The following is a 144,179-nucleotide window of genomic DNA, read 5'->3' as shown; positions in this document are numbered from 1 at the left end:
GTTTTTGGCTAATCTGATTCTTTAATCTGTAAAACTTCCGTTAAACAATTCACCTCCCTCTTGTTAAAGCCATTAATTCTTACAATTTCTTACAATTGGTATCAAAGCTTCGTTTTCACCAATATAAACTATTTCCAGCATGTTTCTATGTTCAATTAGAGTAAAGAAAGAAGATGAGAAATAAATACAAGTATAACTTCAGTTATAATATATGTCTAAAATGGAATAAGTACTCTTGACAAATTGCTTGTATAAAATATCAGCATTAAGTCATTTCATTTTTGTTGCAATTGATAGGTGAGCTAACGAGACCCAAACGTGAGATCTTTTACTCCATGCTTTTAGCAAATAATAATTACTAAAAATAGACAGAAGGACCAGTTCTAGTAAATATAATATCAGCTAGAGTCCTTGCTATTCGAGTATCCAAGTTATTATTTTTCAGAGCATAAGAAATGTTAAAGAGAATTAATAAGTGCAATATCAGATGCTAATATGAAGTATAGTACGTAGCAGACAAATAATTTAAGAAACACAAAGAAAAAAAAAATCAACAAGAGAATATATTTTACAATGCTAAGCATGATTCAGATTTACCCATAATTAAACCAACAAATTTTATGAATTCAATATATCATTAGGTTCTGTTTTTGCAAGCATGCTGGTAAGGTAAGTTTAAGACATCACAACTACTGTTTAACCATATCAGAAGATAAAGGTTTAGATACGGCTCAATATTTCAGTTACTATTCATAAACTATGGAAATTCTTATTCTTATGGAACTCCATCATTAGCAAGAGTTATATAATAGAATTACGGTAATTCAATTACAAGCAATGTAAAGGCCAGATAACCACCACGAAATGAAGGTTGCACAGAGAGGTCACTGGCACTGTGGCAGCAAGGAAAAGGTAACCAGAATTTCATAACAAGAGAAAAAAATGTCAAATAAAAACTCAAAGCAAACAGCACTTCCAAGTGATACATCTAAAAACTATGCACAATAATAGCTACTTTATGTTGTGCCCAACTAGCAACAGACTACCAGCCAAAGCTATCTTAAAAAACCAAGAAAACTTATAATCAATAAAACTAACATAGAAACAGAAAAAGGTTAGCCTAAGGGAGTTGCATGGCACCGGAGCTTGTATCTTTCTTCTTTGTTCCTCTCTCTTTCTCCTCTGATTATTTTCTCCACTTTCTATGGAACCAAATAAAAAAAATCACAAGCATCCATTCTGGTATGCTGGACTTTACTACAATAGTTATTGTGCAAATGCTGAGAGCAGAATTATAAATTTCAAAGAGATTCTCACATCACATTAGGAGAGGACATTGTGAAAAGCCTATTTTCATACACAAGAAAATATAAAACATTGTTTTAATTTGAAAGCTCAAGGTAGGCATATTTCAAAGCTTCACCTAGATGATCTGTATTATAGAAAACACCTATTTTTTGTAAACTTTTAGAAAATAAAAGACAAATTTTAGTGAGAACCTAGGAAGGTTATTGATAAGATCCAAAATAAATCTGTCTCAGGCTCAAATAAATGGGAAATTTGGAAAATATTATATTAGAAGAAAGAAATATTGTAAAGGAAGTTGAGAAGAGAGAAGCATTGTACAAAGATCACCAACCTCTCTCACTCCTAATCCTTTTCCTTCATCACCATCCATCTTTTCAATTAACCAACACCTCTCCACTCCACCGTTCTATCACGTTCAATAAAGAGAGAGTCCAAATTTGAGTATAGATTGAGAAAATTAAGAAGAAAACAAAAATCACCACGGAAACAAAATCAACGACAAAATTAAACAAAATCAACGACAAAATTAAGCAAGAGTATATGAAATGAACAAATCGATCCTTGCGGAAAGCAATCGAAACACACTTTGCACAAAGGAAACACGGTTTGTAGAGGAATCGGTTCGGTGGTGGACCAAAGGTAGAGGAAGCTTCCAAGCTCATTCCGAAACGGTTCGGTGGTGGACCAAAGGGAGAAGAAGCTTCCAAAGTCATTCCGAAAGTGTTTGGCAGTGCGGTGGTCCGGTGGTGCGGTGCGGTGCGGTGGGAGAGGTGGGAGCAATTATGCGTTTATAGAGGAATGGTGAAATCAGGGGTTTTATGGGAGAAATTACGACAGGAGAAAAATAAAATTTATATAAATATATATTGAATTATTTAAAAAATAATTAATTGAATTTATTTATTGGAGTTTGAAAAAACCTAATGTATTAGTTTCTTAAGATTGTGTAATAAACCATTAGATTTCAATGAGGTTAAACAATTGGTGAAGTTTATATAACCCAGCATAAATAATCCCACTAAAATAAATAAAAAATAGTGATATAGGTTATTCTAAAATTAACGTTCATAAATTACTTCTTTTAATAACTTTATTTATATATATATATATATATATATTACTTTTTAATTATAATTAAATATTTTGAGAATAATTAAGAATTATAACTCACTATACTTGATTGGTTCTGTTTGCATGGATGTACAGTTGTTCACAAGAAAAGAAATGAGAGTATATTAATTGTTTGGATCCAGGATTTTGCAAGGAAGAGGAGAAGAGGATATACCTTTGAAGAGTAAATATCCTCTTCCTTCAAAATGAAGAGATGTAAAAATGAAAGTCACACAAGCATGTGTTATTTCTAAATTTACCCTCATTCATCTGCAAGATTTTTAATATTAAAAAATAGTATTTTTTATTTATATAAGATGTGATTTATTTTCTAATTTTATAGTATATATTTAATATTTTAAAAAATTATTTGAATTTTTTTATTTATTTAATTTGTTGTTGTGTTTATATTAATATATTTTTTTATAATTATTATGTTTATGAGTTAGTAATTTATTTGATAATAGTTTTTTAAGAAATTATTTTTTATTGTCGATTTAGTATTTTCTTATTTTTCATTATTATAGAGTTTTTAATAATAAAAAGTATTATCTTTTATTTATATAAGATCTTATTTATTTTCTAATTTTATAATGCATGTTTAATATTTTAAGAAATTATTTGAAATTTTGTTTTTATTTAATTTGTTGAATACACTTTTTTTCTAATTATAATTTTTAAATTATATCTATTTATATTTAATATATATTTATTTTTTAATTTTAATTTTTAAATCTATAAAATATGTGAAAGTTGTTTATTTTTAAACAAAAATAACTTATTTCATTATTAAAAAATTTAACAGGCAAGGATAAATTTGTAAAGTAACATTCAACAATTTAAAATAAAATTAAAACTCCCTCACAACTATCCTATCATTTACAAACTCTCATCAACTTTCCTCACACATTCACTCCCTCAAATTTTCACACACCTTAATAACGACAGTTTAGTAATATACACAATATTTTAAGTTAAAACTTTCTAATTGTACAAAGGAAATTATAAAAGTTATTATCCTAAATATTAGATGAATAAAAAATATGTATTTAATAATATCTTATATTTCTTTAAAAAATATAATCACCTTATTTAACATGTCACTAGGTCAATTTATTTTATTTTATAACATTTAAATATATATATATATATATATATATATATAAATATAAATATAAATTTAACACGAATATTTATAATTATATAAAGTTATAATTATCAACAAAAAGATCAAATTCGTGAAAAAACTATATTTTTCTTTTGATGGTCTCAAATTATCTTTATTTTTTTTTCTTGTAATATTTTTAATCATTTGTATATTTCAACAAGTCAACTTTGATCTATATTTTAAATTTAAATTATAATAACTTTTAATAATTATTATTAGTTATTAACATTATTATATAACAATCTGCATCACTCATTATAAACTTAGAAACTTTATACGTTTAAATATATTTATTCCCATCAACGAACTTAAATTTGGAGTGGTTCCATATGTTTGTTTCCTGATAACTATGTACCCACCACACCTCATCTTTGAAGAAGTATGTATAACTTCATTCTCGTATGAGAAGTAATCTACGGACCTGGTTTAGTATAAGATTTTTAAAATAAATAAATAAAATTTTATTAATTATAAAAAAAAGTATTTTATACTAATGAAAATTAAAATTTTATCCGTGTTTTAATTTATTTAATTAAGATAAAAAATATAAATTCAAGAGAGTTATTAGAAGACTGGCTTCAAAATAATTAAAGTTTTGTTTTTCATCTATTTTTTTTATATATATAAAAATATATAAGAAAAGTTTTGCTACAAAATATTTTAATAAAAATATTAATTTTTTAACTAACTATTGAAATTTCTTTTTTATATTTTTTTATTAATAAATTTTAAGTATAAGATTTTACTTAAAACTAAATTCATTATCACCCTTAATACCAACTCCTTTACTGATTAAAATAAAACACTCCTCTTTTTGATACATAAATTACAATAATAGATTAATGGGGTATGATTTTTTTAAAAAAAATAAATAAATAATTATTTTTTTATTTATGCGCGAGCCAATCCACCCGCGCGTTGTTGCACCGCGTGGGTTGCAGATTATGTGGGATGCACCAAAGTGAGTCAGCAGACTAGATTAATAAATTCATACACTTTTTGGTAGCGCGTCGCAGCCCGTCCCGCATTGCTACCTCTAAAATTTATTATTTTTATATATTTTAATATTTTTGGCTGTAAATTTTTTCTCCAATTACTATTTTTATAGATCTAATTTTTTTAATTATAAATATTTATTAGAATATAAGATTTTAAAATATTGTATATCATCTTTTAGAATTAATTTCTATTTCTTGTTTATATCTTGGAATTAATTATCATATCTCTCTCTTATAGAATCTCTTTATTTTGCTATGATTTGTTTTTCTAAATTTTCATTTAACGTGGTCATTTATATAAATATTTTTTTAATAGGAGGTTGATTCAACTAAATTTAAAGCAATAAAGTAATGTATCTATATGGTCTGTTTAAGTGTGATTTTGAATTAACTGATCCCTCTTACGACTTATTAAATTATAATTATGATAAGTAAATATTTTTAAATATATAAATTATATTTTAGATTTATAATAAATGTAATAAATAATTTATATTCTGATAAAAGTTATTTTTGTAATTAACTGTTTATAAAAAAGATTGAAATCGACAAAGATATACTAGGATAATAAAAATATCTTAAAAAGCGCATGAAAAAAGTTAAAATGTTGTTTATAAAAATAAAAACCACTTAAAATATAGATGAAGATATGTATTCTAAAGAGTGAGATATTTGCTATATTAAAAGGCATTTGAAGTGTTGAGGCCTAACTCTTGAAAGGTAACGATTAAGAGGGAGTGGCAGTGACATCCAAAGCTAGAAACTGTGGTGGCATTTCAATGGCTGCACCTTTTGTTGCTCCTCAGTTCAAACTTGCTATATGTGCAATTCTGGTGCTACCATTCTTATTCACAACAGCCACTGCTGCTGATATATTCCTTGATTGGCACGTTTCCACTGACTTCAATTTGAAGCCTGTTTCTACTGATCAACCGGTGTGGATTATAAGTACCTTTCATCTATTCATCTTTTATTTCTCTTACTCATCACTTGTTGCTCATATATTTGGCAGATAATAACAATCAATGGCATGTTCCCGGGACCCCTTATAAATGCAACAACAAACGATGTTATTCATGTCAATGTTTTCAATCATTTGGATGATCCATTGCTGTTTACATGGTATATGTTATGTACTCCCTTCTTTCTTTTTCTCTCAATATTTCTGGCATTGGACAAATACTATTACTCTTACCATATGGTAAGGCATTAGAAAGCCACTTCCATGATTCACCTTTTTTCATTTTGTTTTAGTTTTAGGAGTGGGGTTATGCACTAAACTTGTACAAGCTTGGTTTTGGTGTAGGAATGGCATACAGCAAAGGCTGGATTCATGGCAAGATGGAGTGTCTGGCACAAACTGCCCCGTCCAACCTGGCAGGAATGGGACTTATGCTTTCCAAGCCAAAGACCAGATTGGCACATTCTCTTACTTTCCTTCAGTCAATTTCCTTAAAGCTGGAGGAGGGTTTGGTCCAATTCGAGTCAACAATCGACCAGTCATAAGGTTCCCTTTCCAAAACCAGAGGCAGAGTTTGATCTTCTAATTGGTGACTGGTACAGCACTAGCTACAAGGTAATTGACTACTTGCTTGTTATTTCACCATTGATATTATGATGACTTAAGCAATTCCTTGGAATGCTACTTCATTTTCTGATCTTTAATATAACAGTAGTTCCTTTGTGTATATATATTTTTTTATTTTCTAATCCTGAGTAATGAATATACTTGATATTATTTCAACCAGGATGTTAGGTCCAGGTTGAATGCGAGAGATGTTCTCGCCCCTGATTGGATGCTAATAAACGGCAAAAGACCATACATGAGCAGCAAATTTTCTCTATCATTCGAGGCATTCAATGTTATACAAGGTAAGAAGTGAATAAGAGAAGTTTTATGAGTCACATTATGATCGTGTTGTCTAGTAAGTTAAATCCTTTATGATAATGTGTCACAGGAAAAACATATTTGCTTAGGATATCAAACGTAGGGACAACTTGGAGCTTCAATTTCAGGATTCAAGATCATCAAATGGTTTTAGTTGAAACTGAAGGTTCTTATGTGAATCAAATAGAGTTGGAGTCTCTTGATGTTCATGTAGGTCAATCCTATTCAGTGCTTGTCACAGCAAACCAAGATGCTGCTGATTACTACATAGTGGCCTCTCCTAAAATGAGTAGTGCCACAAATAATAACACTCTCGTTGGCGTTGCTGTGCTTCATTATAATAACTCTACCACACCAGCTAAGGGGTATCTCCCAAGTGGTCCAGATCCCTTTGATGTGCAATTCTCCATCAACCAAGCAAAATCCATCAAGTAATTGCAGGCCATAAATGGTGCTCCTGTGTTTGTTTGTTTGCTTTCTTATTGTTACCATACTATAATGTGAATGTAGGCAATATCAATGATGCTCCCAAACAGTTTTGAGCAGTTATGAAAACTTAGATCCTAGAGTCAATGCTTAGAACATAATAAAGCATTCACATTGTGGGTCTATTTGAATTGAAGGTGGAACCTGACCACTGGAGCTGCAAGGCCTAATCCTCAAGGAACGTTCAGTGTATCAAGTGTGACAATATCAGAGACTTTCATTCTAAACGCGTCCATAGCAACTATTGATGGGTTATCTCACTATACTGTCAACAATGTGTCTTACTTGACCCCAGATACTCCATTGAAGCTAGCTGATTACTTTTCCAATGGAACTGGAGTATATGAACTCGATGCTTTTTCTAAGAACAGTTCAAATGCTGAGGCCGTGCGTGGAGTTTTCGTTGCCAGTGCATTGCACAAAGGGTGGACGGAGATAGTGCTAAAAAACAATTTAGACATCATTGATACTTGGCATTTAGATGGACATAGCTTCTTTGTAGTTGGGTAAGTGTCTGCTTCATTTTGAAGGGTTTTAGTATAAAATGAGGTTTCGTGTAGAAAAGTATGCATGGCAACATTTGACATGTTATTATAAGGCCAAGTTTATAGTGAGATGAGCATGAGCATTATTTTGTTGGATGTGATAAATAAGAAATATTTGTTTTTAGAATGGGGGAAGGAGAATGGAATCGAGAATCACGGTCAAGTTATAATCTGTATGATCCTGTTGGTCGGTCGAGCGTGCAAGTGTACCCTGGATGGTGGAGTGCAGTGTATGTGTACCCTGACAACCCAGGAATGTGGAATCTGAGATCACAGAACTTGCAAAGCTGGTATTTGGGTGAAGAGCTCTATGTGAGAGTTTATGATCCTGATCCCAACCCTGCCAAAGAGAAGCCTCCTCCACCCAATCTCCTTCTATGTGGTCAGTGCATGTTCAAACCTATTTTCTACTCTTTTTTTACCCTTCTTTACCAACTTTGTTTTTTGGATGATGATTTGAAAAGATGGACTATTATGGTATTGATACCCTTCAATGTGCACAGGCAAGTATCAGACCCCTGCTCCAACCCCGGCTCCAACTCCGGCTCCAACAGCGGCTCCAACTCCGGTTCCAATTCCGGCCCCAACCCGGGCTATAACCCTGGCTACAACTCTGGCTCCAACCGCGGCTCCAAATCCGGCTCCAATCCCGACTACAACCCCGGCTACAACCCTGGCTACAACTCTGGCTCCAACCGCAGCTCTAACTCTGGCTCCAACCGCGGCTACAACCCCGGCTCTAACCCCGGCTACAACACCGGCTACAACCCTGGCTACAACTCTGGCTCCAACCGCGGCTCCATCTCCGGATCCAACCCCGGCTACAACCCCGGCTACAACCCCGGCTACAACCCTGGCTCCAACCGCGGCTCCAACTCCGGCTCCAACCGCGGCTCCAACCCTGGCTACAACTCTGGCTCCAACCGCAGCTCTAACTCTGGCTCCAACCGCGGCTACAACCCCGGCTCTAACCCCGGCTACAACACCGGCTACAACCCTGGCTACAACTCTGGCTCCAACCGCGGCTCCAACTCCGGCTACAACCCCGGCTACAACCCCGGCTACAACCCTGGCTCCAACCGCGGCTCCAACTCCGGCTCCAACCCCGGCTACAACTCCGGCTCCAACCGCGGCTCCAACTCCGGCAATTGCTCCACTACACAAGGCACGTAATCGAAATAGAACAGGGCCACAACCAAATGCTCCATCATCCAACGCATCCAATCCACGTAGAACAAGGTATTGGGACGTTTTGTGTTGTTACATATCATTTATGCGAGATGCTTACAAACTAATATACCAACCTCCGTAATGACAAAAGGCTTTGTGCTTGTCGCTGTTTGCTTGTAAACTAATGTTTTCTTTTGTGTTTTCTTTGTAATAGGAATAATAGGTCTCTGATTGCTATGATCACCGCTGCCATATGGTTTTTCTGTATTGGTCTCCATTAATTGAGACGGTCCACCCTTTTCTAAGAAGATTGGAGATATGCAGAACAACATGAGGATAAAATGTGTACAACATTTCTTTTAATTAGCTGGTCAAGAATTAAAGGTTACTTGTTACTGTATTCTGTTAGTTTTTTAATTTTCAATATATAGAGATTAAGATTTGTAGTCTCACTCTTTTGCCACGCTTGGTAGATGTTTCGTAATCTTTAGAACGATGGAAAATTATGCGTGTTTTAGGTTCAACATGCAAGGGTGTCTTGATTGTTTATATAGAAGCAAAAAAATTTCACAATGAGGAAGTTGTTCTCGCCGTTTGACCACCTCCTTGAGTGATCTAGGTTGAACGCCTCCTTCAAAGTTCACTTTTTCTGGTGATTTCTTTCTTCTTTTTTTGGTTGTGTTAGAATATGGCTCCGTTGTAACAAAGAGCGTCCTACCTGTTGATTACACTTCAACGATCAAGTCAGTTAGGGTTCATCAAGAGTAACCACTTGGAAAGTGTCTTCGAAAATGTACCTTCACTTGGAGATCCACTCCCTTTTTATATCCATCTTTGCAACAACACTTGCTCATGGAAATAAAATCCTAACTGAAAATAAAACTGAGCACATAAAATAATAACAGAAAACTCACCTGTCATGGGCATCAATTATTCAACATTCTGTTATAAGCTACATCTAGTCTCACCTTACCCAAGGTGAAATCCACTAAAAACAGTACACACCAATTACAAAACCTAGTGTTCTTGAACCCTACAAGAACAAGGCACACCTAGTTGAAAAACTCTATTTTAGCACACACAACTCTTCAAGAAACTCTATCAAGAAGAGTCTTACAACCACACTTTACAAAGAAACGAATGATGAAATGAATACACCTGGAAAGAGAAGTAGAATTCTGACTAGACCAATAGAATAGATTGCCAAAAACAGTGACAACACCTCCAACTAAGCACATTTTTTTCTTTTAAAAAACTCTTTCAAGAACACATGCTCATTCTCTGAAAACTCCCAATCTCTGTTTTGACTCGTTTTCTCAACACCCTTTTTAGTGAGTTATAACTCTCTTTATATAAGAAATGATTTATAACAAAATTTCAAAAAAACAGTTCAAAAAGCTGTTATAAAAAAGAACAAATTGAAGTTATAATGAATGGATTTATTTTCAAAAAGACCAAGAGAGATTTTAAACAGTTGCAACACAATTGTTTTGATATCATGAAAGGCTGATCCAAGTTACTTGGTGCACAAAACAATGTTATCAAAAAACTTTTCCAAAAACCAAGCACCAGTTAAAAAAGAATCTATTCATTTGAGAAAAAAACATTATCATTTTCTGTGCAGTAAAGCATATTTTTGGAAAAGCATGAGAAAAACATTTTAGAAAACGTTGTGCTTGATCTTATCACCTTGATAAGGGTTAAGAGGTGGGTGACGATGCGAAAAGTTCACTTTAAACACACTCTAACCTATACACAAAACTATCCAATTACAAATACAAATACCATCTTCAAAGCAGAACACACACATTTCTTCATCAAACACATTGACTTGAAGGAGGCACATCCATCTTCAACACTTTATACGTAACCAACATGCAATAAACAGACATACACAATTATATATAAGCACATACACACAACAAGCCCTACCCCTACGTAGGGCAGCCACATTGTGTTCGTTTTCGACAAGCTCCTTCAATTGGGTTAAATCCATAATCTCTACCCAGGCCCAATAGCTTAGCTGACCACTCGCCAGCCCACACCGAGGACCGAGCTAATATCGGAATAAGCCGTTGATCGAGCCCCTGTCCAGTTTATAAGTCCCTCAGGCTCGAATTGAGCTAGGCTAAGCAACAAGTATGAGTGCCTCGGTAATTGACATAACGGTTTCACAAGGGTTACGTAGGCACGGTGCACGAAGAGTCGTTGACACAAAGTTTCACCTTGATTAATCCCTAACACACATGTGGCACAACATCAAGGGTGGAGAAAAACATAACGTTTTGAATTCCTCTCTCTGTATATACGATGCCAAAAATTCATTCGCGCCACACTGCCTCAATCCACTGAATTCAAAACCCTTCCTCTCCCTCGAGCTTGCCTTTCATTCTTCTCGCGCCTTCCATCCTCAAAGTTTCCTCTTTTCAACTTCAACAGGTATTTTCTCTTTTCAAGTTCTTTATATCTTTGAGAACTTATATCTATACTGTTTGAGCTAGGTTCGCATCCAAATTTACACTTTCCGCCAATGATCATAATTGTTCCTCTTTTGTTCGTATCACCAAACTTTAAATGTGCATGCATTCAGTTTGCTATTACTTATTCTGTTTGGTCTGAATCTCGTTTTTGCAACCTGCATGTATGTTGTGTGTTTTAGATAAACCCTATCATGGATTACAAAGCCTTATACCCTTGGGTTCCCTAAAACCTTTTGGAAGAAACCTCTTCCTATATTGCCTCTGACCGAATAGAAACCCTTAGGAAAAATGGTTGCCATTTTGGTGGGGAAAATGATAAGATACATGTAGTTCCCTGTAGAGAAAATGACCCAGTATGTTGTGATGAGTCCTCTGATCCTGGGAAACCCTTATGCTTTTTCTATGCCACCGTGTTTAAGAAGGTATGTCTACGCCTTCCTCTTACCTTCTTCGATAAAGAACTTTTAACTGAGCTAAACATTGCTCCGACCTAGCTACATCGCAATAGTTGGGCATTCGTTCGAGAATCTGTCGTTCTTTGTACGCAGTTCAGCCTTACGTCGTCTGTGGAGGTTTACCTATACTTGTTTTAGGCCAAAAAACTGGGCCGCCAGCTCTGGGTATCCTTCAATGGCGCCCTTGGGAGGGGCTTGCTTACCCTTTTCCAATCTTCTTACAAGAACTTCAAGGGTCACTTCTTAAAATTCCATGCCAATAAATATCACCCTACTATTTTGGATGAGTTCCCTTTATACTGGACCGAAAAGCCTTGTTTCAATGTGGCCCAACGTCTCGAAGACTTGCCATCCTCCAACTAGGAAGTTTGTAAGTTCTTGTCGAGCTTACAACTTTTTGACACCGCTTATCTGTTGAGCAAAGAATTCGACCTAGATGCCCTAGAGAGTTACACCAGTACATTTCTTTTTTAGACCTAGCGAGTGTTAGAATTGAGAGCCTTAAACAAGAGGGGGTGAATTGTTTTCAAACGTTTTTCAAATTTTTTGAAGGTATGAAGAAAGTCAAAGCAGAATCACAGCCAAAGGAATCAAAGAACACAGGATATAAAGCAATTTTAGTTGAATTCCAGAAATTCAACCAGTTGTTTCTCCGATTCAACCGGTTGTTTTTATCAGCAAAGTGTAAAAACAACTAAAAACAAATATACAAGAGTTAAGGGAGAGAAAGAATCACACAAGCAATTTTATACTGCTTCACTCTTATACCAAGAGCTACATCCAGTTCCCATAAACCTTTGGATATCCACTAAGTAATCAAAAACCAAATTACAAACACACAACCACCAAAGAAGTGATCTTAATCCCCTCAAGAACACACACTTCCTTTGGCACACCACAAACACACCACAGATCAGAACACCCTCTGACTCTGTGAACACTAGTACTTACAGAATTACAAATCAAGAAGAAATAGGATTGATCACACCTGATACAAATCAAATCAAATTACACAACAAGTCCTACTTCACTCTTGATGAAATATCCAAAGCCTTAAGCAATCTTGGAGAAAGCTTGATTTCAAAAACTGATCTTGTAACTTTAATGCTAGGAGCGTATAACAAAACATTTATACTCCAATTAGCAGTTGAAAACATTTATTATAAAAGCCAAATCAGTTTCAAATCATTTAAAGCAGATTTAACAAACATAAAAAAATTCTTTTATGACAATTAAAAAAACAGTCGGTTGATTTGTCGAAATAACCGATTGAATTAGTTTGACAACAAAGTCAACCAAATTCAAATTTGCCAAAACCAGTTTAGAAAACCTTAAGTATGAAACAACTGATTGAAACGATAAAACAACTGGTTGTTTTTCTACTTCTTCATAAAACATTCTTTTAAAAAAGATTTGAATTAAACCAGCTTTGGATTCAAACTAAGAGTGAATTAACAAATTCAAACTACCCCAGAACACACCCAACTAAGCTACAATCAGCCTTCAAGCAATCCATGGAGATTTGGAGTCATGAAAGCTCTTGTTCAACAATCCCCCCCTATTTAATGAAGACAAATCATTGGTTTGCTTTGTTGTGATTTGTTTGAATTTGAAGGTACCTGCAAAACAATCAAAACAAAAGTACCAGGAATTAATTCCATCCAGAATCTCTTACACTACAAAACCAGTTTCCACTCTGTGATTTCCACAAGGAAAATCCACAAAATTAGTGTGAAAAACCAGTGTAAGTAAGGTGAAAATCAGAGTTTCATGCACAACTATATATCAGCACAAAACTAGTTTAAAATAGCAATAAACCAATATATTCTCCCCCTATTTGTCTTCACAAATAGAGTAAAAGAGTATAAAAACAGTTTTCACAATATCAAACTTCAGAAAGGTTTTGAGAATCAACAATTCCCAACTCATTTCTTAAGAGAAAGAACTTGTCCTTTGGCAAAGGCTTGGTGACAATGTCTGCCAGTTGCTTTTCTGATTCAATGAATTTCACTTCACAATCTCCATTACAGACATGATCCCGGATAAAGTGATGTCGGATCTCAATGTGCTTTGTTCTGGAATGCTGAATCTGATTTTTGGTGAGATTTATAGCACTTGTGTTATCACACAGCAAAGACACATTGCTAACATGCAGTCCAAAATCTTCCAACTGTTGCTTGATCCAAAGAATTTGTGCACAATAGCTTCCAACAACAATGTACTCAGCTTCTACAGTTGACAAAGCCACACAAGCTTGCTTTTTGCGGTGCCAAGATATAAGACTTGAGCCAAGTAGATGACAAGTCCCACTTGTGCTCTTTCTATCCAATTTACATCCTGCAAAATCAGAATATCCAACTAAATGTATAAGAGAGTGTGAAGGATACCATAAACCCACAAATGTTGTTCCTTTTAGATATTTCAGAATTCTCTTGGCAGTTTTAAAATGATATTACCTTGAACTAGATTGAAATCTTGCACAAAGACAAATAGTAAACATGATATCAGGCCTACTTGCAGTGAGATAAAGTAAGGAGCCTATCAACCCCGTGTATTTGGTTTGGTCCACTGTTGTTCCAGCTTCATCAACACTCATGTAGCAGCTTGTAGACATGGGTGTTTTTGCAGCTTTACAGTTTTCCATCTCAAACTTTTTGAGTGTCTATTTGCAATACTTAGATTGACATAGAAAAATGCCATCCTTAGTTTGCTTGACTTGCAATCCCAAAAAGAAAGACAACTCACCCATCATTGACATCTCAAACTCCCCCTGCATGGCTGCCACAAAATTTTTACACAAGCTATCATTGGTAGCACCAAATATAATATCATCAACATATATTTGTACTAAAATAATAGCATAATTAGACTTCTTAATGAAAAAATTCTTATCAATTTTCCCTCGTTCATACCCATGAGACAAAAGTGTTAGAATGTATGACCTTAAACGAGAGGAGGGTGAATTGTTTAAAGGTGGTTTTCGGAAACTTTTTAAGCTAGAATGAAATTCTTTGCAAGAAACCAAATTAGGAATTCAGTTAGCCAAGAAACAAAGCACAAAACAGCAAAGCACCAGAAAAACAATTGGTTGTTTCTTCGAAACAATTGGTTGTTTATACCAGCAAAACAACAACAACTGAATTTAAATGAGTTTAAGGGAAGAAAGAGATACATAGACAATTTATACTGGTTCACTCTTAAACCAAGAGCTACATCCAGTCCCTAGAATCCACTGGGCAATCCACTAAGCAATCAATTACAAATTACACACAAAACCACCAAAGAAGTGACCTTGATCCCCTCAAGAAACACACTTCCTTTGGCTCAGCACACACCAAGAATGTTGATCTTGACAACCTCAACAGCACACAACCCTTCTTGGCTTTACAACACCAGAATTTACAAAGTATTCAGAACGAATTACACTTGTTACAGAATGAACTGAAATCAATACAGATGTAATCCTATTCCACTCTCTCTTGAGAAAATCAAAGCTGAAAAAGTGAAATATCAAATCTTGAAAGCAATCTCAGAAAAACTCAAATCTGTTTTTCTCTTTTCTTGTTTGTTATAAAAACATTAACAAATTATTTATAACTTTCAAATATTGGTCAAAGCATTTAAAACAGGAGCGCATTCAGTTTGAAAATCATTTAAAGCACACTCAACTAATAAAACAAATTTTGTTAGGATTTTCAAACAAACAATCGATTGATTGAATGAAACAATCGATTGTTTTGGTTTGACAACAAGTCAACCAACCAAAACAGTTTTCAACCTTTTCAAAAACACCTAAGAGTAAAACAATCGGTTGTTTCGACAAAACAACGGGTCGTTTTTCACTTAGTTTGAAAAACACTTTAAACTTAAAAGATTTGAAAACATTTTAGCTTTAGATTCAACAAAGAGTGGATTACACAAATAAACTACCCAGATCCTACTCTAAAACACAGCAGCAACTTCAGCCTTCCATCAAACACTAGGATTTGGATTCTTCAAAGCTTTTGATCAACCTTGATTCAACAAAAAGGAAATTTCTAAGCCTTTCATACCATTGTCTAGAAGCTTGTTTCAGCCCATATAAAGCCTTTTTCAGCTTATACACATGATTGGGAAGCAAATGATCCTCAAATCCAGGTGGTTGTGATACATATACCTCTAAATTGATGATTCCATTCAAGAAGACACTATTCACATCCATTTGAAATAATTTGAACCCACTCATACAGGCAAAGGCAAGCAGGAACCTTACAGCCTCCAATCTGGCTACTGGAGCAAATGTCTCATCATAGTCAATTCCCTCTTCTTGGTTGTACCCTTTTTTCAACTAGTCTAACTTTGTTCCTTGTGATCACTCCAGATTCGTCTATCTTGTTCCTGAATACCTACCCACTTGGTTCCAATGATGTTCATCTGATCTGATCTAGGAACCAAAGTTCACACATCATTTCTGGTTAAATAGTTAAGTTCCTCATGCATAGCAGTCATTCAGCTTTCATCCTTAAGAGCTTCACATATTGACTTAGGCTCAACTTGAGAGATAAAGGCCATGTGTTTGAAGTAGTTTGAGACAGTTCTTCTGGTAGACACACCTTTCTGAATCTGCCCAATAATGTTCTCCACAGAAAGATCCCTGGGAATTATCCATTCTTGAGGTAATTCATCCTGCTGCAGAAATTCAACCGGTTGTTTCGCAGAAACAGTTGGTTGTTTTTCTAAACAGTTCTCTAGATTCTTCAAGGTAGTGATTTACTCATCTTCCTCTGTAAGATTTCTTTGATATTCCTTTTTTGCATGGTTAGTTTCATAAAAAATGATATGTATAGACTCTTCTACAGTCATGAGCCTTTTATTATATATTCTATAAGCATGACTAGATAAGGAATAGCCAAGAAAAATACCAACATCAGCTTTCTCATCAAATTTTCCAAGACTTCCCTTACCATTATTCAAAATGTAGCATTTGCATCCAAATACCTTCAGATGACCAATGTTTAGTTTCTTGCCATTGAATAACTCATATGGAGTCTTTTTCAAGATAGGCCTTATGAGAACCCTGCTCATGACATAGCAAACAGTGTTGACAGCATCCGCCCAAAAGTACTTAGGCAAGGAAGATTCACTCAACATGGTCCTTGCAAGCTCTTCAAGAGACTCGTTCTTCCTTTCAAAGTAGAGAAGTTGTGGAAGATTCCAAGCTTTTCACAAAATGAACTAAATTTTTCATTTTAAAATTCTCTACCATGATCACTTCGGATAGAACAAATGTTGTTGCAGGTGGTGTTTTGCAACCTCTTAGCAAGCTTCTTGAAGGTAGCAAAAACACCACTCTTTGATTATAGAAAGAGTTTCCAAGTAAACCTGGAAAAGTCATCATCAACAACAAGAGCATAGTAGTTTCCCCCAAGACTCATAGTTCTTGAAGGACCAAAGATCCATGTGAAGCAGCTGAGGGGGGCTTTGAAGTGGAAACCACATTTTTTAGTTTAAAGGAGTGTTTAATTTGTTTTCCCTTTTGACAATCGTCACAAATGTGATCTTTCTCAAACTTGAGCTTGGGTAATCCTACAACAAGATCCATAGAAATAAGCTTATTCAAATGCAACATGTGAATATGAGTTATTCTTCTATGCCATAACCATTATTCCTCGTGTTTGGTTAGAAGACAGCCAATGGAAGAAGGATGGAAAATATCAAGTAAGTAAACATTGTTGACTCTTTTACCAATCAACAATACTTCCCATGAATTTGGTTGATGAATTTCGTAGGTGCTGGATTTGAAGGTTACTTGATAAACTTTATCACACAGCTGACTAATGCTCAGTAAGCTATGCTTAAATTCTTCTACATATAAGAACATCATGAATTAGGAAGTTGCTCTTGTCACCAATGGTGCCTCTCCCAAGGAGCTTTCCTTTATTGTTTTCCTCATAGGTTACATGCCCTTATTGCTTTATACTAAGGTTGATAAACATGGATTTCTCTCCTGTCATATGCTTGGAGCAGCCGTTGTCAAGATACCGCATGTGTTGTTTTTCTATCAAGGAGTCCTGCATAAGAGAAAAATTAAGCAACAAGATTTGGTTCCCTTACAAACTTTGGTCCATGATCATTAATTGGATTTGTTGAAGCTTTAAGATTCTTAGGAATCCATTTCATAACACCTTTAGGAATAGAAAATTTCCTAATTTTGCAGTACCTAACTGAACGACCTTTTTTCATACAATAGAAGCAAGTAACAACCGGTTATTTCAATTTTTCAACCGGTTGAAATTTCCTGACAGTTGAATAAGGCTGTGAAACACCACTCTTCTTGTTCTGTGGATTAAACCCCATTCCAGATTTCCCAAAAACACAATTTTGAGATGCTATGACAGTTTCAAAATTTGATTTTCCTTTAGAAAGCTTGTCCACAATTTTCACAAGATAGTGAATCTTCTTTTCAAGAGATTCACAATTTTCACAAACATTTGAGTCATTCTTGCAAGAAGATCTTTTGTAAGACTATTTAGATTTTCAAAATCATTTTTCAGGTTTTCTAGTTCTTCTTCCAAGACTTTGACTCTCTTTTCCAACCAATTATTCAACCCTCTTAACCTATTGTTTGAAAGAGCCAATTTGTTAGCTTCTTCATGTGTTTCCTTGAAAGCATTGAGAAGTTGACTATAATTTTCACTATCAATAGAAGAGTTGGAACTTACACTGCTTACATCACTTTCTTGCCTTGTCATTAAACACAAATTTGTTTCTTCTTCTTCACTTGAAGAGGAGCTTGGGGAGTTATCATTGTAAACTCTTTTTGATTTTCCTTTCTTCTCATGCTTCTTGAAGTCTTTCCTCTCTTTGTTAGGACATTCAGTTTTAATATGACCATATTCACCACACCCAAAACATGTATATTTGTTAGAGTTAAACTCTGTAGATTTCTTGTTGTCATACCTATTGGATGAGTTATTTTTGTTGTTTCTCCTCTTGAGGAACTTTATGAATTTCTTGGACAACAAGATAAATGCTTCCACTTCACTTTCATCACTTGAGTCTCGACAATTTTTATTCCCAACATCCTTCAATGCAATTTCACCCTTTTATCCTCATTTTCTTGAAGATTCAACCTATCCATCTCCATTTCGTGCTCTCTTAGCTTTCCAAACAATGAGGCAATGGTCATGGAGGTGAGATCCTTCGATTCAGATATGGCAGTGACTTTGGGTTGCCATGACCTATCAAGACACTTGAGAACTTTGATGTTGAGTTCCTCTTTATCAAAAGTTTTCCCAAGACTCATAAGATGATTTATTATGTGAGTAAACCGTTTTTGCACTTCAACAATGGTTTCACCCTTCTGCATTCTAAACATTTCATACTCTTGTATGAGAGTGTGCTTTCTTGCCCTTTTCACATCATTTGTCCCTTCATGAGTCACCTCAAGAGTGTCCCACATTTCCTTTGCAGACTCACATCGAGATACCCTGAAAAACTCATCAGAACTTAAAGCAGATGTGATCATGTTCTTAGCAATGCAATCATATTGAGCTTTCGTACTTTCTTGCTCAGTCCATTAGGACCAAGGTTTTTCAAAAATAACTTTTTCATTTTCAACCATGGGAATAAAAGGTCCATTTTTAATTGCATTCCAAATAACTTTGTCAATAGATTCAATAAAGATTTTCATTCGTACCTTCCAAAATTGGTAGTTCACACCACAAAACAGTGGTGGTCTATTTATAGAAGCACCTTCCCCAAAAGGTAGTTTATCAGCCATCAATTCATAACTTTTAATCAACTTGAATCTCTTTCAAGAACCTAGCTCTTGATGACAATTGTTAGAATTGACGGCCTTAAACAAGAAGGGGAAGAACTATTTACAAACATTTTTCAAAAGTTTTGAAGGTATGAAGAAAGTCAAAGAAGAATCATAGCCAAAGGAATCAAAGAACACAGGATAAAAAACAGTTTTAGTTGAATTTCGTAAATTCAACCGGTTGTTTATACGATTCAACTGGTTGTTGATGGTAAGCAACTAAAGAAGATGGATTAATAACAAGTGATAAATTAATTTGTTGATATACTTGTATATTGTTCATTTGGTAGGACTTGGTTTTTCCTTTGATGCCTTTTGGAACAACACAAAAGGTTGTTCCATTCCTTGTAGATAACCACGAACATTTTTAGTTAAACAAATTTTCTTGGAATCAAGATATATAATTTTATTATTTCATTGTTAATTTTAAATATTATTTGTTTAATTAGTTGTATATAATTTAGGTTGTGTTGTTTCATTTTACAGTTTCAAATATCATATTCTTGGAATCACCTATTTGTGTGGGCTATTCTTACATGGACTATTCTTACACCAACAATTCCAAAGACTTAAGTGTCTTTTTAATACCTATATTTAATATTTAATTTTATTAAGATAATAAGTTTACTATTATAAATAGTATTTAATTATAATTAAATATTATAAGAATCTTTCTTTTAAGTTTGACGGTAATATGATATACTTTAATACTATTTAAAATTACGGTAATATTACAGGTTGTGATGTGTTTTTTTTAATGTGTTTGAAATGATAGAATAATATTTTCTATAATTGGCTAAAGTTATATACAAAAGAAATAAAAAAGGTCTTCGCATAAATCTCATGGAAATTATGATAATTATGATTATATATTTTATAATTTTTTTATTTCTCTTTTTGTTGTATCACAATTTTTCAAGATTTAAACTAATCCGATTAACTAAAAATATAGAATATTTTTTGCATTAATTTTAACACTGTAGTTATTAATAATAAATTTATGGAAAATGATGTGATTAATGATGACACAAATTTAAAGGTCATATTTGATTATGTTTTGAGTCATAGACATCTTTTCAAACAAAATATATTATGGAATAAAAGAGAACCGTGATATTATGAGAAAGAAACAAACTAAGAATTGTAGTTGGAGTGTGACCAAATTTTTAAAACCCTATTTTGATATTGATATATTTAATATATATGCTTCATGTGGAAATAACATGTTTTTTTGAGATTGGACTTTAGTGTCGTGAATATGCAATGGAGCATAGATATTGAATATATTAATATTATAATGGGCTTTTAAAAACTTGGACACACTCCAACTACCTTCTCTTGTTTGCTTCTTTTCTTTGAAATCATATTCCATCGTATACTTGTTTTGAAATGATGACATGACCCAAAGCATAGTCAAATATGCCATTTAAATATGTGTCATCGTTAATCACAACATTTCCCATATGAAAGTTCATTGTTAATCACTGTTACTATAGTGTTAAAATTAATGTGAAAAAATATTCTATATTTTTAGTTTATCTTATTAGTTTAAACCTTTGAAAAAGTTGTGATATAATAGAAAGAGGAATGAAAATGTTATAAATATGTAAACATAATTACCATAATTCCCTTGAGATTTATGTAAGGGCCTCTTTTATTTCTTTGGTATATAATTTCAACCAGTTATGGAGCATAATCTTCTATCCTTACAAACACATAAAAAAGTGCATAAATCTCAAACTTGAATTCTTAAAAGAAAAATTCTTATAATATTTAATTATAGCTAAATACTATTTATAATTGCAAACTTTATTATCTTAATAATTTTAAATATAGGTATTAAAATGGAAGTTACAGTTTTACTCTTAAGGATAAAGTACAAAATAGACATGTCAAGTTGTTGGAATATTTTTATATTTTTGAGTCACATGAGAAGACAAAGCAATATTTTTTTTTCCAGACTATGCCTATGGCTACAACTCTTTGAGGCAAAGGACACTAATATGGTACTCTAAAAGTGTATTTTTTTGTTTGCTTGTATCATTTAGAAACTCTGAATTGTTATGTTTCTTTCTTATTTTTAGTTTCAGTATTTTCATGTTTTCCATTTAAATATGTCGAATTGTGATAAAAAAAAATGTCAAGAAAACAATTGGTGTTAGTTGGAATAAAAAAAAGCATGTTGAGGAGTTAGCCAATAAGTCACATTTTGGCAATAAAGGTAGGTTAAAGTGGTAGAATCTACAAAAGAAAAACATGTGACAAAAGGAGATATAAGTGTTTTTCTTTTTTATTATGTAATTTGAAGAAGCTGCATATCTCTTAGTTAGTTCTTTTTGTTGAACCAAGTGGTGTTCAAGCTTTGAAGAATCCAAACCCTTTGAAGGATGTTGAAGCCTCTGTTGTGCTTGATGTTGTTGTACTGGTTTAGCTTAGTTCTGGGGTAGTTTGAGTGTTGTAATCCACCCTTTGATTAAATCTAAAGCATAGGCATTCTTAATCTTTGTGAAAGTAAAATGTTTTCAAACTAAGTTAAAACAACCGTTTGTTTTGTCGAAACAACCGATTGTTTATACTTAGGTGTTTTGAGAAAAAGATTGAAAACTGTTTTTAAAATGGTTGAACTGTTAAGAACCAAAACAACCGATTGATTCGAGGAAACAACCGATTGTTTGTTTTGGGACCATAACAGAAAAACTGTTTTATCATTGACTGAGCATTAAATATTTTAACTGCTTACACTCCAGTCATTAAATGCTTTGACCAATCTTTTAATGCAATGTAAGAGTTTGTTAAGATTTGATAACAAACTACATCTTTGAATAAATTCAGAAAAACAGATTTGACAATTAATCTTTTACAAGTTTTTGCTAAGAGTTTTTGAGTTTTTTTCAAAGAGCTGAGATTGCTAAGAGTGTGTGATTGATCAAAGTTGTGGAATAGGATTCTGCTTATATTGATTTCAGATTATCTTCTGTAACAAGTGTAATCCTTGTATTGTGTGAAACAAGTTTCGTTTTTGTGTTTGCTAAGATTGGCTTTGTGTTCTTGAGGGGATCAAGATCAACAATCTTGGTGTAGGTGTGTTGACCAAGAAGAGTGTGTTTCTTGAGGTGTTCAAGGTCATTCTCTTGGTTGTTGTGTAAGTGATTAAGGTGTGATTGCTTAGTGGATTTCCTCAGGGTTTCTGAGAAGACTGGATGTAGCTCTGGGTTTGGAGTGAACCAGTATAAACATCTGTGTGCAATCTCTCTATCTCTAACTCTTTAAATTCAGTTTTATTTGTTGTTTTGCTGGTATAAACAATCGATTGTTTCTGTGAAACAACCGATTGTTTTTCTGGTTGTGTTGATTTTGTTTGCTGTTTTTGGTAAACTGAATTTCTTATCAATAGTTTCCTGAGATAAATTCATTCTTGTTTTAAAAGTTTACGAAAATTCTCTTTAAACAATTCATCCCCTCTAGTTTAAAGTCATCCATTCTAACACTTTTTTTTTTTCAGTTAAAATTGTGCAAGTAGAAGCTTAAGATATGTAGAAGGGATCCACATACTGTGTATAGTTAGAATGTGTTTGGTTATTCTTAGGTAGTCATGAATCAATATTTTGACTAATCTTCTTACACTGTCACTTTTTTTTAATGATTTTTTATTCCATCATAACATGTTTTAACCATTACTTTAATAAGGTTTTTTTTTTCTCACTTGCTAAAATTGGCCATGAAGATGACTGTGGTGAGAATTTACGGGTTAGGGTTATCGAGGGAGTAAAAGAACGGGTTTTTAGATTATGCACAACCAGATTACAGTCGAACTGGCCCAAAATTTTCTACAAAAGGTGGTGGAGACATTATATAGCGGGGTGACAAATAGCAAAACGACTAGGCTAGGCGAAATAGCACATGCTTTTAAGGGTTGGTACTGCAGGTATAAACTCATAGGTGGTAAATAGTAACTGGAATAAGCAGTATAAATTTCTGCATTTCACAAAATAAATAATTATAAACGTCAAAAGATGATTTTTGAAAAATACTGAGTTTGTGTCAATAAGAAATTGAATTTTAAAAAAGTGTACCCAACAAAGATTATCCTTATCTTATATATTTCCGTTTATATAAAAAAAAATAATTACGTGATTCTTACTATTAAAAAGAATTATGTGTGAAGAAGTTTCATATTTATTATAATTTATATTTTATTTTTATATTAAATTACATGACACGTATGGTGATACAAGTGTCTAAAATTTATTTAGCATAATGCCAAAATGGATGCTAAATGGGTGAATGGAAAAGGCCCACACTGTTCAGAGGAAATGAAAGCTATTGGTGTATAAATAAAATCGGGGGATTCAAATAAAAATTCTTGTCCAATTGAAAGACCAAGGTTTTCTAGAAAAATGGTGGGTATAGTATAAAGCGGGTGAGGAATGACAAAATGGTTGCACTAGGCGGAAGAGCCCATGCTTTCTAGGGATGGTAGTGCGGATATAAAATCTAAGGTTCTAAATAGTGACTATTGGGATAGTCAAATGGGCCAGGTCTTCTAATGATGGCAGTTTCTTCCTGCACCCCCACAAGGTTGCGCAAAGACAAATATGTCCCTATATAAATTGTACATTTATTTTTTTTTGTATTCTGGATTATGAAATCCGGTAAATTTTCGGATTGGCGCTTCCAGTAAATTTTCGGATTGCACATCCTGTAATCTCCGGGATTGATACTTCCGGTAGTACATGAATGATAGTGTTAATCCAAAATAAAAAAATGCAAAACATTCATAATTGAAAAACCCATTCTGGATCCGCCAATTCGTAATTCAAAATATGCATTCCAGATTTAGAAATCCATAATTGAAAAAAATTATTCCGGATCCACCAATCCGTAATAGAAATTAGGCTTCCAGATTCAGCAATCTAAAAATCAATAATTTATGAAAATTTTTGGATTGTGCATCCGGTAATCTCCCGGATTGATACTTCCGCTAGTACATGAATGATAGTGTTAATCCAAAATAAAAAAAATGCAAAACATCCATAATTGAAAAAATCATTCCGGATCCGCCAATCCATAATCCAAATATGCATTCTGGATTCAGAAATTCATTATTGAGAAAAATCATTCTGGATCCACCAATCCGTAATAAAAATTAGACTTTTGGATTAAGCAATCTGGAAATTAATAATTTATGCAAAATTTACTTCCAGAACACCCCCTCATCCAGAATTCAACATGATTCACTTCCGGATTGATGAATCCATAGCACACTCCCAGATCCCGAAATTGTGGGGGTCAGTTTCGGAATTTACAAAATTGAGGGGTACAGGAAGAAAAATGTAGGGGTGCAGAAAGAAACTGCCTCTAATGATAGGGCTAGTCGAATGGGCCAGGTATTCTAGTGATAGGGCTAGTCGAATGGGCTAGGTATTCTAGTGATATTATTGAAAGAAGGGTGTAAAATAGCATAACTTCTGGGCCAGAGGAATGTGCCCAGGCCTTTTAGCCAATTTGGTGCGGATAGAATCGTAAGGTTAGCATATAGAAAAACTGATGGATCAGCCTAATGGGCCCGACATTTTTGAGATCTGAGGGTATGGAAAAATGAAAACAAGGGTTCCAAAAGTAAAATATAAAATAAAGTAATAATAAAAAATAGAGACCCTAAACTTACTTACTCAAAAACGACATATCCATTAGTCAAAACTCAAAAAATTTAGGCAGTGGCTTGAACTAAATACCGAATTAATATAGTAGTAAAACTAACAAAATTCAACATATTAAAAAATAACGAGATATAAATTAAAAAATAGAAAATAAAGAAAAAATATTTATTATTTAGTTTGAATTATCTAAATACTTATTATAATATTATAAATGAAATGAAATGAAAATAATTTATTTTTAAAAAAATTAAGTATTTTGTATAACATTTATAAATTTAATTACATTTTTTCTTTATCTCAATTATTATTTGTTAACATTTTTCAATTCTTTTTAAATTGTTTAAGATAATTTTTTTAAATAATTTAAAAACAAACACATAATCAATTTAATTTAACTAACCTATACCAAAATTATTAAAATAAAAAAATAATTATAATATTATAAAAATTAAAACAAAATACAATAAATAAGTAAAAATTATAATATTTATTACCATGTTATACATTAAATAAATATAAAATCAATAAACTCTAACTACGTGTGGGCTATAGCCCACGATTTGCGGGCAAATGCTTCCTACACCCAATCATTTTTAACCTGCACCCAACATATTTTTTAATTTCCAAAAATGCCCTTTATTTCAGAAATAAAAATCCAAAATTGAAAATAATATATTCTGGAAAAATAAATCTGGAAGTGGTTATTGAGTTTCGGAAATAAAAATCTGGAAACAAAATTAAAATTCTATTTCGGATAAAAAAAATCCAGAATTGAAAATAATACATTCCAGAAAAAAAAAATATGAAAAAAAGATTATTGTGTTTCAGAAATGAAAATCTGGAAAAAAAAAATGAAAAACCCATTCCGGATAAAAAATCCATAATATAAAATTTCGTTCTGGAAAAAGAAATCTGGAACACATTTCGTAAATTTTTTTAAAGACAGTTTCGTCTTTTCCGCTAGAATCAGATGCAGTGATATTGTGCAGGAAGCAATTGCCTGATTTGTGTCGGCTTTGCGTCGATCATAGCCCACGCAAACTAAAATAACTTTTTTTATTTAAATCTATACATGTGTCTATTATGCGTTGAATTAAAAAAAAACTTACTTTGCGTCGGTTTTGCGTGAGTTTCGCCTAAAAAAAACTTACTTTCTTGCGGTGGACATAATAAAATCAAATAAAAAAAATAACAATGAAAAAGAAAAAAAAAACAAAATTGGTGATGAATCACGTATTGTTATTGGTTATGTAGAGACTACTTCTGCAACTATCACTGCCAAACAAAATTCATCTGCCTCTATGAAAAATAACACAATTAACTAATACTCTTCTATAAAAAAAATACAATCAATATAAAAAACACATTTTTGTTATTTAATTCTCATAAAAAAATACCTAAACATTTATTTAATTTGATTCTTATAAGAATAGTGGAAAATATTACTTTTCTAAACCACATTATTATTAAAAAAACCTTAAAAATAGCTTTATAACAAATGAAATACATTCTTATAGTAAACATTTGTGATATATTTATATATGTAAATTAAAATTAACAATAATTTAAGATAAAGATGATTAGCAAAGATTAATTTAAGAAAAAAGAGATAATAAAAGAACTTAAATAAAATGAATATTGAGATTTGAATGGTTGACGTTTAAATGCTTGTATTGATATATTTCTTGTCTAGACTGGTTAAACGTGGTTTGCAATTTGCCCCACGCTGGATCACCCTCCATTTTGCTTTTACGTGCATAATATCATTTTTTTTTTATATTTGATATTATTTAATAAGAAAAAGCACTTGAGGTACCGAAACAAAAACCAAAAATTGTTGTTGATGCTTCTCACATGTATTTGATTGATTGTGATTAATAAAGAAACACACCCAACAGTACAAAAACTTAAAAGTGTTATTGATGTCTTCTCACATGGATTAAAAGAGATGAAAAAAAACCCTAGAATTAAATTTGGTTTATTGTATAAAAAGATTCAATGTGTTATAAACTTAAATTTTAATAATTAATCTTACAATATTTTTTATAAGTAATATTATATTTTTATTTTAATATTTTTGTTACTATAAAATAAGAAATTTGTTGATACAATAATTTTTTTTTCTAAATATACTTCTCCCTTTTAGTGCCCCAAAAATGTATGATAAAATTCCTTGTAACTCTACAATCGATAAGGAATCCACAATCTAACCTAAAGTGATCTTTAACAAATTCTATAAAAGACATTTCATTTTTTAATTTATATAATTTAAATCATAAATAAAAAGGAAAAGAAGTTATGAAGTATATAATTCTAGTTACCATAAATTCTTTGACATTTTCTAGGATTTTTTGTTTTGTTAACTTGAATCAGATATGAAATAGTTTCATTTATATCTAATTCTTTGACATACATATTTAGTAACATAAAATGTCAATTCTTTATTTTATTGTTCACAAAAGTTCAATTATTATATTATATAAGAAACTCATATATTTTTCTTTAAAACCATATCATATAAATATAAATATTGTCTAATTAAAATAATAAAGTTTACATATAGATGGGATAAATTAGAAGGGAGAAGATGAAGGGGTTGAGAAGAGAGGAAATGGAAAAAGATAGAAAGAGCTTGTTGTGGTGCAAAAATAGGAACTTGGTGGCCAACACCTCTAATGGTGGCAAAAGTAAGACAACCTTCATACTCCTCCACCCACCCTCCTATTTGTCTTCCTTCAAACCAAGCTCTTCACTCTTTCGTTACATTCAATTTTAGCTCTTCTAAGCCGTATCTTGTTGATAACAGTGGAACTTTGCCATTAGTGTCTTCACTGCAAGCACAAATATTATAATTAAAATACATTCAAAACAAAATTTTCTCAAACTTTTTCAAGTACTATACTTTAATTATGTAAGTAAATATACCTATACATCCAAATGCGTAAACCGGCACCTAAGAGATTCTGAAACTGGCAAAACTGTGCTTCTTGGATCATTCCATTTTTTAATTACAGTGCTTCATCACAAAAATATTATTGGATTAGTTAATTTAATTAGTTAAATAGCAGTGAAATATGTATATATATGAGAATAAGTACATGCAAAGGGTGTAAGGATAAGTCTGGCTACTGATATTGGCATGAATATTCCTCTGCACATCCTTATTATTGAAATACTTTTCCACGTAAATAACTCCACATGGATCGTATCCCGATAATGGCAGCTTACTCCAAAGTTCCTAAAATACAGAACACAAAATAATTTATTTTTTTATATTATTTCCTCTCAACATAGTGGTATTATTAAAAATGAAGAGTTTAGTTCATTATACTTACATGGGATGAGAAAACATGTTCAACAACATGTGTTTCTTGAGATTGATTTTTCAGTGTCGTTAAGACATAATGGAGCATAGATATTGAATATATCAATATTAGAGTAGGCTTTTAAAAACTTTGCCACATTCCAACTACAATCTCTCGTTTGTTTTTTTCTCCTAAAATCACAATTCTCCCTTATTCCATCATATATTTGCTCTGAAATGATGTCATGATCCAAAATATAATCAAATATGTCCTTTATATCTGTGTCATCATTAATCACATCATTTCCTATCTGAAAATTAATTGTTAATCATTATTACTATCGTGTCAAAATTAATGCCAAAAAATATTCTATATTTTTAGTTTATCTAATCAGTTTAAACCTTAGAAAAGTTATGATATAACAAAAAGATGAAAGAAAATGTTACCATAATTTCCTTAAGATTTATGTAAGGGCCTCTTTTATTTTTTTGGTTTATAATTTCAGCCAGTTGTGTAACATAGTGTCTTGTCATTTCAAACACATAAAAAAATCATCACAACATGTAATATTACCCTATAATAATTAAATAATGTTAAAGTATACCATGTCACGCTCAAACTTAAATTCTTAAAAGAGAGATTCTTATAATGTTTAATTATGGTTAAATACTATTTATAATTGCAAACTTATTATCTTAATAAAATTAAATATAAATATTAAAAGGTATCTCCATAACGTTCTCCTATAATATAAAACTCATTCGATTGGTAGCTTGGAAACATTTTAAACCAACCAACCAAAAAATCATAGTTATCAATAGCAACAACTTGATCACTAAGTTCACTTAAGTCTTTGAGATTATTGATGTAAGAATAACCCACACCAATAGGTGATTCCAAGAATATGATATTTGCAACTACAAAATTAAAACAACATAACCCAAATTATATACAAGTAATTAAACAAATAATATTTAAAATTAACAATGAAATAATAAAATTATATACCTCGATTCCAAGAGAAATTGTTAAATTTAAGACCCTGGTGGTCATCTACAAGAAATGGACCAAATAAACAGAGGAACAACCAGGTCCTACCAAATAAACAATATACAAATATATAAACAAATTAATTTATCACTTGTTATTAATCCATCTTCTTTAGTTGCTTGCTTACCAAATTCTACCATACAATAAAATAGAAGCTATAGTTTTACTCTTTAAGAATGAAGTACAAAAGAGGCATGTCAAGTTCTTGGAATCTTTTTATTTTTTGACCCGCGTGAGAAGACAAAGTAATACTTTTTTCAGACTATGTTTATGGCTACACTTCTTTGAGACAGAGGACACTAATATAGTACACCAAAGGTTTTCCATTCAAATATGTTGAGTTGTGATAAAAAAAATATGTCAAGAAAACAATTGATGTTAGTTAGAATGAAAAAAAGCATGCTGAGGAGTTAGCCAATAAGTCACATGTTGACAATAAAGATAGGTTAAAGTGGTGGAATACAAAAGAAAAACATATGAAAAAAGAATGTTATTTTTTTCTTATCTCCTTTATTTTTTATAGTAGTATGGTCATCTCTAATCAATAAGAGTTCAAAAAATTGTTACTTTTAATTATTATTTTTTAACAAACACTGTTGTTGATTTTAAACTTATAATTTTTTTTAAAAATTTCCTTATAGTTTAACTATCTTTTGAAATCTATTTTGCTAAATATATGCATTTTTAAGCTAAACCTAGCAGGAACATAGTAGAAGTTATAGCAGTGCATGTTTTTTCTTCCGGAAATTCTAAATGGACATGTCAGAGTTGCCAAGCAAAGATTTAATTTTAACATTTAAGCATTACAAACTTATATTGTATTAATGAGAGAAGCACTACAAAATATCGTATCATAATTTAAATAATATTTTTAATTTTTTTTATCTTTCACCATGGATTCACAAACCACTAGTCTTTTTCACATTTTTGTCCCTTCTTAATTTTTATTTCTCACGGTTCCAAGAGCAAAAACATAAGCAAAATAAGGTCTAAATAGAATTATGAAATTAAAATTCTCATCTCAAACTTTAAGGGGTATGAGAATGCGGTTATGAATAAAAACAGTGATGAGAGAAAAAGAGTGTGAGAATTAGAGTGAACTTAAGTATAAAAATTATATTGAAAATGAATTAAAATGACAAAAAGGGAAGTGAGTAACACTATGATCCATGCATACCTCCATTGAGCCACAGTACGAGAGGTTTATTCCATGAAGCATATTGAGCTTCAAAAAAACCAGTAAAATAATGATTTCTCCTCCTCTAATCCTAATTTAATATATCCAAAGTAGTGTGTAAAACTAACTGGCGGTTGTCCTGGTAAATTTTTCACTCTATCATTTTCAGGTTGCCGGATGAAATATTCGGTTCCAGCAACTCCCACAATAATGCTCAGGAGGAATAGAAAAAAAAGGTTAGTCATTGGAAGAGAGAAATTTTGTTTGGAGATGGGATGAAGATTATGTTGAATTAGGATTCCTTAATCATATAATGAAACGTGAATAATGATTAAATAATATCTGGTAGACCCGTGATCGTATGGCTGAGGGACGAAGACATGATCTTGATCGGGTTCCCCTTTAGGGTGTATCGCTTAAAATGAAATTATGTGAGTAGAGAGACAAAGAGATGAGAGGCTCGAAAATCCCTTTAGGGAATGAGTTTCGGCCGTGTGATGTTAGAATATGAGGGTGTCTCTTTAGTGGTCTGGTAATCTCTAATTATAATGCACATAAGGGGAAACCCTAATTATTTATGGTAAGATTAATTACGTCCATCAAGTAATTACCAATAATATAATAGAATAAATATGGTAATTGATCAATTAATAAAATAAATAATCGTGAGGTGCCACGTAATATTCTTACAAATTATATATAGGCATAGATATTGATTGATGAAGGAAAGAAGGACGCATATAATAACAATTGAAATAATTAGAGAATAGGGATGTTTATAGGCTTTGTTGTTTTCCAAGTAGGCCTAATGGTTGTCTGTTTAAATTTGGAAGCTTAGTCAGAGAAATGAGGGTCATGTGTAATGGTTGTTCTTGTCTAGATTCTTCTTCATCAATTTTAAAATTTTTGTTTCTCAATAACATTTTCTTCTATAATTGTCTTTTTATTCTCCATTAATTTTATTCGTATTTTGTTATAGTTCTCCCAAAAATTACATATATTTTTGTTAGGTAAATGTGTTTTTAGTTAGGTAAATATTTTGTTGAGTTAGATAAATATTTTGTCTTTTTTTCAAGTGTTAACAGATATTCTCTTTTTTCTGAAGGCTGATTCTCCCTGCACCCGATCATTTGTGATTGGCACCCAATTGTAAACAGGAAAAGACTAAACTGCCCTTAATTAACATTTGGTTAGTGAGAGATCTGCACCCAACCCAATGTTTTTCTCTTCTTCATTTCTGCAGTGAACCTTACGACGCAGCACTCATCTTCGTCCGTCACAGCCACCGTTGCAGGCAGCACCGTCGAGGGAGCACCACCGAGGCAGAGCAGGACCTCTGAAGCAGCGAAACCCAGGAGCGAACGTCGGTGAAAGAAGCATCGTCGGAGAAGACAAGGTAAGTGTTGCAGATCAATTTATTCGGAATTCATGTATGTCTTCGGATATATTCATCCAGAACTCATGTGTGCCTACCAGATATATTTATCCGGAATTCAACTTTGTATACTGGATATATTTATCTGGAATTGATGGTTTGAACTACGGATATTTTTATCCAAAATACATTGTTTGACCTGCGAATGGTTTTGTCCGAAAGTTGGGACAAATGGAAACCTACGAATGGTTTTGTCCGTAGTGAATACAATAGTTCCGGATGCCCTACATCCGTAATACAAAGTCCAGACTTTCAGACGACGATATCTGGGACCGCATCAGTTTGAACAAAAACAAAGGGGTTGTATAAAGTTTGGAGTGATCTGAAGAATATAGAAGCATAAGGAACTGACCAATAGTGCCAATGCAGTGTATAGTTTTAAGGAACACCAGGGGATAATGTTTTTGGATTTTGGACTGTGTAGGCTACCAAAGTGGTTGCATAATGTCCGACCACAACCACACTAAAAACACTTCTTCTGCAATGAAGTTAGTCTGCACCTCACCATTCAATGTTTTCAAAAGTGAAGAAAACAAAGGCATAGTAGGATTTTTAAAAATGTCGGGTGCTGGCCATAATTGATCGGGTGCAGGAAGCAATTGCCTTTTCTAAAATGCACCAGATAAAGTTTATAGAGATTTATAACCGCACTACCAACCGTTAAAAGCATGTGCGTCTCCGCCTAGCCCAAAAGTTTTGTTATTCGTCTCCCACTTTATAACATCTCCACAACCTATTCAAGTCCTGAGCTAGTTAGGCTGGCCGAATATTGAATTTTCTACTTGCCACTCCCCATTTTATTTATACACCACCAACTTTCATTTTCTTTAACAATTGTGTGACCTTTCTATTGATCCATTGTTTTTGCTATTTGACACCCGTTTCGACATTATGCCTAAATAAATTTTAAACATTTGTATGATGGAACGACGTCATCTCATTTAATATAAATAATAAAATAAAAATAATAATAAATATGAGAGTTCTTCACACAAAAAAAACATCTTTAATAAAGAAATCTAGAACTCATCTTTTAATTTTAGCAAGTGAGTAAAAAACAAAAAATTAGTAAAGTAATTATCTCATTTTTTGTTTTGCTTTGACCGTAAGCATTCTGTTTTTGAATTTTTAAAATTGACTTTATTCTCAAATTAAAATTATATGATCGATTATGAATGTGGTATAATTGCTTGATTTTTTTGCCTATTATTGCCTTGGATAAAATAATTATGTTACTTTCTAACATAACATAATTATAATAATAATAAGATATTAATAAATTTAATTTAATAACAAAATTAAAATAATAATATTAATAATAAATTTATATAATAATAAATTAAAATTATACAACAATAAATAAATAAAATTAGAAATAATAATAATATTAAAATTATTAAGAGCTTTTTTTTAGTGATTGGTGATGATTGTTTATTTAGTTTAATGTCATTTAGTTAATATGTAGTTATGTTAGTTCTTTTTATTTATTTATTTTTATGTCATTTAATTAATATGTAGTTATGTTAGTTAATAAACCGTTGTATGGTTAATAAATTGTTTCATGTTCCACGTTTAATTGTCACTTTTCACGTTTCACAAACTATTTCATATTTAAAATTTAAAATTGATAACTGTTTTTACAAAATGACTGTATATTAATTTTAAAAAATAATTTTTAATTAATTATAAGAATAATTAATTATTTAATAAATATTTAAAAAATAAAAAATAACTGAAATATGTAAAAATAAAAAATAAAAAATCGCACATCTTTCAATTGAAAACAGTCTTTCCATATATACCAAATATTTAAAAAAATAGGAAATAACACAATATTCATAATAATAAAATAAAAAATATTAATATAAAAAATATTAATATAAAAAAATTAAAAACAGTAAAAAAATTACCTAACATTAAAGAGACATGTTTTATCGAATTTTTTTGAATGAACAAAATTTTCTTCTCATTCATTCAGTGACACTCATTTTTTGGATCATATTCTTCTCTCTTAATTCGTCACGGTTGTCGAAATTAGACAAAGTAGCAATATTATCGAAACAGAATTATTATATTTCTTTGTTTTTATTTTCATCTCTAGTCATTTTCATATAGAGGTCACTACTAAGTGGTATAGGGAAATGATAAAGTTCTAATTAAAGGTCATGAGTTCAAATTAAAAGTAGAACAATTTTTTTTTTAATTTTTTATGACAAATTAAAAAATAATAACAAATTTTTATACTTGTCACTTTTAATTACATTATTGTAAAATAAAAATAATATTAACTTATAAAAAATCACAAATTTAAATCTAAAATAACATAAATTTAATATCTTTTACCACTACTATAAATATATATACGTACTTATAAGTTTTTTTATTAAATATATATAAAAATTATAACATATTTTAACAAACTAATAATTAATAATTTTTCATAGATAATAAATAACTGTTAAGTTATAAATAATTAACAAATTTTTATATTAATTATATTCTTATTATAAAAAAGTAATTTTATTATATTTTTTTTAGTAATTATTTATGATATATCTTCTTAATTTTTAAATATAATTATTATGATATTTTTTTAGTTTTATCACTATTATAAATAATATTTATGATAAGTAAAAATAACAATCACAAATATTAAGTGATAATTTCATGTTTATTATTGAATTTTTATCACAAAAACTTATATTTATTGTATTGATAATATAAAAAATGAAATATTACTCATACCAAATACAAAAATTTCCCTAAAAAATATTTACTAAGACAACTTCATTACTTAATATATTTTATATTTTTAAATTGTATAGTTGTATTACAAAATTTCAAAACCTCCTTATATTATTATCATTAACGCATATTTTTCTTTTTTACATCTCTTCTTCTAGATGAGATTTAAAGATTTTAATTATTATAATTAACAACTTTGAAATATTTTAACTTTTCATAAAAAATATGAACCTGTAGGGTCTATAACAACTTTATCAAAGTTCCACCATAATGAGTATTAATTGTAATTTCCCAAAATTTGAAGTATTTGGTTAAACAATTGCTATCAAACAATTGCTGAGAATCTGAAATTTAACTTGTGCAAGTATAATAATGAACCCAACCAATACAAGTAATGAAGGTACATATAATTAGATTAAGATATATTTACAAATTAAGAAAAATTTGTGTAAATATATAATTAAAAAATATTTAAATGTGGTATTCTTTTTATTATAGAGATATTTTTATATATGTTTTATTAGTCTTATTTTTTTCACTTAAAAATCATTATATTGAATTTTATAAAATTATTATAAACAAAGAATATATTAACTATATAATTAAAAAAAACTAATTTAGTATGCTTTATTTTAAGTAATTATTAACTCTGTAATAACTAATTTATATAATATTATAATTATGTTATTAATATATTGAACCGGATAAGGTTAATAACTAAACTATTTTTATTTAAATGATAATGCAGTATGGAAATCGCTGAAGAGAAAACACAAACGTGTAAGTGTGTTTGGATTGGGGAGAAAATTTGTAGTGATTTGAGAGGAGAGTGTAAAGAATGAGAGATTGTTTGGATTAAGGTATGTTAGAGTGAATTTGTGAAGAAAGTTTATTGAATTTTGTGAATGATATGATAGTTATAAGAGAATTTTTAATTTTTTTAAAATGTGTAAAGTGTAAATTTACAAATTTACCCATATCCTTAGAAATATTTAAATAATAAAATATGATTTTTTTTTTTATAAATTTAAATAAATTTTTGGTAATATATTAGAACTAATTTAGAAAAAATACAAAATAATGTAAATTTGATAAAAAAAATATTTACATATTTATAATTATACATATTTAATAATAAATTATTTTTATATTAAATAACATTATTATCTTTATCTTTATTTTTTTTATAATTAATATAATTATTATATAATTTATTTCTTTATTATTAAAAAATATATTTATTGTTATTTATTTATATTTATAATTTATTATATATATAATATGATTAATTATGTTATTTCATAATTATTATTTTTTTATAATTTTGATTATATTTTTATATTTAAATTTTAATTACTCTATTTTAAATAAAAATAAAAATATTTTGAGTTTTAAATAAAAAGAATAACAAGTAAATTACAAATAATTAATTACATTTTTATATTCTTGAAGAGGAAAAACATTGACTTGCTTAAGGATGAGGTGATTCAATATTAAGGGTATATTGACCTAACTTTTCAAAATCATAAACCTTCGTAAAAGTTCTACAAGTTCTACGTACTAGTTGTGCCAAAATTTGAATTATTTGGTCAAAGTATTGTTGTAAAAAACAATTAGAATGTGCAATTTGTTTGATTTAATTTGTGCTATAATAATAAACCCAAACCAATACAAGTAATGAATGTACATATAATTAGATTAAGATATATGTACAAATTAAGAAAAATTTGTGTAAATATATAATTAAAAAATATTTAAATGTGAGTATTCTTCCTATTATAGAGATATTTTTATATATGTTTTATTAGCCTTATTTTTTTCACTTAACAATATCATTATATTGAATTTTATAAAATTATTATAAATAAAGAATATATTAACTATATAATTAAAAAAAACTAAGTTATTATGCTTTATTTTAAGTAATTATTAACTCTATAATAACTAATTTATATAATATTATAATTATGTTATGAATATATTGAACCTTATTAAAGTTGTAACCTTGTGGGATATTTACCTACAAAGCCCTAACCAATTAGTATAAAAGTCTAGTAGGATTAGGGTTCACTAACCAAAAACAAAGAAAGAGTCAAGAAGCAATTCTTCTCTGCTCTTGTGGTTGTACTATCTCCGTTGCGTCCTACCTCTCCTCAGAGGGCTAAATCACTTACATATTCTAAAGCACATTAATACTTCAATTGATGGTCATCATGTGGAGGTCTCTGCTATATTGTGACTGTACCATCTCGTCGCCTTATACCTCTCATTGGAAGGCTAAATCTTTTAGGGATGTTAAAGCACTAGTGTTGGTCCTGCAAAATCACTTTTCTTCTCTTGATGATTTTGAAACTACAGATGTTGTTTCAAAATTTTGGGTTAATCCTAATGAGATGGAGGAGGATGCCAATAATACTGGGGAGGAAATAGTTTGCACTAAAAGAAAATCAGGAAGACCACCAAGGGGACTGGTAAATAAGTTACATTTTAAAATAAGTTATAATTTTAAATAAGTTATAGTTTTAAATAAGTAAATTTTATATAGCATAGACTCTAACACAAACATGGAGATACATATAATCTCTAAAATATAGGACATGAATACACAAATCTATATATTATATAATTATGAATTATATAAATTCACAATAAAGATTTATGTGCATAAATATATTTTAATTTTTTTACAAGGATTTTTTGTTTATTTTTATAATCATATTAAAAATTTATACACTAAATTTGAGCTTTTAAAAAATTAATGTATTTTTTTATAATTGTGTTAGAACCATGTGGAATTGTTAGAAATCTAACAAATATTTTTTGAATTGGAAACTTCACCAACATGAACACACCATTTTAAAGACGTGTTCAATCATTTTATCTTTATCACTTGATACACAAATTTTGTTAAAATTAATTAGTGGAAATTTTCTGTAGTTAATAACCATGAGTATACTAATTATGCACTATTATTTATCTAATTTCCACAATATGAACTCACACATAAAAATAATATATCTTTTTTATCTTATCAAAATAATTTTATTTATTTTTTAATTTAAAATATTATTATATGACACTACAAAAAAATCATGAAATAGAAATCAATTTGTAAAAACCAAAATAATTAGTTGCAATAGTAACTAAATTAGAGACCATTTTAGAAACTAAAAAGAAATTTGGTTTCTAAATTTAGTTTCTATTATTGTTAAATAGTTTCTAAATTGATATTTAATTAGCAACCAAGGTTTTTGCTACCAAATTTAGAAACTAAATAATTGGTAGTTAAAACCTTAGTTGCTAATTAGATACTAATTTAGAAACTATTTAACAATAATAGAAACTAATTTAGAAACCAATTTTTTTTTTTAGTTTCTAAAATGGTCTTTATTTTAGTTCCTATTGTAACTAATTATTTTGGTCTCTAAAAATTGGTTTATATTTCATGATTTTCTTGTAGTGTGATTATATTATTATAATGGTTTTGTGTATATTAGCTTTTGGCGTTAAAGAAATCTTTTTCTATGAAAAAAGAAAAGGTTTCAAACACTCTCAAAATGAAAGAAATAAAGGAAAAGCTTTTCGTCGTTTCTAGCGCAAATTGATGACCACAGTTTGAATAGTCTTCAAAGTTTCACAACATAATATCTATATTGTTTTAAACCTCAATCTCTTCGGTAGTTTTTTTGTCCTTAGCATGGATTTGTAGTTTTCATCGCGGGGTGATTTTGAGACTTCATCCATGATTTGCTTGTTTTCTGTCTGTCTCATTATTATGTGCTTGAACATCATCATGCATTTTTGTGTGTGTATGTTTTCATATCCTCCCTTCTTATAAGTTTCACTTATAATTTATCTCTTGTATTCAACATTCTCTCATGATAGTTCTTTGGAAGCATCGCACATATAAATGTTAAAGGTACTTCTCTCTGTTCTAATTCCTTTAAGATTTAATGAAATTTTTCATCTTTTACATTTATACTAGGCACTCATTATCGTGATTGACATAAAACCGTCCTTTCTGATTTTACCGACATAATGACATGAATAGAAAGGTTGCCTTAAATATAAAGGGGTATCTCAAGTGTTTAGAATTTTTGAGTAAAATTAGTTCGCCAGAGTGCTTTTTCAAATGGTAGATTTTACCAATATCTATAGTAGTCTGGATTATTTGGAATTGCCATTAACAATTGAAAAGGGGACAATTCATGGTATGTGTTACCTTAGAGAGTTGATCTAGTTGTAGGGCTTATAATGATGTTTTATAACATATGTTGGTCTGCACAAGTTATAGTTTATGACATTTAAATATATAAGTTAAATCAGTTAATTCATCAAATGGCAGAGCACTAAAATCAATAAAGAACATATATGTATTCATACTTGTTGGATGAGTTTGCTGTAAATTTAAAACATGAATAAACGTACAATTGAACACATACAATAATGTTCACATATAGATCTTATCATATCATGATTCTCACACAATCATACAATCAAGAAGGAATAGACACTTACCTTGATCCATGAGTGATCCTAATTGAGTAGTTACTTTATCTCCTTTGTCCCAATCTATCTCTTAGCAATTTCGTTCTTGTCACACACTTTCGTGATGGTTATCAGTGACACAACTATTATTTGCAGAGATAGAATCCTATATCCTTTAGTTCACAATCTCCATCAGATGTAGGTTTTCATTAGGTATATCATCATATATATATATTTCTCACGTTAACCAATGGGCCCTTTAATTCTATTATTATTATTAAATCATATTCGGGCCCAAAGCTCAAACTCTAAGTCATGTGAGTCACTTTATAGAAATTAATTTATATAATTTCTTACATTCTCCCACTTGACTCATATGAGTTATAATACTTTCATGATTTAATAATTACATAAATGCGCATTTAAAAGACCTTACATAAATTGGTTCTATCATTAATCAAAATCAAGGATACAGAAATAATAAGAGTCATGGTGATTACATGTCATTTCAATCGACACATTTCCTTCCATGTACTATTATATCATCCTTTCTCCTTAATATGACTTTATAATGAGAAATCCATAATAGGTTCAAACATAATGTCATTTTCATCAATAACAACATAATTTGTTTTCCACAACATAATTTACATGCATATACATAAGTAGAAAACATAAATTTCAAAAACTTTATTTACTCAATGAGCTCAGAGTGTCAAATAAGCATTAATAACAGCATTCATCATTCACTAGTAGACATAATGCCCATATTTACAACATGACCAGTAAATGTTTTGGGCGGTAACCCTTTTGTTAAAGGGTCAGTAATCATAAGATCAGTGCTAATATGTTCTATTGACACTCTATGTTTCTGAACTTCTTCTTTAACGAAAAAGTATTTCAATTCCATATGTTTAACACCTTTGGAATACTTGTCGTTTTTATAAAAGAAGACAGTTGAGGAGTTATCATAATAAATTCTCAATGGCTTGGCAATACTGTCAACAATTCCAAGTCCTTAAACAAAATTCCGCAACCAATTAGCCTGAACTGTGGCCTCAAAGCATGCCACAAATTCAACCTCCATGGTGGATGCAACAATGACTGTCTGCTTCGCACTTTTTCATGAAATCGCTCATCCGGCTAAAAGATACACATAACCAAAAGTAGACTTTCGTGTATCCACATAGCCAACAAAATCTGAATCTGTATATCCAATCACCTCAAGATGATCATATCTTTTATAAGTAAGCATGTGATCCTTCGATCCTTGCAAGTATCTTAAAACTTTCTTTGCAGCTTTCCAATGATCCAATCCTGGATTACTCTGGTATCTTCCAAGCATACCAACTGCAAAACTAATATCTGGTCATGTACAAGTTTGAGCATACATTAAACTCCCAACAATAGATGCATAAGGTATATTCTCCATCTGTTTCCGTTCCAAATCATTCTTTGGACATTGCATGAGACTAAATTTGTCTCTTTTCTGTATTGGAACATGAGATGTCGAACATTTATCCATTCTGAATCTGTCTAAAACTTTATTAATATATGCTTTCTGAGACAAACCTAACAGTCCTTTGTTGAACCAAGTGGTGTTTAATGTTTTGAAGAATCCAAATCCTTTGAAGGATGTTGAAGCCTCTGCTTTGCTTGGTGTTGCTGTGCTGGTTTAAGCTTTGTTCTGGGGTAGTTTAATATTGTAATCCACCCTTAGATTAAATCTCAAGCAATTAGCATCTCAATCTTTATCAAAGTAAAATGTTTTTCAAACTAAGTTGAAACAACCGATTGTTTTGTCGAAACAACTGATTGTTTATACTTAGGTGTTTTGAGAAAGTTTGAAAACTGTTTTTGAATGGTGAAATCTGTTAAGTAACAAAACAACCGATTGATTCGAGGAAACAATCGATTGTTTGTTTTGAAACCATAACAAAAAAACTGTTTTCTTTTACTGAGCTTTAAATGCTTTAACTGAATACGCTTCAGTCATTAAATGCTTTGACCAATCTATTTTAAATGCAATTAAGAGTTTGTTAAGATTTGATAACAAACTATATCCTTGAATATATTATGAAAAACTGTTTTTAAGGATTAAGAATCTTGAGACAAAGTTTTTAACTAAGAGTTTTTCAAAGAGTTCTGAGATTGCTTAAGAGTTGAGAGATTGATCAAGGTGCTGGAATAGGATTCTACTTGTATTGATTTCAGATATTCATCTGTAACAAGTGTAATCTTTGTAAACTGCTGAACAATTTGTTTGTGTGTTGTGCTGAGATTGGCTGTGTGTTCTTGAGGTGTTCAAGATCAGCAATCTTAGTGTTGGCCAAGGAGAGTGTGTTTCTTGATGTTTTCAAGGTCATTCTCTTGGTTGTTGTGTAAGTGATCAAGGTGTGATTACTTAGTGGATTTCCTCAGGGTTCTGAGAAGACTGGATGTAGCTTTGGGTTTGGAGTGAACCAGTATAAACAATTGTGTACAATTTCTCTATCCCTATCTCTTTAAATTCAGTTTTGTCTTTTTGAGACTGGTATAAACAACCGATTGTTTCGCTAAAACAACCGATTGTTTTTCCAACTTTGTGCTTTTGCTGTTTGTTTTGGAAAAACTGAATCCTTAATCAAGGTTCTTTCAAAGAATTTCCATTCTTAGTTTAAAAGTTTTCAAAAATCCTCCTTAAACAATTCACCCCCCTCTCGTTTAAGGCCACATATTCTAACATCCTCGTGATCTGTCACGGAATATTTCAATTCCTATCACATAGTATGCCTCACCCATATCTTTCATCTCAAAGTTATTAGAGAGAAACTTCTAGGTCTCACTTAATAGACCAAGATCATTAGTTGCAAGGAAGATATCATCAACATACAGAATCAGGAATATAAACTTGCTCCCACTGACCTTCAGGTATATACACTGATCAACGATGTTTTCCTTAAACCCAAAGGACACAATAGTATCATTGAACTTAAGATACCATTGCCTAGAAGCCTATTTAAGCCCGTATATTGATTTCTTAAGTTTACACACCATGTGTTCCTTTCCTTCTTCAATGAACCCCACTGGTTGGTCCATATAAACATCCTCTTCTAAATCCCCATTTAGAAAGACAGTCTTGACATCCACCTGATGCAACTCAAGATCATAATGAGCTACTAATGCCATGATAATTCTAAAGGAATCTTTCTCAGAAACAGGTGAAAATGTTTCCTTATAATCAATGCCATCCTTTTGAGTAAAACCTTTGGCAACAAGTCAGGCCTTGTAACTTCGATATTGCCATAAGAGTCACGTTTAGTCTTAAAGACCCATTTACACCCGACTCTTTTGCATCCTTCTAGCAATTCTATAAGGTCCCATACATCATTATGTGCCATTGATTTAAGCTCATCTTTCATGGCATCTAACCACTTATCAGAATTATCATCATTGATGGCGTTTGAAAATGAAACTGGATCATTATCAATACCTAAGTCATTTTTTGACTCTTGTAGATAATCCACATAATCATTCGAAATAGCAGACTTTCTTTCTCTTTGAGATCTTCTTAATACTATTTCTTGTGGTTGTTCTACTACAGGTTCATTGTTAACTTCATGATCATTAATTTGTTGTTCTTATTCATCGTTGAGTGGTTCAACTACATTAGGAACAACAATACTTGAAGTTGAAGTTGAAGTACTAGTTAAAGGAACTTGTACTCTGACTTCTTTAATCTCCACATTTTGTGAAGTATCACTCTCACTGGTTTCACCATTTTCAATGAACCGTGCATTTCCAGATTCAACAATTCTTGTGCTATGAGTAGGACAGTAAAATATATACCCTTTTGACTTTGCTGGATAACCAATGAAATATCCACTGATTGTTCTTGCATCCAATTTCTTTTCTTGCGGATTGTATATCCTAACTTCTGCCTGACATTCCCAAACATGCAGGTGTCTCAAACTAGGTTTCCTTCCTGTCCACAATTCAAAAGGTGTCTTTTGAACTGCCTTACTAGGAACCCTGTTCAACATATACATGATAGTTTTTAAAACATACATCCACAATGTAACAGGTACAGTTGACTTACTTAACATGCTCCTAACCATATCCATTAAGGTTAGATTACGCCTTTCTGAAACACCATTTTGTTGTGGTGTACCTGACATTGTGTATTAAGCACAAATACCACGTCTCTCAAGGAACTTAGCAAACGGACCAGGGTGTTGTCCACTTTCATCATACTTTCCATAATATTCACCACCTCTATCTGACCTGACAATTTTCACCTTTCTGTCTAGTTGCCTTTCCACTTCATTTATATAAACTTCCAAGGCATTCACTGCTTGCGATTTTTCATGCAGTAAATAGACATAACCATAACGCGAAAAATCATCAATAAAGGTGATAAAATATCTTTCTTTATTGAAAGAATTTACATCAAAAGGTCCACATATATTAGTGTGTATAATTTCAAGAAGCTGAGTACTTCTTGTGGCTCTCTTCTTTGTGTGTTTTGTTTGTTTGCCTTTAATACAATCCACACACACATTCAGATCAGTAAAATCCAAACTTTGAAGTATTTCATTCTTTACCAATCTCTCCATCTTTTCTTTGGAAATATGTCCCAAATGTTTGTGCCACAAGAAAGCAGAACATTCATTCACTAAACTACGTTTAGTGCCAACATTATGATGTGAGGTCATAAGAGTTTCAACATATAAGTTATCAAGATTCAATCTATATAATCCACCATAAAGAGCACCAAATCCAATCAAATAGGTACGCTGATATAAACTGAAACAACCATTCCCAAATTTAAAAGAGTATCCGGCAACATCAAGTTTAGACAATGAAACTAAATTCCTAGATATACTAGGTACAAAAAAAGTATCCATTAAGTCTAAATAAAATCCAGTGTCGAGGATTAAATGATAAGTCTCGACTGCTTCATCTGGAACCTTCTCTCTATTCCCCATGAAGACAAACTTTTCATTGGGCTTTATTGTTCGGGTTGAAAGGAATCCCTACATCATATTAGAAACATGAGTTGTGCATCCAGAATCAATCCACCAAGAATTATGTGGAACTTCAGTTAAGTTTGATTCAAAACATATATAATAAACATTATGCTTACCCTTCTTTTCGAACCAAGTCTTACGTTTCAGACAATCCTTTTGGAAATGTTCAGCTTTCTTGCAGAAATGACATTTGTCATTCTTCTTCTGGAGCTTAATAGAGGACTCATTTATCTTCAGTGATCCTTTACCCTTTCCATGTTTCTTGAAGACTTTCTTTCCAGCTCCCTGATTGTTCACATAATGTATGGAGTGGTTTCCTCGATTCTTCAATCTAGTCTCTTCCTGAACTAGCATGCTATGCAATTTATGCATATTCAACTTATCTTTCATAGTGTTATAGTTCATCTGGAAAGGACCATACTCAGACGATAAAAAGTTCAAAATGAATTGTACGAGAAAATTATCATCCACTGCCATTCCCAGAGACTTAAGTCTTGCCGCAATATTAGTCATTTCAATGACATGTTCGTGCATAGTACGAGAACCATCAAATTTCATGGTGATTAATGTACTCATTAATGTTCCAGCAAGAGACTTATCAGCTGTTTAGGAGAGCTCTTCCACAGACTTCATGAATTCTTTTGCATTCTCGGTTTCGGGAATAGCAGACTTAATATTGTTTGCTATGCTCATTCGCACAAACTTCAGACTAAGTCTGTTTGACTTTTCCCAAGCCCTATAGTGATTTTTCTCCTCATTGCTACTATCATCAGTAATAACAACAGATTTCTCGATTCGAATGGCCAAATCAAGATCCAATACACCTAAGTGAAATTGGACTTTTTCACTCCAGTCAAAAAAAATTTAGACCATTAAAGACTAGAACAAACGTAACTTGCAAATGTAAGCTACCGGAACAGATACTGCAATCACACATGCTTAACATTAATACTTCGAGTCATCAACTAAACATATAATACAGATTCAGAAAACATTCTATGTATACTAATGTTCTCATTTGGGAGATTCGTTAATACACAAAACATAATGATGTTAATGTTGGGTCTATTAGTGTCTAAGTTCAAGAGGGGAGGGGTGAATTGAGCTTATAAAATTTTCGCAAGAACACACAATTTTCAGTATACCAGAGGCAAAAAGAACATATTGTTTTTACATGAAACAGATTGATTCTTCAGAGCAGTCTAACACAATTTGAATTTGTTCAATATAAAATTGTGATCAACAGAGAATTATACCAGAATCAGATTAGATGAATATTATGAGGATGAAGGATACAACTATGCTTAGAAATCAAACAAATTTACTCAACACAATGTTTTAAGGAGAATGACTCTTTCTCAGATTTTAATGATTAGACTGTTTGTTCACAGATCACTTAAACCATCATATACAACTGTCTTGTTTGTGATTAGAGAACTTTAACAAATCAGGAAGAACAATTTTTACTTAAACCCATAATTAACAGATTCAATTTCAAAAGAACAGATTTAGTTCTTGATAGAATTAAGCAAAACCAGAAATGAGTGCAGGGATGAAAAGAAAAGGCACACAAGTTTTTATACTGGTTCACTCATACAGAGCTACGTCCAATCTCACCTTACCCCAAGGTGGAATCCACTAAAAACAGTACCAATTACTTACAAACACAACAGTTCTTGAACACTACAAGAACAACACAATCAATGCTGAAAAACCCTATTTCAGCACACCTTGCACTCCAAGAAACCGTATCAAGGAGTGACTAACACTTACACCTTTACAAACCAGAATAAAGGAAAGATTACACCTGAAAAGAAGATGCAAGAACTCAAAACCAATAGTTCAATTTGCTGCAGAATTGCACCAGCACCTTCACCAAGATTAAAGGTTTCCTAGAACAAGCACACTTGAAAAACTCTTTGGAAAACCTTTCACAAATCTTTCAATCCTTCTTCTCACATGGAAATTGTTTGATCTCTGTCAAAAACGTAATTGCTCAGCGCCTTTTCATGTGAGAGAGACTTTTCTTTATATAGAAAACAGTTTCTAACTTCTTTTCAAAAAACAGTTGAAAAGCAGTTATGAAAACAACAGATTCATTTTTGAACTTAACAGATTTATTTTGTGAAAACCGCCAACTCAGCTAACTGAAATAACTGTCTGAGTTGTACCTTTGGTGCCCTAAGTAACTTGTGAAAAACCTTTCAGCTGACCAAAGAATAAACCTGTTCTTTCACAGTGAAACAGATTAAAATATAGCAAACAGGTCAGCTCAGCTTTAACTGAAATAACTAACTGAGCTTTACCTGTGGTGCCCTAACAGAATTTTAGAAAAACCTTTTAACAGAGAAGAAATAAACCGATTCTTTCTCCATAAAACAGATTTATTTTTTGTACTGATTTAAAACTTTTAAGAGCACTTTTAAAAGCTTTTCAAAAACCCTTTAACCACATCATGTGCTTGATCTAGACTTGGTTAGGCATCTAGGATGGGTCATACAGCAAAAGACAACCTTACACAATTACAAGCCTACATACAAGATCATCTAAACCTATTACAAACTTCAAAGCAAACTAGCTATTTTTCTGCATCAAACACACACAACACTAGGTAGAGAAGAGACTTCATCCATCTTCAACAGTTAATAGTATTAACTTTATTTGGCAAAATATACGCATTAACTAGAAACACTTGTTATCTTTGGATATACAAGTAAAACTAATAACACATACTCACTACCAACAATCATATCCATTAATTATAAGAACAACTAATCAACCTTTGGGCGATCCAAAAATGTCTTATAATAACAAATTTCCATTTACCCATATTTAAATAATTTAGCATCCATTCTATAGGTAATTGAAATAAAATTTATCATATGGAATTAACTAAAACTTAAAGATTTGATCACTTTGGTGATTACAAATCTATCATACAAATAATTCCATAAATAATATCATTAATTGAAATAAAATTTCATCCATAATTTGGAATAAAACATAAAGATTTGATAACTTTGGTGATTAAAAATCTATCATACAATTAATTCCAAAATTTCAATTTAAAATTTAATGCATAAAGCGGAAAATTAATTTTCCATTCCTCACTTTCAATTAATTAATTAAACTTTAATATAATTCAAACTGAATTAATTATAATAATAACATAATAAAATTTGAATTAAAAACTTTAATTAAACTTTTAACCAAAATAAAATAAAATAAAATAAAAATTGATGACGTAAAGACGTAAGGTGCACATGAATTAATTGACGTAAATTATTAATTGAATTCAATAGGTGCATAAAAGAATTCACAATTAATTAAGCTTTAATCTAAGGTGCAGGAACGAATTCGCATATGCAGGAGCCAAGCGCAACATCATTCACCGTAAAATCCAGAAGCATTCTTTTGGAAGACAATGATGCAACCAAAGACACAAGTTTCTGCAGTAGCGTAAAGGGTTCACTTTCCCTTTCACATTTATCATAAAACCCTAATTCAAAAACTGGATCCCCACTCAATGAACCAGCAACGACGCCTTTAAAGATCACATGGCTGGAGCTTTGCTTGTGACGACGAAATCGTTCTTCTAGTCACCCTCGTCACAGCCACCAGTGACCCTAAGCCACGAACCATCGTGTCTTCAAGGGTCCAGGAACCTCCGCGTCGCAGCCACGAACCACTGCGCTCAAAAACCCACCACGCGAACGCTCGCGCGAACCATAGCGTCGCACCAACACCGTGTTGCGTGAACCACCGTGCCGCACCAGGGTCACGGCCAACCGCGTCATCGCTGCAAGCATAACCAGTGACAGAGATGGACGAGTGGCGACAGATGGCTTGCAGTTCCGCTAATGGGTTCGTAGTGTGTTAACGCCATTAATGACGTTGGGTGCAGATTAGGTTCTGTTATTGAGGAATGGAAACTTTGATCCATAAACCCTAATTTTAAAATTAGGGTTCTTCAATGGGGATTAATTAAATTGAGAATCGAATTAGGGTTCTTAAAATTATGGAAAAACATTAATGGAGAATCACACAAATGAACAACAAGTCTCTAATACCACATGTAAATTTAAAACATGAATAAACGTACAATTGAACACATACAATAATGTTCGCATATAGATCTTATCACATGATTCTCACACAATCATACAATCAAGAAGGAATAGACACTTACCTTGATCCATGAGTGATCCTATTTGAGCAATTACTTTATCTCCTTTGTCCCAATCTATCTCTTAGCAATTTCGTTCTTGTCACACACTTTCGTGATGGTTGTCAATGAGACAATTATTATTTGCAGAGACAGAACCCTATATCCTTTAGTTCCCAATCTCCATCAGATGTAGGTTTTTATTAGGTATATCATCATATATATATATATATATATATATATATATATATTTCTCACGTTAACCAATGGGCCCTTTAATTCTATTATTATTATTAAATCATATTCGGGTCTAAAGCACAAACTCTAAGTCATGTGAGTAGCTTTATAGAAATTAATTTACATAATTTCTTACATTTGCAACGATTTGGCTTAAAACATGGTCTTTGGCTTAAAACATGGTCTTCCAATTTGAGGCATCTTTGTTAATAATAATGGAAGGTGGGTAATTATAAAAAATGTAAACAATTGATTGTACGTGGGTCTGTATTTTACTATAATTTTATAGCTTATACTAAAGAAATTTTCGTTTGAACATCTTCGATTGTCTTTTTATACAGTTATGGGATTTGGATAGCGTACTAGATACCATAAACACACAAACAAATGAAATGGAACTTTGTTTAATGTGATAAGACGAACCAAAGAAGATGATGAAGTACCAGAAGTCTCGCAAACATAGGAAGTGGACTCCAATGTTGCACCTGCTATCAAATGTGCTGTGGTTTCTAGAAATTTAAATTAAAGCATTAAAAGCTAAGTTATAAATTTCAATTCAGGAAATAGATTACTTTCTGTGTTGGGTTTGAGTTATTAATTGAAGCTTGAAATGATATACAAAGAATCAAAGAAAAAGAGTAAGTGACAATCATAGTTGTGTTTTTGTTACTAAAAAACTAAGTTGTAATAGTATTTAGGATTTTCACAGCATTCTAAGTGAGAAAATTCCCGATCTTTCAGCTTGAGGGGTAATTAATTACTCTTAGGTCTTTTATGAAAACTTCAGTTGTAGCAAATGAAGATATTTTAGTAGGATGTATTGTGTGTAAGATTTTTTTATAGTTTTGAAAATATGATAAAACATGTCTTTCAATTGTTATTCATTAGTGTGTATTATTTGTTAATGATGAAAAGTATTTAGCATTGGAAATCTCCAGCTTTGTTAATACCTTTTGTATCCAAATAATAAAAAAAAGAGCAGCTAACACTGGTATACTTCTTTTATTATTTAATGTGCATAAAATCTAAAAATGGAAAGGAAAAAGTGAGATACAAAAATGGGCGTCCAAGTTTAAATAAAATAAATTAATAGACAAGGCATCAGATTTTAATTATATAGAGCAGTGGAAATAAAGGAGCTGGTGTACAAGTTCCTTATGACGATATAAAAAAAAGGTTAATTTAATAAAAAATTAATAATAATGAATCATTATAATAATTACCCCAATGAGAAATAGTGCTGAATGTCCATATTTTTTATGACAATAAAATCTGAATATAATTTAAAAAATTGGTATAACGATTATTGTAGTGAAAAATAATTACCTAAATCTAGAAAGTAAAGTATAATAAAATATGTAAATAATAGTTATGAAAATAATTTATTTCTTTATTAACTGTTATAATTATATAATAAAAATACTTTTCCATTTTTCATTACTGTTCATTATTAATAGTTTAATATGGATTATAAAGATAAAAAGTTGGTTAATTATGAAAGTTAAAATCGTAAAAGAAATATGTAAAATCACATTACCATCAACATATTAGTTTCCAGTTGGTGGACTAGAGGAAACTCTCAACATGAAAAAAAACAAAAACATCTAAGGTAAGATGTTTTAGGTAGAAACTCTTGTTCTGAATTAAGGCGATTGGTGCTTAACAAGTTATATATAATTTTGTTGGATTTGATTTGATATATAATTAAGGTGATTGGTGCTTAACAAGTTATTTATAATTTCACTGCTTTTTCTTTGTTTTTTTTTTAATGCAAATTTAGGGTTTAGGGTTTGATAATGACAGAAATTTTTTAAAAAAGTAACCTTCAGCCACACCTTTCTATCCTTTTCTCTTGCTTTGATTTTACATTTTTTAAGTACAATTTTGGAATATTAGTGTCCTTTGCCATATGCGTAGACTGAAAAACGTGTTGCAGGTATCTTCGTCACATGGGTTAAGAGATAAAAATAATCTTAGAATTGTAATACCTACTCTATTGATGAATGATGAATTTAGTTAAATGACGAATTTAGTTACAACTTTTTAAGTGTTTGAGTTTAGTTTATTGTATGAGAAGATTCCACAATTTTATTACAAAAATAGTTCAATTTCTTTTATTTTATTACATACAGGTAGAATGAACTAGAAGGGAGAAGATGGAAGAGGTTGAGAAAAGAGGAAATGGGAGAAGAGAGAAAGTGTTTGTTGTGGTGCAAATATTGGAACTTGGTGGCCAGCACATCTGACGGAGGCAAAAGTAAGACCTCCCTCATTCTCCTCCACCCATCCTCCCACTTCTATCCCTTCAAACCAAGCTCTCTACTCTTTGGTTACATTCAGTTTTAACTCTTACAAGCTATATCTCGTTGATAATATTGGAACTCTACCATCAGTGTCTCCACTGTATACACATCATATTACATGTCAAAATATTAATTATAACCATAATTATATAATGAAATCAAAATTCTCCAAACTTATTCAAATGCATACCTATACATCCAAATACGTAAACCAACACTTAACAGTTTCTGAATTAGTGGCAGCATTGTGGTTGGGGAGTCATTCCATTTCTGAATTATATCGCTTTATCATAAAACAAATGATATTACTATAATAGTTTATCAAACTAGTTATAAAAGGAATGATAAAATATTGGGAATAAGTACCTGCAAAGGGTATATGGATAAGGCAAGTTAGTGATATTTGCATGGATGGTCCTCTGAACATTCTTGTCGCTGAAATATTTTCTTACATGATCATTTGAACAAGGATCGTATCCTGATGATGGCAGTGTACTCCAAAGATCTGAAATGAAACAAAAGATAAACACTACCTTTTTCATTGGAGCGTATCTATATGCAGTTGAAAGAAATTGATAATACCTACAAGTTACCTAACTATAATACTTACATGTTGGGTGAGAGCATGAAGAGTTGAATTTGGTCTTTCAGAATCTTCTAGACAAACCGGTGAGTAGATATTGAAAATGTTAATATCTGAATACGATTTTAAAAACTTGGCAATATTGACTTTGCAATCTTTGGTTTGTCTCTCTTTACTAAAATCACAGTTCCTTATTATTCCATCGAACACTTGTTTTGAGATTATTCCATGGCTCAGAGCATAATCAAATACTCCCTTTAAATCTGTAATATCATTTATCACAGCATTCCCCATCTGAATTTTGATCAAAATAGTACATGTCAAACATCTATTTCTCTCTATGGATATCCATAATGCTCATAAGAAATAAACTAAATAAAAAAAAAGATAAAATCCTAATATTAATCCTTTTAAAATACTATTTAATAATGAAAATGAAAAAGTTGTATATAAAAGAAAATAAGAAATTATAAAATTATAAAGTGTCCAAAAACATAGTTGTAAAGATAATATTAGTGGTAATTACCATGAATCCCTTCAAATTAATGTAAGAACTTTTTTCATTTCTTTCATGTATAAGATCAGCAAGTTGTGGAGCATAATGTCCTGAACAAAATGTTCATTGAAATTATATTAATGAAAATTAATTAGAGATTTATTAATTAATTATAGAGATTAAGGTGATACCTCCATTACTCTATGCTACAATATAGAATTCATTGGATCTGAAATTTGGAAACATTTTGAACCAACCAACCAAAAAATCATAGTTATCAGAAGCAGAAACTTAATCACCAAACTCACTTAAGTCCTTGGAATTGTTAGTATAAGAAAAGCCAACACCAATTGGTGAGTCCAAAAATATGATATTTGCAACTGAAAAATTAAAATAACATAATGAAATTATGCATCCAACTAATTAAATAAGTAAATACTTTAAAAAATCATCAATAAAATTACATACCTTTATTCCAAGAAAATTTATTAAATTTAAGGTGTTCTTCCGTATCTACCAAAAATGGACAAATCTTTTGTGCTGCTCCAAAGGAAATAGAGGAACAATCAGGTCCTACTCAACAAATAACAACTAGGTAACAGGGAAAAAAAAAACCAAAGCCAAGGCATATAGAACAAAAACAACAACACCACCCACGAGAACTACAACAACAAAAGGTACTTTGTTCTTCACCGATCAAAACAGTTTTAAATAAAAACAGTGATGATGGAAAAAGGATTTGAGGTAAAAAGGATTTGAGGTGTAGAGTGATGTGATCATACAATTTTATTTTTCAAATATATTAAAAATGAATTAAAATGAAGAAAGGGGAGTGATCAAGGGTGCAATCCATGCATACCTCCATTAAGTCAAAGTACAAGAGGTTTATGTGCTGGATCATGTTGAGCTTCAAAAAAACAAGTAAAATAATGTTTTCTATTGGTCGGGTCTTAACTTAATATAACCTGCATACTGATTGAAATTTACTGGTGGTTGTCCCGGCAAACTTTTCACTCTGTCATTCTCCTGCTGTCATGTCTCGTCTCCGACAACCATGCTTATGAGGAAGGAAATGAATAGCATCCAAAATATGAGTCCCATTGATGAGAGGTTAATCCGGTTGATGAGATGTAAGAGTGAGAGATGAAGTGAAATAAGAAATTATGGGCATTTATAGAGGTGGTAGGAGTTTGGATACACCTTTAAAAATATTTATAAATTATTTTTATAGTTAACATTACTAAATTATATTTATCATCACATGTTTAAATATTTTAATTAAATCCATCAAAAGCAAACCGAGCCGGTTACGACAAATGAGCATGCGTAACGTAGAGAAAGGAAAAAATTAGAAAAAAAAAACGCAAAACACATAGGCTGGCTCAAATCGCACACGGCACATGTTGAATTAAAAGAGAAAAAAAAAGTAAATGAGATAAACTGAAACAAGAAATGTGGAGGTGTTAGGATTGAGATTGGATTGGGACAGAGAAACGACAGTGTGCAAAGACACTAAGTGAAGTGGCGGAAGAAGAAAACTGAAAATTCAAGTTTTTACTTGGTGAAGGAAAATTAGGGCTCGGAATTGACGAATGGGTTAACTATAACGTCCCATATATATATATATATATAAAGAAAATTGTGATTTTTAAGAATAATTTAAAAAAATATAGTTTCATAATTGTATACAACTCTTTATGTTGAATTTATAAATAAACATATATAATAAAAAGGAAATTTGTAATTAAATAATATAAAAATATTAAAATAATAGTATTATGAGTTGTAATACGATTGTAAAAAAATAAAAAATTAAAGTTATCAATATATCATTATTCAATTTTAATGCATGAGTTCTCAATCAAAGAAAAAAAAAATTATATTATTATTTTATATCTATATATAAAAAAAATTCATTATAATTTAATTATTAAAATTATATATTGAAACTTATAAGAGAAAGTATTTTTATCTAATTTTTTTTAATGATATTTGATATTTAAAAAATATGAATACACACATACAATTATTTATATATATATATATATATATATATATATATATATAATTTTAAGTGAAACATGTAAAAATCTTACATAAGAGAAATCTCATTCATTATCAATTATGTCGCGTCTATATTATTCAATTTTTTATTTTTATCATATAATAAAATAAAATATTAATAAAAATAAAATATGAATAAATTTGTGTACAATAAATTTTAAGGGAAATTTCTTTATACAAAATATAAATGTTATGAAATTATATACTTAAAAAAATTAATATTATGCGTACAAATAAACTTTACAAAGTTGAAGTAATAAATAAAACATAATTTTTTTAATAAGATAACATAGATAGACATATAGCAACAACAGATAGCACACAGTTATTATCTTAAATTTCATAAAACAACTTATACTTTTTTTTAAAAAAATTAAAGAATAAAATAAAAGAATTAGGATGTACTATAATTAAAGTTATAATAAATTATTGTTTAAATTCAGTCAGACTTTATAAATTTTTCACATTAAATATTCAAAGGTTACTAAAAATGAAAATGTAATTTAAATTTTTTCTAAATTCGTAATCATCATTTATGTCAATAATCTGATTAAAAGATAAATTATATGTAAACTAATATTTAAAATAAAATAAAATATTATTATTTGCATATATATGTTAAGAGTATAAATTTATAATTTATTTTAATGAATACGAATATATTATATCTATACCTATATATAAAAGGGAAATTTTCATTATAATTTAATGAGAGAAAATATTTCAATCTTATTTTTTTTTAGTGATATTTGATATTTAAAAAATATAAATACGCACATATAATAATATACATATAATTTTAAACGAAGAATATAAAAAACATACATAATTAAGAGAAGTCACTACTAGGACTAATGTTTCGTTGATGTTTCGTCCTCGATGAAATACTTGTCTGAATTACTATGTGAAAATCAGGTTTATGGTTACTCATATGTTTTTGTAAAGGGAATGTGTGTTGATAAGTTGGCTAATTTATTCATAGAGAATCATTTCATTTGTATAATATAGGCTTCCATCTATTTTGTTCTTAAAATTATTTTATGAATAAGTATAGTTTATCTATGTATCGTTTCTGTTAACGTATGAGTTTTGGTCTAGTCCCCCATATTTTTGTACTATTTTTTATAATACTTTTTTTGTGTGATGCCTAATATGAAATTTTTTATAAAAAAAACTTACTAGCAGAAACACAGCGCTTTTTTATCATTTAAAAAGTAAAATATTAATAAGAATAAAATAGGAACAAATTTGTGTACACTATAAACTATAAAATATTATAATGAGAAATTCCCTTTATATATAGATATAGAAGATATAAATGTTATGAAATTATTATTAAATTAGATACTTACATAAAAAAAATTATATTATGTGTATAAACAAATTTTAAAAAAAATGATATTATGTGTATAAACAAATTTTACAAAGTTGAAGTAAGAAATAAAACTGTTCCTACGGCCATTCGGTAGTACAAAAACATAATATTTTTTTTTCGTTTTTGGATGCATAGTTTCATTTTTTAGATTATCGTTTCTGTAATTTGTATCTAGTATTTTGGACAATGTAATTCGGTAATTTTATGGAATTGAGAATTCACATTTATTTTTTTGCATTTTGGATTGAGAAATTCATAAATCTTCCAAAATGGGAAATCCTTAAATATTCTAAATTGGGGAATCCATAAATCTTCCGGATTTGTGAGTCTGCTAAGCTTTCATATCCATCAATTCGTAACAGAAATTGGGCTTCCAGATTCAACAATCCAGAAATCAACAATTTGCTTCTAGAACACCCCCTTCATATGGAAAACAACATGATTCACTTATGGATGGATGAATCCGTAGTACATTCTTGGATTCCAATTTTCAGTAACTCCAAAAATTCCATAACCACCAATGCTCATAAAAAAACTTAATTATGACCTCTAGAAGCCAAACAATACTTCGACAATGTAACTCACTCCTCGACTAGTGTCTGAGATGAATGAAGAAGATGAACAATGTCAAACAAACTCCACTAGGGTGTCCTTTTTCAAATACATGGTTAAGGTCAGTTTCAGGATTTTTTAAATTGTGGGGTGCAGGAGAAGAAACGTAGGGGTGCAGGAAGAAGAAGCCTTTTCATTTTTACTTTTATTTTATATTTTACTTTGGAACCCCATGTTTTCATTTTTCCATACCCTCAGTTCTAAAAAGTGTCGGGCCCATTAGGCTGATCCATCAGTTTTTCTATTTGCTAGTCTTACGATTTTATACCCGCACCAAATTGGCTAAAAAGCCTAGGCACATTTGGCTGGTCCAGCAATTATGTTATTTTCCACCCTTGTTTCAATATGCACACCAATTTCACTATAATACTTGGGTCATTCAACTAGTCCAATTGTTACTATCTACAACCTCAGATTTTATATCCGCAGTACCATCCCTAAAAAGCATGGGTCGTCTGCCTAGCCCAACCGTGTTGATATTCCTCACCCGCTTTATACTATACCCACCACTTTCTCCCATTCGACTAGGCCAACTGTTACTAAAAGGAATGATACTAGTGACCTAACCATCACATTTTTAGAAACTTTACGAATTATTTTCATAATTAATATTACTAAATCATATTTATCATCATAGGTGAATTATAGATGTTTTTAGTTTTTTTTTTAAAATTCCTAAGAGTGTTTTTATTTGATTTTTTTTATCAGCAATGAATTAATAAAATAAAATGGAACACTTTAGGGGTGTCTCAACCCTTATACATAAGATACTTCTGGTTTAAGCAATTAACAAAGCAAAACAAAGTAAGATTAAGTGACACACCACTTAACTCAAGAATCTTAAACTATTTAAACTGTTCCTACCCAAACAGAACTGGTTTTACAAAAACTAGCAAACCAAAAACTTGATGGCTATCTAGCCACTGGAATTTTAACAATCTAAAAACTTGAAGTCTAGCTAGCTCCCTATCCATTGCAGCAATACCAAACCTACAACCTTGTGCACTACATTTTATTGCCAAAGTGAGGCACGACCTCTATTGCCAATCTACTTCCAAAAGCTACAAAAATCTCCTCACATCCTCATCTTTTAAGCTCCAAGAGCTAGTCTACTAACCACACAAAACATGTTGATTTTGGCTTAATCCAAAGTCCCACATCGGTGGGTTCATGGTTTGGGAAGGAGGTTTGAGGGTTATAAATTAACATCTCCTCCTTCACTGTTAAATATCCCAAATTGTAATATCTTCTCCCATAATAATAAAAGTGGGTTGTTTCAGCTGTGCTTGGAGATTAGGCTAAATTGGCCAAACTCCGTTAACAATTTTCTGGTGTGTTTTTTTTCTCTTTATCTCTTTTATTATTCCGCTCTGTTTATTCAATATTATTTGTCGGGTAGCTTTGTTAGGGTTTTGTTTTAGTGGGAAAATTACCTGTTTTTCCCAACAAGTGGTATCAAGAGCCGAAGGTTCGCCCTTGGGTTGTTTGAAATTATTTGTAATATTGAATATTATATTTTGAGTTTGTAATGGAAAATCAAGAAGAAGAAGCGAAGGATGTATCCAGAGTGTCGGGCTCCTCGTCATCATGGTTGAGGTTCCCAGTGTCCACTTTGAAATTGGCGGTGGAAATATTTGATGGCACTGGAAATTTTGGCATGTGGCAAGGAGAGGTCTTGGAATCTCTTTTTCAGTAGGGTCTTGATATTGCTATTGAAGGAGAGAAACCAGAAGAGGTAGAGGAGAAAGACTGGAGCATCATCAACCGGTTGGCATGTGGAACTATTCGATCCTGCCTATCCAGAGAGTAGAAGTATGCTGTAAAAAATGAGACTTCTGCACACAAACTGTGGAAGGCATTGGAGGACAAGTTTCTGAAGAAGAGTGGTCAGAACAAGCTCCTGATGAAGAAAAGGTTGTTCCGATTTGACTACCAACAAGGTACTACTATGAATGCACACATCACTATGTTTAATCAATTAGTAGCAGACTTGTTGAATTTAGATGTGAAGTTTGAGGATGAGGATTTGGCTTTGATGTTGTTATCATCTCTTCCTGATGAATTTGAACATTTGGAGACTACGCTCCTTCACGGGAAGGAGAATGTGTCGTTAGATGTTGTTTGTTCTGCTTTATATAGTCATGAATTGAGAAAGCAGAATAAGATGAAAACCAAATCAACGACATCAGAAGAAGCATTGGTAGCAAGAGGTTGTCAGCAAAGTCAAACAAAGGGGAGAAGAGGGAGGTCTAAGTCTAAAGGTCGAGCCGTTGCCAAAGATGAGTGTGCTTTCTGTCATGAGAAAGGACATTGGAAGAAAAACTGTCCAAAACTACAGAAGAAAGGGAAGGCTCCACAAGATGCAAATGTTGCAGAATGCAAAAGTGATGTGGAATCAGATATCTCTTTAATTGTCTCGCTTTCAGCATCATCGTATCCAGACGAGTGGATATTGGATTCAGGTTGTACCTATCATATGTGTCCCATTCGGGATTGGTTCTTTGAATTTCAAGAACTTGATGGCGGGGTTGTTTACATGGGTAATGATAATCCATGTAAGACAACTGGGATAGGTTCAATCAAGCTGCGGAATCATGATGGATCCACCAGAATTTTGCGGGATGTACGGTACATGCCAAAGTTGAAGAAGAATCTCATCTCATTGGGGGCTTTAGAATCTAAAGGCCTAGTTGTGACGATGCGAGATGGAATTCTTAAAGCAACTTCAGGATCACTGGTGATGTTGAAAGGCATGAGGAAGAACAATTTGTATTACTACCAAGGTAGTACAGTGGTGGGGATAGCAGCGGCAGCAACTTCTAGCTCTAAGAAGGATGCTGAGGCAACGAAGTTGTGGCATATGAGGTTGAGACATGCTGGAGAGAAATCCTTGCAAATTCTTACCAAGCAAGGATTGTTGAAAGGTACGAAGGCTTGCAAACTTGAATTTTGTGAGCATTGTGTTCTGGGAAAACAACGAAGAGTGAAGTTTGGCACTACAATTCACAATACCAAGGGTATTCTGGATTATGTGCATTCAGATGTGTGGGGACCTGCCAAGACTCCGTCAATCGGAGGTAGGCATTATTTTGTAACTTTTGTGGATGATTTTTCCAGGAGAGTTTGGGTGTTTACTATGAAGATAAAAAATGATGTGCTTGAAATTTTCCTTAAGTGGAAAGCTCAAGTTGAAAACCAGACAGGAAGAAAGATTAAGGTTCTCCAAACAGACAATGGAGGAGAATACAAGAGTGATATGTTCCTGAAGGTATGCCAAGATTGTGGCATAGTTCAACACTTCACTGTTAGAAAAACACCACAACAGAATGGGGTGTCGAAACGTATGAACAAGACACTTGTGGAGAAAGTTCGTTGTATGTTGTCTAATGCTGAGTTAGGCAGAGAGTTTTGGGCTGAGGTTGTGACATACGCTCAACATCTCGTCAATTGTTTGCCATCATCTGCTATAGATGGCAAAACCCCGTTAGAGGTATGGTCTGGAAAACCAACAACTGATTATGATTCTTGGCATGTTTTTGGTTCTATTGCATATTATCATGTGATTGAATCAAAGTTGGATCCACGGGCAAAGAAGGCTCTTTTCATGGGCTTTAGTCCTGGAGTGAAGGGATACCGTTTGTGGTGTCTAGAGGTAAAGAAGACGATTATCCGCAGAGATGCTACCTTTGATGAATCTGCCATGTTAAAGAAGGTAAATCCAGAAGGAGCTGACAGTACTCCGCAACAGGTGGAGTGTTCCCGGAAGCAGGTGGAGTTTGAGCAGACAGTGGTGATCCCAACACGAAATACCACAAGTGACTCTCCTATGGCAGAAGAAGAGTCAGATGAGGAAGAGGTTCCTACCCAAGAATCTCAACAGCAATCAGTGCCAATTGCAGTTATAAGACAGAGACGAGATATTCAGAAGCCTGCTCGTTTCATGGATATGGTTGCCTATGCACTTCCAATTGCTGATGACATTCCATCCACTTACCCAGAAGCCATTCTGAGTTCAAAGAGTGGTAATTGGGCAGGTGCGATGGAAGAGGAGATGCAGTCTTTGAAGAAGAACCAGATGTGGAAGCTGACACAATTACCAAAAGGTAAGAAGGCAATTGGGTGCAAATGGGTATTTGCAAAGAAAGAAGGATTTCCTAATAAAGAAGATGTTCGCTACAAGGCAAGGTTGTTGCTAAAGGCTTTGCTCAGAGGGAGGGAATTGATTATAATGAAGTATTTTCTCCAGTTGTTAAACATTCCTCCATTCGAATTTTGTTGGCCTTGGTAGCACAGTTGAATTTGGAGCTAGCTCAACTTGATGTAAAGACCGCGTTCCTACACGGTGATTTGAAGGAGGAAATCTATATGACTCAACCAGAAGGATACAAGGTTGCTGGTAAAGAAGATTGGGTTTGTAAACTTAGCAAATCGTTGTACGGACTGAAACAATCTCCGAGACAGTGGTACAAACGATTTGATAAGTTCATGAAGGATCAGAAGTACAAGAGAAGCAAATATGATCATTGTGTGTATTTGCGCAAACTTGAAGATGGTTCCTACATTTACTTACTCTTATATGTTGATGATATGCTGATTGCAGCAAAATGCCAAGTTGAGATTGACAGGTTAAAGGCTCAATTGAGTAAAGAGTTCGAGATGAAGGATTTGGGGAAAGCCAAGAAGATTCTCGGCATGGAGATAAACAGGGACAGAGAGAGGGGAAAACTTTGGCTGTCACAGAAGCAGTATTTGCAGAAGGTACTACAACGTTTTGGTATACACGAAGATACAAAACCTATAAGTACCCCACTTGCTCCTCATTTGAAATTGAGTAGCCGTTTATCTCCTACGACTGATGAAGAACGAGAATACATGACGAAAGTCCCATATGCAAATGCAGTTGGAAGCTTGATGTATGCAATGGTGTGTACGAGACCAGATATTTCACAGGCTGTGAGTGTTGTTAGCAGGTACATGCATGATCCGGGCAAGGGTCATTGGCAAGCTGTGAGATGGATTCTACGGTACCTCCAAAATACCTTAGATGTTGGATTGGCATTAGAGCAAGATGAATCACTTGGTCAATGCATAGTTGGATATTGTGATTCTGATTATGCAGGTGATTTGGATAAGCAACGGTCTACTACTGGCTATTTGTTCATTTTAGAAAAAGCACCAGTTAGTTGGAAGTCTACCTTGCAGTCTACGGTGGCTTTGTCTACGACAAAGGCAGAGTATATGACGATTACAGAGGCTGTGAAGGAAGCAATTTGGCTTCATGGGTTGCTTAAAGACTTGGGAGTTGGTCAGAAACAACTTGAGTTATATTCTGACAGTCAGAGTGCTATTCATTTAGCAAAGAATCAAGTCTTTCATGCACGGACGAAGCACATTGATGTTCGCTATCACTTTGTGCGTGAGATTCTCGAAGAAAAGGAGATTGTTCTCCAGAAGATTCACACTACGGAGAATCCTGCAGATATGCTCACCAAGGTGGTTACAAGGGCCAAGTTTGAACATTGTTTAAACTTGGTTAATATCTTGCACATTTGAAGTTGGCGCCCGGAGGCGCAAATTTGAAGCACTGCAAAGTTTGTTTTTATTATGTTTTGAGAAGATTTGTATTAGGTGGGACTTGAAATTAAGTCAAGGTGGAGATTTGTTGATTTTGGCTTAATCCCAAGTCCCACATCGGTGGGTTTATGGTTTGGGAAGGAGGTTTGAGGGTTATAAATTAACATCTCCTTCAGTGTTAAATATCCCAAATTGTAATATCTTTTCACATAATAATAAAAGTGGGTTGTTTCAGTTGTGCTTAGAGATTAGGCTAAATTGACCGAACTCCGTTATCAATTTTTTGGTGTGTTTTTTTCTCTTTATCTATTTTATTATTTCGCTCTGTTTATTCAATATTATTTGTCGGGTAGCTTTGTTAGGGTTTTGTTTTAGTGAAAAAATTACCCGTTTTTCCCAACAAAACATACATCTACCAAAACTGCAAAATGTTGACCATCATTGAGAGCATTTGGACATGGGCTTACTGCAAAGTGTTTTCATTTGATGTATAATTTTAAACAAATGAAAAAGTCATTCGATAGACAACACTTTTATAAAAAAAAAAAAGTATTTGAACACCTAACAAAATAAAAATAAAAATTAAGGAGACTACAATCAAAATTTAATAAATGATTATCAATATAAGTTTATTTTTCATTAAAATTATATCCAATAAATTACATCTATATTATGGAAATCATATACCACCATACTCTTTAATAGTTTAGTGGTTATTCTATTAATACTTAAATTTATATTATTATTTTATAATTTACTACATACAAAATTATATTAGTAAATTCTTACAATTTTTCATTGTAATAAAAAGTTCATTCAAATATTTATTTTATTCTAATTTTTAGAATAAATATTACACAATATAATTCTATTTTCGACATTTACAAAAATAATAATAACTTTTTTTCACACATATAGCATCCTTATATCCTTCTAGACTATAACATATACTACAATACTTAGGGCCTAAGCTACATTTCTTCTATATGCACCAAATATCTAGTCTTTAATTCATTCCGTTGTACAAAATATTTATATTCCATCTTTTGAGATTTTAATTATTCATTAATAAACTTTGATTCAAAAAATAAAAAATTAAAAAAAAAATTAAAAAAAAAATAAAAAAATAAAAAAATAAAAAATATATATATATATATATATATATATATATATATATTAAAATTGATTTCGTGTTGAAACTTGAAGTTCTTTGATATCACCTAGAGAGCCTAGTTCAAAGTCACAACAAAAAGGAGTGGTCTAAATTAAATTTAAAAACTTTCAATTTGCTACAAAAATATTACAAAATATATAAAAAAAAAGTTATTTTTTTTTTATCTAATTGTATATTTTTTAGTTTATGAATCTACTTAAAAATTATAAAAATAGTTAAGAATTTGCTATAGATCAAACCATAAGTAACAAAGTATTCAATTTTTTTAGTATAGATTTTCATAATAAACGCTCTCGTAAATATTTGACAATATTTTCAGTCTTTCTAATTGTTTGTTGCATTATTTTTTCGTGGCCATAATATTAAGAGTAAAGAGGCATTCCATAGGTCAATATTTTAAAAGAAATAAAATTGAAATAAAAGAAAGATTATAGAAATTAAAGGAGAGTGTGCAAATATTTTAGAATTGGATTGTGTGTTATCAGTGGAGTGTCATTTTTATATGCAATGAAAACATAATGGTAGAGTTTATAATTTTAGTTTAGAGAAAATAATAATGATGAAAACTATAATTTATTATTTGGTTTTCAAGGATGGATGAAGACTCTAATAATCGAATTGAATATAATAAATACAAAGGAAAAAACTATACTGATTATACTGATTGTATTATTTAACAATAGGGGTGTCAAAGTGGGTCATCCGGGCCGACTCGCGGTCTGCTTAAAAAAATGTGGCATCTTCTTTCTGCATTCTTACATTTTTCTTCCTGCACCCCCATAATTTTCTAAATTTTGAAACTGGCTTTAACCTTTTATTTGAAAAAGTGCATCGTGATTACCGGAAATAGGGATCTGGGAGTGTGCTACAGATTTATCAATCCGAAACTGAATCATTTTTTTTTTCCGGATGAGGGGATGTTCCAGAAGCAATTTTTGCATAAATTATTGATTTCCAGATTGCTGAATCCGAAAGCGTAATTGTGTTACGGATTGGTGGATCCGGAATGCTTTTTTTTGAATTATGGATTTCTGAATCCAGAATGTATATTTCTGTTATGGATTGGCGGATCCGGAATGCTTTTTTTGGATGATGGATTTTTGAATGTGAAATGCATATTTTGAATTACGGATTGGTGGATCCAAAATTTTACCAGAAGTACCAATCCGAAAATTTTCCAAATTCCATAATCCATAATGCAAAAAAATAAATATAGTTCAAGTCCATTTTAGGGTTTTTAAAAAATAATAGGGACAGTTTGGTCTTTGAATAACATTATGGGGGTGCAGGAAAAATGCGGGGCGGGTTGCTTATTTCAACCTCTGGCCCGTTTAGGTTCGTCCTTCATAACCCACAGCCTATGCGGGCTAAGTGCGGGGCGGGGCGGGTTGGCCCGCATAACTTTAAAAAGTATAATTTTTTTCTACATTCCTATATTTTCTTCATGTAACCTCATATTTTACATTCCGAAAATTTTAATAACATCTTATTACGCATGTTTCATGAAAATAATATTATAAGATCATTTACCTAATGCATCTAAATAAAAAAAATTCAAAATTTGTGTTTAAAAAAATATTCTTTTAATAAATATTTCTTATGCGGGCTGGCTCGCGGGCCAACCCTTATGCGGGGCGGGTTAGAAAAATCAGCCCGCAAATTTTATGCGGGGCAGACCTTTTTTAACTGAAGGTACCTCATGGCTTAAGCGAGAAGATTTTAGACTGTTTCTTCCTGCACCTCCATATCTTCTTCTGCCACCTCCTTACACAACATGAAAATACATTTTTATCCTTCTTGTATCACTCCTATAGAGTTTTCGAATTATGTAATCCGGAAACTCATTTAAAAAAAGACTTTCGGATTTCATAATCTGGAAGCTAAATAAGATTTCCAGATTATGTAATCCAGAAAGTAATCATGCATCTAAAAAAAGGCTTTTGGAATATTATAGAGGAGCATTTTTGGAAATTCAAAAATTTATGGAGGTGAGAGAAGAAGGTATGGAGGTGCAGGAAGAAACCGTCAAAATTTTATTATATTTTGAACTGATTTTAGCTCCTCGCTTGAGTCCATTTGGCCAAGTAATTAGTTCTCGATCACACTTGACATTTGTTGTTCAAACTTTGATTGGTCACTTGAAAATCAGTTCTTGCATAACCAAGTGACCTATGATGCTTTAGCGAGATTATGACACTTAAGCAGTGACTTCTTTTAACTTTTTCTTACTCCTTCCTTGACTTTCCTTTTAACCAAAAAATTATATTTAGAATAAGAATATAGTAATATTGAAAAATATATTTATTTTTTATTTTAAAAAAATTAATCTATTAAATATTAATAAAGTACATTGATTTGATAATGGAATTTACTTAAAACTAAAATTATCAATTTCTTTTCTAATTTTTTTTTATAAAAAAAAATAATAAAATAAAACATTTAAAAAGATGTTCAAACCGTATCTTTTATATAAAAGATGATAAAAGACGAGGATTAATAAACCCTCTCGATCCCAACAAGTCTCATTCATGTCTAAACAATCACAGGTGCTCTAGAGTTTCATCCTACAATTCGCACATTACAGATAACCTATTATTTATTTCTATATCTCTCCTACTCATAAATAAAACACTTTTGAGAGGGATGGAGTTTGCAATGTGTGAAGGACTTATACTAAGAGAGAGAGAGACTCTGACAAATTCAAGTATAAAATTGAGAGTCGCATGTGAGTGAAATGAACAAAAGAAATCGTATATAAGAAGAAAATATCAAAATTCCATTTCTTTAACTGTTTATATTAAAGATGACATAAAATATTTTATAAGAGTTTACTCATGACTTATAACTCATCACATCCAAATCTCCCCTCCCTAAATAAATTTGGAGTATAAACACACCACAACATTTCCTCACTGTAAAATAATGTCTTTTAAATGAGCTTGTCAATGGAGAGGTGTGAACAAATATTATTTTAAATTTAGAATGATCTGTAGTTTCTGCCTCTCACTTACAAAACTAATACTTCGCAAAATGAAAGATACCAAACAACATGCCCTACATGTCTATTTTGGAGCATGGGCTATATATTGAGCGTAACTCCTCAGTCGGCGCATAGTGCCAATCATTGTGCTTTTGGCATTGCTCGCACCGCTGAGTGTATCCCTCACAGTCTTCCTTCAAAGTCAGCCATTAAAACCCAACTCGTATAACTTTCAATGCCAAAGTTCGGCCACCTATATGACTACCACAAATTCCTTCAAGCTGCTCCGCCATTATTCGGACACACTGGTTCCCACTAACGCACATGAGTGTTGGCTGAGCATATCCATGATGAAACAGCTTGCTATCAATCAGAGTGTACCTCCCCACATTCCTTTTGATCATCTTAACTTGTGTAGGTTCGGCAGGGAGCAAACCATCAGCCAGGTAACGCTGGTATGGGGTAATCCAAGTTTCCGTGAGGTTGGCTTGCGAAACAACAGCTAATTCGTCCGATGGTATCTCGTACGCAACTACTCGAGGAAATCTCAGAGATTCTTGAGTCAATGACTTGTGGCTCCTCCCTTGTGCCGAGCTTATCCCCAAAACTTCTGCTTGTACCTTTTTTTCCTTCCCCCACAGTGCAGGGTGCCTTCAAAGTCTCCTGGATTACCGACCTTTGCCGGCCTCCTTTTACCGAGTTTGCTAACTTAGCCAAAAGATTAGCTCGGGAATTTTGCTTCTGAGGCACATGTATCAATTCAAACTCTGCGAAACTCCCTTTCAACGTTATAACATACCTCAGATACGAAGCCAACTACGGATCTTTGGCTTGATATTCTTCCGAAACCTGCCTTTTAACAAGCAGCGAATCGCTTTTTACCAACAAATTCCGAGCTCCCAACTCTTATGCCAGTAGCATTCCTGCTTTCAAGGTCTCGTACTCGACCTGGTTATTATTGGCTTTGAATGCGAATTTCAAAGATTGTTCAATCATCAAACCCCTGGGACCCTCAAGAATGATCCCTGCTCTGCTACCCTGCTGGTTAGAGGATCCATCGACCGATAGGATCCACCGAAAATTCCCATGGTCAGGACACGACCCCTCAGACATAAGCTCCACCACGAAGTCAGCGTACACTTGCCCTTTGACTGGCCCCTGTGGCTCGTACTTTATGTCGAACTCGGAAAACTCCACAGACTAGCAAACCATTTGTCATGCTAGGTCAGGCTTTTACAGAACCTTACGAATAGGTAGACCAGTCATCACAATCACTATGAAGCTCTGAAAGTAATGACGAAGTCTTCGAGCTGTGTGCACCACTGCCAAGGCTACTTTCTCAATAGCCTGGTAACGCTCCTCCGATGCTTGTAATACTTTGCTGACGAAGTAGATCGATCTCTGTACCTGCTCTTGGTCTTGCACGATTATCGAGCTAATTGCTTGATCTGTGATGGCAAAATAAAGAAGAAGGGGTATACTTGGGAATGGTTTACCTAACACAGAAGGGCTAGCAAAATACCCCTTCAATCTGACGAAGGCTTCCTCGCACTCCGTAGTCCAAACAAACCTGGTGTTCTTCTTCAAGCACTGGAAATACGGGAACCCTTTGTCACCACCAGTTGACAATTAGACTTCCTTAACATTAGCGAGACTTCGCATCCCAATAATCGCAGCACATTTGTCGGGGTTGGCCTCTATACCCCTCTCAGTTAACAGGAAACCGAGAAACTTTCCTGCCTCTACCCCAAACACGCACTTTTTCGGGTTCAACTTCAAGTTGTACTTGGCTATCGTCGCAAATTACTCTTCCAAGTCGGTGATATACTGATCTTTCTCCAAGGATTTGACGACCATGTAGTCTACATATGCTTGCACACTCTGTCCGAGAAGGGGAACCAAAATTCTGTCCATCAACCTCTGATATGGTCTCAGCGTTTTTGAGGCCAAAAGGCATGACCTTGTAACAATAGTTTGCAAATTCGATCATAAAGGCGGTCTTGCTTTCGTCACTGGGTTGCATGTGTATTTGATTGTATCCCGAGAATGCATCCAGGAAGCTCAGTAGGCAACAACCTGAAGCACTGCCGACCAACGAGTTCAGGCTCGGCAGAGGATACAAGTCCTTGGGGCAAGCCTTATTCATATCCGTGAAGTCGATGCACATCCTCCGCTTCCCATTAGCCTTTCTCATCAGTACTATGTTTGCCAACCACTCAGGGTATTGAATTTCCCTGACATGGTTGGCACTCAGTAGCTTCTGAGTTTCCGCCCTTATCATCAAGCATTTCTCCTTATTGAGCTTCCTCCTCCTCTGGACCACTGGTCGGACCCTGTCATCCAGAGTGAGTCTATGGCATAGGAAATCAGGGTTTATTCCAGGCATGTCAATGGAGGACTAAGCGAATGTGTCCATGTGTTTGACTATTACTTCAACTATCTTGTTCTGCAATTTTGGATCTACTGAAGCACCCATCTTGAACACCTTTCCACCTATCTCTCTTTCTAGGACGTCACCCGCGGGTCCTGGCTGCTGCCTGCTAGTGATTCCAGTTTCCAGGACTTCAACAACTCCTCCTCCTTGGACGACGGCTGCCGAGTACATCCTCCTTTTATTCTTCAAGCTGCTTTCATAGCATTTTCGGGCGGCCTTCTGATCGGATTTAATAACGATCACATTCCCCTCTAGTGAGGGTAGCTTCATCTTCATGTGCTTGGTTGAGGCTACCGTCCCCAACCTGTTCAGGGAGGGTTGTTGATTTTTCTCGACAAGTGTACCAAATCAACTTTAATATACTACTCTTTAAAGTACGAATGTCGAACCCACAGAGAACAATTATAATTAAGATGTTCTGTTATAAAACTCATTAAGTATAGAAAATAACTTCAAGAACTTTTTCATAACCAAATTAAAGATTTCACAAGAAGTAACTTAAAGGTTTAAGATTATGTAACAAAACTAACTTATCAAATATAGATAAAGATACTTGGGATTGAATTGCGTCTATCTCAATCATCTGTATTTTGTAATAATACAATATATAATACTCAAAACTACTTATTCTTGATGCTTAATTTAAAGTCATTCACCTTGATTCCTCACAGATGAAATTCATAAGATGATTTCTCAAACACTGGTTCCTCAGATATCAAACTTTATGAACAAAATTATGATGCAATTAATAACCTAGAATCTATTCCTAACATTACAAGTTATCAAGTATTTCTTTCTATTTCAGATCCCTAAAAATACTTTCCAGTTATATTTAAGGATTAAAATCAAGACTCCATTGATCAGATATAATCAAGAAATAAGCATGAAATGAAAATATCAAGAACAAGTAGAAAAGAAAATATTATATATATATATATATATATATATATCACCAAGAATACATTTGAATAGAGTGGATTACATTCAATCCCAAGTTAGAAAGCACCTAGCCACTCATGATAGCTCCTCCAATCTTCATTTTTGATCTGATTTGCATAAGAAGGGCTGATCTGAGTAAGTTCTTCTCCTAGAATAGACTTCTCTTCCTCTTCTCTCACTAACCTCTCTCTATAAAAATCACTTCTTTTTCCACCACCCCTGTTTTAGCTGTGTTTCAAAATTTATATAATGAAATCTAGCTCAAGCGAGCCAATTTAGCTTAAGCTAGATCTTTCACTGCTTTTTTATCTTGAGCTAGCAAGATAATTTTAGCTTGAGCTAAATCTTCTAACTTGAGCTAAATCTTCTAGCTTGAGCTAAATCTTCTTGTGATCCAATTAAGTTTTTACTTTCTTTCTTTCAATGCTTCATATTCATCTGCAATTTACACAAAAACTGAGATTAAATTTCTTCATTTTTTTCTTGGTTCAAAATATATAATCGGATTCAATAATTCTCATATCAGGGTAATTTTCTTACATTAAGCAACAATTGAGTTCCAAAGTGTTAAATTTTCTCAATAATAAAAACTACACATTAGCACTTATCAAGGTTCTGCCCAAGAGTAAATTGTAGGCCGAAGGTGTATTAATTACAACGTACGTTATAACAACGGTCTTTGCAACCTTGTCATCAGAAAAGGTTGTCCTCAGATCAACGTACCCTTGTACCTCTACTTGGTCCCCCCGCAAAGCCTACCAATCATCCGTCGTGTGGCATCAATTGATCGGGAGATATCCGCAAATTGGCAAACGTCAATCATAACATCACATCTGCCAAGCTGCCCCGGTCAATGAGAACTCAATGCACTCTCCTCCTTACCATGACGACGGATATCACCACTGGGTCATTGTCGTGGGGAACCACATCTCCCAAATCATACTTCGTGAAGCCCAAATCAGGCTCGGGCGAAGCATCCGTGCTCCTCACATCCAAGGACATCACAACTCTTGCGTACCTTTTGCGCTTGGTGGCGGTGTTACCTCCCCCGAGAATCCTCCCGAAATAGTATTCAACTCTCCATTGATGGGTACTTCATGCATCTGTTCTCTTGAGGTTGCCTCCCTTTGAGGCTCTTCCAAACTAGTTTCCAAGTATTCTTTCAAGAAACCTTCTCTCAGCAACTCAGTCAACTGGTGACCTAGAGCTAGGCATTGTTCGATACTGTGCCCGAGGCCTTTGTGGAATTCACACCAAAGGTCTTTTCTTAACCCCAAATTTCTATCAGCCTTTTGGGGAAACCTTAACTTCTCTGCTACCTTGGGTATTGCTATAAGCTCCTTGTATGATACCCGGAACCTGGGGCGGGTCTCCTCCTGCCCTTTGTCTTGGGTTCGTGCTTCTTGTATGGTGCGTGTCTCAAGTCTGCTTTCTTCCCCGTTGAGGTCTCATTGACCCTCAAAGGCCAGGAAGTCTTAACCACTTCCTTCGACTTGGAAATTTTGGAATACAACTTACCATTCTTCATAGCTACGGCCTCCTCGGTGCTAATGTGTGTGACAGCTCTTCGTCGGATCTCGGAGAACGTCTCCACTGGATTTCTAATCAAGGAGTTGTTGAACGGTGCGGCTGCGATTCCTTGCTCAAAGGCGGTGACCATCACATCTTCATCATGGGTCTGGAGTCTCACCGTGAGCGCCCAGAACTTGTTCAAGTATTCCTTCAACGTTTCCCCTTCTCTTTGCCTGACAATGAATGGGTCTGACCTGGTTGGCAGCGAACTGTGCAAAAGAGGTTATGTGACCATCAGGGAGTCCACTAAACCACTGTAACGTTGTACCTGTGAAAGTACTCATGAACATCTTGCACCGAACAGGCGTCTGACCCTCCTGAAACGATCCATGATCGCTCGTGAAAAGGGCTCAGGCCAATCCCTCACAGGTAGGTTTACCCTTCTCTCCCTTACAGGACGTGGGTCGCGCTGCTGTAAATCTCGGCGCAGATCTTTATTGGTTTGACGCAGGTCCTCTCGTAATCTTTCCTGCTCTTGTCTGGACTGCTCGTTAGCCTCCTCGAGATTCCTTATCGTCTCCATAAGCTGTTGTAATGTGGGAGCCTCGACTGCTTCTGGTCCCGATGTCCCTTGCCTGGTATTCCTCATCTTGTTGAGAAGTCCAAACACAATTGTGGATGGGATCATATTTTATCGGGCCCACGGTGGGTGCCAAATGTTCTCGCCAGTTGACCGCCTCGTTGAGTGATCTAGGTTGAACGCCTCCTTCCGAATCTACTTCTTCTGGGAATCTCTTTCTTCTCTTCTAGTTGTGCTAGAATATGGCACCGTTGTAACAGAGGACGCCCTACCTGTTGATTACACTCCGACAATCAAGTTAGTTAGGGCTCATCAAGAGTAACCACTTGGAAAGTGTCTCCGAAAACGTACCTTCACCTGGAGATCCACTCCCTTTTTTATATCCGTCTTTGCAACAACACTTACTCATGGGAATAAAATCCTAACTGAAAATAAAACTGAGCACATAAAATAATAACAGAAAACTCACCTGCCATGGGCATCAATAATTCAACATTTTGTTATAAGCGCGCACCCTTATCTTTTAGGGTTATTATCAGGATCTATCAAAAATACTTTATACGTAACCAATATGCAACAAAGAGACATACACGATTATCTATAAACATGTACACACAACAGGCGCTACCCCTATCTAGGGCAGCCACATTGTGTTCGTTTTCGATGGCTCGTTCAATTGGGTCAAACTCATAATCTCTACTCAGACCCAATAACTGAGCTGACCACTCATCAACCCACACCGAGGATCGAGCTATTATCAGGATAAACTGTTAATCGAGCCCAAATCCAGTACAGAAGTGAAATTCTAAAATTGGCTTTTGTAAACAATGATTAATAAACAGATACTTAACACAGAAAAACTGAATTGTCTGGTTAGGATTTAAGGTATAAAGTCACACGCAAACTAAGAAGTAACAGATAAAAAAGAAAGAGGTATGGTAGGTTAAGTGTGGGGTTGAGGCAAAGTATATTGAAGGGTGATTACTGCGTATACTCTACGTATAACCATACAGTTTTCCCCTCCAGAAATAGTTTTGAGTATACTCTTTGGTCCAGTCTAAATGTGGGTATAATCTAAAGGCATAGTGTAATCTAAAGGCATAGTGTACCATACACAAAGCTTTCACCACCAGAACAAGCAAGCTCTATAACAGTAGATTAAAAAGGGTTTTCTAATAAAATCAAGAACCAAAAAATATGAATCTAGATAAAAAGAAGAGGTTAACCAAGGTTTTGGACTTATTCATATAGAACACTAAGGATCCTTTAAATATTCCAGATGTATTTTATATTCTTAGTTTTATTTTAAAATGTTTATAATAATACAGTAAGAATTATAATATGAAAATTATTTATGTTTATTTTTTATACATATTTTATTCTGCTGAAATCAACACTTGTTTTATGTACCTTATACTTTGTTGTGTCTCATATTTTAAAAATTTTCCATATGTTCATGTGGACCCATGACACCATTTAAATCCGTCACAACAAATTAGAGTTAGTTTTTCATCCCATCCAAGTTTTTAGTGACTTTAATGTTTTAAATCCATTAAATTATTTTGAGAGAAAATAAAAAGTCATCTGATGTTTCTTTATATTAAGAGCTGATCGATTCGAACAATAGTTCCATCTGTTTTTTACCAAACATTTTTTTTTCTTTTAAGAAATTATCCAAAATTTACCTTTTCCTATTAATGACCATTTAGCAACAAAAAAAAAGTGAAACTCTAGTTTTCTTCAGTTTTAGCATATTTATTTATTATAAACTAATTCCGATTAATTCGAACTTAATCTTCAACTTTTATTGATGTGATGTGATGCTGCGTTTGACTTCTTAACAAAAGAAAAAAAAAACAGAAAAGAAAGGCACAGAAAAGGAACTTTGTTATAAAATGATAGTATATAAATTAATTTACATATACAGTGGGCTTAATAATAATAATAATAAAAATAGGTAGAGTGTAAATCTACACTTGGGGTAATGAATTTTCTTCAACGCCTCTTTTTACTTGAAGAAAAAGAAAAGAAAGCAATGGAATTAAAAATGTTACATAGTTTAGTAATGTGTGATTTATGTAGTTAGTATTAGGTGTATCTAAGGGAAGCTTGAGGGATGAAGCAGTGGATGGTTTCATGGGTTGCTTAGGTGTAATGAGTAGGCAATTAACTTGCAGAGAGAGAGAGAGAGAGAGAGATGAAGCAAAGAAAAGAACAAAACTATGTGAACAATAATAATTATTTTGAATGACAACACAGAGGTAAAGGAGAAAAAGGAGAAGTTGAGGATTCATGTGGGAATAGCAGTTACTTTTATTCTGTTTCCATGGCCAATATGAGGGGACACACACAGAAAGACATGGAGGAGGACATGTTTTATTGTGGACGAAACAATGAAACTTAAGCAAAGACTTTTTGGACAGTACCAACACCCTCTCTGCAGTCATAACACATCACATTCTCTGCCACGGAAAAAGAGCCTAACACCAATGAAAAAGAAGTGAAAAAAAAGATACCCACATGCGCTATCCATGAGTTGGAGAGGTCTTTTCAGAGAACAAATTAAACTTTCTCCAATAAACAACTCATCTCACCCATAATCACCATGCTTCCATCAAGTCCACAAAGAATCAAAAGAATCATGTAATGTAATTTTTGATAAATGTATGGATCAAAAAATTAAACCAAAAGAAAAATCAGATCATAGACAACAAGTGTATCGCGAAAATTGCACATAGCCCCAGTTTCATTTTGCGACCATCTTCTGAAATGTCAATCTAAACCTTGTCAGTAATGACAATCCACCAAAGCTGGGGCAGTTAAGACAAGACTTGTTTGTGGTGGTTGCTGTTGCTGCTGTTGCTGTTGTTTCTGTCCATGTTGTTGTTGTTGCTTGGATTGGAAGGAAAACTTGGATTCTCTTTGATCATCTTCGGGGGCAGGAAGATTGAGATCCAATTCCAAGTTCAACATATTCCTTTTCTTTCTGGGGTGATCTTCTTCTGGTTCCAAAGCCAATGGGGTGAAGGAGAGTGTGGTGGGGATCCCAACCGGTGCACGGTGGCGTCTCATGTGGCCTCCCAGTGCCTGCCCCGATGTGAATTCAGCACCACAGATGGAACACTCATGCACCTTGGACTTGTTGTACAAATTGCCCTTTGTATTGAGTTGAAGGGAAAATGGTGATTTATTATTGGTCTTCAATTGAAACTCTTCCTCATCTGATGACAAAAGGTGTTGCTGCTTCTTCTCTTGGCCAATGGCCATCATTGCCTTAGGCTTCTTGTGACTGGCCCTGTGGCCTCCAAGTGCTTGAAAAGAAGGGAAAGTTCTGTTACATGTCTTGCATTCATAAACATAGTACCCTGCCCTGCTAGACCCCAAGGTAGCCGCTTCCAAGAATTTCCTACTGCTGTACTTGGCGTAGTTCATGCCCACATCTTCCTCGGCATGTTTATGAGATTCCCGGGATTGTCCTTGTGCTAGGAGGATGAGGCAATTGGCCATGTCCTCCTCTTCATCAGTGCTGTCTTGTAATCCTGCAGAAGAAGTGGTGGGAGAGCTGTTGTTGTTGTTGTTATTAATATCATAATTTTTGTTGGTGGTGGTGTTGGTGTTGTCATCAACATTGCAGCAATCTTGTCCTTCTCCTTCTCCTTCTCCGGTGGAGGAATTGGCAGTGACGAAGGGGATAGGGGATTGTGGCCTCACCCTTTTGGTTCTTTTCCCCTTGACAATGTTGGTGTGATCTTTGGACCCCCCCACAGAGAGTTCCTCTGGTGCTTCCATGTTTCTTCTTGACAAAACCAAAGAGAGGCCTTAAGCCTAACCTTAAAAAACAAATAGAGAGAGAGGGGCTAGGAGGGTTGTAAGGAAGCAGAGAAAGGAGAGTGGAGGTTGGTTATTAAATATAGATTGGGAGTGAAGGGTATAATAAGTTGGGGGAGTCAAAAGCCACCCAATACAACAGTAACTGTGAATCAGCCCTGCAATCCAAGTTTTGGAACTGTTTATTTATAGCCTACTAAATATTGGAAAATTTAGAAAACAAAAGAGAGAATATAGCACTCAAGAAAAAGATAGACCAAAAATAATGCAATTCAACAGAAAGTGCCCAAATTTGGAGAGTGTGGTGAAGGGTGAACAGATTGGAAGAGAGGGAGAAAGAGTGGTTTGTTAAACACAAGTCCGTCTCACACTCTCTTTCTCACACTTTGCCAACGCACAACCTCTTTATTACCTCTCTTTATTCATTGACTCCCTAGTCTCTCACTTTTACTATTTACCATTCTTATCACACTGCTTTCACATTTTCAAATTATTTATACCTATTTCTAATTCCTATTAAACATCCCCTTTTTTACTTTTACTTTTAAATATTTTACAATCAACTCAAAATTTCAAAATACTAATTTTTACCCATTTTTATTTTTTTTTAATTAACACAATCCAATCTCTCCTTCTTATCCATGGGTGGATTCCCTGTTTCTCGTTCTATATATACTTTCCATGTGACTCCAGCCTCTCAATCTTTTTCCCTACCTTTCAAGATCTAAACCACACAAAAAAGCTTTCCTATGTTGTAACTTGCACCAACTTCCCTCAATCCTCAATTCCGAACAAACAAACAAACAAAACATGACAACATGAAATGAAGTTCTCATCAAACAAACTAATGATTGCTTTACTTTTGTTGGATATTTTAACGAATGTGAGTGACGAGAAGAAGGTGTTTAGAGAGAGAGAGAGTGAAAAAGTGAAAGAAAAAATAAGGCATTAGTTTGGATGAAGGATTTGTGCACGAGATGATTGGAGTGCAAGGCTGGAACCACGGAATCTGCGGTGCTCCCTTCACTCAACTTTTTATTTATATCAGTCTTTGCATTCTGTCATGTCTGCATCACCACACATTCATCCACTTCTTCTTTCTTCTGCTTCCCACTCTCTCTTCTCTTTTCTTTTTTCCCCCACTTCAACTATAAAACGACATCATCAAAAAAACACCAACTGTAACTGTAACTAGCAAATCTCAACCCTCCTTTTCCCCTTACTTTCCAAAATTCTGTTGCTCAAACTTTTACTAAATAGGCCAAAACATGTGTACTACTATGTCTCCTCAGATATTTTTTGTCAAATCTTTTTCTCCCATCCTATCATCAATTTTACTATATTAAGACCCACACAATTTATTTTAATGCATATCTTTCACCATTGTAATTTTTTTCCTACTTTCAACTAATCATTTTCAATTAATTATTCTCAAACTTTAACAAATTTGTTATATGTGATTTATTTTCCAAATAAAATAGTCTTCAAGTGTAAAATATTCTTGTTGAAAAAAAAAAATAGGGGATAGAAAAAAGCATCTTCCTAGACATGTTCAACACAACTTCCTCCCATTTGAGCAGATAGATTGATGCAAATCTTACCACCGATCATAAGGATTTCTATGATACGGAACAAGAAAAATAAAGAAGAAAATAATTTTATATTGAAAAAACAATTGACTTAAAAGCTAACTCTCTTTTTTCTTCAATCAAACAGAATAAAACATATACCTTTTATGTTTTTTCTTTTTTATTTTCTTTTTACTCGACCAAACATTTTGTAAAAAAAAGCTAAAAGTTGTTTTTTTGTAATAGACTAAACTAAAAAGATATTTAATCATTTAATATGTCATTTAACTGTGTAGTAACTATACCTAGTCGACATTTCACATATGTCAATACTTGTTTACAGAACTTTCCAAACATTGTGTTAATTAAGTAAAAAAAATGAAATTTTCATATATATATGTATGTATGTATGCATTGTTTATCAGTGTAATTAATAACTAAATGAATAAGGTTATCACTCTACCAATTGGTAAGGATAGGATTTTTTAAAATTTCTTCCTGTAGAGAAATTATTAGATATAATTCTTAATAATTTTTACATGACACATAATTAAATATATACATAATTAAGATGCATATCACGTTGAAATTAGAATTATAAACACATGATAGTTTTGAACTATCAAATAATTTCTTTTAGCATGAAAAACATTTTAACATTTAAGCTTGTAATGGGTCACATTTATGAATATCACAGAAGTTATTTTTGAATCAGATTGTGAGCAAATGTAAAAGTTGTAACATGCAGAAAAACTATGAACGATAAAGCTGACTCTATTTTGAGAAAGTATGAAGAATTTTTTTACCATGCATGTTCTTGAGTTTATACCCATTTGTTCTGAATCTATGATTATGAATGAAAGCATATAATTTTTTTTATATTTGAAAAAACATTTAAACTCATCATGATTGAGTCATTATTACTAAAATACGATACAATTATTCACTCAAGTAACCTTGACATGACTTGAATAAAAAAATGAATTAATCAACAGGGTAGAAAATATGTAATGTTAAGCTTAACTTTATTACCAGTTTAACTTGTTTTTTTAAATTAAATTCAATTGTAATCTAATCTAATTTATTTATCTATTAAACTATTATTATTATTATTATTATAATAATAATAATAATGCTAAAAGAAATAACAATATTAGTAGATAACGAGAATAATTTTTTTTAATAAAATAATAATGTCAATATGTAATTAGAATAATAATAATAATAATAATAACAATAATAATAATAATATATTAAATTAGTTCTATTTATGATAATATTAATTATATTCACAATAACTTTTTAAAAAATAATAAAACTAATAGCGAACAATGATTATTTTAGAATTGGTAAGAAACATAGATAAATAAATAAATTAAAAAATATATATTACACTAAAAAAAAATCATTAAATAAAAACCAATTTTATAGACAAAAAATAATTAGTTGCTATAGTGACTAAATTAGAAACTATTTTAGAGACTAAAAAAGTTTTTGGTTTCTAAATTAGTTTATATTATTATTAAATGGTTTCAAAATTGGTATCTAATTAGCTATCAATGTTTTTGCTACCAAATTTAGAATCTAAATAATTGGTAGTTAAAACCTTGGTAGCTAATTAGATACCAATTTAGAAACTATTTAACCATAATAGAAACTAATTTAGAAACCAAAAAAAAATTTAGACTCTAAAATGGTATCTAATTTAGTCACTGATCCGGTCGGTGGTCGGTTGTCGGTGACATCAGCAGTAGATAGCCACGTGGACCGCTCTTAGTGGCACACGTGGGCCAGGGAAGTTGATGTGTGGTGTGTCGTTCATAGGGTTACCCGGGGGTGATTGATGTTCAGGTGGTGGTCGGTGGTCAGAAGGGATGCGCGATCATCGTTTAGATAAGACGATCGGTCGTCGCGCCACGCACAGGCAAGCTAGGAGCGAGAGGCAATTCCCAGCGAGAGTGTTGCGTATGAGTCTCGTGCGGCAGAGTAGTGGAAGAAGGAGAAGAACAGGTGCTTCATAGTACTGCGCACGAGAGCGGCATAAGGGAGCTAACAGCCAGTCGGTGGTTGGTGCTCTCTAACCCATAACGTGCATGGAGCAATGCAAGGGTGATCGCGCACACAGCAGGTAACACCTGGTACGTGCGCTAGCCAGGCTACACCTGGTATTCACACTGAGGTTGTACGAGACATCCAGCGAAAGAAACATGCGAAGTTACTTCGTAAGTGAATAACTTAGGCGCGCCGCAGGGTATATAAAGACATTCCACGCTCATGCAGAGGTAAGATTTCATTCGTGCAAGTTACCCGTTAACACACAGAGAGAGAGTGAGAATCACAGAGTGCACACGAGTCTCCCAGAGATTCATCGTACTTAGTTCTTTGGTGGTTTTGTGTGGCTGACTTGAGCGTCAGAGTGCAATCGGCCGCTAGAGGTGCCGTTTGTTGTGTTTCGCAGGTACGATTGGGGTTCTTTGAGGAAGCGCTTGGAACGTGTTTATGGAAGGCATAAGTTTGACGTGGCGAGTCCTTTGACAATCAAGTCACCGGCAAGATCAGTCACTATAACAATTAATTATTTTTTGTTTTTAAAATTAGTTTTTATTTCATCATTTTCTTGTAGTGTTAAAACGTGATTAACGTTGATTTTTCGTTGGATAAAATGTCCACGCTCCATACTTGGAAGTTGTTGAATCTTGCATTGACATGTGGAAAGGATGTTAGTACTCTCAGTCCACCATATGCAAATTGGACAACCAATATTCAATAATATAATTATAGGGTAGACCAAACTAATATTACTTAAATTAAATATACAAAAAATTAAAAACAATTCGTTAGTCTAGCCGACACTATAAACAAATTGGAATTTAGAGTGAGGAAGCTTATACCTTATACCTAAGCAAAATATAAAAATTTAAAAAAAATAAAAAAAAAAACTAAAAGATTTATGCCAGAAGTCGATACTATAAAAAAAATTGGGATTTAGAGTAGGCCAAGCCGATGCTATCCAAGCAAAGATATAAAGAAATTAAAAGATTTGTGTTAATATAGTCGATGCTATAAAAAATTAAAAAAAATTAAGACTTAAAAGTGGGTCAAGTCAACGCTAACTAGTGGAAAAAGATAGTAGCGTCAAGTGATGAAAAAAATTAAGTTTAAAAGTATTTTCAATTTTTTTTTAAATTTAAAACTTGCTTATACAGTATCTTTCCACACCCAATATCAGCTGGAATTACAAATTGAAATTCAATATCAATTTCAATTGTAATTCCATATTCAAACTCAATATAAATTTAATTCCAAATTCAATTATAACACCAACCAATCAATTTTAGTTCTAAAGAAACATATTAAAGAGGTAGTAATCAAGCAATAGTTAAATAAAATGTATCATACACATCCTATGAACAATTCAGAAAGTAAGATTGTTTAAGAAAAATAAGTCAAAAATATATATAAAAAATGTATCAACTTTTTCATTTGCTTTTCAGACTTGCTGACAAAGTCATTCATTCTCAACCAACTGGTCACTGTAATCAATGGTACAAGCTAATAAAGAGGGCTCAGTGAGGGATGACACCCCATGGCGAAAATTAGCAGTCAAGTCAATAGTGTCATAAACTCTACCTCTGCTCTTTCCTCCAGCGACATCTTACCAACATTGAAACTTTGTTGTTGCAATTATTTGGTGCACATGAGAAGTCGATCCTTCAGAACTATAGATTATACAACCCTCAACTACTAATGGCAGGTTTCCTAGACTATTATTGGGAGTTGCAAATGTTAGAAAATTATGTTAAAAATATAAATAAAGTAAGAAAAATTAGAAATAACTTACATAAGTCTCACGGGAATGAGTATCTACCCAACCACCTCGTTGGTGTGAATGGCCAAAAATAATTCATCAAGTTCAATAGGATAACCATATTTATGTTCTTAACAAAGGTTATACAATTACAAAACAATATATGTTACACAATTGAATTGAATCACATGTAACAAACTGTACATAAATCATCAGTAATACTTAACAGGTCCAATGTAATGTCCAAGTGTGATTTGTGGCCTGTTGAGTGTGGTGCTCCACCTTGAGTTGAAGACCAATTCATTTTGTTTTGGGATTATTTTTCTTTGAACTTTTAGGTACCCAATAGTTCAAAAGTTTACCCCATGGTTCTTATCCTATCCAACTAGGTTTGAAGCCCTTTGTCCTAGCTTTACTAGACATGTTACAAAGTCACTTTATATTTGACTCGTAGACATTTCTTATATGGCACTCATCCTGAGGGGTTTAAGTAACCCTCATGTGTAAAAATGAAAAACATATAAGTTAATTTGGTGATATTAAAAATTGGTTCATTTTTAATTCATTCTAATTAATAATTAAAGTGACTTTAATTTCAATCCACCATTTAAGTTGGGCCTCCTCAATCATACAATCATAATGATGGTATGAATCCCTAAATTGAGACCAAATTAAGTGCCCAATAACCTCAATAGCGTGATTGTTGGGTGTCTAACTACAAAATATACTAACCAAATTGTTAAGCTTTAAGTGTGGACAATGAAATAAAATATGAATAACATAGTGAGCTTACCATTTATCGAGAGATCGGATGATGACCCTCCCAGTAGTATCACATTGCACCTCCTCAGTAGGGAGATTGTGGTCAAAAGTAGCAAGAGGGATGGGTTGTAATATCATGGATGAGCTCAACTATAGGAGCAGGGGTGGGCTAGACTGAAGGAGTGGGGGTGGTTGGATTGAGGGAGTCTATGTCTAGTGGACTATCAGAGCAAAGGTTAGATAGACATAACCAACAAAGAGACGATGATTGTTGAAGTCCCTTTTATTCTTCCTCTTACTGAAAAACATAACATAAAAACTCTTCCAACTGATTCAGAATATTATGCAATATTTCGAGTACTTAAGCCCATGAACATTTTTTATTTGGTAACAACTACTCCACACCAATAGTCTTGAACACACTATTAACATTTCCCTTTTGTATGATAAGTTAATGATGAAGTCAATTGGAATGACTAGATTTAGTTTCAATTCACAATCCAACACAATAGATAGAATAACAAAATTTAGTTTGAATTTACAGTTCAACAGTAGACTTCCTCAATGTTCTAAAGTAATAAAAAAGAGAGAAATGGACTAACTATTTTTATTTTTTCCAAGGAAATTTCTCCTATCCAGTTAACCTATATCTTACCTAATTTAAACTTGTAACAAACTACAAGAAATAATTATTTCAAAGACAACAACTCACCTTTAGAGCAATCCCAACCAACTTTAACATCCATGCCAATCACCTTTGTTCAACTATAAGACCACTTGATAAAAATAACCAAACCACAACAAAACCAGATGTGCAAACCAAACTTTCAAATGTACTTAATAATAACATTCACCTTTTAGGATGCATATTTCAACTCCAACCAAGAACATTTACCTTAATCAAGACAATCCCTTGTATGACTCCTCACGAATATCTTCTTAATAACCTACCACTTCAGCATTGGGACCCCATTTGGAAACAAGAGTTCTGGTATTAGTTTCTTAATGGATAATAATCACAAAATCAAACACAAACATGAGGGATTTCAATTCTTTACCAAGTTTATGCAGTTGTACCTTTAAAGACAACAAATCGTGTTAGAACAAAGGCGCTTGGACTCACAATGTCATGCAAAGACGAACTCTAACACCAAATAAGCTAAACCTAGACACAAAACACATAAGTGGAGATAGGAATGAGCTTCAAAGATAATGAATGACAAAAATGTGTGGAACGCTTGCATTAGGACTTGAACTCGAAAAAATATAAGAGAAATGGGAAAAACTCTCGAATGAAAAGTGTTAACATTTAACACACATAATTCATTCTTATTTTCTTTTGTCTTACATCAGTAAGTATCAATTAAACTGACACTAACATATAATTATTTAATTGACTACCATGTTAATTAAACCAACACTAACCTAATAAAATATTATTTTTTTTATCATTGACTAAACTCATAAATATTAATCTTATTTATTTCTTCTCATAGACCAAACTAAAATATAATAATTTAAAATAAAATGTAATACTAATGTTTGCTTTACTGTCTTAAAAGTGAACCTTAATAAATTTTATTATTTTTATTTTTACCACTAGCGTGGGTTTAACAATATTTTAAAGGAGTGTAAGGGTTCAACCGATAAATCTATTTAGAAAGAGTTTAAATATTTTTCTTTCTTTAACTTAAAATATATATATATATATATATATAATATTTAAAATTATTTCAAAAATAAATTATAAAACACTTAACTTAATTTTAATAATAAATTAAAACTCGCATCCACTTAATAATTTTTTAAAAAGTGTAAAGTCGTGTCGAACCTAATACAAGCCAAATCATATATAAAAATTGATGTTGGTTCCTGTTAATCACATTCGCTCATTTTAAACATATATTAAAAAACGACTAGTTTAGTCCACCTATTCCATGTGCATTGATTAGTAAATTTCTTTTTTCACACAAAATTTAGATGAAAAAAATATCATGCACTTTAATTTAATAATCATCAAATTTGATTGCCAAATTTCATAAATACAATCGAAATGTGATTAAAGTATATTTGCAAACTGGCATTTAAGTGGTCAAATCAGCATGTTGGTGCAATTTAAATAAAAAAAAATATATTTATTGAAGGATACTTCAAAAAAGAATTTATGTTAAATATGATTTTTTTACGATGAAGTCATATTTTATACACTTTCATAAATTCATTTAGAAACTCTCCTCAGAAACAAACTTTTATTTATTTTAAGGATGAATTTATGTTTAAAAACATGATTTTACTTTATTCTTAGATGAGAAGTTTTTAAAGAATAATTAAAATTTAAAAAATATGTTATTTATAAGATAATTTTTGTAATTTAGGTTGAGCATTAGAAGAAAATTTTCTATGTAAAATAAAAATGCGATATGAATTTGAAATAAACTTTAGTAAACTTAAAATAGAAAATATTAAAAAAATAATTATTATTTTTATAAAATAAAAAATAAAAACATAAAGAAATTATAAGTAAAAAAATTCTACAAATTAGTTTATGCAACTTAATTTTAATTTTTGGATAACTCTATTTATTTATTTTCTTATTTTTCTCTCCTAAAAGTTTGCTCGGAGAATTTTTTCCAAATATGTCCAGTATTATAATTCTAAATAATTTGATTCTGTTATAGAACTATTTTTCACTCGTTTTAAAAAGTTATAGAGATTCCACCTAAGCTAACTACTTAAATAGGGAACAAAAAAAGTGTTTTTCCTTCAAAAGATTTAACTGAAATGTGTTGATCACTAGTTTAAAAAAAAGTAGAATAAGGTAGACAACACTTTGTAATTGTCCTTTCATCTTCAAGTTATTTTCTGAAAGTGAGATTAGAGCATGATTTTGTTCATCTTTTTTTCCATATTATATCACAGAACTTTCCAATAATGTATACTCGATACAAACATGATTTATGAGAACACAATAGTCTTTTAGGAATTAAGAACATATATATTCTTTTTTTAATTTAATAAATATTTTTTAATTAAACTACGCTTAGTCTAAGTAAATTATTTTAGACCACCAAAATATTTAAATTGCTCATCCTATTTTTGCACAGCTAAATATTTTCAGAGTAACATTTTGCTCTCATGAATTTTATAAACTACAACCTCACATGGCACTATACGAATAATCACCAAAACCCACTCAAATTCATATGATATAAAAAAAAATGCATGTACAGATTATCTATAGAGATCAATTTATTGTTGGATGAAAAGTATGTGACTAAAAGCTGTTCTAGCGTTTTCATATGAGTGAAGTACCCAAATAACTGTAGTGAGTGAATCCAATCATGCAACTTCTACTCAACTAAACCTAATTTGCTTTTCAGTTTTAACTAACATGCAACACTTTTCTGTGATGTTTCTAGCACGAGCCTTGTATTGTTGCCATTTTTATTTTGTCAAAAACTATGATGATGTTGACATCTTGCACAAACATGAAGTGAAGTGAGAAATAGCACCTATGGATTTGAAAGAAAGTGGCTAGTGCTTTAATAGTCTAAAATCATTGTAACTAAGAAATACCACAATCTATTCTATGTAATTTTCTCAAAACGTCTATTCTATAATTAGAATTTTTTTTTTCTTCTGTTTTTTGGAAAATTAATTTAGGCGATTTTTCAATGATATATATAAAACAAAGAAACTATTAAGAAAAAAAATGTTTAAATATTATTCCCCTTCATTCCAAATAAATTTGATCACTACATTTTTTTCTAGTTATAAATTTTATGTAACTTATTAGATTAGATACTACGTTATGGTTTGCAATATGTAATTAAGAATCAAAGTTTTCATTAATAGGAATAATTTTTTAAGTATAACAAAATCATAAAATAGAAACTAATTTTGAAAATAAAAAATAATTAGTTGTTATAGTGATTAAATTAGAGACTATTTTATGGAGTAAATAAATTTTTAGTTTCTAAATTTTAGTTTCTATTATTGCTAAATGATTTTTAAATTGGTATCTAATTAACAACCAATATTTTTGCTACCAAATTTAGAATCTAAATTATTGGTAATTAAAAACTTTAGTAACTAATTAGATACCAATTTAGAAACTATTTAACAATAATATAAACTAATTTAGAAACCAATTTTTGTTAGTTTCTAGAATGGTATCTAATTTAGTTACTATTGCAACTAATTATTTTGATATCTAAATATTGGTTTCTATTTGATGATTTTAATACTCTAATACCATAAGTGAAAATAAAAGAAATGTTACTTTAACAACTACTTCACATTGAAAAACACTAATTTATAATTACAATTTAGTTAATACAATTTTAAAATTACTCAATTTTAATAAAAAAAATATTCTTTTAATTATAATATGATGTAGGAGGGTTAACGTTATCACTACAAGAATATATAGCTGGGCAGCCAAACAACTTAATTGGACTAATTTTTTTTTTGTTGCAAATTAAAACTCAGATAGTTGATAGTTTACTTATAAACAAGGGAAAAAAAAAGGCAGATAGAAAAGACAAGTATTGTAGTGTTATTTTATTCAGAGTGGGGTAATATTTTTTCTTTATTTTAAAATATGATTTTGTTAGTTATATTACTATACGTAATACAAATAAAATTAAGAAGATAATAAACCAAATTATCATCACTATTTTTCTTAGTACTTTCTTCTTTTGCATAATTTTCCCCCCTTCCTATTCCATACTTATTTTTGAAACACAAATTTTCTCCTTGTTATTAGTCTTAACATCATTCTTCAAATGGATAACTCATTAAATTCCATCATGCATCCCAATCTAGCTCATCCTAATCCACTTGAAAATTTTAACAACTTGGAATTTTTTAGATCAAGTTGGAGGAGTTCTTAATATATTTTTATAAAAAGTACTTTAAAAAGGAAAATACGTCATTTTATATAGTTGAAGATGATAGGAAGATGGTGCAGCGGGTTATGACATCAACATAATGGCAAAACATTACCCTCATATCTTCACGCAACTGCTTTCACTCTTTAGTCTAATATTAAATTACACTATTTCAACACCAATTTAATACTTTTAATCTATTATCTTCTAAATAATTACATATACTATTTTTATGTCTTTTATTTCAAATTATGCATATCTATTTTATGACTTTATAGATATATTATTTATTTATTTCTATTTTAATATACATTTTTTTTGTTTTACATGCGTTAATTTATAGGTATTTTCCCGTAACTTGAGTTTTTTTTATTTTTTTTATTTATTGTATTTAGATAAATTTAAAATACTCTGGTAAATGTACTGGTAACTTGTTATTTTAGATATAATAAGAAAATGCTACATTTTCCCTCGTATTATCTACATTATTAGATGAAGTTTTAAAAAAAAAAAATATATATATATATATATATATAATAATAATAATAATATGAAATCCAACCTTGTTTATCCATGATAGAAGAAAAAATCGTACCATTCTTTTTATTAAGGATGATAGAATTGTCCATAAGATAAATGCATTCAGAAGACCGAGAAAAATACCATATTAATAGGAAACTAAAGACAATACCAGCCAAAATATAAGAAAAAAAAAAGATGATAACATTTTATTTATCTATGGTAATAATGAATTAAAAACCATAGTTAAAAGTTGCTAAGAGTATCAGCAGTGATTTTCAATTTACATATATTTTTAGGAAAAATAAATAAATTTACTAGTTTGAATGGTTGAATGTGAAATTAGTTAGGCGAACAATTTAAATGACTAAAAAAATATAACATTAAATTAGGGATATATTGAAATTTGTTGTATTTTGAGTTTAGTTAAATTTTTCATTCAAATCAATTAATTTGTTTTAGTTCAATTTGGATAGGTTCATAACTTCTTTTTATTAAATCTCATCAGATTAATGATTCTAATGCTTAAATTTAACAAAAAGAATTGTCCTTTTAAAACTTAAATACTGAAATAAACTAAAATACCCCTACAAGAAAATCATGAAATAGAAACCAATTTTTAGAGACCAAAATAATTAGTTTCTATTATTTTTTATTATTGTTAAATAGTTTCTAAATTGGTATCTAATTAACCACTAAGGTTTTAACTACCAATTATTTAGTCTCTAATTTAGTTACTATTGCAACTAATTATTTTGATTTTTACAAATTGGTTTCTATTTCATGATTTTCTGGTAGTGTACTACCAATATCTTTAATATCTTTAATGAAAATTTATCATTAACAAATCAAAGAACAAAACAAAATTGTGGTTGGACGTGTTATTGCCCAATTATTGACATGGAGAATTGTTTTTGGCTGTTAGTTGTGTGTAGCACGCAAAAGAAAACCAAAAACCAAGAAATTGTTCTTCTAAGGAAGAAATTATTCCCTTTTGATTATGGATTACTCTACTACGTTTGGTTTAGATCTTCTTCCACTTCTATATTCCCACCACTACTTAGTACTTATACACAATCTTCAACGCTGAGGCTAATCATTGAGATGAGGAATCTTAATAAAAAAAAACAGAACCATATCAGATGATAGATAAATAACCAAGAGGAAACTAAGAACCACCTTCAAAGCTCTTGCTTCCGAAGCATTGAGAAGTATTCTACGCCAGTTAATGTAGCTGACTTTCAAATATTTTATGGCAGTATTATTATCTTGTTTGTGCCTCAGGAACTCACATCCACCAGAGAGATTCTTTAGTAACTTCTGGATCACTCAAAAAGACACCATCTAAACTAAGAAAACCAAACACATTACTAAATAAGTAAATTCCCAACTCTAGTACTACAATAATTTCATGTTAGGTATAAAACACTTGTTCATTTTTTGGATAATTGGATGTAGTACATTTCGGCGAAAATAATGCAGCCAAGTTTGTTTTACTTCTAAGGGATAAAAACATCTAAATAAATTAGTACATGAAAATCAACCACGACAAATAAAAAAAAAAGATCATTCAGATTCCTTACTTACAGATTATTTCTATGGCGGATTCGTCCAGCGCAACAAGCTTCTTTACATTAAAAGCCTGAAGCATAATGCAGGCATGTAACCAGGTAGTTAACATCAAAATAAGCAGTTACAATCCTTACAGAGCTTAAGTAAAATTGAAGCTAGTTAGTTATAAATCATGGGTAAAAATGTGGACAAAAGAACTTTAACGATCTTAGATAAAGTAAAGTAAAACTTCGCGGAGAGGACAATGGGAAAGAGGTAATTTTTTCAACCTTCAGAAAGGAATGAAAAGAAAACGAGCGTTTCAAAATAATATTATGTTCTTGAGCAAAAAGTCTCAGCAAAGCAAGATAAATTCTAAAGGTACATATCAATCATATGAAGCAAGGAATTATTGTTATTTCAAAGCAAATACATGAATACCATAATGCTATGTTCAAGGATTCCAACACTAAAATTGTTTGAAGGCTAGAGATAATCATTGTGATTTGTGCAGACAAAGTGTAGCCAATGTACATCTCAGTCTAGACTTCGTGAAATCAACTAAGATTATATGACTATTTAGACTTCTTTCCTTGTTTTTTCTTGACAACTTCATCAACATACATTATGCCCTTGCCTTTGTAAACTTCAGGTGGCTTACAGGTCCGAACAGTAGATGCAAACTGGTGCACCCTTTGTTTGTCAATTCCAGTACAGCAAATTACATTGTTTTTGAAGCAGAAAACACGGACAGCAGGAGGGACAGCTAGTTCCACCTCATGACTGTACCCAAGTTTGAGATACAATAGACGCCCTGCAGCTTCAGCTCTGGCTTTGTATCCAACACCCACAATCTTGAGAAAGCGAAAAAATTTGGCCTCCATCAATTCCAAAGCAAATAGGTTGCCTAAAATTGTCAGAGAACAAAAATTATGGTTGCATTTGTTTTCTTAGGAACAAGATACTTCAGAATGATATATCTGGAATGATATTTTTGAAAACATATTCTGTCCATGTTTTGTATTTTGTATAATTTAAAACTTATTTCTGGGAATTTGTAATTATAAGACAAAAAACTGTCCCCAGCAAAATGTAAAAGAACTCGTTTCCTCCCACAACTTGATACAATCACCACTAGATATTCTCATAAGACTTCAATCATTACTTGGACATAAATTATACCCAAAATGAATTGGTGGGGGTAATGCTCAAAACATGTCCAGGAATAATTTTTATTTTCATACCCACCCACCTCAACATTCCTGGAATGTAAATCTAAACCCCCAAACAAAAGTCCACTGTAGAAAACTAAAGGTTTTGACAATTGAATAAAACCAGAGGAAAGAAAATACAGAAGTGTATGGGGAAGCATCCTGTCTGATACAGAGAATGTCATATCATACCCATTACAACACAAATATATTGATTTTCATTTACGATTAAGCCATTGCAAACAAAAGATCAAGGACAAGTAACAATTATCGAAATCATAGTATGCATTGCGTAGGAGCGGTGTAAATTACTATACAAAGTGGAGCAGATGTATATTGAAAAAATTGCATAACAAAATACTGCGTTACTTGATGGGAGATCCTTCAAATAACACAGGTGTTGCCAAAGCAAAGGTATCATTTCCACAGAAGCTATGTAATTTGTTTATTCCATAGTTCTTGAAGTGAAATGAATCTACAATTCCTTCAAATATTATTTATATAAATTTGCATATGAACATGCAACTAAACAGCACAATCCTTGATTTTCTAACAGGTAAAAAATATAGAGGAGAAACAAAAATAAATTGAATACAAATGGGAAGAATATTATTTTTATTTTATCAGCTGCAGAGATTCCTAGGGTTTTATAACAGGCATTGGTTCAGTTGAAATTAAACAACGAAAAGGAAAGTTACCTCCGATTACACAGAGAGAGCGAGAGCAAGAGGTGCAGCTCACGAATCCAAACCCACCGGACACTACACCGCGCGCAGGCGGCGCTTCTCTCGAGTGAAACACATAACTAATTGGGCTGGGCCTTATTCAGCTTGGGCCTATTAAAATGTCCTAGGGAATTTGTTTTACACCCCATCCTTTCCGTATGAACTCCCACGTATATGAAAATACTCACTTTATCCTTGTAGTTTAAAGTTTTTTTTTTGTCCTAATTTTACAATCGAAAAAGGTTTTTTCTCTCCTAATTTTACAATCGGAAAATCTTTGAGATTGTTGAATTTCGAAGTTAAAAGTGTCTTCTATGTTGCCCAATTTAAAATTCTTTTTTCATAAAATAATTTTTTAATATTGTAATGTATAAGATATTTTTTACTTTCAGAATACACAATTCAAAACTCATTTTTATATATAATTCTGATCTAATTATCTTCTATTTAGCATATTTATATATCTAATAAATACACGTATTTTGGTATGCCATTGCTTTTAATTGAATGATGTATACATTACAAAAGAAAATTAAATTTACAAAATTCTCTTTTTTATATAATGTATACAATTTTGTTAATCTATCAAACTAGTCTATTTTGTATCTATTTAAATTAAATTGATTTCAATTATAAATAAATAAAATTGAATTTTAGATTTATATAAAATAAATTCAAAATTAGTGTCATTATAATTACTGATCAATAAACATATCTATAAAAAAAATCGAGGAGAAGGGAAATTTGTTATTTTTTATGGTAAAAAAATCATTTATGCATGTTATTTCACAAGAAAAAATGGGATTGGCTGAATTTCATATATTCCAATTTACTAATAGAATATGAAGTCTTACATTAGATTTCAAAATTAAAATTTACATATTTTATAATTATTATTGAAGACATATAAAAGAAAAAACAAACAAAGATGATTGATTCTCACTATACCAGATCATTTCAAACTTCACCCAAATTATATGAAAAATCTATTTTCTCCTTAATAATCTTAAACCTAGGTTTATTGAGATACACACAACACCGAGTCATTCATTCCATGCACTTGAGCATGACGGCAGAGAGAATGGGCTATCGATGGAGGAGAATAAGTGTGCACCGAAGAAGACAGTGTTGGTGGATTGTGATACACAGAAGAAAGTGAGTTTTCGTGAAAGTTGTGACTTTTGGATTTGTATATCCATAAGTGTTATTTCTATTCTAGATATTCATATCCGTAAATCAAATCATGCAATTTTGGATATGAAAGTCTAAAACTCATATATCACTTTTGGATATGACATCTGGAAACTTAATTGGACAACTTAAATAACCTGATCTCATTTCAGATTTCAAAATCTAGAATAAATACTAACCACTTCCAGATTGTTTTATCCGCAAACAAGACAAGAATAATTTTAAATTTTATATTGAGTGCAAATTTAAAATAATCTGGTGCAAGGAGAAACGACCGAGATATACCAAGCACATCTTTTAAAAAGGAAAAGTAAAGCGAACGCATGATATAGAAAAAGAAATCCACAAAAAGTAAATAGATAATATCATTATTTTACTATTAGCAGTTATTTAAAAAATAATATTAAAGAATCATGTTATTTGAAAATATTCAAATTTAGTTTTCGTGTATTGTCAATATCAATTTTACACAATCAGGTATCAACAAATCCGAAATCATTTCAGTATTCTTTTTGTGATAAAAACATTTTAGTGTGAGTTTTACGATACTTATTATAATTTTTTTACCATACGCGATAATTTGTAATTAGAAGAAAGCATTAAACATTTATATCATTGGGGCATTGTAACTAAATTTTATTCCAAAATATTAAAAATATAATACTTAAATACCATTATAGGAGTTGCTTATCATTTTTAAATTCTTTCCGTTGGAACGAAATAATAGGATAAATGGCAATCATACTCGATACAGGGGAATGGTATAACGGTTTTTAAAGAAAAATTGAAAATGCTCAAAACGGATATGAAATTATGGAACAGAGATGTGTTTGGTAACTTTGATACTACTAAGTGGAGGATCCTTCCGGATCTGGAGGCTTTAGATTGTCAAGACTGCAATGGGGGCTTAGGGGAAGGTGAGGTTGGAAAAAATGGAATTGACAAGCCGTCTGGTTGAGATTGAAAAGAAAATTGAAAACCTTTTTTGTCAAAAGGCTAGAGCAAGCTGGTTTAAAAATGGGGACTCTTGTACTAGGTTCTTTCACTTATCTTTGAGGTGGAGAAGGCTCAGGAATGAAGTGAAGGGTGTCCAGGTTGGGGACCAATGGTGTGAGGAATCAAGTAGCGTCTACATAGAGGCAAAAAAGTTATTTGAAGCTAGATTCAGTGCTACAAAAGATCTTGGTGTAAGGTTGGATGAAGTCAATTTTAAATCTCTTAACCCAACGGATAATGAGAGACTTGTAGCGGTGTTCACGGAGGAAGAGATAAGGGACGCAGTGTGGCAGTGTGAAGGTTCGAAGAGTCCCGGTCCAGATGGCTTTAACTTCAGTTTTATCAGGAAAAGTTGGGAGTTTATAAAAGATGACATATTTGCAGCAATGACTTTGTTTCACAGGACTGGAACCATTCCGAATGGTTGTAACGCTTCGTTCATAGCTCTAATCCCCAAGGTCAGGGACCCATCTAAGCTTGAGAAGTATAGACCCATCTCACTAGTAGGAGCCCTATACAAAATCATATCAAAGGTTTTGGCTGGCAGGTTGAAGAAGGTGTTGCCTGCAATCATAGATGAAAGTCAATCAGCATTCTTAAAGAATAGAAGGATCCTAGACAGCGTGCTTATGGCTAATGAAGTGGTGGAGGATCTAAGAAAAAAAGGGGAGAAATGGGTTTTGCTTAAAGGTGGACTTTGAGAAGGCATATGACTCGGTTAGATGGGAATTTTTATATGATAAGCTGCACAGGATGGGGTTTCATAACTTATGGATCACCTGGATTCGAGGTTGTATGGAGTCCGCTTCAATATCTGTGCTGGTCAATGGGAGCCCTACGGAGGAGTTCAAGCCATCAAGAGGGTTGAGACAGGGTGATCCTTTAGCCCCCTTCCTTTTCTTGGTGGCAGCAGAAGGTCTTGTTGGAATTGTCAGACAAGCTTTGAAGGTCAATCTGCTATCGGGTCTCAAGATTGGAAGCAAGGAGTTAGAGATATGTATTCTCCAATTTGCGAAATAGGATGTGGACATAAAATTAAATTCTGGGAGGAGGTGTGGGTTGGAAGTGCCGATCTGAAATCCATGTTCCCACGACTTTATTCCCTGTCCTTAAATCAGGGTCAAGCAGTGGGTGAGGTTGGTGAATGGATAAACTCGGAGTGGCGGTGGAGTTTGAAGTGGAGGCGTGCTAGATTTGAGTGGGAGACTCCAATGGAATCAGACCTTAGCATGATCTTATCCAGGGTCATTTTGAAGAAGAATGTCAAGAACAGTCACACGTGGGGGAAGGAGAAATCACGGTTGTTCTTTGTGAAATCCGCATATGAATGCCTAGCTAAGCAAGTTAGAGATCCTCAATCCAAAGTGTTTAAACTCTTGTGGAAGGCAAAGGCATTCCCAAGCGTAGTCACGACAGCTTGGAGGGTACTTGTGGGTAGAATGCCTACAAGAGTGGGCTTGAGTAGGAAAGGGGTGTTGATGACCTCTACGTCTTGTCCTTTATGCCAGCTGGAGGAGGAGTCATGTCAACACCTCTTCTTGGAATGCAAACACGCTCAACGGGTATGGTCTTTGTGCTTTAATTGGATAGGTATTTTATCTGTCCAGCATAATGATTTAAAGGCGCATTTTCAAAGCTTTTTCTTATTCCAAGTTAGTAGCAAACAAAATGTGCTATGGAAAGGTGTTTGGGCAAATGTTATTAAGAGCATATGGGATCAAAGAAACATGATTGTTTTCCAGCACGGGGTAGTAGACGTGGAGGAAGTCTTCCAAAAGGCTCAACTCAAGTCTTGACTATGGTTGAAGCATAAAACACCTTCCTTTAACTATTCCTTCGTTGATTGGGTCCTTAATCCATTTATATGCATTAGGAGCTTCAAGTAGTTTCTCCAGGCAAGTCTTTGATGAAGATACATGGGAATGGATTAGCCTATATCGATTGCTGGAGAAGAAGGTTTTGAGTGGAATGTTGTTCATGGTTTCTGATGGGAGCAGAGGATGGGTCGGGGTGCCAATGATGATCCAAGGACAAATCAAGCAAGCTGAAATGCTTGGAAAGGGATGCTTTGGTGTTGGAGGTCTGAAAGTCATAGGGATCTTGGGAGAAGTTGAGATAGCTCTGGTGCTTCAATAGGTTTCGAGAGTATGCACTGCTTTGAGAAGTGCACTATCCTTCACTCAATTCATTCTCACCCACATGTGAGCTGGCGTAAACATCACCAGTACAGTTGTGAGAATGCTGGAACTGGTTTAGTGGTGCAGGACAGGCTTGCTGGAGCTTGGAGGCTGCTCATCTTGTACATACAACTACAGTTTTTTTGGTTTTGGCATGGGTAAGTTGGGAGCAAGGCTACAACAGATGAAGATATGGAAGGGTGGTGTTACGGAAGGACAACAGTAGGTGTATGTTAGGTGCTGGCTTTGGATGATGGTATTTGGTTATTTTAGCTGGAAGGGGAGCTGGTGGTCTTGGAAGAATATGCTGGGGTAGAAACGTGTGAGGTTGGTTTGAGTGCAAGAGAAATCATCACTTTTTGGAGCCTGCTGCAGTTGAGAATATATATCAAGCACTTTGGTGTTTAGTGTTTGATTTCCTCATGGTTCTGTTGATGGGCTAAGCGACTTGCGTAGGTGAAAAATAGGATGGTATTTTGTAAGGCAAGTTACTCCGGGGTACTTGTTGCCTTTTCCACTGCTAAGGAGGCATCCTTAGGATTTCGTTTTAAGGGATAGATCACAAGCTAAGAGCACCCTCCTCACGATTGCATGGAGGATGGGTTTAGTGGGTTTGTAAGCTCAATCCTGCTGCTATGATTCTGTTTTTGCAGGGTTTAGCTTTGTATCTATAGCTGCAGGTATAGCCTCTTTATGGTTGTTCAGTGGTATAACCAGTTTGTGGTTTGTAAACGGGTTGGGATACCCCTAAAGTATCCCTCTTAATTTAATTTATTCATTGCAGATAAAAAAAAATAGGATCGGATGATGATATTATTGAGAATAAACGGTTCCCTCATACGGTGCTTAAGCATGTAAAATATTCTGAGTGAAGACTTCAATCACGTTTGCTGAACGTCTTTTATCTCTATTATATAAGTTGAAGCTTACTGTTTGTCTGAGGTAACATCCCTACCATACGAGGAGATGATTTGGGAACCACAAATCTACAAGTGTACAGTGTGTGAAGGTCACAAAAGAACCATCCTGATGCACCAAAACTAGCTTCATCACCCCATTACTATCCCAAACCAACTTTTACGTTCTTCAGCAGTGACTCACGTTTTCCTTGGCTCCACAAACACAGCTGTTGTCCTTTGAGGCACAACGAAACAACCAGAAGATGTCTCGTATCTTGAGCTCTTAACTAGGTCATCGGATGATGATACCTGTAATGTAACAATGCAGAAAAGGAAATTTACCAACATTTCTTAAATTATAAATTGACAAACCTACCTCAATAAATCAAAGAAACATGAATCAATATGCACAGGATCTTTTCTTGTGTCTGAATTCTAATCCTAGAGTTCTGTTCATTGTTGAGTCCCGAGGAAAAATCATTGTTACTAAAGTTAGCACAAACATGGACACTGGTCCAACATGGACACTTCAACACATATAATCTCTGAAATGTACGATACAAGGACACGAATCTATATATTATATAATTATGAATTATTCAAAAGGATTTATTCCTTATTTTTATAATCATAATAAAAACTTATACAATAAGTTTGAGTTTATAAAAAATTAATGTATTTGTTATTTTTAAAATTGTGTCGAAAACGTGCTAGAATTGTTAGAGATTTAAAAAACATTGTTTGAATTAGACATTTCACTGATACGTTTCGTACGGGTGTGGTATGTATGCGTGTCGATGTCTAATACTATGTCTGACATGGACACGTCATTTTAGAGGTGTGTCCTTACAATCTTATTTTGCATTTAAGGCAAAATCATACTAACTAGATTATGAACATAAAGAAAGGCCACTTGAAACTATTACATGATAAACATAGTCTGGAAATATTCAATTTTTCATCATTTAAATTCTTAAGTTTTATTTGTACCTGTATGGGATGCAACTGGAGGCTTCTCGATTGCAGGGCAGGGCTAACAAATGATACTTCTTTTGGACTTGCGTTGACAACAACCACAATGAAGGAATATCTGCCAACACCATTTGTCAACAAAACTAATGGATGTAAGTCTTTAAACGAAAAAATTACAAAAGACTTTTTAACATACATGGGATCCAGCTGAGACAACCCAGGAAAGCCGTCGTGACCATCTTCAATGCTCATCACTATGACTCCACAAACCCATGAAGGTCCTGTATTGTGAAAGCTTACTCGTTGCTGCAGATATGACAAATCAAATGTTAGCTCTTGTGTACCAAAAATATAGGATCTTGTAACATTAAATGTTTTATGCATGATTTATCTCTTATCTGTAAGATACAAGCAAACTGAAAAAAAGGTACAAATTATTATCTAAATAAAAGAAATCACAGGCTCAACTCATCCATGAGACAAAAGATATGCAAGGTTTTAAAATATCAAGGTGAAAACCCGAGTAACCACAAGTGAGATTAATGATGAAGGCGATGCCAATACTAATGATTATAGAATATTCTTTTACCTGCCATTTTTTTCAAAGTAAATGAGTAGTAACTCCTTTCATTATGGAAGGAAAATGAAGCAGATTTATAATCGTATCATTCAAGAGTCTGAATAATTTTAGGCATGTTAAATAACCAAAGTAATCATAGATAACTTTGAGGTCTGAATATTTGGAATTGTATGAGGCAAAATGTGTTCAGGTTTTAGAGGAAAAAGTTTTATTTAAGGTGGAAATAGTCAGACACAAGACTGAGCTGAAAATAATGGTAAAATACAGAACCAGAAACAGAACGAAAATACTTATGACTTACTCTTATGAAAGTATAGTTAAATAATTAGTCACTGACAAGGAACTTTATTGCAAGACACTAAAAGAAGAAATAATTTCATAAAACAGAAATTTAAAATGGCTGACCTTGATAGCATTTTCTGTCTTCAAGCGGAAAAGCGGTGAAGAGTACCTTATACGCAACAGGTTCAAGAAATTGTCCACGGCAGCAAGAATGTGAATCTTCTCAGGCCTGAAGGATGGGTTTGCTAGTCTTGGTTTCATTCTGAAAATTAACAATAGGATTACTGCACATAAAAAATTCAATAACCCAAAGGTCATAATTATACTGCTAGATAAATTGGTGATCCAATGTAACAATTTTTATAAATGGTAATAATAAAATATTCTGATGCTTACAGTGGCCAGTTCTTTTCATTTTTCTCCTGAGGAGGAAGTCCAACACCCCAATTATTACTATTGTATGTAAAGTCAAGTCTGGAATTGAGAGTGCACAAAAGCAAACGCATAGTAAGTTCCACTAAATAGTGGAAAATAACTGGATTGTTTGTTAGAATGAATATAACTTCTAGAGCATTATAATGAAGTAGATGACATATACTAATTTTGGCATGGCCAAGTCAAAGAGAAACATTAGTTACTATATGTACAAAATACCTGTTGAACCAATCACCAGAATTGTATGAATCTCGGTCCAGTGATTTTGAGCGGAGTATCTCATCTCCAGAATGAAAAAATGGTATACCCTAAGGACACAAATTCTTTAGCAGCTGAATAGACTCACAAAAAATTGCATGTTACAATCTAAGCAATCAGTTTGGCTAATAAAAACAAGGAGACTGCAAGATCCACTTTTCGAAATTCACCAGCTCAAATATCTAGTTTAACAGTGAATAAAACCAAAAGTACAATTATTGCTACATGTCTATGTAGCACAGACACTGACACGGACACTGATACGAGACGGACACGGACACGGGGACACGAATCTATATATTATATAATTATGAATTATATAAATTGACAATAAAGATTTATGTGCACAAGTATGTTCCAGATTATATTTTGGAGCAGAAAGATGTTTTTCATGACTGGTTCAGAAGGATTTGTTTCTTATTTTTATAATCATAATAACAATTTATACAATAAAGTTTAAATTTTTATAAAATCAATGTATTTTTCCTTTTTAAAATTGTATTAGAACCGTACTAGAATTGTTAGAAATCTAACAAATACTTTTTGAATTGAACACTTCACGGATACGTGTCCTACAGGTGTCATAGGAGTGTCCTACAGGTATCACGGATACTCGTATCGGATACCGACACGCCATTTAAGAGGAGTGTCCGAGCTTCATAGCTACGTGTAAGAAAAATTGGAGTTAACATTTCTTAAAAAATTACACACAAATACACACTGATGGTGTGCAAGTCCTCTTCTGAGGAGATAAAAATTCAGTTTCAGTTATGGAGGTCAAAACATCACCAAAATATTGTGACAGTTTCTTGTTAAAATTTCCATGACATCACTGAGGCACTTGTTTACCGAGACAACATGAACTCATCGGGTGAAAATGATTGAAGTTGTTAATTTATGTGATCTCTTCTTCTCATTCAAAGTTGGCACCAATCTAAATTTTCACCTCTAACCTTGGTGCCTTCATATATGTTTAACTCTATTCTATCCTATTTGGTGCACCTAATAAATAGACCAAGATCAGAATATATATGCATCAACAAAAATAATAGAGATAAATAAATCTCGAGTTTTTAACAGTGAATAAAACCATTTAATTTCTTTAACCTGTGATAATGCTACTATACTGGTGGCCAAATGGTTTATCCTACATCTCTCAGTTACAGTGACGTCCATTGGGGTCTGAAAGTAAGGAAAAAATTTGTATCAGAGACCATGAAATTTGTTTTTGCAAAAGCAACAGAGAATTTTGAGAATATTTATGATACCTTTAAGCTCACAATGTCAAATAGGGTTTCATTGTCATGAGCAGAAACATAATTGATCTGCAAAACAGATGCCAATGAGATAATCTCTCACTAAAAAGAAAAAAAGTCTGCCATTCCCTTCACATAGTTGAAAGTGATGTTCAATACTAATAATTTAAATGCACAATGTTTCTCAAAATACAGAACATGTTTTAGATATAAGAGAAGAACAGTTGAGGGATATATAACAATAATCTTACAGTCTCTATGGGGCATGAGGCATATGCAACAGGTGTCCCATCATAAGTTAATATTTCTGACCCTTTTACCTGACACCATCAAAATGAAGTTATTAGAAAGATTTCTTGTATGAAGAATTATCTCACAACAGGTAAAATATCTTTTAATTATACTAGCATGGTCAGCATTCAGTGGAGAAACATAGAACAATCCACTCATATATAATAAAAGAGTCCTTACATAAGATATGTCTCCTATCATACCATTTTTGTCCTCAAGACATGTTTCATCACACTATTATAATTTTTAAAATTCACAAAATAATTTCATTTTGTGCTAAATTGCTTTTTTACATCTGATGACCTTTTTCCCAAAAGAATTACTTGGAAAATTTTCTTTTCAGTTAAAATTCCCATTTATACTCTCAAATTAATTCTTTTACATATTTTGAAAAAAATTCTTTTTTTTAGCTAAACTTGAGCTACTTATTTTTTCTTGCTTATTTATTTGACTTAACTATAACATTTCCCTTACAATCTAAATATTTCTTATAAATATATTTTCTTTTAATTTATATTTAAAATTTTATCCACTAAATTAATAAAATGCTCGTAAAAAGTGCCAGTCCTTGCTAGTATCAAAATAAAACCCATGAAGCAAGAATAAATTGCACTCTTCAACCAACATGCAATGCAAGTGATGCAACAACTCCAGACACCTGAGTCTGATACTACAAGAACCATTTACACTAATCTTGTACTGCCATTGTCATCAAAGCTTCCACCACCACATATCATTGTCACCCTTCACAATATTATAACCACCGCTGTTGTTGCTGTTGCTATTCAGTCTCCGTCATCATTATATTACCATCATTAGGGCAACCAACTACTGCCACCATTGCCTTCTCTATCGCTAAAAATATCACCACAACCACAAATCTATCAACTATCAAGCTAATTTCACAACAATCACTCTTTTACCTCAGAATAAAAAATAACAAATGATTTATATATCTCATTTTTCAATACTTTCATTTTTTTTTTCTAAAAAAGAAAACAGAGATCATACATCCAAAGAACAAGGAAAGAATTAAATCAGAATTTCAGTATTATCTAACAATTCCTTGTGCAATATCCAATTCCAAAAAAGAAATAGAGCCACAGTGATAATTGCACAAACAACATGCAGATAGTACAATTTTAACTTCAGTAAACAGAAAATTGATCAATTTGAATACCTCTTCCCCTTCACAATTGGTTAGCACAAAATCCTGCAAGTTTGCAGCCATTCCAATCTAGAAAACAAAAAAGAACATCAATGACTTATAAGTTATATGGTGTGTATAAATGCATAGTAATACTCAAATCATCTCAATATGACAACAGAACATACTAGAAACATAGAACATTGGGCACTCTACCAAACAATAATGCCTTATCCGGGTGTCTATTTTCTGTATTGCATTAACAAAGAGAAAGTGAGTAAATTATTAATTATATAGGCTCAAGAGTCGTGTTTTGATCAAGAGCACATGCAACTTGTCCATATGATAAAACCAAACCTTGTGGCTGTCATTACCAAGAAACCATCTTCCAGTTGAATTTACAGGAAAGTAAAATAATAGATAAGTTATAATTCTTTTGAAGTTAAAAAAATGAGAAAGAAACTTCACATATCTTTGTAATATTCTATAAAACACTGAATCCAACACGATTAATTTCTAAAATATACCATAGATTTTGTAGGGTTTAGTTAGACTTATCATAATGATTGTTGTTGAATCCATCATACCATTTGGACCACCCACAAATATTCAGTTTTGCAAATTTCACATTTAAGATGTCTAATGAATGTGAGGAAAAGATAGTTGTATATCTTGCATCGATTAAGGATATGACCAAACTGAAGATGAAGGGTAATTCTTACTTTACAAGTTTGATTTTGTAAGGTTAAATCAAATCTAAACCCAAAGTTTTAAAAAGTCCTATAATAATAATGAACCTCACAAAATGTTGTTGAGACATCAACTTAAGTAATTTTTTATTATTATTTATAATATAAATTGATTTTTTTTAATTATTTTTATAGTGGGAGTGTCAGATTGATGTCTAGCCAAGAATGGGTGTTGGCTCGATGTTGTTGACTGTGTCAGAACTACAAAAAAATTAATTCAGACACTAGAGAAGAATGTCATAAACGTATTGAAAGCATGTTGTGGCTGTGTCAGTGTCATTTTCCGTGTTGGTGCTTCCTAGAATTAATATTAAAAACATGGAGAACATGGCTTTCAGTGCAGAACGTCATCATTTTATGTTCAATTTCCTAACTGTCTCTCTTGTTCATAATGCCAGTTATTGACTTAAAAACTACAAAACCATCCAAAAGATGAAACAAAAAAAATAAATAAGGACATGCGTTTATCAAACTTGAAACAGCAAAATTTACATGAAGTGCAATCGTGGATGTTCCCATTCAAATTTGTCAGCAGGCACCACAATATTTACAATTCACATAGTATGTCCCAACATTTTAAACTTAAAAATAAGACATCTAGATAAAGACAAAAGTCGATAAAGCCACTGAAGCAGACCTGGATGTGATCCATTGATGTATCAAGCATGGATTTCGCATTTGCTTCTGTTCCATGGTCATGCCCATTAGGCTGCATATAGAGGATGAATTCCAACACTCAACACCAATTGGTAAACCCATCAAATATAATGCTAAACACAGAAATCACATACAACACAGCAATGTACTAACTATCCCCTGAAGAGTTTCATATAGAGAGTATTCTCTGTCCACAAATTGCAAGAACGATACCTGCTCCCTAATTACACTTACACACCCTACTTTCAAATAACCCTAAGACATATAACTGTCAGCAGTTATTTTCTATGAATAAATGTCATCAAGGTAGTTTCTAATTTTAATACAAAACTAACGCAGGGTAAGTTATTTTATATCCCATATTCTAACAATACATTACCGCTCCTAAATTCTACCCAATAACACCAGAAAAATTAGGAAGGAAGACAGATATAACCATACAAATCTAAGGGTTGAAGGTCAAAGATCCAGCTATATAGAAAGAAATAAGTGATCAAAGAAGGAATGACAATACCTGCAAGAGTAGCCCAGTCACAAAACCCTGTTGAAGAGGGTGGCCAAATGGAGATCCACCAAGTATGGCATCACGAATTCGATCATTAAAGCTGAATATTGCATTCCAACTCAACTAATCAAATAAAATACTTTGTACAAATAATTTTGGGTATTTATTAAAGTCATAATTTTAGGCAATGTGGCCAATTCTTAAAATTAATATATATGAGAACCATATCATGTGAATTTAAATGAATAATTGCATTTTAGATTAACTTGTTTTGTAACCAAAAAGGCAATCCAAATCAGAAGTCCTATCTTGAGCATTGTAAAAATATTGAAAGAATACTAACCGACACCAACAAAAACATGGTGAAAATAGACAAGTCTTACCTCCCAATCTGTGTTCCAGGGAGATTGAATTGAGAAGCATTTATCCCACGTCCATTTTTGGCAACTTCACCAAAGTCCCATCCCTCACCATATCTTTTTTCAATTAAAATGAAGAGAGTGTTAAAGAAAGAATATGAGGCTAAAGTACAACATCTGAACATCCAAATGAGTGAAAGCAGAGGAATGAAGATAACAAAGAAATTCATGAACAAATCTAATTCATAAAAACCAACATTGGGGAACAAGTACATGTAGATACTTGAACCATCAACTCCGTCCTTTTCTTTTGTTAAACTATGCAGAGCAGTTTTTGCTTTCACCTGTATCCATATCATGAAAACAATACTTCAATTGTTTATTTGTGATATGATGTCAGATTCATCTTTTATTAGCTTTTCACTCATACACATAATCCAAAATCATGATAGCTAGACATTATTTTATATTCTGTTTGTCATCCCTATAATTTACTATTCAACTCTTATGCAGCATATATTCTGAAGTTATATCTCACTTACACGCTACACATACCATGCAATTTTACACTTTTCCATGATCAAAAAAGTGAAACGACAATACAAAGAGATTTATTAGCTTATTTGCTGCCTATCCATACCTTGCACTCATTTTGATAACATGTTTTGAAATTAAGTCACATTGTAAGATGCCAAATTGTTATAATACATACCATAGTTCTCTTCATTATATGGCCCATGAGGTCAAATCTGAACCCATCAATCTGAAAAAGGAAAAGCATCTTAGGGTCATATTATAAGCAATCTACTCATAAAGCATTTTTCCTTTTGTTAGAAAAGTACAATTAAGGATGAGGAGATGAGAAATCCTTAGGTTCAGGATAACCTATAAAATGAACAATAAAACTACAAATGATGGCAGATGCTTAAACTCAAGAAATCATACTAGCAACTCCCTTAAAGCAGCCATGAGAAGAAAATTTTCCTACTATGAAAAACTGTAGTTTCTACATAAAATTAATATTTCACAACAGTGAATGTTACATGGAATTCAAAAGGGTACATCCAATAAACAGAAAAAGTTTCAAAAGAATAAAAATCCAAGAGGTAATAAGTGAACACCAGTGAATGATATAAACAATCACCTTGTAATTGAGTGCCCAGTGTACAAGATCGTCAAGAATCAAACGCTCAACCATAAAGTGCTCACTAGCAGTGTTATTTATACAAGTACTGTTCTCAATGAATCCATCCCTATTCCTTCTTAAATAGTAACCTGGAACAATCTATATAATATACCTTGTGTCACACCACAAAAGTAGATTGGCTTACCAAAAATAGTGAAGAAATACTCAAATATCTATCCATATCTCAAAAACTACAGGTCAACACAGAAACATTCATGATAATTCATGACCTTATCAAGCACAGAATGTTCTTCTAAAGGCCCACTTCCTTGCAAATGATTGTAGACAACATCCAACACAACCCGGAGGCCAATATGGTTAAGCGCCTGCAAAGCATAGAAATTCTAAGAGACAGAAAAAAAAAATGATTTAACAAATTAAATAGAAAATTATAACAAAAAAATAAACTGAATAGAAAATTGGATCTATGAATCTAACATTAGGTCAGAAAACAACGAATTCAAACCTTAACCATCTTTCGGAACTCAATTGTACGGTATGGACCGTTTGGATTACTTGCATAACTGCCTTTAGGAACCCCCCAAAGAACAGGGTTGTACCTTTGGAAGACAAACTATAAATAAGCACATTACCAAAAAAATATATTACATAAAAAATGTTAAATTGTCAATCCACGTGGTATTTTGGACCTTACCCCCAATTGTACCCATCAAAGTTTTGGATAGCTGTGATGAGAGCTTGTTGCTGATCAGAATCAGGTGGCAAACTTTCCAGGATTGAGTTATCTATCAGAGTGCTAGTGTTAGACAGCAAACATAAGTTAAATCAAACAATATAATCATGAGCTCATATTTTACCACATATCTTATTTATAAGCTTCATACCAAATGGATACTAAATGTAGTCACTATAGGAGAATATACAAGACAGAAGAAAGACAAGCATTTCAGACGAAAACAAGGATATGAATATCATTAGCAAAGATGGACAAAAAAACAAGTATGCGACATGACAGGGAAGTAATTAAAACATGAAGTGGCCCTGAAAAAGAAAACCTAGAGGGTGGGAAACATAGCTTAATCTCTGACAGTAAATATCATGAGATTTATTTTAATATTTTTTCAATATATTACCACCAAAATTTATAAAAAAAGTGTATGGAGATGAACGACCAAGATATAACCCATTACAGAAGGGAGGAGGTTTTAAAATAATAATTTTTACCTACATATCTCCAGTTCTCCTTTTGATCATCGACGCCAGCAAATTGAAATGATGGTAATAGATGGACATGCGTGATACCAGCACTTGATAATCTCTTCAGATGAAGTACACCTGCAGAATCCTTCAACCGTATGTTCCCAGTTACTTCAAATTCCATCACAGCAGTTACTAATGCACAGATTATTTCAGTCACACGTCAATCATATTTTCAATATATATCATTCAGTTTCATTAATTTCTTCAATTGGAGTTCTTTAGTCACATAATCTTATGTTGAATCACCATCATTTTGAGAATGGTATTTACATGGAATTTGAGAAAGAGTATTGGAAAGTTGATAGGACTTGAGCAAGGGAAATAGCTCAATTGAGGGCATGGAGAGTAACCTTGACAGTAATAATGTAAGCTGTTTGATTTTTATTTACTAAATGGAAATTGATATAAACTATTTACTGCAAGTTTCTACGTTTAATTACAGTAAAGAAAGAAGATGAGAAATAAATACAAGTATAACTACATTTATAATATATGTCTAAAATGGAATAAACAAATTGCATGAGCCACAGGAGGCGACCCGATAACTGTAGGCTCGTATGAAATATCAGCATTGAGCCATTTCATTTTTGTTGCAAATAGACTGAATATAATATCAGCTAGAGTCGGTGCTGCTGACAGAGTATCCAAGTTATTACTTTTCAGAGAAGAAGAAATGTTGAAAAGAGAGTTAAAAATTGTAATATCAGAGGCTAATATAAAATATAGTAGCAGACAAATAATTTAAGAAACAGAAAGAAAAAAAAATCAACAAGAGAATATATTTTACAATGCTAGCCCATCCCTCAGCATGATCCAAATGTGCCCATAATTAAACCAGCAAATTTTGGATCTGGAAATTTTATGAATTCAATATATCATTAGTGTTGCATAATCAAGAGAATTATGTTATAATTAAGTGCAGATTCCATTTTATATTTATTAGGATAGATTTGTTAGTGATTTTATTTTATTTGATTTGTACAGCTTTAAACACTCATTATTTCTGGCTTTCATTGCATATTATTTCTTTCTTTAATTAAGTTGTAAAACAGTCTATAAATAGAGACTGTAATCACATTTGTAAGATATCTCAGAAATATAATATATTTCTTCTATTTCTTTCCACTTGGTATCAGAGCTCTTGATCTAGGAGACTCTGCTTCCGCAATGTTTTTTAGCCTTCATTGCTGTAATCATTTTCCTTGACAGCCTTCATTGCTGAAATCTTTTTCCTTGACAGCCTTCATTGCTGCAATTTTTATTTTTTATTTTTTTTTGGACAGCCTTCATTGCTGCAACTTTCTATTTTCCTTATCCTTTCTCCATTGACCACCACCACCACCTTGCACCATTGACTGTTACTGCCACCGCCATTGACCACCACCGACCACCACTGTCGTCGCTCGCCGGAAACTGCACCGCTCGCCGGAAACCGCCTCCGGCCACCAGAAACCGCCACCGGAAAATTTTTCCGGCGGATTTTTTGTGTGTGTGAACAAGATCAAATTTTGCCAATCTGAAAAACTCAGTTGGTTTTGAACTCTCATGGACTCCCTTAGTAAGCCATCTAGCTATTGTTCCTTTACTATGAGTGGTAAGAGTTCTAGTTTTTTATCCTTTAATGCTTCTAGTACTGAAAATATCTGGATTATAGACTCTGGTGCTACTGATCATATGACACCTCATTCCTCTTCTTTTTCATCCTACACTACTTTATCCGGTAAGCCATATATTATTATTGCTAATGGTTCCACTACCCCCATTAATGGTCGTGGTAACATTAACCTTCAACCTTCATTTCCTTTAAAAAATGTGTTTCATGTTCCCAAACTATCCAATAACCTTTTGTCTATTCAAAAGATTACCCAAGATTTAAATTGTGCAGTGGTATTTTTCCCTTCCCATTGTGTTTTTCAGGATCTTGCCACGGGGAAGACTATTGGAATTGCTAAAGAGCAGGGCGGGTTATATTATTTACAGCATGAAGAAAGTAAAAAGGGTGCTAGACTACAGGCACACACTTCTAATCTTCAGCAAGGTCGTGAGTCTTGGTCATCCTCTCAGATATGGCTTCAACACAGACGTCTTGGTCATCCTCCATTTAGTACCCTAAAGTCCTTATTTCCTGTTTTATTTACAAAAGTGTCTGCTGAGTCATTTCATTGTGATGTTTGTCAGTTTGCTAAACACCATCGGACAACTTTTCCTTCCAATGGTAATAAAAGTTCTAAACCTTTTGATCTTATTCATTCATATGTATGGGGACCTTCACCTATTCCTAATATCTCGGGTGCAAAATGGTTTGTTTCATTTATTGATGATTGTACTCGGGTTACTTGGATATTCCTCATGAAAGATAAGTCTGAAGTTTTTCACTTGTTTGTAAAGTTTTACAGAATGATTCAAACACAATTTGAAAGTCCAATTAAGAGATTGCGTTCTGACAATGGAAGAGGATATGTGAACCAAAACCTTTCCAAGTTCCTTGAGGAAAATGGAGTTGTTCATGAATTAACCTGTGTGGACACTCCTCAACAAAATGGGGTTGCTGAAAGGAAAAATCGTCATCTCCTTGAGGTTACTCGAGCTTTACTTTTCCAAACATCTGTTCCTAGATCTTACTGGGGGGAAGCAGTCCTGACTGCCACTTATTTGATTAATAGATTACCCTCTCGGGTTCTAGAGGGTGTTACTCCTATTCAGGTTATGACCACATTCTATCCTTCTATTCCCATGTTGAATAGTCTTCAGAATCGTGTCTTTGGTTGTCCTGCCTTTGTCCATGTTCATAGTCCTTATCGGGGTAAGTTAGATCCTCGTGCCATCAAATGTGTCTTCATCGGTTATGCCCCCAACAAAAAGGGGTACAAATGTTATCATCCTCAAAGTCGTAAAGTTTATATTTCCAAAGATGTTACCTTCCATGAAACAGAGTCTTTCTTTCCTAGTTCTCAGCTTCAGGGGGAGAGTATTCAAGAAGCTGAGGACCTTGAGTTGCCACCTTTTCCTTTGTTGCAGGATTTCGTTCTTAGGGAGGATGACAAAGACCCTGCACCAACATCATTACCAGAGAAGAATAATGAAGACAAATATTTTGGAAAACAATATCAGCGAAGGCAACAAGAACCCGTCCTGGTCGAACAACAACTTCAATTGTCTGAACCGGAGGTAAGAACTCATACCAGTGAGACTCTTGAGGACACCTTAAATACTGCTTTTGTACCTAACCTAAATGATTTACCTATTGCCTTGAGAAAAGAAAAAAGATCTTGTGCCAAATATCCTATATCCCAGTTTGTGTCTACAGAAAAACTTTCTATGCAGCACCAGAGTTTTCTTTCAGCTATTGATTCTATCAAAATCCCTACATCGGTACAAGAAGCCTTAAAAGATGAGAACTGGATTCGAGCCATGAATGAAGAAATTAGCGCGTTAGAAAGGAATGAGACTTGGGAGATTGTAGAGAGACCAAAAGATAAGAAAGCAGTGGGTTGTAGGTGGATATACACAGTTAAGTATAAGTCTGATGGCACACTGGATCGGTATAAAGCAAGGTTGGTTGCAAAAGGATACACTCAAACCTATGGGATCGATTATGAGGAGACTTTTGCTCCAGTGGCAAAAATGAATACAGTCAGAATTATTCTCTCCCTGGCAGCACACTTTGGTTGGGCAATGCATCAATTTGATGTTAAAAATGTCTTCTTGCATGGAAGCTTGGAGGAAGAAGTATACATGGAGATTCCACCTGGTTATGGTATTGTTAATGAAGGGAATAAGGCGTGCAGACTTAAGAAGGCCCTATATGGTCTTAAACAATCACCTCGTGCTTGGTTTGGAAGGTTTACCCAAGCTATGGTATCTTTGGGGTACCGACAAAGCCAAGGTGACCATACTCTGTTTATAAAACATTCCCAGAATGGTAAACTCACTCTACTTTTGGTCTATGTAGATGATATGATTATTTCAGGTGATGATGAGATTGAAAAACAAAATTTAAGGGAGAGACTAGCTGCTCAATTTGAAATGAAGGATCTTGGGAAGCTGAAGTACTTCCTTGGGATAGAGGTTGCTTACTCGAGACAGGGCATCTTTATTTCTCAAAGGAAATACATCCTTGATCTTCTCAAAGAGATTGGTAAGTTGGGTTGTAAGCCCACTGGAGTGCCAATAGAGCAAAATCATAGGATTGGGAATGATGAGGAAAACCCAAAAGTGGAGAAGACACAATATCAAAGACTTATGGGAAAACTCATTTATCTTTCACACACTAGGCCAGATATAGCCTATGCAGTTAGTGTGGTTAGTCAATTTATGCATGATCCAAGAGAAAGACACTTGCAGGCAGTAGATAAAATTCTTCAGTACTTAAAAGCCTCTCCAGGAAAAGGATTGCTATTCAAAAGGGGGGAAAACTTATCCATGAAAGTATATACTGATGCTGACTATGCAGGATCGATTGTTGATAGGAGATCCACCACAGGCTACTGCATGTTCTTGGGTGGAAATCTGGTGACATGGAGGAGCAAGAAGCAAAATGTAGTTGCAAGATCAAGTGCAGAGGCAGAATTTAGAGCCATGGCTCAAGGGGTGTGTGAACTCTTATGGATGAAGATCATACTTGATGACCTAAAAATAAAATATGAAGCTCCTATGGGTTTGGCATGTGATAATAAGTCCGCTATCAGTATTGCACACAATCCGGTTCAACATGATCGAACAAAGCACATAGAGATAGACCGACACTTTATTAAAGAGAAGTTGGATGATGGTCTTATAGCCACTGAGTACATCCCTTCAAGACTCCAATTGGCAGATATGTTTACTAAGGGACTTCCCACAAAACAATTCGAAGATCTTACTTGCAAGTTGGGAATGATAGATATACATTCACCAACTTGAGGGGGAGTGTTGCATAATCAAGAGAATTATGTTATAATTAAGTGCAGATTCCATTTTATATTTATTAGGACAGATTTGTTAGTGATTTGATTTTATTTGATTTGTACAGCTTTAAACACTCATTATTTCTGGCTTTCATTGCATATTATTTCTTTCTTTAATTAGGTTGTAAAACAGTCTATAAATAGAGACTGTAATCACATTTGTAAGATATCTCAGAAATATAATATATTTCATCTATTTCTTTAGGTTCTCTTTTTGCAAGCATGCTGGTAAGGTATTTAAGACATCACAACTACTGTTTAACCATATCAGAAGATAAAGGTTTAGATACCGATCAATATTTCAATTACTATTCATAAACTATGGAAATTCTTATTCTTATGGAACTTCATCAATAGCAAGAGTTATATAATAGAATTACCAGCAATGTAAAGGCCAGATAACCACCACGAAATGAAGGTTGCACAGAGAGATCACTGGCACTGTGGCAGCAAGGAAAATGTAACCAGAATTCATAACGAGAGAAAAAAATGTCAAATAAAAACTCAAAGCAAACAGCACTTCCAAGTGATACCTCTAAAAACTACGCACAATAATTAGATACTTTAAAGATTAGGGGAACAGGCTAATATGTTGTGACAACTAGCAACAGACTACCTGCCAAAGCTATATAAAAAAACAAAGAAAACTTAAAATCAATAAAACTAGCAGAGAAACAAAAAAAGGTTAGCCTTAGGGAGTTGCATGGCTCCAAAGCTTGTCTCTTTCTTCTTTGTCCCTCTCTCTTTCTCTTCTGATTATTTTATCCACTTTCTATGGAACCAAACAAAAATATCACAAGCATCCATTTTGGTATGCTGGACTTTACTACAATAGTTATTGTGCAAATGCTTAGAGCAGGAGAATTATAAATTTCAAAGAGATTCTCACATCACATTAGGAGAGGACATTGTGAAAAGCCTATTTTCATAAACAAGAAAATATAAAACATTATTTTAATTTGAAATCTCAAGGTAGGCATATTTCAAAGCTTCACCTAGATGATCTGGATTCTAGAAAACACCTATTACTGTAAACATTTAGAAAATAAAAGACAAATTTTAGTGAGAACCTTGGAAGGTTATTGATAAGATCCAAAATATAAATCTGTCTCAGGCCCCCCAAATAAATAGGAAATTTGGTAAATATTATATTAGAAGAAAGAAATATTATAAAGGAAGTTGAGAATAGAGAAGAAAGCCTGTAATCAGTTCTTAAGTTGGTTATGAGAGAGTGGGATAGTGGGTAATGAATATATAATGTGGGAAACTGCCAGAAAAGTTAGGAAAAAGGTGGCAAGGATTTTCAGGAGAAAATAGGTACTCTTTAACTGTCTAGTATTATATTTTCCCTTTGTATTTTCATCTTCAATGTTGTTTTGATTACTTCTATAACTTTATAACAGACCTGAATTCAATTATAAAACATTGAATTTTCATAATTGTTCTTGTTTTTTGTTTAGCGCCTTTCAGTTACTCATGAAGGAAGGACCGACTATTTCAAGCTTCAAAGGAAGAATCCATGGTTTAAGGCATGGGATTGCTTGCACATGCTTTGGTTTGGATGGATTCTTGGATGTTTGTTAGTTGGGTTTTGGTGTAAGGGTATGCAGAAGCTATAAGGAAGAGAGGGTTCAAGATGTTGCTTGACTCTTGATAGTTGTAGGTGTTCTCTGTGGGGTTATAATGAGAAATGAATTCTGAGTAGGGTACATGTGTTTTTGGTAAATTTGGAAGGTGTTCCAAGATGGTTTGGATGGTGTGTGGTTGGTGCATGGATGGTCAAAGCTACGGTGGTTATGTGCAGCCCATAGAAAGAAAGATTACTTTTGGTGAGGTTATCTTTCTTTGGAAGCTAACCAAGATTATCACTTAAAAAGAAGCTATATTAGAAAGAATCTTGCGCCACACAAACTGCATAAGACAAGCAAGGTGATTCACCACTTGAGACCCAATTCTCAAGATTAGAATTTAAAAAGAATGAAACTCTCCACTTTTCACAAGCACTTAAGGCTTTTGCACACAAATGACTTTTCTTTCCAAAGTAAAAGTGCCTATAAAATGGCCAAAGACACTCCTTATATAAGAGGCACATAGGAATGGAAAGAGACCAAACACTCCACCTCTTATACATGTAACCAAACAATAAGAAGTCTTATCATATCATTTTTATCTAACCTTATACCCAAACAAAAGTTTTATTATATGAAAGTTAGTATCTATTTTCTTTAAAAGTTTTCTAACTTTGCTGAACATTTCCTTTGCCTCCATCTATTTACCTTGATTCATAGCTAGAAGTAATTCCTCCCTATCCATTATCACATCAAAATTGGTCCTCAAATAAAATTAAAGATGTCACTAAATAGTTACCTGAAATCCCTTATATGCATTTCATATATGCTTATATCAGTGAAAGAATGTATAGTAGGTTTTTCATTCGCCAGATTATCCCATCCATCGGGTTTCAAGTCATCAGAGTCAAGATTAAGCAGAAAAGTCCGACCACCATCCGATGAAAGTCTGCTTAAATACAGATTAAAGGTTTGAATATAAAAATCATTTGGGGAATTAAATTTATAATTAATCACTAAAAATAGGTATTATTAACTGTTACTTATGAATGTTAGAATTAGTATAAAAATAATGTGCCAAAGATAAATTATGGTAAACTGACATGAACAGAGCATACCCTCTAGCATATGGATCATTTGCATAGCATTTTTCAACCCGCAAAGTGCTATGATGGTAAACACATACTTCATAAACATAGTAACAGTGTTCCCAACTTTTTCGTCCTTTAGTTCTCCAAACACCATTTTCCTCCTCAAGGCAAACAATTTCTATGGGATCATCTCCTGATGGGTCCTTATAGATGTAAGCACGTACTGCCTGTTTTTACCAAATGTATGTATGTATGTAAGAAAATAATATCTTAATATGAGCGCATCAAAATCAATATCTTTTTCAATATAAGAAAATGTACTTGAGCAGTAGGGGCCCACAGGTAAAGTGACACAGCTTCCTCTGAGAAAAGTGCACCAAGAGGACCATCATATGAAAAAAGCTCATCCAAAACACCAGGTAACTGTAAACCAGTACAATTCCTACATTTATCATCAGCTGTTCAAAATGAAGAAAGGATAACTATTAGTTGTCACTCAAGTCTGCAAAGACACTTTCCAAAGATAGTTTACAATCTAACGTTGGATAGATCAGAAATTGCTAATAAAGAAGCAGAACATAAGCACATGATACCCTGTAAGTTGTATCTATACTTCTAGTTCTATGTGACATTACAGAAAGAAGAGGACTCACAGTCATAAATTGCAACCGCTAACTGGGATTTAAGAAGAGGTTTAACATCCAAAGTGGATGGCAGCTTGAAAGCTTTGTAACCTCGAATATGAGGAAATTTCTCCACCACCTAACAACGCAAATTTTGCACTCATAAGTGATCCTTTATTCCACTGCATGTGATTTTCAAAAATAATGGAACCATAAAGCAATCAGCAGCACACTTCATCATTTAGAAATATCCCAAGGATGTCAGGGACAAAAAGGGTAGATTACATTTGCAGGAAGGCCAGCCCTATCCTCTTGAAGCTCAATTTTCAAATCCTCACCTATTAATTAGCATTTAACAATCCATTGAGTCAACATCCACTGTAATCAATTGCAAATAAGAGACAGCGGCATTTTTATCTTCCACAGGTTTGAACAAGTAGAAGGAAGTGTCAGAAATCAAAAACCTTGAATTTGGCAATTCGCAATGGTCAAAGAAGCATTTTTGCTGGCAATCAGGTGGCAAGAAGACCCATTTGCAACATCCACGTTCCAAGCAATGAGAAATTCAGTGACCCAATAAGCTCTGGAGTACAACAAGCTATTCTGCATCTGGGTCATCAAACGTGTTTCAGCAGCAGTTAGCAATTGCAATAAAAGGGTTGTGCCAATGAACATGAAATGAGCTGTGAATGCACCAATTCAAGACTGGAAAAAAAACCTGAGAAAGTGAAGCTGATTGTTCCACAGAGGAAGAAGCATTAATGGAGCAAGAAAGGGGTGGTGGGGTACGGAGGTGAAGCGGGGTTGCTTGGGAAGGAAAGTGAAGGCGAAGAGAATGGCGAGGGAATGAAGAAGGAAGAGAATGATGAAGGTGGGAGAGTGAAGGGAGAGAAAGAGAAGGGGATGATGATGATGATGCTAACAGAAGCATTCTTCTTCCTCAGATCAGATGAGTTGAGTGAACCTCAGTCATTCCATTTATGTTGTCTTGTTCTTCATGTCTATGATTACATTTGTCGAACAGAGAAAAAGTGTCATGCACGTGTGCAGTGAAGTTTAAGTCTCAATCCTTTACCAAAAAGTTTAGACCTTTTTAACTTTCACTGTCTACGTATCTACCCAGGATTTGTTAATTGGCATGACGATAACTAGGGAGAAGGACAAAACCAGAACCAACTGAGACGGGATCCATTTAAAAAACAAAATTATCTACTATTTAAATGTAAAATATTGTAATTTTAACTTTTAAAAATGTATAACATGACTCAATTTTTATGAGTTATTAAGCAAATTTCTTGATTTCCTCCTAAATAAATTATACTAATATTGTTTTGTAATAAACTTAAAAAAATTATAATAAAAAATTGCATACAAATAAGTAATAAGTGATAAGAATGTTTAATAGTTATGTGTACGTCTTAAAAGAACAAATTGTTAATTTTTTAAAATCAAAATATTTAATTATCAATACACTTGTATTAGGACGGCCGACCGGTCTACCTAACTCGGTCGACTCAGAAAATCAAATCCCAACCTAAACGATAAGGTTGACCACGTGGCCGATCGACATGAGATGCTCAAGTCAAAGGTTGACCTGGTTAGCAAGACTAACCCATGGTTAAGAGATGACCTAATTCAACCTAATCGCAAACCAACTCCTTAATCCGGCCCAACAACAAGGGCTCATCAAGGTAATATAAATATCACGCATTCCAAGGAAAAAGGTACGTCATTATCTACAGTATTGTGACAGCCGAACACTACCACCCTACTAACTTGAGCGTTGGAGTGTCATCTACAGGTATCCCACCCGTCTGAGGAGCCACTCGGCGAGGAAGGTTGAAGAAAGTGTTGGATACACAAAGACCGACCGAACAACATCCAGAATCAATAGTTCTCCCAGTCCCCAAACTAGTTCGAGAACAACACTCATTTATAAATTTAAAACATAAGTACCAGATCATAAAAAGGATAAATAGTATTCAATTAATTTCTCTAAAAAATAATTATCTTCACAACTAAGATTTTAAAATAAATAATATAAAAGATAAAGGAATATCACAATATTTATAATAAAAACTTAAAACATAAAACATATTAAAATAAATAAATACATAACACTTAAAAATTATCATTTCCATGACAAAAATTACAAAATAAATTTACTAATATAATATTGTAATATTATAAATATATATTGACTTAAAATTATATAACAAAATAAAAATAAAAATTAAGAGGGTCGAGGTCCAATGAGACCGCTTCTTCCTACACCTTCCTTCGTTCCCTTGTACCTTCATAAGTTTTTGTATTTCAAAAATATCCTTTTGTAAAAAAGTTAAAATATATGAAATTTATGGTGTGGTGTAGTTTATATTCAGAATTACATAATCTAAAAGTCGTTTTCAAAATCAGGATTAGCTTTTGAGGTGTTGGCAGGGGTATGCCTGTTAAGGCTTCAATCCAGACCAAACTAAGTTAGGCGGTCTCAGGTATGCCAATTAAGGCTTTATCCAGACCGAACCGGTCGTGTGAGGTGTTGGCATGATATGCATGTTAAGGCTTCAATCCATACCAAACCAAGTTAGGTGGTCTCGGCAGGGTATGCCGATTAAGGCTTCATCCAGACCGAATCGAGCGTGTGATGCGCAAACATACTATAATTGAAGAGAACCACTTCATTAAAACTTTCCCGACCGAAAACTCTCCTTAGTGAAAAACGGTTAGGCGAGGGAAGAGTGCGTAAATTTATTTCCTTAACTGTAGTAAAATTTGAGGTGCGTGACATTCCACGTCCTCGGTACAAATTTGCCTGAAAGTCACTCTAAGTGGTATGCCCCCCAGCTACGACTTCAAAGACTCGAAAGGGTCATTACCAGTTGGACGAGAACTTCCCTTCACTTCTTCTTGCATCGCTCCGCATTCTCCAAACAAGGTCTCCTTTTTGGAAGCTCCTCGGTCGGTCCTTGATGTTGTAGCGTATTGCCCCCCGAAGCTTGCATGCTGCCTCCCGAATTTTGCTCTTATCACGAAGTTCGTTTACCAAATCGAGGTTGACCGAGAGGCTTTCCTTGTTAAGGGTAAGGTCGAACATCTGTCTTTGGATGGTAGGCTCGCCTACTTCGACCGAGATCATTACCTCGGTCACATACATCAGACTGTATGGTGTCTCTTGCATGGTTGTTTGGGGGTGCATCTATACACCCATAGGACTTCTATCAGCTCTTCTGTTCATCAGGCCTTGCCGAGACGCTTCTTCAACTTGTTCGAGATGACCTTATTAGCGGCCTCGGCTTGTCCATTAGTATGGGGATACTCGACCGAAGTCGTTATGAACTTGATGTCGAGATCGGTATAATGGAGCCCTTGGTCAATGAATTCTCGTACCTTATCCGTTATTATTGTGTTCGGTATACCATCTTTGAAAACATGAGATTAGAAGATCCACTCTCTGGTTCTTATGCTTGCTTAACCAATGCATCGTCCAAGTTGAGGAAAGTAAAACAATGACAGCGTATATCTCAAGAAAAATAGCCACAGCGAAAAGCACAACAGTAATAATCTGGTCATACTACATGTATGCTTTATCTACCAGACAAAGAAATGTAACAAATGCAGAGAGAGTGAAGGAAAAGGTCACAATTTTTAAGCAAATGCCAAGTCGAGGGTATGTTACCACTGCTTTTGTATATAGTTTATCATACATCAGTCCAAGCTCAATAGCGATTACTTTAAACGCCTCATTCCATGACATTTTCTGAAATAAATATTGCCTGTTCTGGTGCTCTTGAATGCCCAGGATGAAATCTGCAAATAGGCACTCGAAAATCTCAAGGAAATAGAATCCATTGTGTAAAAGCTTAGCATCGGGTACACTGTTATTTACTATTGCCCCTTTAGGATGATCCAATAATATTGTTGTAGATTCAACCTTCAACTCAACAATATACCCTTCATCTCTTTTTACAGAGCAGTTGTCCATGAATTTGGCATAATTTGGTCCTGGGTCCGGAAGAGGGAGAATGGATTTTCTGAACTTTTCACTGCTTCCCAACCACAACGACCAAGTCCTCTCACCATATTTGATTATTCCTGCTACCATAACTGGAATAGTGACAGAATTCAGTTTGCTACCACTCCATGAACTGTAAACAACAAAAACTGCTCCTGCTAGCTGGGAGATTAACCCAACCAAGTGTCGAAGCCATAGCTCATTGTCCTCGAGGGAATAGGCAGTGATTGTGTCAGGGCCACCCAGATGCAGAAGAAGAGAGGGTGCCCAGATTATGAAGTTGGGGTCCATTGAAGGATTTTTGCTGTCTTTGGAAAGAATGCCCAAAGCAAAGGTAGCAACCCAGTCTGCTAACAGATAGGTCACCCACACACACAATTGCTTCCAAACATTGGCTGTGTACTTTCTTTGGTTGCCAAAAATTATTAAGATAATTTGCAAGACCAAACTCGACAAAACCAGAGCTCTAAGTTCCAATAAATTCCAGACAACTGAAAAACGTATATGTAATTAATGACCATCAATTTGCATACAAATAAATCAAAGAACTAGCTAATATTAATTGCCGCAGCAATGTACAATCATAATCACTCGTTCTGCAACAATTATATATATGATGGTTCATTTTTATTAATGGAATAAATTTAGTCAAAATACAGTGTCCTTCAATTGCATACATCTATCTTGATACAACTCATCCCAATCACCATTTCTACTTGTTTGGCAGGATAAAGTTGTTTACACTGAATGAAAATTGAAATCATAAGGGAATGAACTGATTTGATTGATGAAACAAACATTATAGTCTTACTGGAGAACAACATAGCTTTTGTGCTTCTCTCTGATTACTATTATGTTCCAAGCAAATGCCAACTTGCTGTTTCTCGCTGCTGCCTGGCTCAAGTTTGGAGAATTGATTTTAAACGGTCAAAGATAAGTCATTTTTACATAATTTTTTGTTTACTGGACTTGGATTTGAATACCAGTACACCCAAGCATAAGAATGAAATTACAAAAATGTTGAATAAGTTTTTTTATTTATATAATTGAACGTATTGCTATGACCTTCGTTTATTTATTCTGTATTTTTTTTATTTAACCTACTATACTGCTAAACAAGTCCCATAAAAAACTTATTACTTGCATGTTAACAACAATGTTTTTTCGACATGAAGATACATGCGTTTATTCAAGACTATTATTTCATATAACGTTATCTACCATTGAACTGAACAAATCCCAGAAAAAAATTTAATAATTTAACGTCATCATCAACCGCAGATTTTCAACGGTGGTATATTTATTGTGTCTATTTGTTGTTATGTTGTATACTATTTGTAAGGCTCTTCTTTCAACATGTCATGTTTGTATCAATGTGTTAGACATTTTATTTTCTGAAAAATGAAAGGTTTTAATATTGGGTTGTTAATGCCTATTGAGCTCATTTTCCTTTGAGTTAAGAAAGAGGGTGGAAGTTTTTAAAGCAATATAGAAGAATTAAGGAGATTGAGATGGAGGCCAACAATGACACAATGACAGAGAGACTGCAGGTGGAGGTGTAGAAGCCACCCCAACAGTAGCAGTGGAGAAGCTTGATCACATTCTGACTCAAAATTTAACTACCCTGGACGAGGTGATTGAGGTAGTGCAAAATGTGAGGGATGGCTACCTTATTCTGTCCAATTTCAACTCAACAACAGGGAAGTGGAGTCAACAGAGACAACAGGTGTGGTTGCAAGAGGTAAAGGACATCTGTGATTATACGGTGGCTGTTGCTGCCAAATTCATTGAGAGAAGAGAAAGGCAGAGGAGTGTCTGGCATCTCTTCTATCCTTACCAGCAACATTTTATGGAGATGAATCTTATGAAACAGATGGAGCATATCAGTACTCAGTTTGGAGATGCACTTTACAGAAGATGGAGGGAAAGTAGTGATGGGAGACATTATAGGATCCGGAACAAAACCTCTTACATTTACATGTTTCCCTTTGTTTGTGTCTTCGTGGAGGTCTATGAACCACAATTTGAACACAACCCGAAGATATTTAGCTCTGAAGAAAGCGTTTTTCAGCGATACTGATAGCATGGAACTGAATGAAAGACAGAAAGTGTGGTTGGAGCAACTAACAACGGTGGCTCCAATCCAACTGTAAACTCTGCTCTTAATTCTCCTCACCACAATCAATCATCTTTCCATTGCAACTTATATTTTAATAAATTCTTATAAAAGTAGCAATAGTTATGCAATTATTTATACTGTGTCTGGGGAATTATTAAATTACTTTTATTAAATAATTTCTCATTTCATATCTTTCCGTTATATTACAATTTCAAAACAGATAATTTAATTCAAAATTTCTTTTACGTATATCATGTATACAAAAATATATTAATATAAAATTATTTAATATCTGACATATATAAATTAAAATCAATTTAATGTATATTTTGCACACTGTACTGAAATATATATATAATTTAATTACTTAATTTAACCCTTGAATCGACAAAATTTATTTTTTATATAGATTTATTAACAATGCTGCATCAGTGCAATGTAACCTCAAACATCATGCAGTTGCGGGTTAGGTGTAAATGTATTAATTATAAATAAATTATATGTCGTCATCTTTGAGAGACAATATATTTAGGGATTGTTTTTCCATTAAAGTGCAGGATTTTTATTGCAATGAATATTTACTTTTTTTGTTGTTTATATTGCTTATTTCTTTTACATACTGTTTATTGCCATAATCTAACAATGAATTTGCCAAGACATTGAGTTGTATGAAAAACAAAGTCACTCAGTGACGAGAAAAATAAAGAACCAAGCAGAAATGGAGGTAGAAGCATTGTATCAGCAGAAGACAGTAATTCTAAGAATTCGTAATGGTTAATAATTAGAAAAAATAAAAATAAAAAGTTTGGGACATTGAAATCCTGTAACTCTTCGTATAGTACGAAGGGCACTAAGGAAGAAGTGAGAAACGAGGTAACGAACGTAGATGGTCTAAGTTAAGGCACATGGTATTTTCAATTTACACAATGATATGTGAGCAAGTTGATTCTGAGCAACTTGAGGGACAAGAACAGATAAGAATCTAATTTAGTACTTAATCCTAAAAGCTTGGAACAAAGCACTTCCTCATCTCTCTTCATGAGGAACTAACCTTCCCAACCCTATCCTACATGCCATACCTAGTTATTCCTGGAGGATTGACTTGACCTAAATGGATTCCTTGAGTTCTGGTGTTGGCTTCACTCCAGATCAAAGGTGCTACCATTGAATCTAAACTCAGCATCCTCTTCTTTGATCCCCCAGGAGATCCTTCTAGTGTCAACCCTCCCAGACTCTCAAGTGATGTCAGGCAACTTTCAGTGGAACAGTCAGCCCCTTGAGGATGGAGAATAGCTGCTACTTCTGAAACATGCATTCCACCTACCTCGGAACACACTGGGGGAAAATACCCAACGTGATCAACTAGGGAACTTCTTGGTGTTTTGCTTTCCAGCCCTTGAAATTTTTGCCCATCTGTCTCCATAATCATGTCCCCAATAAACTGATCGGCTAACATCTTACATGCTCGCTCAAGCATGCCCATGTACCTCCGCTCTGCATCCTGCCGAATTTGCAAGTGCTTCTCTGCCTGCAATACCATAATTCTTAAAAATAGTAAGTGTCAGGGTACATTTATAACATATACCAACTATTTCTTTAATAGAACACTGAATTAAACATTCTCTTCTCAGTTATTATTTATTTAGCTCATATCTATCCGCAGAAATAAGGGAGAAGAAAAAAAAGCAACCAATCATCATCCTGCAACCATGCACCGAGTCTAACTCCAATTCCAATCAAAATAGTCTTGTATAATATGCCAAAACCATAAAGCACCTTACACTGTGAGAAGGAAATTTACCTCCACTAGTAAGTGCAGTTTGCTTTGCACTTCCATTTGTGCTCTTAATGCCTCCTTGACTTCATGACCCCTATACATGACATTGCAACTCTCAATTTGTTTTAAACAACCATTCAGACATCTGGGCACGAATAAATTGTTTCTCAAGATACCATGGAATTCTTACTCGTTTGCCTCAGAAGTTGGTAAATTTGGAGATGAGTTGCCAGTACCAGGGCTTTCTTGAAGATACGAACCTGGCATCCCTTGCATGGGTTTTTCAATGAATGAGACAGTTTAGACCAATACAAAAGCTTATAATATAAACAGTATTGCTAGTGTATGATTTTGACCTTGTTTTACACATAAATTCCAGAATCAACCTTTCTCTGAGCACGGGAACAAAGATAAAATGTGACCAATCCATTGAAACGGACATTGATACATGATTCAATTTGAGATATCAAATTAAAAAAAAAAATTGTGGCATATTTTTCAAAAATAAAGATAGATTAACCTACCATCTTTGCATCCCTCATCAGAATCTTTTCCTGATTGCTTACCAAGCCTGTACTTCTGCAATGCAATGAACAATTGTATAAAACGGAACATTATCATAAAGTTTCAATTTCACCAATTACTATGTAATCAACTGTCACAAAATGATATGCAAAATGAACCTGAAGATGACTCTTTAAATGATAGAGAGTCAAACCCTTGACATTCATGGTCCTCATGATCGCTTTAGGAGTGGCTTCTGTAAATAGTAATTTTAAAATATAACAGTGAGAAGAAGACACATGATGATATTACTCATGAATACAAAAGAGTTTCCTAGAAAATATTCACAAATCATAAATAACCCCACTACAAATTGAGAAAAAAATTAAATGAATGAAGAATAAAATGAAGACTATATCCCCGTGATATTTAGAAAAATTCTGAAGGAATATACACTTGACTTGAAGAACATATCTCCAACATCGGAGCTAAGACTAATGTACAAATTACTGAAGGCTTTCTCCTGGATCGTGGTATTATGCTAGGTAAAAGCTAGCTAAAGATTTTTCGGTCCTAGATAAAGTCAATTTTCTTTGAGAATTGTATTACATTACAAAAAACACAGCATGAGTTCATAGGAAGGATGCACATACAGTAATACTGAAATATATACAGAAATAGATGGCAACAAACTACTATAATGACGAAAATCCACAGGATGCAATGAAATTGAAGAGACTATCAAAAGAGCCTTATAATAAGTTTTATACTCCAGGGGCTAAAACCCAGTATTCCACATTGTAATCATTTTAGGTCCTTCTGTATGCAACTAGCGTGTTTGGTAACACACATTAAGAGGTCTATTTGATGTGGTTTGCCACGTCTCAATAGAGCCTATCAGTTGTAGTTTTGGTCACTTGACGTGATTTTTGCCTCCGAACACACATTATATCGTCTAGTTTATCACATTATTCACCATAAAAAAATTGACGAGTTTCAACTTGCAATGGTTAATGTCGGGTGGTTACAGTGTTTTTATTTTCGTTTTTTGGAGGGATAGCAATATCGAGGGCATAATTAAGCCACAGTTTAAGACACACTGATGACACACAATCACTAATTACGGCGCCACAAAGCAATAATATGGTAACACAAATAATTAGGAGAATAACCCCATATCTAATTCAGCCAAACCTGCAATCCCAACATATATCATTACAACTCAGATAAGAAAGGCCCATCCTTTCCCTGCTACCAAACTCCTGGCCTCCATAAACAACAAATAAAACCTCTGCACGAATCCCAACAATTCCAAACAATTTCCTAACCGTATGAAGCAAATAGAGAAAAAAATACATAAACTGATAATAAATTTCACGAAATGGGATCCATGTCATCAGAATTACAGTAGCAGACAATAAGATGAATGAAATATGAAAGGGGAAAAAATACTGACTACTGGCACCCCCAAGTTGAGTGACAGCATCAACAAAGCGTTCGTGAAGGTCAGCGGTCCAACGAAGACGAGGTTTGGGATCAGAGGTGAGAACAAGACAAGGGTCACCGAGGTGAGCGTGATTGGAAGCAGCCTGCATGTCTTCCTGGGCAACACCCCCTTCATGGGGATGTATCAACCTAGAAAACATCCTATCCTGTTCTCCTTGTCCTTGTTCTTGGTGTTGATGTTGTGGAGTGAAACGTGAAAGGCCACGAAGGGAAGAAGAGAGAGAGAGAAAAGGAGAAAACGTGGGTATGTTGTTAAGTTATGGGAGAAGGAGATGACCCATTTGGTGAAAGGGGAAGCAGAAAGGGGGAGTGGGGCGAATGGGGAAATGGGTATGTGAAAAGCACAAGACTTTGGGTTGAGAGGCCGAATGGAGCTGGCACTGTCACGCTTTACTGGGATTTTGTCACTTTCTCCTGCTTTTCCTTTCTTCTTTTAAACAAAATAACAAATTAAATTAATAAATTCACTACTGTTCATTTGCATTTGCCGCTCTCTGCTTCCCTCCAATCATTTTAGGGTTCTTCTTATAGGGCGTCCATGGGAATTCCAATCAATTACATCAAACTCTTCTTCTTTCCATGCACTTCCATTCATTCAAAATTTACTACTTCCACCAAGTTTAGTCAAATCTAGTTCAAAAAAAACGTCTTTTTCTTAGGATGGATGGAGCAATGTGCGTTGGTGAACGTGATTTTGGTATGGGCTGATGATTTCAGAGTTTGGTCCAAGACACATTGTACACTAGGCAACATCCTTACTGGGTCTGTGGCCTATCTATGCCACAAGTCCATTGGATCCAGTTGTGGTCCTCTCCAAACGTCAAAACACTGGACCATCTTTCTTTTTTCAGGCTACACACTATATGCAATTTTCAAACTCATACAACTTTTTATCTTAACAATTACTCATACATAAGTTTCTTTTAATGCAGAGAGAGGGGTGAAGGAAATTGTACTTTTTATATAAAAAATATATAAATTTGGTTAAACTCTTGAAAAGGGATTTATTTAAGCCTACTCCCCCTTTTGGTTTTGTTCATATTTTTGCTATACAACTGGTTCTGAATCTGACTGAAGATTAAGATTGCGCTATGACTTAAGACAGACACCGAGGTTTTTGTCCATAGTTTGCAGCATGTGACTCACGTACATCCATGTGCTTAACACCATGAAAACAGGGTGTCACCATCTTAATCTCTCTTATTTTCTAATTTCCTGCTCTTCAATGTCTACTATTTTTATCTCATTGTCAACCATGTTCATCGTAATAACTATTTACCTCTCAACGATTTGCTTGGTCAACTATTTTATCTACCTTTTTCAACCCAAACAATGCATTCATATTTAACCCAAACAGTACATTTTTAACATTTTTTTCGAGTAAATATAACATGTGAACATGATATAATTTTTTTTCAGTAGATAAGTGTTAAAACTCAACTTTTCACTTATTTTCACCCGTCATTAAGGTTAAAGGATTAGGAATATTTAGATGTATTTCATAATATCAATAAGTTAGCTACTAGTTTATTTAATTGATTTTTAAATTAGTTTGACTAATTAAAAAAGTGGTCGGTAATATATTTCATTGACTATTAATTTAAAAGTTTATGAGCTACTTTATGCGTTATAAATTAGTTTATCAATTACTAGTTAGTTTATAAGTTAAATTTGTTAACTAATTAAACATTTTTTTGATAAAAATAATTTAATAAGAGTGAAAATCTCTATTACTAGACTAGTAAAGAGAGGGGAAAAAATAAATAAAAAGATGTACACGTATGTATAAAAGATATGAAACACAAGTTGTTACACGTAGGAAGGCTTGTTGGGAGATGTTGGTGGTCTTTTAAATATGGGGGCAATTTTATAAAGAAATTATCAAAATTGATAATTTTTAAAAAAAATTACAAAGTCTTGATAGCTTAACACGATTTTATTCTTAAAAAACTAATGCAAGGATAACATAACTTTAGAATTATCAAAGGGAAGTTTTATCAAGTTGATAATGTGAGAAGAGAATTTATATGAGTTAAACATTACTTTGATTACCTTAATTCAAGTTTTGTTTTTTATTTTATTTTAAATGAAGTTGTGTGTCCTTTGCACGACTTCAATTCAAATCAGATTATACTAAAACGATTCTAATTACGTTTACATTATAGTGAAGTCGTATATCCTTCACATGACTTCTGCATGTGATTATTTTTTTAATTTTGGTGCATAATTTGTTATTTTATTATTTATTTTAATATTAACACATACAAATTTATTTAGAAAAAGTAATTAATATGTTATTAATTAATATTAATATTAACACATCCAAAGTCACCATCGTTGACAGTGTCGTCTGCATCACGTCGTCAGAAACCACCCAGTCCTCGTCAGCATCCATGTGGAACCTTCCATTCGTCAGCAAGAATGTGTGCATTGAGTCTTTTGTGTTGTTGGTAATTTGAAGTGAACGATGAATTTGACTTTTATTGTTTATGTCTGTGAAAGTTTGCTTTGATTGTGTTTGGAGTGTGATGTCGTTGACGACGATGGTAACGAAGGAGGACGGGCTAAGCAAGGTGTCGCCTACCTTAGCGTCTGGTTCTTCCCATTCCTTGGATTGTTTCTCTCAGAATGGGGCTGGATTGAAATAAAGGAATTACTTAGGGTTGTTTGATTGCTCATCAGTGGATAGTTGTGTTTCTACTGTGTCAGGCTTGGGTGATGAGAAAAAGGAGAACATGAATTTGAAGGCTACAGAGTTGAGGCTGGGTCTTCCCGGATCACAGTCACCTGACAGGGATCCAAATCTTTTCTCTTTAAGCTCAACAAAGCTTGACGAAAAGCCATTGTTCCCTTTGGTTCCTACTAAATACGGGATTTTCTTGTTGTCCCAAAAAACTGTTGTTTTCGGCAACAAGAGAGGTTTTGTTGATACCATAGATGTGTTTTCTCAAGTTAGAACAGATGCTTGATGTTCTTAATATTGTGAGAAATGTTTATCTTTCGTTGTGTCTGAGATTAGATGTCACTATCTTTCGTGCAGGGAAAGTTGACTAGTAATATACGGATGACTATAATGTTATCACCTAGGCCTTCTAATGCTCAAGCTTCTGCAATGAAAGAAGTGCAAGCAAGTTACAAGACGACCTTGTTCAACTAATAATGGAACCAGTCATAACCATACAGATGTTTCTATAAATGGTAGTGCTTCGACATCTGAGTAAGTGGAATCTATCATCTCAAGGAACCACAATTTCATAAGATTTTTGAAGTTGGACAATTGAACCACAATTGCCACGCCAACACCTAATCTTGACAGGTCACATCTCTTAATCTCATCTCTCTGCCACATAAGCAACATTTGACGTTGTAAGGTACGACTTAACGGAAAATACCAATTTGTATATGTTTTAAAAAAACATATGGACCAAATTGATTTTTTTTTAAAACCACTGTACTGAATTGAATATTGACTCCAAGACGAATAAGGTAATTATGCCTTAAAAAAATTATACCAATAAGTAATTTTATAAAAATATAAGAAAAATAAAATATGTTAAAAATATAAAAATTATTGTAAAGATTGTGACCAGGAGATAACATGAAAATTAGTTGTTTAGTTTTATCGAGTTATATATTAATACTTGTTTGATTATTTTGTAGGATAGTGGGAGAAAATGAAGCTATAAATTAATTGTGCAAAATAAAGAAAGAGGGAAATTAATAATGGAAATTAGAAGTAAATTTTCCTATCAATTTTGTTTATATGAAAAATTGCTTCTATATATTATGACATTCATTCTCATACTAAGAATATTTTTTTGACTTATTGAGAATTGACTTATCAATTTCGTTATGGATAAAATGAGTAGTTTGGTCTTCTTGATTGTGACGATAAGATGATGTATGAAATTTAGTCTTGTGTAAGTTTTAAATGAGATGAAATTCAATTTCATAAGTTTTATAAATATTATAGAGTCTCTAGGCTACAATGTGAATACACATCAATTCCAAGAGACAAGACAACCAAGACTCCCCCACAATCACACCACCATTCACAAAATATATTTTCATACAAAAAATAAATAATAAAAATCAAACACTTATTTTTATATAACACTATATTATAAAAAAAACTATACATGAAAATCAAAAAATAAAATTTAATACAGAAATCATAAATCATATAAATGATACACATTTCAATGTAATAAAAAAACAAATAAAGACGTGTAGGAATGACACAAGTTTATTTAAAATAAAATAAAATATTGAAATAAAGAAATCAATCAAATTCATGTTTAATTCACAGTAAAACTATATTAAAATTAAGATAACATAATGGATAATTGTTTTTTAAAAATGGAGATGTGTGGTCCACGAGTCATGAATAGTCTGCCACCGTAGATGTCTACGTGGAATTCCATACTAATGCCATGTTCTGCAGATTAAGCGGGGCCGATTAAGTAGATCTTCTTCTCATTGCATCTGCACTCCATCATATTAATTACTCTCCCCTTAATCAAATCTCTTAATCACATTCTATATTCAATACATCTTCTCAAATCTTTTCTATAATAATTTTAACAAATCAAAATTCATTATTATTATGTCTTTTAATATAATAGATTATTTTTTTTATATTTTTGTTATAAAATACTTATCAGCATTTGCCTCATGTTATATGCTATTAATTATTCTCATTGACTGATTGGGTTTAGTGGTTCAGGCACACCCATGCTCCATGTGAAATCAACACTGTTTGACTGTAACTTCTACTCATCCCAAAATCTCTTTATTTTTGTTCTTCTTTTCCTTTTCTTTCCACACATATTATTTAGCTTGCTTTATTCAGGGCCTTAGATAACTGAAGAAAAATTTCCCAATATTTTATTTAACTTGTGTTTAACAAAGAAAACAAAAAACAGTTAATGATTTGAAGATTTGTAATTTATTGAAGTCCTTAAAATAGTTTATTGAAGTTATTTGGCCAGGTGTGAGCAACATCCATTCTTCATGATGGGGAGCCAAATTAGGTGCTGTTTTAATGGCAGACACTAACATTGAATGAAGTGTGCTTCATGGAAAAGAAAAATTCTTGGAAAATATATGATTGCTTGGTTGCTCATACTGAACCATCATTATTGTACTAAGCAAAGAAAGCAACAGCTTAAGAGAAATAACAGTAGCAGAACAATAGCCTTTAATTAAAAGTTAAGCCATTTGAAGCCTGGTTACATCACCCTCTAATATCTATCTACCAAAGTACAAAACTGTGTCATGACATGGAGGAGGCTACTTAATTCCCATCAATTTTGTGAGAACTTAGCTCTCATATATACATAATAAGATAAGATTAGAGAAAATTTTAAACACTAAAATCAAGATTTTTTTTCCAGCATAGTAAAGTAGGTCAGAGTTTGTTGATAAGAGGACAAAGATGAGGGGATGCACATTGGACACCTGTTTCACTGTGATTTGTTATGCAGATGAAACCATTATGAAAAGGATGGGTGTGATAGGGAATTATGTGAAGCAGTGGTAGGTGTTGGCAAGTGCTGAGTGATGACCTTTCTACTCTTTGAAACTGGACAATCAGTGACCGCAGAGAGGACCAGGTCCCTCTTCTTATTGAAATGGAAAGTGCTTTTGGAAGAGTCTTGAGGTGAAATGGCCACAGGAGGGATCTCAATGGAGTTAAGCTGTGGAGGAGGGTGCTGCCACTGTGGGAGTGGTCCAGCCAAGAGAAGGGTCTGAAGCAGTGGTCCAGCTTCTACCACTGCCTTTAAGAGTTTCCCTTTTTCAGGCAATGGTTTCTTTTCTGCTAATTCAAGGACTACTTGCAGTGGTGTTGGATGTGGGGTTGAACTTCCACCAGAAGAGGGCATGCTACTTTCTTCACAGTCAGAAGAAGCAGCTGGCATAGAGTGCTTTTCAGAGAACCCTTCTTGCAGCTCTTCTTCACTCTGTGATGTGGTATCTCTTTGATGTGTCTGACCAAGTTGTTGCTGGTTCTGGTGCTGATGCTGTTCCAGCTGTTGCTTCTGCTGAAGTTGTTGTTGGAGCTCTAGTTTTTCCAGCATTAGCTTCTGGCATTTTGCTTGAGCTTCATCTCTCTCCTTGGTGACCCTGCTTAAAAGGTCATTGACATGGATCAAATCACATTCTCTTCTGGTAATCTCCTCCTTAGCTGATGCAATTGTTGCTTCTAGCTCCAAGGTTGTGTACAGAAGAGAATGTTTCAAGTCTTCCAACCCCTGCTAGTTCAGAAATGATACAATACTACTAAGTAAATAGGAAAAGATATTAAACAAAGCATTTGGAAAAGTAGATGTGTGTGACCTCTTCTTGGTAGTGGAATTCCCAGGAAAGAGGACTACGTTCATATTCCATTGGTAGCAATTGGAGGAGGAAGAGAGGGAGAGTATCTGTCTTGGATCTTCAAATGAGGAATATTGTAGTACTATCCTGGAGTCTACTTTCCTTTTATTCTTGCCTAAGCTTTACTTCATGGGACATGGAGTTGAAAAAGGGACAGAAAGCGCCAAAATTTTAAAGCACAAAGGGCAAATGGCAAGTGTAACAAATAGGCACTATGTTCACAAGGACTAAAATTCGGTGGGGGTAGGGATAGGGAATGTGATTTCATTTCACTGGTCCAACTTCGAACCTAATCCTCTTCATATTCAGCCTTTTAGGTAGCGGCGGATGGCACGTGTGTACATGTAAAACTCAAAGTAAATAATTTTAGCATCTCAATCAAAAAGTAACCACTTCCCCTTGGTTTATTCAGTTTCAGAGTCATAGTAAACAAAAAATTGTTGATGAAAATTAGAGGGTGTTTTTATTCTTCAGCATTTTCTTTTTCTCTGTGAAATCCTCATTCTGCATTCTGTTATCTTCTCAATGATCCAGGGAAATTTGGAAGCTGATGTCTGAATGGAGAGCCTTTACCAATCTTAGATTAATGTTAACCACTGCTTTTTTGCTTGTGTTCTATTTGGTCAGACTAAAACAAAAACAAAAAGTCTAGTTAGAGGAATGATTAAAGGGGTATAAGATCTTATACCCTTTTCCTTTTGTGTGTATATGCTTTGATTTTTTTTTTTAATTTTGACTAGAAAGAGGATTTTGCTATGGCTTTATTAGTTATTATCACGCCATCCCATACCATATACTAAAGCATGTATTGTCGTTACTTTTTCCCTCCTCAGTCCTCACTCCCTCCATCATTTTCCTGTTCTCACTCAAATGGTTATGATGCAGTGTCGTATCCTCTTGCCTAATGAAAATGACACATCAACTTTTCATTTTAACCTATATTTCTCTAGCCAATTTTAAGGTTAACCTCTACTCACCCGCTGATTGGAAGTGAAGTTATGCAAATATCATTACACAATCTGGTTTTCCCCCATCTGAAAATCATATTTGGATCATCTAAGAGATTACATTCCTAAGGTAAGATATGAAAAGTGCATTTGAGAGATATTTTACTGACAAGGATTAATAAGAGCATTTGAGAGATTACATATCTACATTTCATGATCCGCCACATTACATATCTGCTAGTCAAAGAAGGGAGCTGAGAGGAAAAATGTTTTCACCAAAATCCTAAGGGGCAACTGAGATAATGGTGGGTCCATTTTGTTGCTCTTTTTCACAGTAAAGTTCAATCCTTTTAGATCAAAAGAGAGGAAAAGAATAACGGCTTATGCAGCACCTAACTTACTGTTTTGGTAAGAAAATGTTGCCATCGATCTCATTGCAACCGTGTGGGTCCTCATACTCCCTCTTCACACTTGGTTTCCTAATATCCATGCACCAAAGTAGTAGAATGAAGACGCATACAGACAAATTTTTGTTTACTTTCCTTTAAGAAAAAACAAATAAACCTTTGACGTTTGTCTACGAATACATTGGATAGCATTTTCTGCTCTCTTCAAAATCAATATCCAAGACAACTTTATGGGAACCAGTTAACAATTTTTATTCAAAAGCCACAATTTCTGTCATCATTGTATGAAAATTCTCGAAACATAATCAACAATCAACACTTCAGTTGTATTGAGGGGTGAGACTATATATGTGCTTAGGAAAAAAAGGGAAAACAAAATTCACTAAAAAATCTAACACTTTAGAGTTTTGACATAGTTTTGTATTTTAAAAAATTCCAAAAGATTAAGGGATGAATGTGTTATATAAACTGTCTTTAGTATGGATTATTAAGCGATGTGAAACTATACTTAGTATATTAAATTTTCAGTTGAGAGTTAACGAAACAAATTTTTGATTTCCACAAATGACGTTTATATTCTGACCTCAAATTTAATGATATAACATCGAATTACTGCATTCAAGATTGTCTGTTTTAGAGTTTGAAACTTCGTCATCATTTTATCTTTAAAATGTGTTTAAGAAAATTAAGAACGAAACCAAGCTTATGATGTATAGTTGAAGTAGGGTAAAGAAAAGTGATGGTGGCGCTAAGCGTGCATGAAACATTGCAATAATTGGCAAAGATTATCTTTATCTTTGTACCTGATAGGATAAGATTCTTAGATATTATTTTATGAATAATTAATTATTTGATGTAATCTAGGTGGGTTATTTTCCTCCGTGAAGGAATAGTTAGTTGATGAGAAATGAATGGCACATAACCGTTGCTCATGAAAATGGAATTAGTACATTTTATTCTTTAATATTTTTTTTTGCATTATCTAGTACATAATCACATGGAACGACTTAAAAGTAAATTGATTGATGTAGTACAATATTCTTCTTCAACTATATCACTATAGTGATGTTTTAATTCAAAATTGAAATTGTTTAGTATTTATTGAACCAAAATAACTTTCTTCCGCGTTTTCATGTAGAAAAATAAATCCAATGTTAATGCAAATTGAACCGAAACAGTTTCCTTATATATAAAAGGAAAGACCCAAAGTTCTATGAACACACATTTGATAATAATTAAATTATGTTTGTTAATTAATGTTAATTAGTTATTGATTCGTGCAGTGACGCGGTTTTGAGCTTTAGAATGTTGGAGATACTTTTTGTCTCCGTTTGCATGTGAGGAAGCTATAGATGGAAGGCCCACGCAACTAACCCAACTCTTTCAAATCTAATTATCTACGTTTTGGCTAATTAACCCAACTCTTTATAAATATTTTCACAAACTTTTAAATTTTGGTATGAGGGTTTTCTGAAAAAATGGCTCTTTACACTGTAGTATCCCTCATGCAATTTCTCTGATTCTAAAGTTTTAATGATGAATAATCATAATGCATGCGAGAATATGAAGGCATAAGGTGGGAAAAAACATATAAAAATAGCTTGAGAACTTTTCTGAGAAAGCAACTGATATTTAGTGGCAGAATTGATTGTGATGCGAAAACTATCTGCATAATCACATAACTTCATTTACTTCAGCCACATACAAATATATAACCAACCAAGGCCACTAATAGAAGTAATTATGAGTTTTTTTTTTCAATTTCAAATTTTGTGTAGAGTAAACTTGATAGTTTCAGAGTTTTATCTTTTCAATTTGGTTTATCTAGGCCTGTTTAAATTAATGGAAGTTAAAATTGACTCTTGAATATCTACAGTATACAACTAAAACGACTATAAGATGTTAAGTTATACTTTTATGTAGATGCCAACCTTATTTTGAATTCTTATTTGTTTTGAAGTTTATAATTTTGAATGATTTTTATGGAAGTATTGTGAAAGTTATATGGAGGTATAAGTCATATTAGAGAAGTGAATTTGAAGTGTGGAAGTAGAGGTTTAGTAGAGGTGAGACCTGTGAAATCAAAGTGTATAATAATGAACAATAATACACACCATGATTGATAATTGTCATATTTCAATAATATTGCATATTAAAAGACAGACACTTATGGATATTTATTGATAGAATAACTATAATTAACTCTTAATTTATGAATTTTTTTTTTACATATTTTGTGATTATAATAGGAATAAAAACGATTTATTCCCAAATTTGTGTTAATTGCAGGATTCTAGGGGAAAATGGAGATGAAATGACTAAAGAAGAATAAACAAGATGAAAAGGCAAAGTTGGAAACGCTCAACACTCGCCCAAACTCGCCTAAGTCAGATCTCTCCAGAGGAACTTGCCCAAGCAAGATCAATCCATAGAAGTTAAGTTTTTTCTCGTCCAAGCAAGTTGTAGCTCGTCTAGGCGAGAAGTAACTTAGCCCAAGCCCAACTAGGTTAAATATGAGGCGTGAGGCATAACCCAATAAATCATTGAGATAATAGAAGGAGATATAAACATCTTGTATCTTATTTTCTTGCTTTCCATGCTTGTAATTGTCAAAATGAATGGCTAATTCTACCATTTGGGATTAAGAGTAATCTGTTCAAACTCTTATGTATTGAGGTGATATTTAAATATAATATTATGTTCTTGATTGATTGATGATTGATATTGTCATTTTAATCTTAACGCTTCTTTTATCATGATTTTGATCCTTAGATTTGACAGTAAAGTACTTATAAACATATGACCCAAATGATAATGCTTAACGTATTTGAATGCTAGGAATAGACTTGAAATATTAATTGCTATCAACATCTGCTCGTAACAATAAGGAGTTTTTAATATGCGAGGAGTCAATATTTAGGAGACTATCTTAATAATTTTATATGTGGGGGATCGATATAAATGAATTTTATATGGGCATCAATATCAATTAAAGATAGAATATTGCTTTTCAAAATAAAAAAAAGAGTGAGAAGGATGAACCCCAATCCCAATTTTCCCAATTGAATCAACAACTCTTTACTTTGTTTTATTTACATTCTTGCAATCTCATACACAACAAACATCCAACAAACTTTTACTTATTGTTTTCTATTTAATGAATATTATACTTGAGAATTCAATTGTTCCTTGTGGAGACGATATCGGTCCTTAGGGACAAATTTATTACTTCTGACACGGTACACTTTCCATAAAATAGTCATCAAGGATCTTACAATATATGATTATCACATTCCATAAATTCAATTATAATAAAGATAGGAACTTACCTTGATCCATAAGAGTACCCATGTGAGCATATTCTTTCCCTTATTTGCAAAGACAAAACCCTATTTTCTTAATGTTTCCCAATATCAATTAGATTAACTTTTCATCAAGTATCATAATATATATATATATATATATATATATATATATATATATATATATATATAACCTCTCACATTAACCAATAGGCATTTTTATATTATTAAATCACATTCAAGTCAAGGCTCAATTTACATAATTTTCTAACATTCTCCCACTTGACTAATGTGGAGCTGTAATACTTCAAGATTTAATAATTACATAAATCATAATGTGTATTAAAAAGTCTTACATAATTTGGTTTTATCATTAATTAAAACTAAGGATACAAAATTAATAAGATTCATAGTGGTTACATGTCATTTAATCAACACATTTCCTTTCCTGTACTACTATATTATTCTTTCTCATTAATATGACCTTACAATGAGACGTTCATAATGAGTTCAAACATAATGTCATTTTCATCTACAAGGTTTCCCACATCATAATTTGCATGCGTGCATATAAAGTGGAAAACATAGATTTCAGAAACATGCATATCAGTAAGCTCAGAGTGGGAAATAACCATTAATAACAACATTCAACATAATGCCCATATTCTTAACATGGCCAGTAAATATTTTGGGCATGTTTCTTAACATGACCCTAACCCTTTTATTAAAGGGTCAACAATAAGATTGGTACTAATATGTTCTATTGACATTATGTTTTTGAACCTCTTCCTTAACGACAAAGTATTCTAATTTCATATGCTTAGAACTTTTGGAATACTTGTTGTTCTTAGAAAAGAAAACAACAACAAAATTATCATAATAAATTCTCAACGACTTGACAATATTGTTAATTACTCCAAGTCCTGAGATAAAATTATGCAAACAGTTAGCCTGAATAGTGGCCTCAAAGTATGCCAAAAATTCAACCTTCATAGTAGATGCAGTAATGACTGACTACTTCATACTTTTCCAGGAAATCACTCATCCAGCTAAATGATACACATAACCAAATGTAGACGTTCTTGTATCCATAAAACCAACAAAATTTGAATTTGTATATCCAATCATCTCAAGATGATTAAATCTCCTATAAGTAAGCATGTGATTATTTGTCCCTTTTAAGTATCTTAAGACTTTCTTTGCAACTTTCCAATAATTCAATCTTGGATTTCTCAGGTATCTACTAAGCATACCAACTGCAAAACTAATATTTTGCCTTGTACATGTTTGAGCATACATCAAACTCCCAACAACATATGCATAAGGGATATTCTCCATCTATTTTTGTGTTAAATCATTCTTTGGATATTATGAGACTAAATTGTCTCCTTTCTATATTGGAATGGGAGATGTTGAACATTTTTCTATTTTAAATCTCTCAAAAACTTTATTAATATATGTTTTATGAGACAAGACATAAATTTTTCTATACGAAATATTTCTATTCATATCACATAGTATGTCTCACCCATATCTTTGATTCCAAAGTTGTTAAAGAGAAACTTCTTAGTCTCACTTAATAGACCAAGATCATTAGTTGCAAGCAAGATATCATAGAAAATAAAAAATATAAACTTGCTCCCACTAACCTTTATATACATTGGTCAATAATATTTTCCTTAAATCCAAATGAGATAATAATATCATTGAACTTAAGATACCATTGTCTGGAAGTTTTTTTAAGTCCATATATTGATTTCTTAAGTTTACACATCATGTGTTTTTTTCCTTCTTCAATGAATTCTATTGGTTGGTCCATATAAACATCATCTTCTAAATTTTTTGTTCAAAAAGGAAATTTTAACATTCATCTGATGCAACTCAATATCATAATGAGCTACTAATGTTATGATAATTCTGAAGGAATCTTTCTTAGAAACATGCGAAAATGTTTCGTTATAGTTAGTTGATGACTTTTTATGGCAAGTGCACTGCGTTGTTAGAAGTAATAATGTGTCTCTAAGGACGAATATCGAACCCACAAGGAATAGTTGAAATATTCACTAAATATAAAACAGAATAATAAAAGTTTGTTGGAATTTGTTGTGATGGCAATGATTAACAAGAAAACAAGGTAAAAAGTTGTTGCTTCAATTGAAAAAATAGGGATTGAGTTTTATCTCTCTCACTCTTTTTGTATTTAGATTAGCCTGATAGTGTTATGTCCTTTGATTTATATTGATGCTCATATAAAAATCATTTATATCGATTCCTTGCATATAAAATTATTAAGATGCTTCCTAAATATCGATTTCTCGCATATTTATAAAAAAAAACTTATTATTAAGATCAGACGTTGATAACAATTAACATTTCAAGTCTATTCCTAGCACTCAAATATGTTAAGCATTATTGATTAGGTCAGAACCCTAAAAATACTTTCTAGACAAATTTAAGATTTTAGATCAAGAATTAGAAGCAAAACAATAATACCAATAATCAATAAAAAAAATATTATATTCAGAGATCACCTCAATACATAAGAGTTTGAACAAATTACTCTCAATTGGATAACAATTCACTCAATGGTGTTTTTCTCTCAATCGTGCACACTAGGGTTGTGCCTTAATGGAAAACCCTTTTCGCTTTGCTTATCCTTACCTCCCCCTAGTAGGGGTATTTTAGTGATAGGTTCTATAGGAACTGGACGATCCTATTTGGTCAAATACCTAACAACAAACTCCTATGTTCCTTTTAAAAACAGTATTTCTGAAAAAGTTTCTAGATAACAAGCCTAAGGGTTTTCTTATTGATGATAGTGACGATATCGACTGTGACCTTGATATGAAGTTGGAGCTTCTAACTATGATGAATATGCTAACTATGGATATGATGTCTCATAGGGGTATTCACTTGGAAAATAAAATGTCCCATACTAATGGATTTGGGTGAATAACGATGGGTTCAAATGTACAAGATCTTGTAGCACTTAACAATGAGGCCCTATCGATTAGTATTATAAAAAAAAAAATCCATCATAGACACTAACATAATTAGCTATACTCTTCATAGACAAACTCGAGATTTCCGATCTCAGGTAAGATCGGTTCAGGATCATGGGATCCTTTTCTATCAGATAGGAAGGGTTGTTTCACAAAATGTACTTCTAAGTAATTGCTCCATAGATCCTATCTTTATCTATATTAAGAAGAAATCATGTGATGGGGGGGATTTTTATTTGTACAAATGGTACTTCAAACTTGGAACGAGTATGAAGAAATTAATGATACTTCTTTACCTTTTGAGTTGTTCTACCGGATCGGTCACTCAAGACCTTTGGTTTATACCTGAACTTGATGAAAAAAATGGGATCACATCTTATGGACTCGTTGAGAATAATTATGATCTAGTTCATGGACTATAGAAGTAAAAGGCGCTCTGGTGGGATCCTCACGTACAAAAAAAGATTGCAGGCAGTTTGATAAGGATCGAGTGACATTGCTTCTTCGATCCGAACCAAGGAATCCCTTAAATATGATTCAAAATGGATCTCATTCTATCGTTGATAAGAGATTTCTCTATGAAAAATATGAATCGAAGTTTGAAGAAGGAGGAGGAGTCGACCCGCAACAGATAGAGGAAGATTTTTTCAATCACATCGTTTGGGCTCCTAGAATATGACGCCCTTGGGGCTTTCTATTTGATTGTATTGAAAGGCACAATTCATTGGGATTTCCCTATTGGGGTCAGGTCATTTCGGCACAAGCGGATCATTTCTGATGAAGATAATGAACTTCAAGAGAATGATTCAGAGTTCTTGCAGGGTAGAACCATGCAGTACCAGACATGAGATAGATCTTCCAAAGAACATGGTTTTTTTCGAATAAGCCAATTCATTTGGGACCCTGCGGATCCACTCATTTTCCTATTCAAAGATTAGCCTTTTGTCTTTGTGTTTTCACATCGACAATTCTTTATAAATGAAGAGATATCAAAGGAACTTCTTACTTCCCAAACAAATCTTCATACATCTATATATAAACACTGGTTTATCAAGAATACGCAAGAAAAACATTTTGAATTGTTGATTCATTTCCAGAGATGGTTTAGAATCAATAGTTCATCATCTAAAAGATTTTTCCCTTCTAATACTCTATCTGAGATATCAATATTTGTGAAATATGTTCCTATCTAACAAACCGCTATTGGATCAAATGACAAAGACATTGTTGAGAAAAAGATGGCTTTTCCCAGATGAGATAGTTGTTGTTATCTGCTCCAATAACGAATCATTGGTTTCATTAAATTACTCAAAAAAAAAAGATAAACCTTTCTTTCTCTTCGTCTCAGGTTGATGGATCTTTTCAATTGAAAGATCCCCTATATCGATAATACTCATTCCAATTGATCGAGCCTAATTCAAATTGTTTTGTTCCGAAGCAAAGAGATCCACGGGGCGGTTTGTCCTATTAAGATATTCACAACCAAGAAGTATTGATTTTTTTTTCTCATAGGCCCTGAAAGGAAAAGAAAGGTTGGAATGCCAACAAGCATCTATATTTTGAATTTACCCGACTCAAAAGTACATTATCCATTTTGGGAACATCCGGTGCCAAAGTCATTGAATGGATATGTCGCCAATTCCTAAAATGAACTATTTCATGTACTTTATCCACCCACTAGGCTACGAGTGGGTATTTTCTCATAAGTTTGTATTGTTTCAATCTACCACTGTGTGATTCTTGTTATCATTTTTCTAATTCGAATATATAATTCCATAACTAGTAATATATCACAAAATACGAATTCAATTCTTAAAAACAAACATTATATACTCATAAAATAAAGTTAACCATAATTTGTGTTTAGTAACACAATATTCTCTATACGGTAGTTGTTGTTATCATTTTAAAATATAATGATTGGTGTGACTTTGTAGTGAAAGTCAATATTTGACATGCCCATTATGATGGTATTGGAAACAAGGCTTGGTAGAAATGGTTGGCAAAGAGGGTTGCTTAGGGGGCTGCTTCTTCTTGCACCCCGATGACTTCTTCTGACACCGCATACTAAATATGAATTTACTATTAGGTCCTCTAGTAAATAATTTTAAAAAAAATCTAAACATTTTACCTTTACTTTACCCTTTACTCGCTCTCTTTCCTCTCTTCTATCACCCCGCAACACCTTTCCTCCACAACTTTTGCATTCCGGCACAGCTCCCTCCACTCGTTGATGACTTTTCTACGACAAGTGCACCGTGTTGTTAGAAGTAATAATTTGTCCATAAGGACGAATATCGAACCCACAATGAACAATTGAATAATCAAGTAAAAGATTCACTAAATAGAAAACAAAATAATAAAGTTTGTTGGAATTTGTTATGATGACAATGATTAATAAGAAAATAAGTCAAAAAGTTTGTTGCTTCAATTGGAAAAATAGGATTGGAGTTCATCTTTCTTACTTTTATGTATTTTGATTAGCATGACAATACTGTGTCCTTTGATTGATATTGATGCCCATATAAAAATCATTTATATCGATTCCTCGCATATAAAATTATTAACATGCTTCCTAAATATCGATTCCTCGCATATTTATAAAAACTTCTTATCAGTAAGATCAGACGTTGATAACAATTAACATTTCAAATCTATTCATAGCATTCAAATATGTTAAGCATTATCATTTGGGTAAGAAACTTAGAAGTACTTTCCAGTCAAATCTAAATTTTGAGATCAAGGCGAACAAGCATTACTAACAAAATGATAATACCAATCATCAATCAAGAACAAAATATTATATTTATATATCACCTCAGTACATAAGAATTTGAATAGATTACTCTCAATCCCAAAAGGTAGAATTAGTCACACATGTTGGCTATTACAAATAGGGAGAGTAAGAAAAGAAGATTCTGAATGTTTTTCCTTGACGACTGCCTCCTCTAGGGTTTCTAACACCTCATATTCTCCCAACTGGATTACAATTTACTCAATAGTGTTTTTCTCTCAATCTTGCATGTCTAGGGTTGTGTCTCAAGCCTCCTATTTAACCTAATTGGCTTGGGTTAAGTGACTTCTCACTTGGGCGTTATTGGGCTCGCCTGAGCGAGAAGCATGAAAAAAAGGCACAACTCCAGTGGAGTAATCTCACTTGGGCATGATTGAGCTCGATCCTCTAGAGGCGTATGGCTTAGGCGAGTTTGGGCGAGCTTTGGTGAATGTTGGTGTGTTCCAACTTTCCCTTTTTAACTTTTTATATTCTCCTTTTGCCCAATCATCTTCATTCTTTCCTAGAAATCATTAAATTAACACAATTTTAGAAATAAATTGTTCTTATTTAAATTAAAATCACAAAATATGTAAAAAGGTTAAATTCATAAATTAGGAGTTACTTTATGTTTATTTTATCAATTAATAACCATAAGTGCCTATATTTTAATATGAAATATTACTGAAATTCGACATTTATCACTTGCCCAAGCAAGATCGTTCAAGAGGAACTGGCCCAAGCGAGTTCACTCCAGTGAAGTTGAGCCTTTTTCTCGTCAAACTCGCCCAAGCAAGTAATAACTTGCTTATGCGAGATGTCACTTAACCTAAGTCCAACTAGGTTAAATAGAAGGCATGAGACATAACCCTAGCCATCATTGGGAGAATAGAAGGAGATAGAAAACCCTAGAAGAGACAGCCGTCAAAGAGAAACATCCTGAATCTTCGTTTCTTGCTTTCCATGCCTTTAATGGTCAACGTGAGTGGCTAATTATTCCTTTCAAGATTGAGAGTAATTTGTTCAAAGTCTTATGTATTGAGGTGATATCTATCTATAATATTTCAGTTCTTGATTGATGATTGGTATTATCATTTTATTCTCAAAGTTTGAATTATTCATGATTTTGATCCTTAGATTTGACTGAAAAGTACTTTTAAGAATCTGAGCTAAATGATAATGCTTAACATATTTGAATGCTAAGAATACATTTGAAATGTTAATTGCTTTATAACATTTATTCATAATGATAAGGAGTTTTTATAAATATGCAAGATATCGATATTTAGGAGACTCTTTTAATAGTTTTGTATACGAGAAATCGATATGAATAATTTTTATATATGCATCGATATCAATCAATACTGAATATTATTATCTTTTTTAAGAATACATACGAGTGAGAAGGATGAACTCCAATCCTAATTTTCCCAATTGAATCACACAAATCTTTTACTTTGTTTTATTTAAATTCTTGGAAATTCATCATACTCAACAACTTTTCCAACAAACTTTTACATATTGTTTTTTATTTAGTGAATATTGTACTTGAAAATTCAACCGTTCCTTATGGGTTCGATATCCGTTCTTAGGGACAAATTTATTACTTCTTACACTTGTTGTAAAATAGTCATCATTAAGTCATATTATAACTAAAAAATACCTTCCAAATTGAGTAATCCATAAGTCATTTTATAACTAAAAAATTACCTTCCAGATTACGAATTATGGAAACATTTCATCATCAATTTCGCTTCATTTCTGGATCTGGTATATTTTTTAATTGCCTAATCCAAAATTTTAAAATTTAGTAGCTATGTTCCGAATTGTGTATATGAAACTCAATTCCAAATCTGGATTAACTTTCTAGGTTATCAAATCCATATTACAGATGGACTAAGCCAAAATGTTATTCCGGATCTGGGAGTTAGTTTCGTGTTACATAATCCAGAATATGATTAATTAATTTTAAAACTTACATATTACCTAGTCTGTTGATTTGTCAGATTACCCATTATGAAACACAAAGAGTCCAAGAATGCAACTAAGGACACCGAAAACTCACCTGAAAACAACACTACCACCACGAACCGCCATTAACACCATCACCACAGCTAATATTGACACCACCACCACCTTTAACCAACACATCTTCACTGATCAACCAACCGTAAAACATTGTGACTTTTATTTTTAACTTTTTATTGAAGGGTGATTTCGAAATTTTAAATTTATAGAGGGTGACTGAAGAAGTCATTCAGGTGCATGAAGAAGCTGCCTGCTTAGGGTTGATGATATCCATGACATTACGTAAAGATTTTATTTGGTTAATAATATAGGTGTAAGAAGAAAATAGAGAGCTGCAAAAGGCCCAAATGAAACTTTTGTTTGGAAATCAAATTTAGGCAATTACTTCTTGCACCATATCAATCCTGCACCCTATTATTTTTTCAAAATTCTAAAATTATTCTTATTCTGGATATTTGAATCTGAAATAGTAAATAAAATAAAAAAATACATTCTGGACAAAAAAAAAATCTAGAACACAAAACTAAAAATGCATTCTAGATAAAAATTTCCAGAATTAAAAAATGTATTTCAAAAATTGAAATCTAAAATATTTTCAGATAATAGGTTCTGGAAGTAATTTTTATTTACACCGTCCTTTTGTGTAATGTTATTTTTTTCATTTAGAAAAAATATTTTTGTCATTTTCAATAGTAGATTGGGTGCATGTTGGAAAAGATATGATGCAGAGAAAAATTGCCCCAAATTTAATCCATAGAGGTATAAAAGCAATTTATGGACTTGTTCTAAAGCTAGGTAAAATTAGTGTCATAAGAACTTGAATTAATCTCAACAATAAATTTCAAATTAAAACAGAACAAGGTGAGAGGATTTTAATTTAGATGACAAACAAAGAGACCCTTAACTGTCCTGAATTCATCAGCCCTACATTCATTATCTAAGAACTCCTTTTTTTCGTATTCATTAATTTTGTAAGTTTCGGAAAATAAAATAAAGGATACAGGTTAAACTTTTATTTTCTATCCAATTGAAGGCATTTCTCAGCATGCAAGCTCACGTTCCACGCTCCAATATTCATAATGTATGCTAATCTATTTGATAATTTTAATATTAGAGTTATTTTATGTAATTATATAATTAAAGCTTCACACCTAAGAAGAAATAAGATATGCATTGACTAAAATATTTTCATAACTTTATATATATGTGCTTTGGACAATATTTTTCTTCTCAGCAACAAAAGAGAATATATATTAATAATATTGGTACAAGATGTGTCATACCAATACATAATGAGAAATGTTTGTTAAACATCACCTGGAATATAAATAAGTACATTCAGGAATGCATTTGGCACACAATTAGGAACATATGCATGAATGTTGTTTTTGGTCATCACTGTACCGTAACCTCCAAGTCATGCTTTTGACAAATGTACTTTTTATCTACGAAACTGAATAACATTTTATCAAAATCACTTTTTTGATAAATTTATCTTAATATAAATAGTCTGTAAACTTGATTATCGACAAAATGGAGTTCAGGTAAAATTATATTTGCAAAATACAGTGATTCTCTACACACATGATACTCCTTCCTTTGATTTTTTGGCCGTGAACCCTTTTTTCAATTTGAAAACAGAAAGCTACTCCGCAACTATTTTGAAATGGACCACTTTTTACAGTATTAAGGGAAGGAATAATAAAGCAGGAAAATCAACAAATGAATCAAATATTACCATTGCGATTATCATAATAACGTACATCCGTTTTCAATGATGCATGGCCCTAAACAAGAAGCTACTATTCAATAACCTACCCCCGCTGTACTATGTAACTGGATATCGAGCATTACCAGTTTCCACT

At 32.9% G+C, this 144,179-nt stretch overlaps 9 protein-coding genes, 1 long non-coding RNA gene and 3 pseudogenes across 20 annotated transcripts in view; 2 read left to right on the top strand and 11 right to left on the bottom strand.

Annotated features, from left to right (window-relative positions):
- Positions 1-747: 747 nt before the first annotated feature.
- Positions 748-2,124, bottom strand: LOC137828854 (uncharacterized). 2 transcript variants are annotated; one of them, XR_011083986.2, is made up of 2 exons: positions 1,640-2,124; positions 748-1,202 (listed from the first exon to the last, which is right to left on the bottom strand). It is a non-coding gene; the product is annotated as an uncharacterized LOC137828854 (long non-coding RNA). The 2 variants fall into 2 exon arrangements; XR_016514459.1 differs by having other exon boundaries at positions 748-893.
- A 3,239-nt stretch (positions 2,125-5,363) lies between these two features.
- On the top strand, positions 5,364-9,050 carry LOC137829642 (monocopper oxidase-like protein SKU5). Its single transcript, XM_090304819.1, is given in 11 exon segments — positions 5,364-5,519; positions 5,597-5,706; positions 5,891-6,087; positions 6,090-6,160; positions 6,333-6,456; positions 6,543-6,903; positions 7,096-7,464; positions 7,629-7,885; positions 8,007-8,049; positions 8,698-8,742; positions 8,897-9,050. Coding segments are annotated over 11 exon segments (1,791 nt in total). The 3' UTR covers positions 8,955-9,050.
- Positions 9,051-13,493: 4,443 nt separating this feature from the next.
- Positions 13,494-14,252, bottom strand: LOC150025919 (uncharacterized). The gene is made up of 4 exons (XM_090304818.1): positions 14,065-14,252; positions 13,943-13,945; positions 13,758-13,812; positions 13,494-13,697 (listed from the first exon to the last, which is right to left on the bottom strand). Exons 1-4 carry the CDS (start codon positions 14,250-14,252, stop codon positions 13,494-13,496), a joined length of 450 nt encoding a protein of 149 aa, XP_090160944.1.
- A 10,203-nt stretch (positions 14,253-24,455) lies between these two features.
- Positions 24,456-30,855, bottom strand: LOC137829265 (serine carboxypeptidase-like 35; annotated as a pseudogene).
- Positions 30,856-50,822: 19,967 nt separating this feature from the next.
- On the bottom strand, positions 50,823-53,163 carry LOC150025918 (serine carboxypeptidase-like 35; annotated as a pseudogene).
- Positions 53,164-73,874: 20,711 nt separating this feature from the next.
- Positions 73,875-75,487, bottom strand: LOC137829733 (C2H2-type zinc finger family protein). The gene has a single exon (XM_068636620.2). The coding sequence runs from the start codon at positions 75,093-75,095 to the stop codon at positions 74,094-74,096; it is 1,002 nt and encodes a 333-aa protein (XP_068492721.1). The 5' UTR covers positions 75,096-75,487; the 3' UTR covers positions 73,875-74,093.
- A 13,144-nt stretch (positions 75,488-88,631) lies between these two features.
- On the bottom strand, positions 88,632-90,270 carry LOC137828558 (ribosomal protein L6 family protein). Its single transcript, XM_068635178.2, has 2 exons — positions 90,144-90,270; positions 88,632-89,141 (listed from the first exon to the last, which is right to left on the bottom strand). Exon 2 carries the CDS (start codon positions 89,116-89,118, stop codon positions 88,810-88,812), a length of 309 nt encoding a protein of 102 aa, XP_068491279.1. The 5' UTR covers positions 89,119-89,141; positions 90,144-90,270; the 3' UTR covers positions 88,632-88,809.
- A 5,049-nt stretch (positions 90,271-95,319) lies between these two features.
- LDA (limit dextrinase) lies at positions 95,320-114,749 on the bottom strand. Of its 4 annotated transcripts, none has more exons than XR_016522916.1 (28): positions 114,278-114,624; positions 114,024-114,168; positions 113,845-113,897; positions 113,590-113,698; positions 113,258-113,394; positions 112,964-113,163; positions 112,645-112,794; positions 110,658-110,718; positions 105,296-105,416; positions 104,766-104,856; positions 104,577-104,670; positions 104,341-104,436; positions 104,069-104,209; positions 103,637-103,687; positions 103,182-103,268; positions 102,949-103,041; positions 102,575-102,665; positions 102,041-102,112; positions 100,688-100,744; positions 99,468-99,536; positions 99,229-99,285; positions 99,068-99,142; positions 97,922-98,010; positions 97,664-97,741; positions 97,391-97,529; positions 96,602-96,711; positions 96,424-96,523; positions 95,320-95,742 (listed from the first exon to the last, which is right to left on the bottom strand). XR_016522916.1 is itself a non-coding variant. In XM_068635185.2 (28 exons), the coding sequence occupies exons 1-28, from the start codon at positions 114,488-114,490 to the stop codon at positions 95,632-95,634; spliced, it is 2,874 nt and encodes a 957-aa protein (XP_068491286.2). In that variant the 5' UTR covers positions 114,491-114,749; the 3' UTR covers positions 95,320-95,631. The 4 variants fall into 4 exon arrangements, 3 of the variants coding, with proteins under 3 accessions (XP_068491286.2, XP_090160416.1, XP_090160415.1); XM_068635185.2 differs by having other exon boundaries at positions 103,198-103,268; positions 114,278-114,749; XM_090304290.1 differs by having other exon boundaries at positions 103,198-103,268; positions 105,296-105,406.
- Positions 114,750-117,072: 2,323 nt separating this feature from the next.
- LOC137828562 (uncharacterized) lies at positions 117,073-119,812 on the bottom strand. Its single transcript, XM_068635184.2, has one exon. The coding sequence runs from the start codon at positions 117,860-117,862 to the stop codon at positions 117,131-117,133; it is 732 nt and encodes a 243-aa protein (XP_068491285.2). The 5' UTR covers positions 117,863-119,812; the 3' UTR covers positions 117,073-117,130.
- A 633-nt stretch (positions 119,813-120,445) lies between these two features.
- Positions 120,446-124,225, bottom strand: LOC137828561 (protein PHR1-LIKE 2). 4 transcript variants are annotated; one of them, XM_068635182.2, is made up of 6 exons: positions 123,428-124,225; positions 122,151-122,227; positions 121,992-122,046; positions 121,658-121,736; positions 121,492-121,561; positions 120,446-121,218 (listed from the first exon to the last, which is right to left on the bottom strand). In XM_068635182.2, the coding sequence occupies exons 1-6, from the start codon at positions 123,615-123,617 to the stop codon at positions 120,757-120,759; spliced, it is 933 nt and encodes a 310-aa protein (XP_068491283.2). In that variant the 5' UTR covers positions 123,618-124,225; the 3' UTR covers positions 120,446-120,756. The 4 variants fall into 4 exon arrangements, with proteins under 4 accessions (XP_068491283.2, XP_090160414.1, XP_068491284.1 ...); XM_090304288.1 differs by having other exon boundaries at positions 120,446-121,234; positions 123,428-124,017; XM_068635183.1 differs by having other exon boundaries at positions 121,658-121,727; positions 123,428-123,905.
- A 1,780-nt stretch (positions 124,226-126,005) lies between these two features.
- LOC137829263 (auxin-responsive protein IAA9-like) lies at positions 126,006-126,698 on the top strand (annotated as a pseudogene).
- Positions 126,699-128,660: 1,962 nt separating this feature from the next.
- On the bottom strand, positions 128,661-130,279 carry LOC137828560 (uncharacterized). Its single transcript, XM_068635181.1, has 2 exons — positions 129,817-130,279; positions 128,661-129,731 (listed from the first exon to the last, which is right to left on the bottom strand). The coding sequence occupies exons 1-2, from the start codon at positions 129,865-129,867 to the stop codon at positions 128,973-128,975; spliced, it is 810 nt and encodes a 269-aa protein (XP_068491282.1). The 5' UTR covers positions 129,868-130,279; the 3' UTR covers positions 128,661-128,972.
- Positions 130,280-144,029: 13,750 nt separating this feature from the next.
- LOC137828635 (Shugoshin C terminus) overlaps positions 144,030-144,179 on the bottom strand; it is a 3,101-nt gene continuing 2,951 nt past the window's right edge. For all 4 annotated transcript variants that reach the window (XM_068635289.2, XM_068635291.2, XM_068635288.2 and 1 more), the window contains one exon: positions 144,030-144,179. This exon is cut by the window's right edge and continues 331 nt beyond it. The gene's annotated coding sequence lies outside the window, so the exon portion shown is untranslated.

The sequence above is a fragment of the Phaseolus vulgaris genome, chromosome 7 (assembly GCF_051622355.1).
Source record: "Phaseolus vulgaris cultivar YP4 chromosome 7, ASM5162235v1, whole genome shotgun sequence".
In the NCBI taxonomy this organism is placed as follows: domain Eukaryota; kingdom Viridiplantae; phylum Streptophyta; class Magnoliopsida; order Fabales; family Fabaceae; genus Phaseolus; species Phaseolus vulgaris.
This window is presented reverse-complemented; position numbering and strand designations above follow the sequence as displayed.

Coding starts and splice junctions, on each gene's coding strand:
- LOC150025919 (XM_090304818.1), bottom strand. CDS start 14,252: ATGGAAAACTGTAAAGCTGCAAAAACACCCATGTCTACAAGCTGCTAC. Junction 13,698..13,757: donor TGGAAGATTTTGGACTGCAT/GTTAGCAATGTG, acceptor ACCAAAAATCAG/ATTCAGCATTCCAGAACAAA.
- LOC137829733 (XM_068636620.2), bottom strand. CDS start 75,095: ATGGAAGCACCAGAGGAACTCTCTGTGGGGGGGTCCAAAGATCACACC.
- LOC137828558 (XM_068635178.2), bottom strand. CDS start 89,118: ATGGAGGCCAAATTTTTTCGCTTTCTCAAGATTGTGGGTGTTGGATAC.
- LDA (XM_068635185.2), bottom strand. CDS start 114,490: ATGCTTCTGTTAGCATCATCATCATCATCCCCTTCTCTTTCTCTCCCT. Junction 113,699..113,844: donor GGGCTGGCCTTCCTGCAAAT/GTAATCTACCCT, acceptor TTGCGTTGTTAG/GTGGTGGAGAAATTTCCTCA. Junction 104,210..104,340: donor AACATTCTGTGCTTGATAAG/GTCATGAATTAT, acceptor TATATTATATAG/ATTGTTCCAGGTTACTATTT.
- LOC137828562 (XM_068635184.2), bottom strand. CDS start 117,862: ATGGACCCCAACTTCATAATCTGGGCACCCTCTCTTCTTCTGCATCTG.
- LOC137828561 (XM_068635182.2), bottom strand. CDS start 123,617: ATGTTTTCTAGGTTGATACATCCCCATGAAGGGGGTGTTGCCCAGGAA. Junction 122,047..122,150: donor ATTTAAAGAGTCATCTTCAG/GTTCATTTTGCA, acceptor ATTGCATTGCAG/AAGTACAGGCTTGGTAAGCA. Junction 121,737..121,991: donor TGATGAGGGATGCAAAGATG/GTAGGTTAATCT, acceptor AACCCATGCAAG/GGATGCCAGGTTCGTATCTT.
- LOC137828560 (XM_068635181.1), bottom strand. CDS start 129,867: ATGGAATATGAACGTAGTCCTCTTTCCTGGGAATTCCACTACCAAGAA. Junction 129,732..129,816: donor AATTCCACTACCAAGAAGAG/GTCACACACATC, acceptor CTGAACTAGCAG/GGGTTGGAAGACTTGAAACA.